At 43.2% G+C, this 126,795-nt stretch overlaps 3 protein-coding genes across 11 annotated transcripts; 1 reads left to right on the forward strand and 2 right to left on the reverse strand.

Moving 5' to 3' along the window:
* Nucleotides 1–7,001: 7,001 nt before the first annotated feature.
* Nucleotides 7,002–38,963, forward strand: CD99L2 (CD99 molecule like 2). The gene is made up of 11 exons (XM_050310210.1): nucleotides 7,002–7,139; nucleotides 24,390–24,452; nucleotides 26,452–26,490; nucleotides 27,935–28,030; nucleotides 28,245–28,325; nucleotides 29,287–29,379; nucleotides 31,036–31,098; nucleotides 32,199–32,234; nucleotides 32,340–32,453; nucleotides 34,873–34,938; nucleotides 35,381–38,963. The coding sequence occupies exons 1-11, from the start codon at nucleotides 7,082–7,084 to the stop codon at nucleotides 35,443–35,445; spliced, it is 774 nt and encodes a 257-aa protein (XP_050166167.1). The 5' UTR covers nucleotides 7,002–7,081; the 3' UTR covers nucleotides 35,446–38,963.
* A 1,830-nt stretch (nucleotides 38,964–40,793) lies between these two features.
* MTMR1 (myotubularin related protein 1) lies at nucleotides 40,794–78,271 on the reverse strand. 8 transcript variants are annotated; one of them, XM_050310204.1, is made up of 17 exons: nucleotides 78,135–78,271; nucleotides 75,361–75,466; nucleotides 72,714–72,737; nucleotides 70,476–70,526; nucleotides 69,034–69,109; nucleotides 68,080–68,174; nucleotides 67,760–67,867; nucleotides 67,252–67,353; nucleotides 66,473–66,556; nucleotides 65,665–65,814; nucleotides 64,716–64,904; nucleotides 64,034–64,219; nucleotides 61,465–61,671; nucleotides 60,755–60,847; nucleotides 55,724–55,837; nucleotides 54,362–54,538; nucleotides 40,794–42,911 (listed from the first exon to the last, which is right to left on the reverse strand). In XM_050310204.1, the coding sequence occupies exons 1-17, from the start codon at nucleotides 78,269–78,271 to the stop codon at nucleotides 42,747–42,749; spliced, it is 2,064 nt and encodes a 687-aa protein (XP_050166161.1). In that variant the 3' UTR covers nucleotides 40,794–42,746. The 8 variants fall into 8 exon arrangements, with proteins under 8 accessions (XP_050166161.1, XP_050166160.1, XP_050166159.1 ...); XM_050310203.1 differs by having other exon boundaries at nucleotides 70,473–70,526; XM_050310202.1 differs by having other exon boundaries at nucleotides 70,473–70,529.
* Nucleotides 78,272–78,580: 309 nt separating this feature from the next.
* MTM1 (myotubularin 1) lies at nucleotides 78,581–116,006 on the reverse strand. 2 transcript variants are annotated; one of them, XM_050310380.1, is made up of 16 exons: nucleotides 115,888–116,006; nucleotides 113,994–114,134; nucleotides 106,305–106,376; nucleotides 105,352–105,424; nucleotides 103,835–103,929; nucleotides 102,719–102,829; nucleotides 102,130–102,231; nucleotides 94,517–94,600; nucleotides 93,151–93,300; nucleotides 91,112–91,300; nucleotides 88,385–88,570; nucleotides 87,138–87,344; nucleotides 84,981–85,073; nucleotides 84,034–84,147; nucleotides 83,561–83,737; nucleotides 78,581–81,732 (listed from the first exon to the last, which is right to left on the reverse strand). In XM_050310380.1, exons 3-16 carry the CDS (start codon nucleotides 106,365–106,367, stop codon nucleotides 81,568–81,570), a joined length of 1,809 nt encoding a protein of 602 aa, XP_050166337.1. In that variant the 5' UTR covers nucleotides 106,368–106,376; nucleotides 113,994–114,134; nucleotides 115,888–116,006; the 3' UTR covers nucleotides 78,581–81,567. The 2 variants fall into 2 exon arrangements, with proteins under 2 accessions (XP_050166337.1, XP_050166336.1); XM_050310379.1 differs by having other exon boundaries at nucleotides 78,581–81,735.
* Between the last annotated feature and the right edge of the window lie 10,789 nt (nucleotides 116,007–126,795).

The following is a 126,795-nucleotide window of genomic DNA, read 5'->3' on the forward strand; positions in this document are numbered from 1 at the left end:
CTTACCAGTTTCTCAGTGGAAATAAAACCTTTGACATCAGTGGGAATTCTGTCTGGGCATGAAGAGTTGGTTGTTACATTATGATCCAGCAATAAGAGTCTGTTTTGATTGTAAGATCTTTAGCACCGTTCCTTGCTAAGCCTGCCCAGAGCACCTGGGCTGACAAGCAGAGGACAAAACTCCAGTCAAATTGTGTTAGACCTGAATACATCCACGCGCTCACGAGCTTTCTGCCAAGGCTCGTGCTAGCAAAGGGTTGATTCTGTTCTCCGCTACGGGCAGGGTTTATACTTTGCAATCACCTCCCGGCAGCTGGAGGGCTGCCCGATGTGTCAGCCCGCTCTGCTGGAGAGCGTTGACTCTTTGCATCTCAGCGGGGTTGTTATTGCCACGTGCGGGAGCCCGGCCACAGACCCGGACTGGACAGAAGGAGGCTGGTAATTTCCCCCAGACCCGTGAAGATGTTGAAGAATAGGGGAGGAGAGTGTTATGATGGCAGCAACAGCAAGAGGGAAAAGAGTTAAAATGAAGACAGGAACAAAATTCAAAGCTACACGAGTGTAAGACAGCATCACTTCAGGCGTATGTCAAAATAGTGTCAGATTTTTCTCTGTTCATTAAGTCAGCAGTTAAACACCCACCAGCTCTGCTTTTTGTTAGCCCTGGGGTTTTACTACACCTGGAGATCCACTCTATGGCATCAGCAGTAGAAAGAACTGGGTTTGTCAGCAAATAACCTCTTTCAAAAAGAGTTTGAGTGACCACTTCCACTTGTGCCACCGTGAGGGCCACCAGCAGGGTTCAGGTCACATACTCCTTAGGGTGACCAGCCCAAGCACAACAGAAAACATGGGAAAAGGGCCTGAATTTTATCATTTTTTCTGATTTTAAGTCACACATAGCAGCATTTCATATACAGCCCCAGATTTTGATAAAAAGAAAATTATCCCCATAATACTAAGTTAAAAACATCAAATTCATATCTATCCAGCTAACATGGCAGAGACCACCAGGCTGTGGTGAGCCTGAATGGTCCCAACAAGTGAACATCTGTGCACTGGTCTGAGAAGAACTCACCCATCTCCAGCACTTGGGGTTGTTAACTCTCCCATTTACAGAAGAGTCACAGAGAAAAAAGCAGACACATGAGCACTTTTCGATGGGGTTTTGAACCAGTAATAATATTTCATATGAAATCACTGCCAAATTACAAAATTTTATGATGTGGTTAAAGAAAACTCAAACAAATTATCTACACACAATAATTTAAGAATAATCCCAAACTTCTTGAGTTTTATAAGCATTAGTTTCCTTTTCTGTATATAACTTCTGTTATACTTAATGGAACTTTTCCATTACAGGTAGAAGGATGAGTAAACAAGCAAACCCTTATTTACAAAAGAGGAATAACATTGTCCAAGAGAGACATTAGACTGAGATGGTAATTTCCTAGGACTGTATTTAGATAAAAGAGTCTGGGTTTTTTAGTGGTTTTGGCCTCAAAAGCCTTCCCAAAGGACATGTACAATTTCGCTGCGCTAAAAGTCTCCTCTAGGTTTAGAAGCCAAGAAGACAGTCATCTCTCTTCTCCAAGAGCCAGCATCCAGAATTTGGCAGCAAACACACTTTCCTCCCAGAGCAGTATCAGCCCTGAGTCATACCTGCTCTTTGCCATTATACCAGCCCAGCCACATAGATCACCCCTGCCCAGCCAGAGGGAAAAAATCCCAAGCAGACACCTTGATTGCCCTGACACTACCTGTTCTGCACTCCAATTTCCACGCTTCTCAGTCTGAATAAGGCAGCTTTTTATGCACTGTTTTATTACTGCAGGTAACACTGCACACTCTCAGCAACAGGAGCAAAGATTTTGGTGAAAGCAAGTTTGTTTGTCTGAGGGTTTGGGGTTTTTTTTCCCTTAAAAAAAAAAAAAACCCTCCCCATTTGTAACTATGCATATTCCTCGCCAGCCCTCACCTCAGTCAGCCAAAAATCACATGAGGTCTTTCTGAAAACTAAGTTCTGTGCAACAAAGTTATTAACTGCTGGGAAAGGCAGGAAAGCTTTTTTACAGCTGTTCATTGATCCACTGAACCTCACCTTACACTCCGTAGCCCCTTTTGGATCCTGCAGACTTCTGGAGTAGGCTGAGTAAAAACAAAAACCTTGGCCAGAGCAGTTACGCTGCTTCTTGAGACATGTTTTTTTTGGGTTCAGAACTCAGATTCTCAGCCAGCAACTTCTGTCCCTCGTGGAAAATTAAAAAGAAAAAAAAAAAAAAAAAAAAAAAGGTAAAAAACCAAACCACCAGGTTTTTCTGCTTTTCAGGAATCGAGAGAACAAATAAACAAATATGAGTTTCTAAGGCCTTCGCAAATGATGCGGATTGATCCCAACGCCCGGTGTGCTTCCATCCGAGACTGGAGTTATTCTGATAAAGTCCCAACCATCTCTGCCTGCAAGTCCTGCCATCAGAAGGGCAGAGCAGCACCTGGCTCCGAGCGTGCTCCCAGCCACACACTGCTGGGAAGCGGGAGAGGAGCAGCCTGGCCGTGCCAGCTCCCATTCGGCACCGGGGCCCTCCAGGCTCCCTGCAAGGCACATCCCTGTGCAAGTTGTGCTCCCACAAAATGGGAGAGCCTGGCCCACCTGATCCTGAGGTCTCCATCACTGATGCTTGAGCGTATCCATGACCCTTGGAAACCTTTTACACGGGCACTACAGCTCGTGCCAGTTACTCCAGTTTCAAACGGGCACACGTAAGCCTTGGTTCAGGCAATTGGCTGTCATCCTGCAACGAGCAAGGCCAGAATTAATTTTCTCTATTTAATTTATGACTGAATAGTTTTATTCTAAAACTGTACGTGGATGCTTGGGGACCAGCAGGTGGATTTCATCTGTACATGAACCATACAGAAGCAGTACTGTTCCTGTATGCTCTCACAGGAGCACACCATCCCTCACACCCAGCCTGCTGCTTATCTTCCTTTCCTCTTTCCCTTCTAAATGGCACAGACAGCTGATGAAGAGCCAGGCACTCACCTTGACCCAGACTCGAAGCTCCATCAGACTTTCGCAGCGGGAACAGTGAGGTTTGAAATGAGAGGAAAAGCTTGGCAGGTGCTCCCAGGGGACTGGCCAAAAATAAATGCACTCTCCAGTTAATTTCCATCTGAGTACTACTAACATTTCTCCTTTAAGAGTGCTGCTAAGGCATTTGATTTACACAAGGCGAGGCAGTTCTGCATTTGTTTGCAGTCACAGCGGCAGACCCAGCACACAACAGGGAACATTCAGAAATATTTTAATCACCTGTGTAAGGTGTCCGTGCTCCCCATACAGACAAGGGATCTTTTAGGGTGTGATTCGCTGTAATTAGGAACCTACCTCTCACCTTTGATTATAGCAGGAGTCTAGACATCTAATGCTGGCTGAGAAGTGACAGACTTAAAATAAGCTTGTACAAATATTCCCCAGTGCATCGGTTCTGCAAGGAACCAGACCAGAGGCTCTCTGGGAAGAGGGTTATAGCGAGTAGTACTCGGCACTTGGCAGAGGTGAGCAGCAGGTAAGTCTGTTTACAGGGCGCTCTACTCAGGCGTGACTTGCACAAGGCAAGGCACTGCAGCCAGCACAGAGAGCTGCGGGCCTGGGGGAACCGAGCCCCGAAGCCGCTTCCCTCCGCTCAGCTGCTGGCACTGAAGGAGGAAAGTCTCCTGGATCTCAGCTCTGGCGCAGGACCAGAGCCGGCCGCGTGGCGACCTGCCAGCCCATTGCCCAGGAAAACACTCCTGCCTTCTCCACAGTGATGCAGCTGTGACAGAAGAGCCGGGGAATATCCCCGAGTCTCGTAGCCGTGGGCTACAGGGTGGTGCAGATTGAGGGCTGCTTGTAGCTCTGCCATCTCATAGTGCTGCTTGCCTTTTTCTTTTTTTCTTTTTTTTTTTTTTTTCCTAAAGGAACCACTTGGATCACGTTAATCAAGACTTTAGAAAAAAAGGCATCTAGAAAATTTGACCAGATGCTTTCTAGCTTCATAAAGGAATTTAAAAGACCCCCAAATTAGCAATTTTTTTTTTACTTAGAAAAGAATTGTATCTGGGAACAGGGCTATGAAACAATACCTCAGGCAGGAGACAGTCACAGGTGGAAACGTAGTTCATCCTCTGAAATTGCTCACTTTAAATTGTGTATTTTTATTTTCAAGATAACTGTGTGGCAAGGCTGTACATTGCTACATGACAGCTCGTTCTGCTTTTAAAACAGCAGCACTTCAGTAGCAGCTAAATTGATGCTTTTTATGTGTCCATCACTTACCGAGGGTAATTGATTAGTGCCTGTGAGGGGCTCTGAGATCTAACGGTTTACATGTTCTGAGCCTGCTAAATTATTTGAACAGATTTAGGAAGAAAAAGATTCTAAATCACATTTTTGTGTGACCCAGCATTACCTTTCCTAATCAGTGCTCCCCCTGCCCATATATTTTGCTCGGATAGACAAAAGTGCGCTAAGCCCAGGGAGCAGATGTTCAAAGGCAGCAAAAAGAATTGAGCGTGATACCTGTTAAAATATAACGGGGAGTATATTGTCCCACTGAAAGTTTCTCCGATGGCTGTTTATTCCGCTCCTTAGAGATTACAGCTTTAATCTAGCTCAAGGGAAGAAAACTGAAAGGTCACAGCTCCGTGGAGCTTGGAGGAAAGCGATCCAACAGGAAGGCAGCAGTGCAGCCCTGGGCAACATGTTCGAGGCTCCAGCCTCCCAGCACATCCTCTGTGGTGAAACTGGAAGCATTTAAGCCTCGGCTGCCTTAAACACCACCCGAACCAAGAATAGCCTGGGCTCCTGGGCGCAGGTCAGGCGATGCTGAGTCACTTGCTGGCCAGGCCCCAGACTCTCCAGCTGCCTTGGGCTCAGCCTCCCTTAAAGACACAACTTGTGCCTGCTGCACACAGCCCCAGCTCCAGCTGGGCATGGCCAGCCAGGGATGACACCCTCGGATGCCAGGAAGTTTATAGACAGATGCATTATTCCAATATGAATTCCTGGTTCGTACCACCCTATTTCCCTCCAGCTTCGAAGCGCAGCACTGCTGCTGCCTTCCTGCCCATTCAGTGCTACATTCATACATCTCTTTGTAATTATGAATCAACTCACAGGCAGCAGTGCACAGCCCGGGCTAACACAGAACGGCAAACAATATACTGTCACGGGTTGCATCAGCTGCACGATGCTCTCTCATGCCTTCAGGCTTGCTAAAGCTGATCCAACGCTAATATAATAATAGCCTTTTTACCCGCCTCCTCCCCCAACAATTACCAGAGGCTTGGAAAGCCATTGAAATGCAAATAGCACATGGAGAGGTTATTGGGGAACCAGGCTGGGAAGGTACAAATGCTGTCCTGCTACTTTCCTTTAATTTGTCTTGAACGGGACTGAAATCCAGAGTTTCTCTTTGTATAAACAGGGAGAGAGGCAATATTGTGAATATACAAATGTCCTTGTGTAGCAGCTGAACTGCACCTCCTCCAGCATCCCTTCTCTGTATCTGGGACCCCTGTAACTCCCCTTAGTTCCTGCACCAGCAGAGAGAATTGCACAGCACAGAAGCAGCTGCGATGGCACGACACGAGCGTGCCCAGCTACACTAACTCACCGAAACCCGCACCCAGACCTTTCCCCGGAACGTTGGTGGAAGGCAAGGCACTGGGGAGCCTGCAGTTTGCTGCGTGGCCATAGAGGAAAGTCAGCAATAATCATCCGTCCCCGTTATCCCACCGCATGCTTCGACCCAGGCATTGCTAAGGAGGACAGTAACTCCCCCACGGTCATGGTCTGTTTGCCTGCCGTCTTTTCAGGTGATGTATCCGCCAAGGACAAAAAAGGGCTTTCTGGACCCAAGGCAGTCCTGACACTCGGCTGGAGCAGCTGGGCACAGCGTTGTCTCCCAGCTGCTGTGAGGTGCCTTGGGACTAGGATAACCCAGACAATTCTTCAGGCTCTCAGTCCCCACTAAAGCTTCAGGAATTCCTCCATAAAACAGACTGCATCCTCACCCCCTATTCTGTAGCAAAACAAGCTATAAATATTACAAAGAATATATTTACCGTGCTATTAAAAAATTCCCTACCCCCGTTCAAAAGACCTATAGAGAAGAGGGTCCAGCCCTTGGTGCACAAGGGGCAGCTTGTTTGCTTTGGCGAGGAAGCGGCGGCGGACAGGTCTATTAGCAGTTTACAGCTACTCAAGGGCAGTTATTAAGATGACAGAGCCAACACAGCTGGGGGTCATTGTCAGTGGGAGGGGCGGACTGAACCCAGGAGAATCATCTTCACATGGCAGTGGGGCAGCACGGCCGTCGGTCACCCGGGGAGGTGGGGCAGCATTCAGCCCTCGAGGTTTTCAGCTAACCCCCAGATGTTTTCGGCTGACGTAACCTGGTGTCCGTGGGTCTCGCTCCGAGGGGGCCTTTGGGCTGGAGACCTCCAGAGGTCGCTTCCAGCCAACAATTCCATGGCTACGTAACCTCCACGTTAAACACTTGGCATTAAAGGGTGAAACTGCAACACCTCCTTTTCCCGTATTTTCCCTGGAGCGGCGCAAACCACCCACGCAAGCACCATTGCTCCATCCTGGCACCTCTGCCGCTCTCCAGCTGGAACACGCGGCTCCCCCAACCCCGGGGCTGCTGCCACCGGTGCCCCGCCGCCCATCACATCCCGGCAGCAGCAGCAGTCCCAATCCCAACCCCTCCCCGGTTCCCTGCGCCTCTTCCCATCGCGATCTGCCGCGCGGCTTCTCGCCACTCGGACGAGTAGATGCGGAGCAGCCCGCACACGCCCGGCGGGAGGCTGCGGGTTTTCTCCGCGGGGGGGGAAGATGCGGGCGGGTGCCGGGGCTCAGCGATCCCCCCGGGGAGCGGAGGGGGGGCCGCGGGGACTCCGCGGAGTCTCCCCCTCGCCGCGGCGGGGCCGGCGGGAGGAGCGGGGGGCGGATGCGCCGAGCGCCCGCCCATCCCCGGCGCGTCCCGCCCCGGCGGAGTCGGGAGCCGAGCCCGCGGCAGACGCAGCCCCGCCGTGCCATGGCCGGCCGCCGCCTCCTGGGGCTGCTCCTGGCCCTGTCGGCGCTGCTGGGCGCAGGTAGGGCCCGGCCCGGCCGCGGGCACCGCGGGGAGGGGGCGGCCCGGGGGGAAGGGGGGCCCCGGGGGGGCGCGGTGCGGGTGTTTTGCGCATGATCGCGGCGTCGGGCCCGGCCCAGGCTCGGCGGACCCCCCGCCCCTCCGCCCGGGGTACCCCCCGCGGGATGCACCCCGGGAACGGGCGCGGGGGTCGCGCACACGGCCCCACGCCCCCATCCCCGCCGTGGGGGCTTCTCGCGGGGGATGCTTTCCCCTGCAGCCTCCCCCCGGGGGTCGAGCGGGGCCGCGGAGATGCTCCCCGGGGAGGGTCGTCGGCTGGGAGGGGGCACCCCCGGGGGATCGTCCCGGGTAGGGGGTCTGCACCCCCCCGGGGCCCGCCCTGCGCAGGGCACCCCGACTCCGCAGCGGATGGCGGGGTGCCAGCCTGTGCATGGGGCCGGGCCGCAGACGATCCTTGTCCGCTCTCCTTCTTCCGACCCCCACCCTGGGCTCTGCCCGCCGCCGCCGCCCCTGCGTCTGTCGCCCCTACTCGCTATGGGGCCGGTCCCGCACCGGTACCCACAGATAGGGCGGCTCCAGCCCGGCGTTAGGTGTCAGTGATGGTGACGAACTCATTCCGGAGCGTCTGCCTCCGGGTGACAGTGCCACAGCGGTGCTTAGAATGTGCGATGCTGCAGGTATAAAGCGCTGGAGCAGCCTGGGGCTCAGCTAATCCCAAGCAGAGGGATTCATGGAGTCATCGGGAAAGGAGTTTGGGTTTGTCTGTGTGCTCACTGAGCTGTTGGATTAGCGGATTCTCTGCGTGACCCAAATTTGTCGGGCTGCTGGTTGTATCCTCACTCTTTTTCAGTCCCACTGTTATTTCTGCAGATCAGAATAGTCTAACCCAGAAATCAGTCCCAGCTGAACAGCAGCTAGGAAGATAGAGAAAAAAAAACCCTTTATTTTTGGGGGGAGGGCGAGGGAGGAATTAAAATCTCACCACAACTCTTTGTTTCCTTAAAAAAAAAAAAAAAGGTACTCTTAAAAAGCTGTTTGTGTGAATAGAAAAAAAAAAAGCCCGTTTAAAGGTTATTCAGAGAAAATAGGAGGCAGTTATGTAAAAGGCTTCGAGAAAGTTTTTCTAAAAAAAACACCTCTGCTATTAGCCAGGAGGCACCTGGCAAATACAGACTGGTTAGAGGACATCATCATCATCAAAGTGAATAGTGAGCTGAACCCCAAATAGCTTTTGCTGTTGGACTAGATTAGGTTTTCTATGAGTCAGCCTGGAATTAGTTTGTGTTTGGTACTTAACCTGTTCGTGCACCTGGAAGGGTACCAGCGTGGTACAGAGTTGCTTATGCTGACCAGGTTAGTAGCTGCATTTTTAATTGGTGGATATCAGATTGACAGGCTGAGCTGAGACTGTGCATAAACTCCTGATTTTAGGTTAAAGTAGTAAAAAAATCTGCTTAGTCAACACTAAAGCTATTTACATTCTGTGCTGTTTGCAACGTGAGCAAACAAAAATGCCATTATGTTTAATTTTGGAGCTCTGGGCTGCAGGGTCCAGCTCTTAAATATCCTTGGTTGTGTTTGTATCAAAATGAATTTCACTGAAACGTCCATAAATCATTCCTGCCAGCGTGAGGCTTCACAGGTAATTGAACAACATTAAGTTTGTCTCCTCTCTGAGCTGCTTGAAATTGCCTCTCCATGGCAATCACTGGATAAGGGTAAGCGGCTCTGGGCTTGCCACCCCTCCTGTGCAGAGCCCTGCTGACACGGGACACACGGAACAGAGGGGCTGGTGCGCGCCTTCAGCCTTTCCACGTGGCCTCTGGTTCCTCCTGCGGCGTGTCAACATCCCGGGAATGGCTCTCCCAACCCGTGAGCGCGTGTCTGCTCCTCCCTCTGTCTCTCCCCAACGTGTTGGAGCAGCTTTGCAGCTTCCTGTCAGAGACTTGGGAGCCCTTACCCACCTCAGCACTTTCGGGTGCTAGGCCAGACTCCCTGCCATCATCCTGTACCCATGGGAAAATACCAGCTGGTGGGAAGGCAGTGGGTTTCCTGAGGCAGGGCTTTCTATCCCGGCTCCTCAGTACAGCATCAGTAGAAACCACACTTCTTCATTGCCTCCATTCCCTGGCTTTTCTTTTGGCTGCTTGTTCTGAAACAGTTCCTTCAGCACTGCCCAAAGTGGGTGGTGGGCAGCCCAGTCTCTTGCAAGCTTGAAGGTTTACAGATTACCAAGAACTGAGGATAACAAACAACAAAATCGGTGCCTCGGGTGATTCCTGCAGCTGGGGTCTGGATCCACCACTGACGCAACACTGACATGTGTCTTGTCTGTGGCTGTCCAGTAAGGCAGGAACAAACTCCAATTTTTAATTGGAAAAAAAAAAAAAAAGGGTTTCTCTTTCATCACATTGCACTGCATTTCCCTCCACTTGTGTGCTTCAGTGCCGGGTGGACTATTGGACACAGCCATGCTGATCTGTCCACACTTCGAGCTCCTGTGCTCCCTCTGTTCCACAACCCATCTGGCTGCAGGTGCAGTGCTGGAAACAGGCATTGCTCACACGGCACCAAACCGTTTCCCAGTGCCACTTAACTCTGGCTTATTCCCACAGTGTGACCGGGGCAGAAGCATTAAAGTACTTTGAGGTGGTGGAGGAAACCAAACACCCTGCAAAGCCTCTTTGCTGCAGCCAGAGGCAAACATTCCCTATTGCCAGCACGTTGCATGATGTTTTAAATGCACAGATCTTTGGCTCTTCCAGAAAGTAGTTATGTTTGAGTCACCCAAGGTTAGCCACATGCTTGTGCAAAACAGTAAGTCAGTCAAGCAAGGAGCTTTCCACAGTTGTTTTTTCTCCCCTCTCCTGTCCTCTCGTGATAAGCCAGTACAGGAGTGCATTGATGTGTTTTCATGGAAAGATGACAAATTAGACATCTGAGGTCAGTGTTCTTGCAGGGAGCACAAGGTTACCTCTTGCAGGCCAGGCAGAAGGGGCTCGTGCAGGATTTTATGCTTTATGTTGTGTGAGAAGAGACTGGAGAAAAGCTTCACGTTACAAACCGACGATAAGAGCAGTTGGGCGCGTCCTCCAAAGTTGCCGTCTCAGCAGTGACGAGCCCCTCTTCGTGTTGTCACCCGTGTCTTCACAGACAGCATCTCACAGATCACCTCTCCTCTCGAGTGTGGCTACAATATCCCACCAGCAATTACAATAATTACTTAAATGTGAAAGTAATACCAGGCAGTATAATTAGCTATATATATATAACTGCTACGCAGATGGCTGCAGTCACTGCAGGCGCCTCCTCTGCACCGGCTCGGTGTGACACGGTGCCCTGCCGAGAGCATGGAGAAAGCAGAAAGGAGCCATCTCTTTCCCAGATGTTTTCTCAGGTGTCCAGACTCTGCAGTGGGCAGCCATGGATGCAGTTGGCAGAAAAGCGGGTGCCGGTGCCAAGTGAGCCTCCGTCTCTGCGCCCGTGGCTTGCCAGGGTCACTCGCCATGGGTGTGCTGGGAGAGTTTCAGGGAACAATTACTTGGAGTAGAAGAGGAAGGCTTGGTTTGGCATTGTTGTTGAAACTGAAGGAGGTAGCAGCATTGTGTAAAGCTGCTAAAAATCTTTATTATAATACATTATTATGTTATTAAATTTATAATTACTAGGTATCAGCAACAAGTCAAAGTAATACATTTAAAGTATAATTTTTACTTTGATAGTGTCTTTAGCGCGTACGACAAAGCAGGAGAAGCCAAATTGGTTTTCTTACAAATTATCTCTGATCTGTGAACAAATATGCATTAATTAAATGTGCCATGCCCAGATATTTGTCTACATAGCTGTGGAAATAATTAATTTTCATACTTCTGCTTGTATTTTGAAATTTTTTCTTCTATCAGCCTATTGGTATCTGTGCTTGGAAACAGCCATTTAACTCTCAGGCTTCTTTTCCCCTCTACAAAAACGTGATTTTTTTCCTTACATCTGTTGCAACCGTTTCAGCCCTTAAAGCGCATAAAACAGAAGTGTCTATTGATCTCCTGAGTTGACTGGAATAAACTTTTAGCACTGCTTGGTTTAAAAACAAATTTGTTTCTCCTTGGAAAAATACGTCTTGGAGGTTTAAGGCATTGACTTTACAATTAACTAAAGGAGAAACTAGGGTTTTATTAGACAGTGCTTCTGAAGCCACTCTAATAACAAAACATATGTTTAATAAACTACATAACATTGATGGCAAGGAGAAAAGCTTTGCAATAATTCCTTTGTAATCCGATTGAAATTCACAATCGGTGGAAGAGCTTGAATAGAGGAAAATGGGAGAAGATGAACGTGGCACATCAAAACGCAGAACATGAAAGGACTTTGAAAAGGAAACTTCAAAGTTGGGGATCCAGATGCTGGAGTCACTAGCTGTGATTTGGGATGTGAGCACAGGAACGTGATTTCTAAAGGGAGCAGCGCTTTTGAGGAGAAAACAGAAAGTCCCGATACCAGCCTGTCAGCTGTGGCAAAGAGAGAGGTGAACGCTGCCTGTACACTCACAGGGATTTCAGTGGAGCTGCACAGGGTCAGATTTGGGTTTGATCTGAGAGCTCAGCCTGCTGGCATGATGGGGATGAAGTTAATGCTAATGCAGATTTACAAAACTGCCTTGCAGTGACTCCAAAATCCTTTTCAATTGCTTTTCAGCCTTGTCTAGGAAACACAGAAACTTATTGTGGAAGGAGAACTGGGGCCACAGGCAGAAAGCTGATGCTGACTGCGAGCTCCTCTTCCACGAGCATCATCTTCAGGGAGGGAGATGGCCAAGTTGCTGTAGGGATCCGGTGCTGTCACAGCACATATGTAAAACAGCCAAAACAAGCAAAACCAGAGGCATTGGCAGGATTTTGGAGGCAGTGGCTCAGACAGGGAGCAGGGACGCTGGGAACAGCATTGCTCTGCTGTTGGAAGGCTCTGCAGGCTGGCACAGGGTTGGCTCCAGCAAACAAAGTGCTGGGAGAAGAATGCTGCTCAGCAGTTTGCTTGCCCTTTGAAATGTGCTATTTGCCCATGTGCAAAGAAGTCTGGATAGAAAGAACTTGGCAAAGTTGGAATGATCTTACTGAAATGCCACTTCAGAAGGATGTGCTCCGGGTTGGGTGTTTTGGGGTAGCCACAGCCCTGGCACTGGGAGGGCAGGAGGCAAAAGCTAAACAACCAGAAGATGTTTCCAGCCCCAGCTGTGAGTAGCAAAGGAGGTGCTTGTGCTGCAGAAGAGATGTCATCTGTGTGATAAGATTTTGAATAGCACAATAATCTGTGACCATGAAGCATTGTCTGCTGTCAAAAGTAAGCTTTAGGAGTAGGAGCTTGGGGAAAATCTCTGTGTCAGATTTCTGTATGATCTCCATGTGGGATGAAAGCAAGCAGCTTGGTGGAGCATGAATCTCTGTGGTGATCAGCCACCTCCATTCAAGTGTCCCTGCTACTGCAGGACTTGGGTCATCTTTCCAGACAATAAAATCTGATCTAAGCTAATACCAGGCTAATGTAGAGTCCCTCTACCTCATTTGGAGCAAAAACCTTCCCATCCTGCCATCTGGCACATAGCCTTTCTCTTGGAGCTTTGCATAATTTCCATTACCGAGCCTGAAGAGGTAGAAAGACCCAGAATTGGTGAAACTTCCCCTTTGCCCAGCACATTTTCCCACCCTGGAAGTTCTTTTAGTATCAATTAGGTTGGAAAAGACCTCTTGAGATCCCTGAGTCCAGCCTTTCACCGAACACCACCGTGTCAATTAGACCATGGCACTAAGTGCCACATCCAGTCTTTTCTTAAACACCTCCAGGGACTGTGACTCCAGCATCTCTCTGGAGGGTCCCATGCCAATGTTTAATCACCCTTTCTGTGAAGTAATTCCTCCTAATGCCTAACCTAAAATCCTCATGCACCTTGATGCCAGTGCAGCACTGGGCATAAGAGGTTGCATCTCCCCACAGACACAAAGCATCCCAGTCAGTGTGATGCTTCCAGCAGGTGCAAGCCTGCCCTGAGTCCCCACTCACCCGCAGGCAAATCCCTGCTTTGTGACCCAGCCACAGCCTGGGTTCTGCCCCAGGAGCTTCATCTGGGGTGGGTGTTCAGCCTGGCCCCGCTCACTGGGCACCAGCTACTGCTGCTGGTGACAGACTGTCTCACGCGCTGTCAAGAGACACTGAGCCCATGCCATGCAGTTTCTGTGCAATTATTTGCCAGGAAACTGGAATTTGTTATTTCCACAGGACACCACTAAGCTTTGAGCTCAGGGGTACTTTTAAAAACACCCACAGTTCCCCAAATGTGTCTTTGGCCTCATGCAGAAATTAGAGTGTTTTTAATTGAGGTTAAACTTATATTTGAAAAGAAAGCGTATTCCTTGTTTCTTTTTTGTAGTGATGGTTTTAACTGAGTGAATTATTTAGATACTTTCACAGAGAAAATCTGAGAGCCACAACGCTTGAGTTAAAGTAACAGTTTACAAACAGTTGGGTTTGTAAGTGTTGGTGCTATTTCCTCCACAGGTACAGTCAGAGAGAGCAAGAGACCTGTTGGTGGATTTCTCTTTCAACTCAGTGAGCTCCTAGTTTTATGTTTAAATTATTTCATGCCCCATCAATGCCACAGAGTGCTCTGGTTATACAGCACCTGTTCCCCTGGTGATGGGGACACGGCCTGTGCTATACACAGGAGGTAGCAAAAGCTGGATACACACCCCAAACTCCACCTCTCAGGGGCTTCTCCAAACTGCTCTATGAAAGCAAGGAACCAAACTCACCTTATTGAAAATGAGCCGGTGCAGAAGGCTGGGGGATGTGGCACAGCTTCCCTCTCTGTGGATGAGCCAAGAGGGGTGGTCTCACAGCTGCCTGCTGGGTGGTTAAAAATCACCACCAGTTCCTGCACCACCTGCTCAAAATTACCTCCAGCAGATCTCTGCTGCTGCCTCCTGTTTGGCTGGTGCTGCTCTCTCTCCATGCTGGCTCCTTCCTGTGGCAGCACTGCCTGGATCTGGGATGCTCCGGGAGCAGCGGAGCTGAATCACCCAGAAGTGGGGGAGAGCGGGAGTGAGGGAGGAGGAGGAGGGTGCAGACAGCGAGCAGCAGGGGCTGGAGTCTCAACCACCTCCCACCCGACCCAGACACCCCATGCTTGCACGGGAAGGTGCTGTGGGAAGGCAGGGAGGCAGGGACAGCAGCAGCCAGGCGGGAGCCCCGCAGTGCAGCTGCGGTGAGAGGGCAGACAGATGCCCTGAGCCGGAGGAGAAGGCTGAGCCCCCCATGCTCTCCCAGAGCCTCCCTCCCATCTGTCAGCATTGCCCAAGTCTTCATTCCCACTACCACTCTGCTTCTGGTTTTAAATAGCACAGTATGACAGGAGCATCACGTCCCAAATGATGAACCAGCATTTTTACCACACAATTCCCTATTTACCTACTTTTAGCTACAGCATCTTCTCTTGATCTTTATCTGATGAGAACAATCTTTTTCCATGGGGAATCAGGTGATAAGGATTTAATCTCTCGCTTCAGTTTTCTTTGGGCTCCTGCATCACAGACTTTTGTCATCAGTTGTTCTGCACTGGGTTATGAAGAAAATGCTTTTGTGACAATTTTTTGTCTGGTTGATAAACAGGCATATTTGGCCCTAGGCAAATTCATAGACGTTATTTAATGTGTAAGCAGAAATCAAGTGACTAATGTGAACGTACATTGTAGTCTTTCTGGGTGGACAGCAGGCAGGAAAACATGGAAGCAGCTGTTGTGGTTTAATCCCAGCTTGCAACTCAGCCCCACGCAGCCGCTCGTTCACTTTCCCCATATTGGGATGGGGGAGAGAATCAGAAGGGCAAAAGTGAGAAAACTTGTGGGTTGAGATAAAAGCACTTCAATAGGTAAAGCAAAAGCCACATGCACAAGCAAAGCAAACAAGGCATTCATTCACCATTTCCCAAGGGCAGGCAGGTGTTGAGCCACCCCCAGGACAGCAGGGCTCCATCACATGTAATGGTGACTTGGGAAGACAAACACCATCAGTCCAGGTGTACCCCACTTCCTTGTCCCCAGCTTTATATGCTGAGCATGACCCATATGTTCTGGGATATCCCTTGGGTAGTTGGGGTCAGCTCTCCCAGCCGTGTCCCCTCCCAATTCCTTGTGCACCCCCAGCCTCTTGCTGGTGGGGTGGAGAGAGGAGCCTTGGCTCTGCATAGGGAGTGTTCAGTGGTAATGAAAACAGCCCTGAGTTATCAGCAGTGTTCTCAGAACAAATCCAAACCATAGTCCCATACTAGCTGCTGTGAAGAAAATTGCCCCAGCACACCCCCCAGTTTTCAGCCCTGCACCCACAGTTACAGGAGAAAAAGGAACTTGCTGAGTTTTTTGACCTTCGCCAAGAATCACAAACCAAGTGGGTTGGGATCCGTGTTTCCCACCTTACACCTGTAAGGCTGGGTAAAAGCTGGGGGCAGCATACCTGGGCACAGGGGGTGCCAAGGCTGCCCCCAAAGTGGTGTCAGCTCAGATCCTGCCTCGTGCTCCTGGCCTGTCCTTCCCAGGCAGGGCTGGTTCTCGGGAACACTGGACTGGACCAAGCCTGTCTGGTGGGAAAACAGGCTGGTGCCTGCTTAGCATCAGGGTCACAGCACCCCCACATCTCCCCTTCCCTTGCTGCCAGAGCAGTAATCCAGTTATCCAGCAGACACCTGCACACTGCATCTGGCAGGGAAAGCCTGAGCCCAGGGTGACACTGTTGTTTTTTCCATCACTGAAAAAGTCACCTTTAACCATTCCCTATGCTGTGCAGTGGGGTCAGTGCTAATTTCCCCTCTGCCACTTGCAAAGGGCTTGGGGTCTGGGAATAAAGAGATTATGCTGTCCACATCCTTTCCAAAATCAATTGTTCTTTCTTAAAAAAGAACCCAAACAAGCAAACAGCAAGAAAGTGAAAAGGAAAAACAACTCCCTATCTTGTCAGATGCACCTTTGAGGTATTGAGAGTTACCTGGGGCATTTTCCCAGAGTCCCAGGGAGGGTCAGAGGTTTGCAGAGCTCCTGTGAGGGCTGGCACAGGCTAAGCTCCCCCTGCCCTCCTTAGTCCTTGGCCGCAATGTCTTGGTACCCAGCCCAGGCACAGAAAGCTGGGCATCATCCCATCCTCATCACAGGTACAGCTGGGCTCATGCACTCCTCAGAAGGGGAGGAACCTTAAATACTTGTGCTCTAAACCTTTCAGCCTTTTGCTCCTGATGCAATTCATCTGGGACTAACTGGAAGCAGGTTTTGGCGGTAGCTCTGCTGTGGTAGAGCCCTCTGTGACACAAACCTCAAGGAACAGTTATCGTAATAAAGTTGCTTAGAAAACATCTATGTGCAGAGATGGCAGAGAGCCCTGGAAACCTGGAAAGCTTTGAGTGCTGATACTGAGGAAAACTGTTTCGATTGGCATCTTGTGTTGCCAGAGCAGGGCTACCTGCTCTCTGACCATGGGATGGAAGAGATGGTGAAACGTTTGTTTCACGTGGAGTTAGAGAGAGGACGATGCTGTGGAGCCAGAGATGGGGCAGACCTGGCCAGTGGTTGCTGGTCCAGGGCATTTCAAGGGAAACCCTCATGTGAAGCCTTTCCTGGCTGTGGTTGTGCTGCCCTTGATGGGGCTTTGCTTTTCCCTCTGAGCTGTTGAGGGCTGCTGCCAGCACACAGAGGTGTTTGTCTGTCGGTGGTGGGGGTACTCCTCTGGCTGGTTGTTTTTGTGGAGTCTGGGGTGCACAAATGGGTCAGAGCTTGCTGGTCTCCCTTGGAGCTGAGGGCTCCAGTCCAGCAGCCTCCCAGGGATCAGACACCTTCATCCAGCAGATCAGTTTAGTGCTCCCTGCACAGAGCTTGGTGCTGGGGCTGATGTGATGCATCCATACTCCTCCTCGGGATTGTCCCCAGAAAGTGAGGTGGGAATCACATTAAAGGTGATGCAAGAGCCCTTCACTGCGCCACAAACACCGGGGCTGCAGCCCATGCCCAGCCAGCCTGCAGTGACAGGATGGTCCCCCAGGCATTGGGGCTCCTCCGTGGCCCTGCTGCTGTCACACCAATCCCTGTCACACTGCGTGGCAGTGGCTGATGGGACGTGATGTGTGGTGCAGGCCCTGGGATGGGCACCCCCCCCCCAGACAGATGTTGTGTGGCTGCCCACAGGCACTCAGTACGTCAGCCCAGGATTAGGGTGTCTCTAGCAGAGCCGCAGTGTCTCGTGGCCAGCTGGTGCCTGCAGGCCCCCCTGTGCTCGCAGCTTTAGCTCGGTGACACACCGACACAGAGTTTGCTCTGTCACAGACTGGGATGTGGAGAAAGGGCTCTTTGCCATGCTCCTGCAGGCTCTGAGCCGGCAGCCCCACGCTGGCTGGAAAATCAAAATTGAGTGGCAGCAACTGAGCCACTCTGCTAATAGCCTTTCTTGTCCTGTCTTTTCAATAAAATGTGGAAATACAGTAATCGCCACCAGTCTGAGTGGGACTGGAAGAATGAAGTAAAAGGGAAACGCTGAGATAAAGGAGTATGTTGGGATGAGAGTTCAGCATGAAGAAACACCTCTGGACTGAGGGTGCTTTGGGAGCCATCTGGGTGTTGGTGGAGGCTGATGGGTTTGGTGGTGGGAGCTGCCATTGCTCCAAGAAGGATGATGCTGGGGAATGAGCAAACTAGTGGCAAAAGACATCCTCCTGCAGGCAGGTCTGCAGCAGGGGGTCTGCTCACATGCCAGTATTCAGGAAGAAGAGGCTAGCATTGGTCCTTAGCCCTCAGCTTTCAAGATTTCCTTGCAGCCTGCATGGTACATACGGCAGGCTCTCTGTGAGCCGGTTACCAGCTGCAGCGGTTGGGAGAGAGAACTCGAGGGCGCTTCCCTCTGGGGCTTTAAATCTTGCTGTGGAGGAGCGAGAAAGGCTGTGCGAGATGGCAGCAGATGAGAAACTCCTCCCTGCTGTGTTTTTTGTCTGGTCTCTGCAGAGAGACCCGCTGGCAGCTCCTGGTGTGGTGGTGGCAGCAGAGGCTGAGCCATGGGCTGCTCTCCGGGGCTGTGGGACTCAGCAGGGCGTGCGGGGTGGTGCTGCTTCTTCGGGTGCTTTGGAAGCAGCCTGGAGGTCTGTCCTTTCACCCCAGGTGGGGAAAAAATGTGCTCAGACCTTCATGCAGCAGTCAGCAAGGTGCAGGGTGGATGGGCACTGCGTCTCCTGAGGGTCCAGTGCCTGGCAGGGCAGCTCCCAGCAAGGGCTCACCTTCTGCTCACGGAGGAGGCCTTTTGGCCTGGCCCCACATCCTGGTGCTGTTGGTGTCCGCTGAGAAGGAGCCTGGAGCCCACCAGATGCAGGCTGGTTTTGCTGGCTGCATTTTCCTCACCGGCTCCATCACTCCTGCTGGCTGTAGAGCGTATCGTGTGCTGCCACCGAATAATTTAAATTATTCCTGGTAAGCCTTGAAATCAAATTGCAACAGACACCTGCTCTTCATCCGGCTGCCCCGGCGCACAGAACCTCAGCGTTGTCCTGTGGCTCAGAGCCCAAGAGAGGTGTATTGCCCCGAGCTGCAGCCAGCAGAGCTCACGCTGGGGCCACACTGCCTGCCCTGCCCCATCCCAGAGGACAGGGCAGAACTGGGACTCTTGTGGAGCTGAGATTCCCGTGGGGATCTGTGGGCAGGGAGGGCAGCGTAGGCGACGGAGCCTGCACGGGTCAGGGTGGCAGCACCCTGGCTGTAGCAGAGGCTTTTAGGTATTTCTGTTAATAGGTTTCAAACACAACCACCATCAGTCCCTCCACAAAGAGAAAGTCTTCATTATGCAAATTCTCATCTTAAAGCTTTATTCATGTGCTTCCTGGCAGGCTTCCCTTTAATCTCAAGAGCGAGATTGCTTGGAATTACCATATACCCTTGTTAATTGCATTAAAAAAAAAAAAAATTCAGCAGAGGTTGTTTTTGTCATAATCAAGAGTGATTTTTGATTAGTACTTCTGGAAATCAACATGTTTCGCTGGGAATAGAGAACAAGGACAGCAGCATTCCCTCATCCCCTGTGGGTAGCAGGGGCCATCCCAGACAGGGGGCTGTGTCTCCCTGCTCTTGCCTGGCCGTGCCCCAGACTGGGGTGATGTACCCCTGACATTAGATGTTGGTCCCAGTGCTGTGGCAGATGCAGGGGCCTGAGTTTCTCCCCCACTTTGCTTCCCAGCAGATCTCTGCCACCCCTTGCCCCGGCGGGCTGCCAACAGCTTGTTTGTGCAGGCCATGTCCCTGGGCAGCCAGTCTTCCCTGGCAGCAGCTGAGGAGCTGGAGGAAGTTCAGAGTCTGCTTTTCAAAGCAAAACTACCTTGAGGAGGAGGTCTGTGCTGAGGAGGCAGCCTGGCCTGTCTCCAGAGAGCAGTGCAGCTGCAGTGAAGCTGCCCTTAAGCCACCTGCCCCACCAGCACTGCTCCCAGAGCCTGTGACACCCCAGCTCTGGGGAGCACTGCTCTCCCTGCGCACATGGAACTGTGCTTTGGCCTTAGCAGCCAATAAGGATTTGGGATTTGCAAGAAGCTTGGCACTTGCAAGTAAATTTCCCACACATTGGCAGTGGCTGGGGCCGGCACCGAGACAGTGGTGGTGGAGAGCATTGGCAAGTCTGAAACTCTGCTCTCTGCTGACCAGGATCACTGCTCTGGCCGGTGGTGTTCTGCCATCACCTGCACCAGGGGAGGTCCCTGGGGACCCCCAGTGCTGCCAGAGACAGCTCAGCTGCTGCAGGGCAGACCTGTGCCCGCAGAGGAGCAGCCATTTACTCCCCACAGACCTCTGGGGCCGCCGCTTTGCTGAGACAGCGGAAAAAATCCCCTGCGAGGACTCAGTCCAGCCCCAGTAACACAGCTCTGCACCCAAACCCCTCCGTCCCCAGCGCCCTGCCCAGAGGTCCCAGCGCAGCTCTGGGTGTCCCCAGCATCAGGGAACCACCTGCGTGCGCCATCATCACAACTTGGAGCCAAAAAGGTCAGGCTGGTCACTGGAGAGACCCTTTTGGGCTACCTCAGCACGCACTTTCCCGCTTTCCTCCTGCTCTCCCACCTGCCACGTTGCTCCTCAGGTAGATGCATGAACGTCAGGCAGTTGGAATTACTTTCTGCTGCCCTTGTACCTGCTTTGCATTCTCCCGTAATCTCCCGGGCTGTCAATCTCGTACCGTCGCAGGCTCTCAATTCCCAGGGAAGCTAAACACATATATATTGCACAAAGAGATCCGTGGGCTGGCGCTAAAAATGGAATACACCTCGCTCCGAGTGCTGCAGACGGCCTGGCAATATACTGGGTGTGAATTATGATACTGTAATTCAAGCTTTGTCAAACAGTGGGGCTTAATTAGAATATATATATAATTGTAAAAACTAAAAAGCTGACGAGCACAATTGTGCGTTTGAGCTGCCTGCTACAGAAAATAATGAGGAGAGAATACATTAAGGCACAAAACCCTTCTACCTTCAAAGAGCAGCTAGCTCTGATTAAAAATACCCCCGGCAAGGCGAGGGGACTCAGCAAGAGGCGGGAGAATCTGCAGCACTGGCTCAGCCATAACTCTCACCCCTGTTCTACAGCTTCTGCCTGGCACAGCTGCAGCCTTGAGGTTCCCTCAGCTCCCCACGCTGGCATTGGGGGTTTCATATTAGGTACAATGAGATGTCCCAGCTTGGTCTCTTTGGATTGCCAGATTAAAGAACAATATGGTAAACATCTCATTTGCCTGTTTCCCCCCAGTGTAGAGCTGCAGTCCCACTGATGCTTCAGTGCCCTTGGCTGGGGGCACACAGGGCTTGAGTCACCCCCAGCTACCCTTGGGGGTGTGCGTTTTCTCCCAGCAGCCAGAGAGCAGAGTTCCTCCAAGGACCCATTGCAAAGGAGGGAAAAAACCCCAGACTAGCCTAGTCATTGACCCTGGTAGAGATCCCGTGCTGCTCCCCAGCACTGAGCAAGCAGCGGAGGATGGTTTTGCATATCAGTGGTATTATGGCCCTGTAAGGGGTTGTAGGTGGCGGAGGGATGTCCTGTGGGGGAGGTGACACGTCAGGGCATGCACGACCCTGACTGCTGTGTGGGCTTTACAGACAAACTCTGCTGCAGCTCAGCAGCTTGTCAGTGCTGGTGTGTGGGAATGTGCCCTGGCTTCTCCTGGAAAGTATAAACCCTTAATGTAAAGGTACTCTGTGCTGTGCCTGGGTTCCCGTCTGAGGATGGGTTTTGGGAACCCCACTCCTCCAGTGATGATGGAGCAGTGTCAGGGCCCTCGGGGAGCAAAAGGATTTGCAAAGGACAGTGGAGGGAGCAGCAGTGCTGCCTCCCAAAGAACTGCATGTGCAAGGTAAACATGTACCAAGAGCTGGTGGGGCTTTCAGCATCTGGCTGTGAAGTGCCGTGTTTGTTACTCCTTAATAACGGAATAAAAGAACAAGGAGAGCATTCCTGTCTTATCTGTCGGAGCAAGCAGGGGAGTTTGTGTGCCTGTGACGGCAGCGCTCTGTTATTGATCCATAAAAGGTATAATATGTCTCTATAACACCCTTTGCATGAAACAGAGATGTTGTCAGCTTCAATTAACTGGCAATCTATTATTAATCCTTGCCAACGCCTATGGGAATCCTGGAAAAGGATGTCAGTCTGCCATGGACAGTGGTGGGAAAGCCCTGGGTAACGGGCTGTGCCAAGCACTGCAGCTCCTTGGGAAAGCTTTACTGGGCAGTTCAGTGCATCAGCAGTTTTCCCAACCCTCCCTTGGGTGGCATTCACACCTCTCCCACCAGTGTGGGAAAGCCCCTGGGATGCAGCTCCAGCCCAGGACATTGTATCAGCCCTGAGCACCTTTCACCTCCCTGGGTCCTCTCATATGCCAGTTGACTCTTCAAAGAGTGCTTTTGGAAGTGGCACCCTCCTTGTGTCCTGCAGGGAGAAATGCCAAGGGGAGCTGTCAGCAAACCCAGCGAGGTGTAAGTGCTCCTCAGCCTGTGGGTCTGGTGAGACCCCCAAAGCCAGGTGAGGGGGGAGGCCATTTTTTTAGACACTTTTATTCCCTGCAGAGCCCACAACCCCCACAGCCCTTCAGCAGGAGAATGGGTGAGCTGCACACACCTCACAGCTGTCCACTCCCCCCAGTTTGTATTCGGGCTCCTCCGTGGGAGGCGAAGCTCAGGGAGGACGCGCTAACACAGGGCTTGGCGCGCTGCAAGTCAGTGCCTTAATATTTACTTAATCACGGAGAGCAGGGGGAGCCAGGGAGAGGGAAGGGATGGTTCTTGGCATACCAATGTGAGTTGGGGCTGCCACCACATCCCTCCTGCCGGCTATCACAGCGACGCTGCATTTCCCCCAGCCGGGTTTGTAATGCTTCTCATCCCGCCAGAGACACAACATGGGCTTCCCCTTCCACCTATTTTTAAGCATGGTTCGAAACAGGAGGATGAGAATGATGGGGCCCTGTTGGTTCCTGAAAATCCAGTAAAGACTGGAGGGAAAAAGCTGTGCTGGGAAAGGGAGACTGCATGAAGTTGTCAGACTGACAAGCCTGGGACAGTTGGCCGCAGCAGTGATGATTGTGTTGGGTCTCAGCAGAGATGTTGGTGGTTCAGCAGCCCCCTGTGCAAGCGCTGGAGCTTGGCGGGCGTTCTTCAGTGCTGTGGATGGTCTTGTGTATTCCTTACTTTGCTCCTTTGCACCGACAGACCACTTGTTAACCCCGTGACTTGACCCTGTCAGAGCAGGAGAGCATTGCCAGCCTCGCAGTACCAATATTTCACCAGCAGTAAGGCCCGAGAGGGAAATACTTTGGGAAGGGAGGAGTGGGGCACAGAAGGGAGGCTGAGGGTGCCAGGCACAGCTCTGCTGCGCTGAGAAAGAGGCTCTTCCACGTGCCTCTCTCCATGGATTTCACACGGGTTTCCCTGCATCGCCCGCTGCCGGCCGCTCCCCCGGGCGCGCAGGGAAAGGTCGGCATCGCTCGGCTGGGTGAGAAACACCGCGTGGGCTGGGACACGCATTCCTTACACCCCCTCTCAGCAGTGCCTCATGCCGAGCCTTTTGGAGAGGGGGGAGAATCCCGTAGCGACTTCCCAGCCGCAGACCCTGCACATACATCACCCTCCGGTTTGCTGAGTGCACGGTTAACAGACGGCAGATGAGATGAGATGTGATGTGTGAGTAAGTGGAACCAGAGCTGCAGCTGTTGCAGTACTTAGTGACCACTCTCAGTAGAAGTTTTTCACCGAAATGCTGATACCTGCTTTCTGATGGACTGATGCCTTCCCGTTGTTATTGTCCTTGTCAGTAAAGCTTTAAATTTATTCATGAAGCGTGCTGGAGCTCAGGTGGCAATAGCTAAATCCATTTAGCAGTAGGAATAAGAGGAAAGCCATTTTAATGTTCTCTTGCAGTGCTGCAGTACTTAGCAAACCCAAAGGATATTAATTACTCAGCATGCTCTGAGATGTAAAAGCATGAATTTATCAAGACAAATACATTCAGAACTAGGGTAAGTCAACAGTAATTAATGCCACGGAAAAAAAGACAGAGAAAGGAAGGATTAGCTGGCCCTGTTGCAGGAGAACATGATGTAGCACCGAGTTATCCCTTGGATATGGGACTGGAGTTGTGGTGAGGCATCTCTACCAAAAAAATCTGCCTGTGCCTGTCAGGTGTATCCCTGGGATGGGGGTTTGGTCCTGGTTCACATATCTGAGGCAGAATGATGCAGGCAGCCTCTGAAATGCTAAGTCGTGCTTGGAAGCCAGCAGCAGCATTTTCATACAAAGCCTTTGATGTTGGAAGGCACTTGAGAAGGGCTTTTTTGTTTTTCACTGAATTTGTCTGCGCTATCCCAGTGTTTTCATGGTGTTTGGCAAACATATAATCGTGAGCACGGCCACAGATGAGTGGCAGCTCGAGAGATGAATTGGTAGGCTCTCCTTGACAAATTTAAGCATAGCATGTGTCTTTATACTGCATCCATTAGGGCAGACAAATGGAAAATCTCGAGATGACTGCTCTGCAATTTAACAGTCACAGCATTCGAAGAGGGCCGATGTCTTTCTCATCACCAGTGTTGGGTCAGGCTTGGAAAAAAACCAGCAAAAAACTAAAGCAATTTTAGCAAACGAGTCTAGCCATGCCTTATTTAAAGGTGGTTTACTTTGTGAGTACACCCAGTGCCGATTCTTTGTCTCCAGGTCATGGGGACGATGACGACTTCAACCTAGAAGACGCCCTGTTTGACCTCACCACCAAGCGACGTAAGTCACATTTACGTATTGTTTTAAAGAGGGGAAAGCAAATAGATGCTAATAGATGCAAGTTGTTCTTTGGTATCTGAGGCAGGTGGGAGGGTGGTGGAGGATACAGCTACCTCATCATCTCTGCCTGGGAGACACAGGGTCTGGGTTTGTGGTGAGACGGGGGACAGTCCTGGAGAAGTTGGCTGCTGACCAGGTGCCCTTCGCTTCCTGATTCCTGTGAGGAGCCACAGAGGCACAGTACACCTGTGCTCTGACATAGCAGTGGCACTGAACACATCCCTCTGGCTTCCTTGCTTCTGTTAGTTACAAGCTGGTGAGGGCAGCTCACTGTGCCTGCCCAGGCAGGGACAGCACCGGGTCCTTCCCCGCTGCCATTGTAATGCGGTGCCTGGGAAAGCAAATGGCAATTTAGGTTGCTGCTTTGCTTCACTTAAGTTCCACTGTAGCCTATCAGTCAAAGGAAACTCCCTTCCAAAAGAGGTGCCTTGCTGCTGGCACACAGAGATTCAGTATTTGGTGTTTTAAACCCCAAAGAGAGAACCTAACAGCACCCGAGGGGAGGAAGCTCATTTCCCTCCCTGAGATATGTCACACACCTCCTGCCAGCACCAAGAGCTAGCCCAAGAGCATCACTCTGCACCCAGACACATCTCTGGCTCCACTTTGCTGCCCAGCCACGGAGACTCTATGGTGGAACTGCAAACACCAGCACCCAGGACCCCTCGCTGGCCATTCCTCCCCACGTGGCTCAGGTTGACTGCCCCCAGACCCAGTGCCCGGCCGGGCGGCAGCAGGGAGTGCTCCATGAGTGAAGCTGGGCTCTGGGATCACACCCACACGTATTTAAGTGAAAGCTGTAAGAGGGTTATAGCTTAACCTCTTATGCTATAGTCTAACAACACACAGGCACTTGTGCTGTGTTGCATTGGAGATTATGTGGAATAGTGTCAGGACGCTCTGTGCAGCTCTCCTGTTGCATGCCGGGTTCAGCAGGAGGGGAACAGGATAGACCATGGGATTTCAGACTTGGTCACAGGGCTGACTCAACTCATCTAGGATTTTGCAAGCTCTTTAATACAGCATGTGAGGAGACCTGGTTAGAAATGACTAATGGCCACCTCATGCAGAGGGAAAGTGGCATTCCCCAGGCTGGAGTGCCAGCAGTGAGTGGAGGGAAGAGGCAGCGCCGTCCCTGCAGCCTCCCCAGTCTGGAGTCACTGTGTCAGCCCCAGAATAATAGCAAATCAAGGGTCTGGAGTTGGGTCACATCAAACCATACTGACACACTGGAAATGAAACCCAGCAGCACCACTCCGGTCTAACAGAAATTAATGGGAATGGAGCAGCCACAGCTCTTGCTCATAATTTATTCATATACTTGGTAATGCCAGCCACTATTAATAGGTAGTGGTTTCCATATTGTCCCTTCCCTTCCCCCTCAAAGGCTGTCTGTATCTTGTTTTAGCCCAGGAGCAGTCAGGGGGCTGGGATCTGGGTATCAGGGTGTCACCGAAATCCTTCCAGCTGACAGGGAACCTCCCGCACATAACACAGCACTGGAAATTATCTGTCATTGAACTGACCGACCTGCCAGGGGACAACAAAACACTGGCAACTCGCTCCTGGTTTCCACGCTGTTCTGTACTGTGTCTATCCCGTTTGCTGCTGTCTGCAGGAGCCTTAACCCAGAGCAGATTGTTACAGCTCCCTCCCCTTCACCAGCTGGGATGGGATGGGATGGTGGCTGCCTGAGGCAGCGCTCAGCCCAACACAGCAATGCTCTGAGGAGCACTGGGCTCCGTCCTCATCCATGGGCAGTCCTGCTCCCTGTGGCTGTGCACTGTGTATGGGGTGCTTGTGGCTCTGGGCCCCGAGTCTACAAATGCAGACGTTGGAAAGCTGTGGTGAAATCTTTCCCGTTTATTCTCAATCCAGAGGTGACATTTTCACTGATGCCCATGATTAACATTTTTCCTCCCCATCTGTTTTGTCACAGCCACTCCCAGGGGCCCCAGAAAGCCTGCAGGTGGAACAGGTGAGACCTTCTTCCATGCGCATCATCTCAGCCCGGCATGGGGTTTGCTTCCCAGTGGGGTTTGAACTTTGTGAGCCCTCTCAGGTTCCTGTGTGTGGCTGGGTGTTGCTCTCAGCAGGTGCTTTGGGACCCCTTCACTTGCCCATAGGGAAAGCTGGACCCAGCGTGGGCACACGCACTGCTCCTGTGTGGCCAGAGAAATGCAATATTGATATTTCTGTCCATGCTGAAGGAAAGTGGCAGCGGAGCATTTACAGCCAAGGCTGAATTTCGCACACTTTGCAGTATCCTAATGGAAAAGACACAAATCACTGCTCAGCTACACAAGGGCTTTTGTTCCTGGCTGCATGGCACCTGCTAGCTTTCCTTCCAGAAGGAAGCCCAGAGGATATTTTCTTTCCTTTTTTTTTTTTTTTTTTTTTTTAATCCAAGATATCCCTGACCTCTATGGAAAGTCCCATCCTGGTGACACTTCCCCATCTATGGGAGAGTGTCTGTCTGACTGTTTGTGCACATCAGATGTGCTGGCTGGCCGGCTCCCAGCAGTGCCACAGTTGAGGAAGCTCCCTTAAATTCACCCGAGTTTTGTTGCCAGCAGCTCCTCTGGCTCAGTCCTGGCCAAAGAGTGCTCTTTAAATATAGCGCGGTCACAGGAGCCCTGGCGTTGCTCAACCCCGCCAGAGGAGCCTGAAATAAACTGCAGCAGGGGAAGTGAATCCGCTCATCCCTGCATGAGGATCTTGGCACAAATCTAAGCAAATTCAGCTGTCTGACTCCTTGGACAGCATGGTCTTTGCTAGGGAAAAGAAAAGCCAAGTGCCAGAAGCACGCGCAGGGCCTCAGCGTTTGGACTGCAGCCCGAACGAGAGGTTGTTCGATCCAGTAAACTCTCCCTGGGAAATGGACACATGCTGAGGCTTCTTCTCAGCCAGTTTCTTCTTCCCCAGGGGTCCTTTTTGGGTGAACGATGGCACTGAGGGGCTCCTGCAGTGGGTTTCCGTGCCCTGGCCCCTTTCCCATGCATGCCCTGTTCAGCTCGGGGTCACTCACGGGCGGCTGCACTGGGAGCAGAGCATGTCCAGTCACTGGCTCGGCCCCACAGCACCTTCTCATCTGCACCAGCTCTCAGCAGATGCTGCAGGATAATGGCAGGACTCCCCCACATTATTTTGGGGTTGCTGGGGCTGGGCAGCAGCCAGAGCCTGGATGGGGAGAGTGAGACGGTGGCCAGGCTGGTGTGAAGGCTCTGCTATAGGTCCCAATTAAGCAGCAGAGTGGCTGGATGCCCTGTCCAGCTCCAGGCTGACAGGGGCTCCAGTAGCCCCTGACAGTGGTGCAGCACCAGGTGCACAGCACCTGCAGAGCTGCTGGGCAGGATGTGTGCCCACAGCCTCACGCTGTCCCCACAGACTGCAGGGGTTTGACAGTCCCTTCTCTCCTGCAGACTTTGATTTGGCTGATTTCTTTGACACGCCTCCGGAGACAACCACCAAACCAGCCAAGCCGACTTTAAAGCCCTACCCCAGGCCAGGGAATCCAGGTAATGCCCTGTGGGCTCGAGCATCCCCAAGGCACCCATGGGCAGGGGTGCCCCCTGTGTCAAGGCTGCCAAAGCTGTGGAGAGAGCAGAGCACTGAAGCAGCCCAGTGCAGCCCCAGTCTCCCTGCAGGGAGTGGCTGTCCCTTCCCAGCACTTACCCAAACCTGTGTTTTAGAAGGCAACATAATTTTGGTCTTTTTTTCCCCCCTCTTCAGACAACAGCTTTTGGGATGTCATCCGCACCACCACAACCAAGCAGCCAAAAACTACGAGAGCCCCTCCTAAGCGTAATCCAGGTGAGCATCAGCTCCACAGCCCCTGCAGCTTTGCCCTGGCTCTGCTGCTGGCACAGGCAGAGGCTTTGGGATGTGCCATGACAGTGGCACTGCCCTTGTGTTCCAGCCTCTAGTCTGTTTGCTCACATGAGACACCTTGAGAAAAAAACGAATACCAAAAACCACAGAGCCTACAGGGCATCTCAGCATTACCCTGCTGAAGGGGGGTTCAGCATTACCACTTCCCTGGGGGTCTCAGTGGTTCCTGGACCATTTTTCATTCCTGTGCCTGTTGGAAGGCTGTGAGCTCACCGTCCTCCCAGGCTGGGCTCCACCAGCACACCCACCCCACAGGCTCCAGGCACCCTGTCAGCCGGGTGTTTTGCCACCTGCTCAGGCAGAGTTTTGGCAAAAGGCGCTTCCAGTCTTAAAAAAAAACCCCAGTTTTGGATCAGAACAAACTCAGGTGAGCACTGGTGGGAGGGCTGAGGAGCTCAGTTGGCTCTGTGACGTGGGTTTTGATGCCATTTAGCAGAGGCAATAGCCTCTCTCAGAGCTGGGCTGCTCGGGGGACCATTTGTGGGAGAAAATAACTCCAAGAAATCAAGTCACAGGCTGTTCCAGCCAGCACATCAGGGTGGTACAGCCACATCATTCCCCTCCACTGGCTGGGGCCTTGGAGTGCCTGTTTGGCTCTGACCTTTCCTACTGGCTTATTTATCCAACTGCCTGGCAATCCAGCCATGGCGAGGCTGTTTCTGCAGGAAGGATGTGACATTTCCCACCATAGGAGCACAGAACGGGATGTGTTTAGAAGATCTGCCATAAAGCTGCATAGTGGAACTGGGAGATGCTTTTGTCAGAGACTTGATCTCTTTACATGGTGTTTCCCTGGCAAAGCTGAACATTTCCTTGATTATTGAATTGACTGCAGAGCTCCTCAGCCTGTGGTCACACTGCTGATCACAGTCTTGTTTTCTAGAAAAGGATCCTATGGACTTTGACTTGGCCGATGCCTTGGATGATAAGAATGATAGGAAAGATCCTGGGAGGCCAGATGTAAGGCCAGGTGAAGGTAATGCTGACCTCTCTTCTCTGTCCTGCTTGCCACCAGTCCTGCTATTCCCTGGAACCTGCAGGAGATCCTCCCCAGGCCCTCACTGCCAGACTCACCACCCCCACTAAGTGATGGGATAAAGGGATACAGGCACTGCCTAGTCTGTGGTCCTGCCTCACCCATCGCCCCTGCCCTGCCTGCCCAGACTGGGGATTTTCCACAGGCAGCTCGGCCCTGAAGAGGGAAGGAGTCCCTGCCTCAACAGTTCCTGGCAGAGAGGGACTCTTCCTAATGACCTGCTGCCTCTCTGTCCACAGGTTTTTTTCCCAGGGTCTCTTTTGACCCATTAAATTGCAGTAGTTGTGTTGAGTTCCCCTGTCCCTGTACCTGACAGCTCCTTAACCGAGGGCATGTGCTTCTGGGGCTCGCAGTCATTGCCAAGGTGTAAATCTAGAGCAGGCTGAAGCCCCGGCATAACATGTGCTATGGGCTGGGAGGGTTCTTTTTCCATCTCTGAAATACTCCAGTGAATGAATCATTTGTCTATGAGGATTGTTCCCCTGAGCACTTGAGCTGGGAAACAGACTTTGCACGGCTGGTTTATTGATGTCGGGATGGCCGTATACCCTGCTCAACACGCGTAATTAACAGTCAGGTATTTTATTACATTGTATTAACTAGGTGACTTGTCTGCACTTTGGTATTCTGGGCTTGCTGAGGTTTCAGGCTCCTGCAGGAGAGGTTGAGGTGTGGAACCGCTGGAACGTGGCACTGGCTGCAAATCAGCACACGCCTTCTCCTGGCACCACTGCTCCCTGGGCTGCCTGGGACCCCTCCAGCCTCTGGCATAGTCAGGGCTTTCATTCTTTTTACACTCATTACTAAGCCCATAAATCTGTTTTTTTGTGGTAAGCTGATGAATAAGGCAGTCTCTTCCAGGCTGTTAAGGCAAAGGAGACCCTTCCCAAGGCTCAGTATCAGAGAAGGAGCCTTCTGCCGGCTCGGCGTTGGGTCTCTTTGCCATCACGTGCCTTGCTGCACACCAGGGCTCCCTCTGGGGCCAGAGCCGAGGTGTTCAACAGCACCACGCATTCAGCTGCAGATTCACAGAACGTGTTTCTCTGTGGGTTAAACATGCCCACTTCCACCTCTACCAAGACATGCTGCTACTCAGTTCTGCCCCGGACTGCTCTGTCCCTCCAGGAAGGATAAGGGTCAGCTCCTGCCTGCAGGACCCCAGGCCCAGCTGATGCTGCCAGGGTCACACCAGAGGCAGGGCAAGGGCACACTGGTCCCTGGCAGCATGGCAACTGCACACACAAACCACTTCCTCCTGCCTCCTCCACTGCCAGCCAAGCCTGAATACCAAAACGTTTCATGAACTCTAAAATACATCAGTTATTTCAATTGAAAAAATAATACAGTAGCATTTAAACTTTGTTTTAGGGGTATTTCTTTTGAGCTAGACTTCAAGTCGGTTATTACCTCTTCTATGACCTTAAAATAATCTGAGGTTAAACATTTTGTTAACGTCTGGTAATCGCGAGGGAAGCAGAACTGCTTATTCACCAGTCCTGGTTCTCAGTGGGGTCTGAGCAGTCCATGACATCAACCTCCAGCACAGCCACGGCTCCCACAGGTGCCAACCCCCATTTATTCCTGTTCCTTTTATAGGGTTTTCAGATGATGACCTGGCCAGCATCGTGGATGGCGGATACAGCCCAGACAAGAAGAAGGGTAAGCGGTGACCTACGTATGGTTGTTTGCTTTAGCGGTCGCAGCTCAGGCTCAGCAATCACTAAACTGATAATTTGGCAGTAATCTGCCAAACTCCTGGAAAGACCCCTGAACAGCGCAGCACTCACCTCCATGGCCGGGGCAAAAAGGGTCTCAGCCATGGAGCCAAGGGGAAGAGTTTTTGGCCTCCACGGTCACACCTGGTGCTACGGGTTGGAGGTGCTTGGTTTTGACCCTGTGGCGGGTCTGCAGCTCCAGCTGCCACCAGGGCGGATGGGGCCTGTATCTCCCCTATCACCTCGAGGGCAGGCGCCCACCCCAGTGCTGTGAGAGGGCACACGCCTTCATTTGCCTTCCACCACACAACCACCACTGCCTGGAACAAGGGGGAAAACCAGCAACAGTCGGATAAGCCTGTGCGCTCGCGAGGATCCACAGTACTGAATATTAAAAGAGCCGCGTAAAGAGCTGAATGCCACAAGCCCAATCAACGCTTAATGAAGCCCTGTGCCAAGGACAAGACGCATCAGAGGCATTAATACAACACTGACCTGCTTCCATAAATTCAGGATGTAAGTGACTCGGCAAGGGAGCCGCTGCTTCCAGTGGGAGCAGCTTCTCCTCCCACCCAGTTTCACCAGGGAAGGTGAAATACACTTCAGGCCAAGTGAGGGTTCCCTGACGTGATGGAGCTCAGCCAGTCACCTCCCTGTGATGGCACCAGTGTGCTGTGTAATGCTCTGACAGCCTCTCAGGTGCTGTCCTCACACTGAGAGCAGCAGAGGTGCAAAGGGCAGGGATGAGGGGAGCTGTCATGCAGGCCGAGGTGTGTCCCGCAGAGACTCCCCCAAAGCTCCCCCCAAGCACACACAGAGGGAAAGGAGCAGCTTCAGGCCCCTCTTGAGAAACAACACCAAGCTGCCCTGGGCAGCCTGGTGGAGCCAGGGGGCAGCAGAGATGCTGCACCCCACGGGGGTATCTGCTCACCCCCAGCCCAAGGGTGTCCCTGGGGCTGTGCTGCCACCCCTCTCCCGTGTGCCCTCACCCAGCACGGCAGCCGGGGGAGCAGAGGGGCCGCTGACGGGCTTGTGTCTCTGCAGGTGCCAGTGACAACACCGACGACAGCTACAGCGGAGGTAGGTGCTGCCATGGATGGGGGGGCAGCAGTGGGATGGAATAGGATGGGATGGGTGGTGTGGGTGCCCCCATCACACAGCATCCCCTCTCTCTGTGCCCTGCAGCGGTGGAGACGGGGACTATCGCGGGCATCGCCAGCGGCCTGGCCATGGCGCTCATCGGGGCTGTCTCCAGCTACATCTCCTACCAGCAGAAGAAGTTCTGCTTCAGCATCCAGCGTAAGTCCCTCCCCGAGCACCCTGGGGCCACAGAGCAAGCACACTCCTATTCTCCCCCTGAACTCCACTGCTGTTTTCCAGCCTGGAGATGGGGTTTCAGGCACCCAGAGCCCCTGGCGTAGCAGAACAAAGCCCCAAGCACAGGTCATTGAGCCCCCACCACATCAGACTCTGCACAAGCAGGTATCCACCAGCAGTGACAGCCCCAGGACCTGCTGCCACCCTAGGGGCTGCACATGGCCTCTCATACCCCAAACAGACAGTCACAGCCCAAAAACAAACTATCAACACCAAACACAGTAAATATAAAAAGAACCCCACCCCAAAATAAACCAAAAAAACCCACCAAAATCTCAGAGGCAGTAAAAACTCACCAGGCAGCAGGGGAGGAAGCAGGGGGGGTGTCTGCAGTTGTGGCAGCCCGGGAGGGAGTTCAGCCACCACACCCTCAGCAGGTGCGTGGCAATCGCTGCAGTTAAGTGCAAATTAAGCAGCAAAACTTTCTATTCACAGAAGACACTTTTTGCACGAGCTGCCCTGCAAAGCTGCTCAGTGCAAGCACTGCAGGAGTGTCCTGACAGCCTCAGCCTGCAGTACATACCTGCCCAGGGTGGGCTCCTGCAGCCCCTTATAGGAGAGGGGTTGCAAACAGCTGGAAAAAGCTCCCTTCTAAATTAATGAATTGAAATCTCCTGTGAGTCCCCTTTGCTCTAGGGAAAGGGTGTTTGGGGTTGGAAATTTCTGCTGGAGCCGTGCTATTTTCCCAGTTGTGCCTGAAACAAACAGCATTTTGGTAAATTAGATCAGCAGGAAAAGTCAAATGAATGTGATGGAATGAAACACCCGTATATATTCCCCCCACTTAAATGTTATTTTGGCAAGAATAAATAATAAAAAAAAAAAGGAGTAAAGGCTTTGATGAGGGGGAAGCTGAGAGACACAAAGCCCCAGAAAGGCGGCAGGAAATTAAAGTTAATTATAAAGGAGGATTAATTTAAGCCATCAGACATGGCATGCTGGGCTAATGTCAGGCCTTAGACACATTGCAATGCATGACAGAAATCTAAGAGCCGTCAGCCGCTGCAAAAGTGGCTTTTTATTGAAAAACATAAATTGCATTTGGTGTTATCCCAGCGAAACACATGTCAGGGTGGAGGCAGTGGTGTGCAGTGACCACTCTCTTGGCACAGGAGGAACGGGCTGGGCTGTTTCTCCTGCCCGGCCGTCCTGCAGGGCAGAGGCTGCGGCTCCGCTCCTCAGCTTTGAGTCGCTTCTGAGGAGCTTTTTTGCTGATTCCTCTAAAGGACATTTACAGTGCTCCCTAGAATTCTTCATCCCACCTTTTTTTCTTACACCTCACCTGCCGGGTACCAGCTGTGCCCTGGGCTGTGGCACTGCTTTGGCCTGGCCCTGGCACCGTTCTGTGCCTCCCCCTGCATTGGGAGATACCAGTGAACCCCATCCAAGCCTGGTGATGAGGCACAGCCAGTCCCTGCCACACCTCGTGCTGCATTTAGATGCACAAACAAGTTCAGATGCCTAAAAAGTGTGTGCTGCATGGCCTGATTGCCTCAAGCTTCCTTAGCAAGCAGCACTGCCCCCTCCCCATCTTTGGTCTCTCCCTAATGGATGCAACAATTAGCACAGCACTCCCACATCTGCCTCTCCCCTCACTCATCCTTCAGAGGGAGCTGCAGAGGAAGCCTCAGGTCCATGGCATACCGCAGACTGTCTTAATTCACCTGCAGCTCCGAGCCAGACCTCAGCGAGCAGTGCCACCCCCTTTGCCTTGTCTGCCCTCCTGCAGCCACCCCTGTACCCAGCAGAGCTCAGCCTCGCTCCTTAGCCTGGGCTCCACTTGTTGCAAACATTGGGAACTTCTTTGCATTTAAATAAGGGACTTATTCGGGATTTGACACCCCACTGGGATCCTGCTTCATCACCACAGCCCTGCTCTGAACTGCTGCTGGAAGCTCTGCATAACTTAGCTTTTAATGAGGCTGTGCCACATCTCTGTGCTGAGGCTCCTGCTGCACAGCAGTCCCGGCCGCAAAACCTTCCTCCTCCTTCTCCTCCTCCTCCTCCTCCTCCCCACACTCCGAGCTGAGCGCCTTAGCACAGGAATTAGCTCTGCTGCCTCGCGTGATAAAGATGAAGCAGGAGCCTCAGACAAAAGAGCCACTGCTGGGAGCTGTGTCTGCCAGGAGAGTCTGCGGGCACTTTGAAACCCAGCGAGTCTCTCAGCACTGGTTGTGGGTTGTTGCTGAGGCTTCTGCGCTGCTGTCGCTGCAGAGGAGGTTGCAGAAAGGCATCCTGGCTTTTACAGCATGCAGGCCCATCACCAGAGTTTTTAAGGCATCAAAGCAAATAATTTTTACTTTGTACCCTTCCATCTCCCTCTCTTTATTGTACTTCGCAGAGGGACTTAACGCGGAGTACGTGAAAGGAGAAAACATGGAAGCTGTTGTAAGCGAGGAGCCCCAAGGTGAGAGCCTTGCACCCCTTACCCCTGCCTGCACCTGGCCACAAAAGCTGCTTTACCCAGGGACTTCTTTAAAGTCCCTGGTGCTGCACGGAGCTGCTGTGTCCCTTTGATGAAGGCACCGCTTAGGTGGTGCTGCAGCTTTTTGTGAAACACCCACCACAGCGATTTTCCCCCTTCATCGCTCACAAAGGAGAGCCATGGTAAGAGCCCAAGGAGCTCATGCTGCAAACGGTGGCAGTTAATATTTAGCTTTCATGTATCCAGCCATCAAGTGTCTTGCACAAGAGAAGCGTGATCCTCCTTTCAGTGACAGACAATCAAGGCTGCTGCAAAGGCTTTTCCAATGTCACATACAATCAGCAAGTGCCGGGCGCCCGTTGCTTGCGCCCTGGTTCCATCATGTGCTATTGTACTCATGGCATTTTTTTTTCTTTCTCCCTAGTTAAATATTCAGTCCTGGAAACGCAGTCAGCAGAACCACCAAAACAAGACAGTGCGAAGATATAAAGCGTGACCCAGAGCTAGGGAATAATCAGTCAGCAGCAACGGAGATCTAAACATGCTTGTAATTTAGCTTTTTGTTTCATTTGACTCCAAAGCTATTTAATGTGTACTTAGGCTTGAACTGGCTTCTTATTGCTCTAGGCTTTAGGGTTAGACTGGTAGCATGTGTTTATTTTTTGTAAAGAGGTTTATGTTTACATCGAAGTAATGTTGTAGGATTGGTGTGCAGCTGTGTGGAAGCCCACAGAAGGTACTTCAGTCATGGTCAATGAAGAGCTTACAGGTATGAGGGCAGTGAAGTGCCTGTAAATAGCAATCCAAAGCCAAACCACGCAAAGCCCTCTGCAAAGCGCCTCCAGCCAACTTCTGCCATCAGCTCTGGGCACGTCACTTCCACCGGCGGGGTTGAAAGCTGCACATTTCCTGAGGGTGGATTGCAGTCCTTAGTGTAGCTACACCTAAAAATGAAGTGCCTATGGTAGGTCCTCATGTGGGGCCTCGGGCTGAGCCAGGTGACTCCCTGCTCCGAAGTCAGGAGTTGAGGGAGCTTCACCACCACCACCACCACGCAGGGCTGGGCTTCTCAACCAAATCAAAGGACCTGATTTTCACGCCAAGTCACAAATCCAGGTAAAAGCAGCGTGTGCAGTGTTCACTCTTAGCAAATGCCATTTGAGTGCTAGAGATCAGAATGGAGCAGAAGCGATACAGTTTGTCTTTGTGACATGAGATACCTTCAGTGCCACCACAATGAAAGCTGTGTGTGTTTGGATGCTTTCAAGGACAGGTTCAGATCTCAGTCACACTAGAACAAATGACAGATTTAACTCCAAAGAAAATAAGCAAAGCAGGTATCTGTTAAGACCTGTAACACTCAGTACCAGAACAGAAGCCAGGCGTAACAAGATGCAGTCCCCCCTTCTCCTTTTATCAGCAACTACCGAGAGTGCTCCCAGGCACCCAGAGGCAGAAAAAGGATTTAAGCTTCACCCTTTGTGTCACTGACTAACCTTTAAAAAAAAGCAGAATCTCCTGAGAGGACAGGTCCTCCATCACTGTCCTGCTTGTCTGGGAAGCACTGGGCTGTGCTCAGCAGGACACTGGGCTGCCCAGGACAGAGTGCACACACAGCCCTCTGCAGCGCTGCCAAACAGCTGCCGGGCCCGACCTTCACTAGCTTGCAAAAATTTGTTTAAATTTCTACTTTCTTCCCAACCCTTTTTATTGTTGCTAAAATGTGGATACTGCCACTTTCCAGTACATTTGTCCAAATCAATGATTACTTAAAAAGCATGTTCTCAAGTGAAGGAAATTTCACTTTACGTGGTGTAAGAGGTACTCACTATTTATATGTAAACCTGAAATGCGAGCATTTTGTATTGGTTTGCAAACTCCGTATTTTGTGAATATGTATTAAAAAAAAAAAAAAAAAGCTTTTCAGTTTGATGTACAAATTCACAGCTTTCAGGTAGACACGACTTCCATAAGGCCTTGCCAGGAGGTGAATCAGCCCAGGAGCATCGCTGCCTAACAGCTCCACTTGGAAGGAAAATTGCCTAGTAACTTGTTTAAGTATTTTGCAATAGCTGCACAATTCTTTATGCTCCTTTTAACACTTGCATTTTTAAAGCCTTACACTAGCTCTAGCAGAACAGCTACAGTGGTTTATAAGGTGCCTCATGACTACTCAGAACACTTAGGCTAAAACAATACTATTCCAAACTGCTGCTGCTTTGTTTTATGGATGCGTTTAGAATAGGAAAGAAAAATATTTAATTATTGGCTGCTCAGATAATGGAAGCAGAGGAAACAGAGATGGGAGATGCACTCTGTGCTTACTCCCAGAGCCAGGTTTTTGTGGAGGAAGTGTGGTCTGCAGGATTCAGATCATCATGTGCAGGTGCTCGGATGCTGGCACAGCTGATTTGTAAATCTCCAGTCCCAAGCACCAGTGCCTGTTCCTTGTTCTTACCCAAACACATCTGAAAGCTGTAGCATGAAATGTGTTTTCTGGAAGTTATTGCAGATGAGGTGTTGTAGCAGGGCACTGATGATCACTAGAAGCCGCTTTCCCAGCTTAGATCCAGTGACCAGTGTTCCATTCCTCCCTTTGCCCATGTCTGCGTTCCTGTAGATGCACATCAGGGGTTTTCCCTTGTTTGACCAGAGGAGAGAGCAACAGGGCGCAGTGTGGCTCAAAGAACACAGCCCCTACTGCTCCTTTGAGAAACTCTTACATCAGGACATAGAGGAAACACGAGTCTAACTCAAAAAACTGCAGTTCTGCAGTTAAAAAAAAAAAAAAAAAAGAAAGAAGGCAGCAAGGGGTTTCACTGAAAAACCCAACCCAGATTTTGGGACTCAGAAGTTGCTCCTTTGCCCAAGGCTTTTCTCTGGCTTCGGTGTAATGTGCGAGTATGTGGAAATCCACAAATGCACAGTGAAGGAGAACACTCACAAAACTTAAAATAACAGGATTGAAGATCTCTTTCTCTGGGATTTCAAACAGGAAAATATTGGCAAATGCTGCAGCAAGGAAATTAAACTTGGGTCTCTTCAAAACTGGACAAAAGTCAAATTCTTAGTGCGAAATGTCAGCAAAGGCTCAAATTATTGCTGTCTGTCCCCTTCTCCATCTGAACTGCCAGACCAGTCTCTGAGAAACAGGGATTTTATACATCATCCATGTTTTAGGCATTATAGCAACTGAGAGGCTTCCTCTGTATTTTCCTAGTAGTGATCTGAGTTCTGGAACAGCTGACCCAGCACTGACTTCTAGTTTAATTATTAATTGTTCTCTTTAAATCTGGATATGGAATTTTTAAAAATCCTGCATTTAAATTCTGTATATATGGTATGAACTTTATAAAAAAAGGCCACAAACCACTGGAAAACTGGGATTTTTTTCATGAGTCCAAAACCTATACATACAGATGTCCTGAGAATTTCTGTACTACCTGTGCTTTTTTTATGACCTCTCTTCAGCTTAACTAAAGCTATTTTTAAAGGGTAATAAAATGATTCAGAAAAGGTTTGTCAATGACAGAGAAAAGGGAGAACTGAAAGAATTCAGCTGGCTCTTTTTCTGTTGTTTATTCTCTCAATTACTTGCATTTTCCTTTGGCAGTACTGTAGAACTTTGTTTTAGATTCCTCAGTTGAGAATACTTGACATGAATTTCAGATTTTTGGCACTATAAACGGAGTCATTTTCATGCAACTCCACTAACTAACCCTTACAAGTGCTCTATTGTCATCCTTAACTACTCATGTGTTGTGATAAAAGTGGAATTAGTCCATAATACCATTTCAGATTCTGAAAAAATAGGATGAGTCGACAGGCTGAGGCTTTAAAAATTGCTTCTGCAACATATGAGGTTCAGGAACAAAGGAAGTTCAGAAACAACAGGATTGTGAAATTAGAGAGAATCCTTTTCTTCTGAGTGAAGTTCCTACTTTAAGGAAGGCAGATTGTTTGCTGCTGCAGAAGTGACCTGTACCAAATGGGGGTTGAATGTTACTCTCTAAGAAAAATGATTCCTTTTGTTAATGTGCATGTAAGGGACATGGGGGGAAAACCTTTGGAAAACACCAAATAAACCAAGTTGACTAGTAAGATCTTTTAGGCTTGATTTTTTTCTGTTTTTCATGGTGGAAGTAAACTGCAAGTGGTGGGCTATATCCTTACAGTACACCACCTCTTCTGTGACTACACCAAAGATGTAAAAAAACACCCCAGATTGGACTTGGTGACAAAACAAATACCATTATGAAGGCTTTCATGGTAAAAAATGAAGTATTTGCACACGTGCACACACACGCTCCCCTTGAGGTCACTTAGCAGCTCTGCCTGAGGCAGTGCCCTGTGCTCCTGGCTGCACTCAGCATGGCTGGGTTTTGGTCTTTTTTTGGCTGGTTTTTGGTCCTCTTTGCTGCCCTAGGTTTCCTGCAAAATCCAGGAAAAGTTTTTTTTTGGATTTTCACACCCAGAAGATGAATCTCCCATGCAGTGCAAGCTAAGCTTTTGACCTTTGTATAATGATGCAATGGTCAGTCCTCACAGTCAAAACAGGTGGTTTGTATTTCAAACTAGCTACTTCTGACTCGTGCTTCTTGTAGATAAAATTTTTTTCTTCCCAGTTGCACAAGATCTGGCAGGTAAAAGCTCTCCATGATACCCACTTACTTCAGCAGATGTGACCTCAGCAAATGGACATTCCTTTTTGTTTTCTACCATAAATGCTTCACTTGGGGAATAATCTGAATTGCCCCTTTCACTCTGCTGTGGGGCTTAATGCACATGAATGAGAGTTGTTGTCTCCTTATTTCCAGCTTATGGAGAACCAGCTGTTCCTGGTGTTACTACAATACAGCATATGAATTACTACAGCTTTTCTTGGAAAATGAAAGCAATGAAACACTTCTTGTTTAAAGCTTTAACTCCTTGAGAAGGCTGCCTCTGCAGGGAACAGAACCAGGCAGATAGGAGTGTTTACCAGCTTTAAAATCCTTCTTCCATTTTAATGAAACAACAAAAAATTACTTTTATCTACAAAGGAGAAAGAAATGTAAATTCAGCTCTGAAATGACTATTATAGCAAAGTGTCTGATGCTGATGATTCACTTGACTTACTATACCAGCAAAAAACGTGTCAGCTGGTTACCAAGGCTTCATCCCATTCTGGGACACTGGATTCAGGTTGTTCCCCCTATCACATTGTCAGTGGCATCACTGACAACAGGAAAATGCAAACACAACTGCCTGCTGTCTTTGCACATGCCCTTTAAAATATCCAGCAGAGTCAAAACCAAAAACCAAAGCTTTTGAACCAGAAGTTGATAGTTCTGTCCAAAGTGCATCAGACAGGGAACAGGGTTCTGCTCTTTCCTTAACTAGTTCCACACTGCCTTATTAAACAATAAAAAAGTAATGACAGAATTAGTTGTTAAATGAAGAGGAAAGAAAATCTGATTATCAGGAAGCAGACTGAGTATGGTGACAGTGACCTCTTCAATTAACTAGCACATATGAGCTATAGAATACCTTTGAGTATTTCCACGCTAAGTACATACAAACCCATCCATTGTGCTGACACAGAACACCAGGACCCTCCCCCAGTGCTCTCATGCAGATCAGAGACTAGCTGAGCTGTGTTGAAACTGGTGGATACGCAGCCAGTCAGCTGAAATAACTGGTGTTCTTCTGTGCAAAACAAAATTCTGAGTTTAGCTCTAGGAATCCAAGCTTTAAAAATCCCAGAATGCTCCAGCTAATCCAGTCATCACTTTTGCAATAATTACAGAGAAAGTGTTGTGATTATTAGCACCAATAAAGAGAAAAACTTCAAAAGATTTTCTTTAGCACTGCATTTTAGAGATAATGTGCTTTACTTTAATATACAGTTAAAATGTCAAGGAAATCCAAAGTATGGAAGAGTTTAATTCAATACCATCTCAACATATTTTGGCAATGTAAAATTCACTGCTGGCACACTGTTCAGCAGAACCATTTTTACAGGAAAACATCTTTCATGTCTTTATAAAAAGCCTGAGGTTCAAGAGATGCAACATTGCAAGCCTTCTTAAACTCCGTTCTTGTAGGTGAATTTCTGTTATAAAAAGCATTCACTACAGTAAAAAGGACACGCTGAAATACCCTGCACTGCACAGTAAACGTTTAAGACTGGATACAGCACTTCAGCCTTTCCAAGCTGAAGTCAGGAAAGTGCTCAGCAGCTCACCTTGCTCATTAACCACGTGCTGTGTGGAGTTATTGCAGAGAACGAGACAGAAAAGCGCCGTCGCGTATCGGGAACAAACGTGCAGCAACAAGTGAATATTCACAGTCACTAAACCCACAGTCAGCACAGGGAGTCAGCTGGCTCTTAAGAATGGGGTTTGGTTCCCACCAGCAGAACTCAAGAGCGATACAAGCACGAGTCAAAAAGCAGAGCTGCAGTATTTTAAGTGTCCTAAGGAGAAGAATCACATTTTCATGAAACACGGCAAAGAAAACAATCCAGGGAAAATCTGCAGCATGCACCCATTTCTGGGCCTTCCAAGAAGGCCAGTGAATAATCTTCTAAAAGGTGGAATGTTACAGTAATCAAATCTCTCTGATATGAGTATTTTTGGGGGGAGATGAAAGCAAGTTGGGAATGTATATTTTACATGAAAACACAAATTATTCATTTACAGAAGAAATGCTAGTAGGAACTTAAAAAACCAAAAAGCCAAGAGGCTTTATTTCAAGAAAACCAATTATTATCATATTACTCAAAAACTTTGTCAAACAAAGTCATTGCAAGTTAAGGTCCTCAAAGGATTTTGGACAGGCAGGATCCATTTTCTGAACACACAGCTTAAACCCACGGGAGGATGTCTGTGTTTAACATCACATACACATGGGTATAAACGCACACAGCTTTGCATTTTGTGTGTACACTCTGAAACAAAACACTTTTAACAATGTGGAGCTATACAGACTATACAATTTACACAGCTGGGTGTCGGTTCCAACCCCAAATATTACCATTTGCTAGAAAACAAACTTTTACTTTGTACAAGACCTTGACATGAGTAAGTTTACCCCTCGCCCAGGAGGCTGAAACTGAACAATAAGCTAAACAGTCAAAAGACTTTATTTCAACTTGTACAAAAGGCATTAAAAAACCTAAAATACATGCTTTACCAAATATATTACATCATACAAGTCAGTGTGGTGTACTCGATAAATCCAGCTTAACTTCATCCACTTTTAATGGCATATTTAGTCGAAATGTAAAACTGACTACACTGGAAAACATTTATTTTAAAATCAATTTCCAAGTGCATTACCCTAAAAAAAATAAATCGCTCTAGCAAAAAAAAATATATATATATTACTGAGTGAAATAAGGAGCTCCCATTCAGAAAAACCTTCTGTGTAAGCATCATGTGGCGTTTCATCTGATTCTCTCAACCAGGCATGGTACCCTAGGCAATGTGAGAGGCATTTTTCTGTCTGCTTGGCAGATGGATTCCTTTTTAGGATGTTTAAATTGTTAGTTGCTCAAAACAAAGTTTAATTTCACAATTGGTGATTTAGCTAGAATGTCAAAACACATGTGGGAACTGCCAACAAGAAAATACATCACATCTATTGAAGCTCTTTTTGGCCTCATCGTGATAATATCAGACACAGAATAAGGCATGTAGATCATAGCAATTACAAGTCACTCACAATCCTTTTGTGATGGGAAAAGCATTTCACCCTCCTCTCTGAATTACCTGACACTGATTTTTTCACATGGCTTTTGTTCCACATCACACAGAGGTGTGCACTGGCGTGGCAGAATGGGAGGGAGATGAACCTCTGTCAGAGGAGGAAGAAATGGAACGTGTAGCAGCTTCCCGCTGCAAATCTTCAACCTTCTTCTGAAGCTCTGTCCGGATGGCCAGGAGTTCTTTAAGATTTTGGTGGATTGGAACCTGCCAGGTAAAGAAAGAAAAGGCTTACTTTGACTCTCATAGTGAGTTATCTTCTCCAGCAATGATGCTGCTGTTGCCTTCAGCAATACAAGGAATCCAACATCTCTCAGTACCATCAGTTTTTAGGAAAAGTGTTTCTTTAGTCATTTGAAATGAAGCATTTCAGGAAACTGACACACCCTTCTAACAACACAGCTGACAGAAAATCTGTTCAGAAGAGTGTTTGCAAATGGTCCTGATGGGATACCAAACATATTTCAATAAATGTACCTGTATCCTTTATCAATACCACTGTCAGATGAAACTTAAAATACCTTTCCTGGGAACTATTTGCCCTGCCTGAGGGGGCAGGACTTATTATATAATGACAGTAGAGTTCACAAAGCTGGCTCCATATGGAGCATCTTGTTACTCTTCTAACCAGGCATCCTTCCAAGAGCCTGACCCCTTCCAGTGAGAAAAGTGCAGCAGCCAAGTGAATGGTGCTTGTGGTGGACCTCCCAGAGTCACACTCCAATAAACCTTTCACAGAAGTGGGTTGTGCAGGTTTCTGCCTCTGCTTCTGACAGTATCCAACCAACAGACACCAGAGATGCACCACTGGCACCAGAGTTCTCAGCATTTTTCACATTCATCTGAAACATTCAACTATATCATGGCCAAAGGAAGATTCAAGCCACACCAGGTTTTCGCAGCTGGATTTTTTATCTCAGACAAGCAAAGAGAGACCTCCCCCCTCTTCCAAATTCCATAGAAAGGCCAAAAAAGTTCGACAATAAATTGCTTTTAATTTATTTTGTCCTGTATAAACTCTAATTGTTTATAGCTTTTGGAAAGAGCAAGATGGGAAAAGAATTTAATGGGGCTGGTGCAACAATCATGGGGAAAAGCAGCACTGGGAAACAAATGGATTGCTGGATGTTGTATTTATACCCTTGGCTTCTGGGATGCTCCAGGGAACTGCACTCACCCATTGCTTCCTACTGCTTGGAAGTGATTGCAGGGCTGGGATGAACATCTGAGTGTGCCACTTTCACATGGTGCTATGAGAAGGAGGTAGCAAACACCAGAAAGGGTTTCTCTTTTTGCCATCAGCACACAACTGAGTCACAAGTGACGTTTTTGTGAATTCTGGCTTTTTAGAGGAAGCACAGGAAAACCCATGGATTTTCATATTTTCAAAACCCAACACTCGTGTTTCTGACGCAGGAAAATACCATTTAATTTCTAACTCTGGCTCTAACTTAAAACAATAAAATAGTGCCAGCAGTCTTTTTAGGTCAACAATTTTTTGGCCACACACTTTTTTCTTATTTGTGGCTTAGCCCATGAACAGAAACTTCAGTGTATTCAAGAAGTGCTGCTCCCAGTACCCTGGGAGCCATCAATTCATCCAGCATGTCATCTCCAGCAATTTTAAAAGCATAACTTTCTGAGTCTTCAGCAGAACAATCGCTGCACACCACCAAGTTCCCAGTGACCCTGGAGCCCTGCCTTCGCTGTGCAATGAACTCCCTCTCTTGCAATTTTACCCTGCATCCACCACACAAACTCTTCAGCGAGCGAGGCCACAAATCTGCAGAAGAGCCTCCTTCACCAATCAAACACAAAGCACATCCTCCAGAAAGCCAATCTCATTTCTGTGAGGCGGTCTACAGAAAGTGTATACATTTAGAAACATGGCAAAATTGAGTCTGGTGATGAAGTTTGTCCAAGATCCTGTAATATACACTATGGAAAATTCAGATTTCAGTGAAGATTGAGACTTTCTGGAATGAGCACCCCCTGTATTCATTTTTCCCTGAATAAAAGATCCCATCCTCACAGACTCCCACTTCACAATTCTTCATGAAGACATTTCCCCGAAACACTGAGGCCCCTAGCAGAGTGATTTACCATTGGTATCATTAGTCACACAAGCCCTGGGTCACGGGAGATCTGTACACCTGATTTCTGCACAGCTTAATCACGACTCAGCAGAGCAGGCCAATTTCTCTCAGACAGCTTTCACAGGGGCATTAGCTGCTGAGTTCCACTGCACAGGGCTCCAGCACTCACAGAGAGCAGTCCCATACAACCAGCTTTCGGGGAACCTGCTACAAATCCTTTCAGGATACACCACACAAAAGCTGCTGCAGAATCTGGCACGCTCTGTGAAGTGCTTCAAGGAGGAAAAGCGTGGCTGCACATCTCAATCCTCCTCCTGCATTCCCAGAACCTCATTCAACAGTCGCACGCTCCAACTTTGACGCAAGTGCTGTTGTCCCCACAGGTCCCTCTTGAAGAGCAGAACTGCCTTTAAATAAATTAGCTAAATAACAATAATGACATTTAAAACGTCTGTGTCTAGTCAAGTCACACACAAAACTCTTCAACATGGAGACTGCAAAATTATGCTCTCAAAAAATTAGGAGGTGTCAGAATGAAGATGACTTTTCCAAACTCAATTCAGCCTTACCATACATCATTGGTTAAATAAACAATAAAATACTTCCTTCCCCATTGTATTCCTCATTTACTCAGTGCACAGTTTGATGCTACTTAATTAATGAGCAGTTATTCAATATTTAGTTTTCTTTGTAGTGTCTGACCCCATCTTTTATTTATTCTTCTGAACTTAAGATGTTTAAGTTTCCTCTTCTGTACTTTCATCTCATGTCAAAAACCAAATTTATTTCTGCAGCACCCTAATCAAGTATGGGAATACTAACACTCCACTTTTACAGACAAGGATCTGAAGCTGGCACCTCCCTAATTTTGTGTACCTTGGATCTCCAACTGGTTTAACAGAGAACTTGGGAATTCTGCAACTGGGCCACACGGGTATCAAACAGGACACCCAATAAATAAGGAGCACACACAGAATGGCTTCTCTGCTCCAGGTGAGCTCCCTTACAACAGAGGAATCCTGTGGCAAAGGCAGGGAGAAACTTCATTTCTCTAGAGCAGCATCATCTCCCTCTCCCACAGGACAACTCTTCCTTTGTCTGCAGGCATGTCCCCTCCAACCTGCTTTCCCAGAGTGTATTCCATGGGCTGAACACAAAGCAAACACCTCCAGCACTTGGAGCATTACTAAATTCTAGTTCCTATTCCCAGTTAGTGACAACTCTCTCTCAGATTTTCTCTCTCAGTCCTTTCATTTATTCTCAGTCCTTGAGAATTCACTGAGATTGTTACAGCCTCAGACCTCTAAATTGGATGAATTTCTTCCAGGATATGAGCAGGCGTGTTTCTGAAACACAACCTCTCACTAAAATCCCACGTTTGCCCTAGAGATGGAATATTTACAGAAAAAGAGCCCCTCTCCCCAACAGAAGAAGTTCACAATACCATATTTTCATATGGGAAAACATTTTTCTTAGTCACATTCCCATAAGCAACTGATCCTTCTTGGACGAAGTTTTACAAAACAATTCAGTCAGACACACATACTTGGTGACTCAATACAAATCATGAGAGCCCAGCAAAGCTGTAAGCAAGGCAGAGGAGGGTCTTATAATTGGAAAAAAAAAAAGGGTCACCTTTAAAATACTGGCCATGTTTTAATAAGGGCGGGTTAGATGTAAACACTGCAAGACGGTTCGACATAAATACCACCATGCCATTTCATATGGAAGTGTAAACACGAGGGGTTTTCTATTTCAAGTCTTTCCCAGGAAAGATTCTTTCTGGTTGCCAGTAACAGAGCATCATGTAGGTGCACACTGATGTACAACAGCTCCAGAAATAGGTTTCACACACTGAACTTTCAACACATACTTTAATTTCGGGAAGTAAGAAGTCAGATTCAGTCTAGAGAAGTCTTGAGCATTTTCAAGCAGCAATGACTGATTTTTTTAGTGATAAAGGTTCATGCTAAGATTACATACTCATGGGGTAAGGAAAAAGTGGTAGAGGTAGCTGAAGTATTATAGAAGTTCTTATAGTAAGAGTTGAAAATCAGCCTGGCGTGAGGAGCTGTCTTTTCTCCCCTGTTTAAAAAAAACCTCTACAAATTCAAAAGGGAAAAAATGAAAAGAGTGAAAACGGGGTAAAATGCCCAAAACAAAAACCCTAACCCTCAACCTCAAGTTACGTGTTTTGGGGGTTTGTTTGTTTTTTAATTAAACCATTCAGAGAACGGAAGAGAACTGCCATTATGAAGCTTTCTGGAACCCTCCTTCCATCTTGGAAGGAGGAGGAAAAGTAAAAGGATGAAGCACCGTCAAATGAATTTTGTCACAAAAAACATTAAAATAGTAACAACAAAAGAACTTTAGTTCATTTCCACATTTCCTAAAGACTTATTCCCAGGCAGACCTGTTGCTGTCAGTGTCTCCTCTTACCACCCCATGCAAATTCTTACAGATGACTATCTCCATTTTTGTCACCTCACACCATTCTATATCAGCACGTCATTCCTCTCTCAAACAAAGCCTTCTTCAGAAGGAAATGGGTCCAACAACCTTCACAATAACACCTGTAATGGCTTGCTGTGAATGAGGCTCTCCTTTACTTCGCCACTGTTGGGAATAAAAGGAAGGGGAAGAGTGACAGATTCTGTAAGGAACAAGAAGTTTGGAGAAGATCGTTTTATTAAAAGATCTTGTTACCACCTTAACCCTAGAAGTGTGTGCTTGCACAGCACAAGTAGTGTCTCCAAGGCAAGCTTTTATTGCAGTCTTGTTAAGAAATCCCGTAATTGATTTGCCTGACATGAATTTGTTGGGAGGCTGACAGCAGCTGTACTGTTTTCCACTCTCTCATCCTGCCTCTCAAATTAGGAGTGGAAGATCAAAAGATGACTCTGGACCCATCACCCAGCCGCATTCAAGTTATTTGTGCTGTTCCACTCCACGCATTTCAGCAGAGTGTGCAGCCCTTCCTTTGTCACACCAGCATCCCCACAGCGATGCTGCCAGGCAACAAACACCTGGCTGCTACAGCCAGGTCCATTCCTCCTGTCCATAAGCCAGGGAAAAGCACAGACCTGCTTCTGCTGCACGAGAGGAGCCTGCACAGATGAAACCTAACCCTGCAGCACATCTGTGGTTTGCCCGGGCTGGAAAACTGCCTGGCCATTGCTCTTGAGGGTGTTTTTCTTGTGCTATTCAAATTATTACCTCAATGTGCTGAAAAAACAATAAATTTCATTTCCGTGATTTAACAAAATATTCCCATAAAATTGAAGTAGAAACGTAAAGGTGAACACACTACGTTAATTTTAACATATTTTGGTGGGTTAACCTCATCAAAAAATTCTAACTATTTATAAGAAACAGATTTCTTTATTCACATAAAATTTGCCAAAAACAGATTAGAAACTTATAATTCCCAAACAAAATTTGCACTTGTATCTAAGACCCTTGGTACTGCCAGCAGCCCTGGATCCCCAGGGAGTTTCTCCTCTCTGGTACGTGCAGTCTCTTTCCCCTGTAAGACCTGAGATCATTCTCCTACTGCTAATGATACTTGCAATGCTTCAAACCATGTCCCCAACCAGCAAGAAGCAGAAAAATGCTGCAAAACATTCTGCACTCTGAAAGAACAGGTCCTGCAAATTAACCAGTTAAAATGGGTGGGGTTTTACTTTCCTGATTAGCTACCTTTGCTGCCTCTTTCATTCCAAAGCAGATTATTTTTCCTACACTTATTAAATATAAGGTATCTACTGCATGTAATGAGCTGAAAAATACTTCTGAATACTGCAAAAAACGTTTTTTATTAATTAAAATACCTTTGATATGAAACTATTTTTTAAACTGAATTACCCACATACTTCAAAATCAGAACCTGGTGTAGTGTAACTCTCAGCACACATCATTTCACAATTATAATAAATTAAGCCTGCTGAGAAAAGATAAAGTTGGGTTTTTTTTAGTTATCTCCACACAGAAACTATACTTATGCTATACAATGTACATGCTACATCCCATATAAAAACCATCTAGACATAAGACAGCTGCATTTCCTCAAAAATTCAAACCTTTCTCTTCACAGAATTACTACAGTTCACTTTCAGTATTGATTTTCAGGTTTTTATTCCCAAGGAATCCTTCAGGATCCTCAAGTGCTTTTGGATAGCAAAATTTGTCAACACAAGGATATGTGTAAGAGAAATTATAATAGCTACTCACTTATAGTACTGCCAAGTCTTAATTGGATGGATATCTAGTGTGTATTACTGTACTAGCTCAAGGACAGTCATTCAGATGAAAATTGTTCAACAGTGAATGCATTTTGTCTTGTTCAGCGAGCACACTTTATCTATTTTAGCAACACAGAAGAAAGGCTGCAGAGGAAAATGGTTATTTTAAATTCACTGCTTGACTTAGGACTGTCAGTTTTCCAAAAACCTACTCTGTGCATTGGAAAGACAACAATATCTTTCACTTGAGCTTTTTTGCTCATCTTCATGGAGAGCTGGAACTCTGACAGTCTTGCTTTTGAAGCCCAGTTAACAGGACACTCGCAGCAAAAGGCAATCTCAAATGATGAAGCCAGTGGTTTTCAATAATAATCAATACTTCCACACTTATTGTAGGTGTGTGCTCCTGAGAAACCAAGCAAAACCTCCTGGCCTTCTGGAAGAGCAAGGAGTAGCAAACAGAAATTATTAGGAATCCTACCAGGTGGGAATTGGAACAGAGATTTTTGCAAACAACTGCTGGATTCAACCAAACTTGGGAAGCTGTACACGCTACACAAGCTGATGCCATTGCTTGTTAAAACCTACAGCCCATTTAGATTTAGACATTTGATAGATGAGAGCAATTATTTGAGTGCTTGCCCTTCAAAATATGTTAGAAACTCAGAAAAATGAAATTATTTGCACAGTACTAGTTTCTCTCATTCTGTGCATGTTCTGATGCTTTGCTCATTACAGGATACCAATTTTTTTCCCTTAAAGAACTATAGAGTCTTTCAGCACCCAGGATAAGCAGTTAGTCCCTATTTTATTCCATATCCAGGCACTGTATGAAACTTTGCCCCATCTCACAAGAAACTCTTGGCTAACTGCAGGAATGAAATCTCCTTTGCCAGGGAACACTCAGCTATCTGACCTACAAGGTGGCTCCTTCTGACACCTCCTGCCTCATTCTTTCATGCAAAAAGATGGGACCAGCAATGCCAAGCAGTTCCAGAGCCATACAATGGCTCTGTCCTGCCACAAAACAGTGTTAAAATCAAATGTATGAACTTTGAAAAATATTACAACCAGTGTCAACATACTCAGAGAGGAACACACCAAGCAATGTGACTGAAGGCAGGGACAAATAATATCAACAACCCACGTGCCAGGCAGTAAGTTCCAGGCAGTAAGTTGTATGTTATCCTATTATATGCAGAATAAAGCATCTCAGTTTATTCTCAGCAATTTTCCCAGCGACACTTAGCATGTTACTTGTTGTTTTCACTATACAGTATTTTATGTTTATTGACACTGAAGTTCAGCTGACATCTGATCACTCAACTGTTCAACACATCAAATCCTTCTGCAATTCTATACATAGCATAAAATAAAAGCAGCAATTGTAAGCTATTTATATGCTTCACAGTCATTTCTGTATATACTGAACAAACAGTTTTACTTATTCCTACCTTTTCCTTTCATTTCTATAAGTGAGCTGCTAATCTACCAACAGACTTTCCCTGGATTTTCACAGAAGCTCCAGGAGTGCCTTTAGTAGATGATTCAGTAGCTGAACTGAATTTCTAGGTTATAGATGCCTTTTACTCTGGATGACAGTCCACACAAAAAAAGAATGAATTTGAAAAAATTATAGGGATTCCTGTGATATGATCACTAACACTGTGGCCAAATTTACAGAACAGAGTTTGAAGAAAAATGAGCAGACATAGAATAATAAAAAACCCTACATAAAACCAAAACAAAACTAAGCCCTGACCTCCAAGGGTTAAAATGCCATTTCCCAGAAGGCATAAATACAACTAAACACATCCTAATGGACTATGCAAAATTTGGTGACTAAAATACATTCTTTTCCTTGCCTCTCACATAGCAAGACACAGCTTGAATTGAAAGGACCAGAACTTTTTGCTCTGCATATCTGAATGATAAGGGTATATTATTCCAAAAACACTGCCCCTTCAGAAGTCAGACTCAGAAATATCATTGCTGTGCTCTCCCCACCTTCCAGAGTTGCCCAAGCAGATACCTAATGACATCTGGCAGCCAGAACTCCTCAAACCAGTGTCAAGAAGAGGTCAGAATGACTACATAGAAAAGGAAAGGGAAATATATATCAATGGAAAAAAATTCAAAAGCATCATATTATCTTATGTATTCCAGACTAGCAGGGTCATCTGAAAGCCCAGGTAGGTACCCAGAGAGCCCACACCTCTGTATGAGAGAATGGAAGAACTTATCTTCCAGATGTCATGAACAAACACACGTTTCTCCAACTGAAGGGAAGGACAAATCTGAAAAAAGTCTTCTCAGTCAATGAACTCAAGTAAAATAGAATTTAAATCTATCTAATTTTCTCGGGACAAGAAGTCAATAATGATATAACACCTCCAAACTCAGACCACAGAACGTTTTATTTCACTTAAGAATTAAGATGACCTTGTTGAAGCACAATTTAGCAAAAGGGGAGTCTACAAGAAATGTCCACATTTAACCTAGAATTTTCCACAGCGTTCACTTCTCAGGCTCCTGAGCTTTGAACCCTATGGAAGGAGGCTGTGTGTCACCTAAGTGCACGGGTTCTATTGCAGTGCAAAATAAACAGGGCTCTTGATGCAATTAAACACTACCAAAACCACCATCTCAGGCTCCATAAAACTCAGACTGAACTACATATATATCAGAAGATATATAATTCTAAGTAATCTTTTCTTTACAGAACATAGGAATAATCCTAAACTCTGCATGTCCTAGTGCAATTAAGACTATGCTCAGACTTTACCACACTGGTAAAGGTCTGATGAGACACAGATATTTGAAGACAGAGTACAATAATGCAAAAATTAATGGTTATATCAAGTTAGCATTCAGTAATTCTAAAATTAAAAAAAAAATTAAAGGTCATATATGCTCATTTCCAAAAGAAAAGGCAATGAAGTGCAATGATTAACTTTTCCCAGTCCATTTAAAGATTCAAGCTCACTAATCAAGCTGAAATTAGAAAAACTAAAATATTGCCTCAAACTAAAACCTGCCCCTCTGCTCTTAAGAGTTTTCTCTCCCCTAACACAAAGCTGGTCGAAAACAGGTATGAAAGATCCATTCTGATTATATTCATCTTCCTTTAAATTCACCTACTGGGCATTTCTCATTTTTGGTGAGCTCCCAGAAAACAATAAACATTTCCTGGTTTCCTAAAGATGTTTTTGCAGCTGATGAAACAGCACGTGAGGTTGCCTTGAGCTATTCATCAGAGAGCTCTTCATTCACATTAAATTTATTTCATTTTCTCTTATATTTAGTTGAAAACCAAGAGAACACATTAAAAGGTATTCAACGAAATCACCTTTTATCAGTATGCAGGGATGCCCATTCTTTTAATAAATTCACTGATTAAGAAATTCTTTCACTGAAGATAAGTGAAGACCTGCTGGGTGTCACAAGGGTCATTGTCTTTTTTTCTGTCACTGAATGGGTCTGAATGTTACTGAATCAGTTAACAGGGTGTGACACCAGACAATGGAAACACAGAGGAAAGCACACTTAGTATATTGTGATTACAAAGACAGCTTATTTACTTGCTTGTATGAGCTTGTGCTTTCATAATTAGACTGGTGAACACAATGCTGCAACAAAAAAATTGTAATTTCCACAGCAAATTTATCCAAGTAGATGGGAAACACTTCCAAATATTTGTCATAAATATCACATAAATTCAGGCCAGGGACAAGAGGAAAGGGATGATGTATCTCCACAAGACAAAGCTTATGTGGTAGAACTAAAAAGTTGAAACAGTTGTATAAGCACTTCAAGAAAAGCAGGTGGTAGTGAAGCTAAAGCAGTTACCAGGACCATCACATTTCATTACCTTCAGCTGCTGATCTGAGGGCCCTGCTCTCACAGACCAGTGAAGACCAATGGGCCCCACGTGCCAAGGTGCCTGCAGAGCGCTCTCCCACAGGGCAGTGAGCAGGGTTGTCACTAAGCAGATGAAAGCTCTGATATTTTCTCATGTTATCTCTACCCCACCCTCCCCTCTTCCAGACCAGGACTGGCTTTCATGTGTGTTTACAACGACTGCTTGCTCTCAGGGCCTATGGATCTCAATCAAATACAAGTCATAAACTGACACCACTGCAGCCAATTACACTAAAATGCACATAAACCACCCAAAATGGTGTTCAGCAAACAGGCTAAAGAAAAGATGTTATTTTGCTAAAAAGCAGTTGACAATTTTATTTTTAAAATGATAAAACTTAAAATACACGATCTTTCAAAGTTTTAACAAGCTAAGAGAAACAAAGCAGCTCAGATGAAACACCTCAGTGAGAAGGCAACTATTCCAGACTTTTCCAGGACCTTACAGCCTTCTCACTGAGGTACCTGGACTTCTACCAGTGTACTGTCCTTGAAATCTACCTTGGAACACCATCTTTTACAACAGCCTCTGACTTGGGGATGTCTAATAAATCTGAAACTCACATCTCATTCTAACTGCTCCAAGATGAAAGCAGCTCTCGAGCAGTCACTTAATACAGGTAATTTATCATAATATGCTGGGGGGTGCCTTGGAATGTTACCTTAATAAAGAGATGGTGTAGCACTCTCAGATATCTTATGGCTGTGACACAACCTGAATGTTCTTCTTTCAGACTTCTAAGCATGAGAGCATATGGAGTATTTTTCTGACGAGATTTAGAGATTTATCTGCATAGCAGACGTTACTTATAAGAACAAATACTGGATGAATCAAGGAGCATGTACAGCGAGTGTTTAATCTTTAGTGTGCCAGCTTGAAACCGTAAAGGTCAATTGAAAACAAGCATCTATGTGGTGCTAAGTTTGGAGAGCCTGCAAAATGAGCTGGTATACAGTCCAATTCTTTCAGAAACTGCTGCTATATTTCATATGCTCGTTGGTAAAGGGCAAAACATGATTAAAAACAAAGGTACACAAAACTCTACAAGAAGGTTAAGGGCAACAAAAGTATTAAAAAGGGTTACGAAGTATCATAGAAGTGGTAGAAAAGTAACCTTCTGACAACAAAGACTGTTAATCTGTTACCTTTCACAAGCCAATACAGTAATACTGTAACTCCCTATTTTACTGGTGACTTCAATGAAAACATCGTTTTCCCAAGTTTGAACACATCCCACATCTTCTTTGGCACAACCACCTTTTCCCCTATCAGCTGAAATACGTGCAACAGATGAGCCCTTTTGAAATTAAATGCTGCATTCCACACTACAAAACCCAGTAATTTCTCTTTATCTCTGTGATCCTCACTAAAACATAAAAGACACGTGGAAGCTCATACCTGGGGCCGCATCCTCGGGTTCCACCTGACGTAATAGTTCACCCACAGCTCCAAATGGTTCAGGCTGGCAACAGGATACAGGACGTGGTTTTCATAGTTTACATAGAAAGGGTTTGTGAACTCGTCTAACTGGCTGTTTATGTAGGACCACAGTGATACAGTCTTTGTGCTCACCTCCTGATGGGGAAAAAAATGGCAAAAAAATTAATCACGTGGATTATGAACTTGGACTGCTCATAATTTACAGCAATGTTTACAGCTACTTAAAGATATGGCTACACACTCACCAACTAAACAAACAAACAAAAAAATAAATTAGGTTTGACAAGAAAAATCAGTGAAGAGATATGTAGTTTAGAAGATCCAAAACAGCACCTGTGAAAAATAATTACCCAATTTTCCCACTCATAGTACTTGCTCCTATCAATTGATACTACGCTTTAAATTGCCTATTTTACCTTTATTTGCACTTCTGAAAGTTGTATTACCCTAAATTTAATCAGCATAATAATGGTTAGATCAAAGATTGTAAACCTGAACTTGCATCAGAATCATCTTGCAATTTTACACTCCTTCAGCATTGCAAAGCACGTGTTTCTACTACTGCTGTGTCTCAAATTGCATCTCTTTATTGAGAATTACATCTGACCATTTATGAAAGAAAGCTGTCTGGAAACACTGCATTTGCTGAGAATGTGTTATTCAGCTCCATCTTGTGGAATTTGCATGCAACTTTTCCCCTACGGAAGCAGCAGAGACAAACCAAAAGAAAACGGCAAAGCTAAATGTAGTACAGGAATTGCAACTTGCTTTAGAAAATATGAAGTATTAAAACAACAAAGCCAGAAGTAAGCAAAAGTGTACTTGGAATATTAACAAAATTTAAAATTTTTTCCCCACAAACCTGTAGTATTTCACTAAGTTCATTTCATTTAGATAATTTAAATTTCTACAGTCTTCAACCATAACTTCTATGTCCGTCCTAAAGTGACCTGTAAAGTCAGCCCTAAGATTACCTTTGGAAATAGTAAAAGAAATGCTAATATAATTTGATAATTATTTGATAATTATTTGAAATCGTGTATGTTGGCTAAAAATACCTGCAAGACAACTTACTAGACAAGACAACCCTCAACCCCTTGAACAGATAATAACTAAAGAAATGTAAGTGCCACCTCATTTAATAGCAGGGCATTCAGTATATATTTCTAATATAATGAAAATTTCATGTGCACATTGTCTTTTAAGGCTATGTGACAAATGTATCCCAAAGCCACAGCTCAAATGTTCTTAGCTCTTGTATTCTGAGCATTCTCAAACAAAAACAGCAAACTAAGAATGTGCATAACACTAATTATTTACCTCTTTTAATCTCTCTTTTTCACAGTTGCATAAGAAAGTCCCAAAGAGACAACTGTAAAGGTGATCCAGAATGGTGATCAAAAATAACTCATTGAATTCAAAGGCTGCAGGAAACTGAAATTAAAAAATTGGCAAAATTAAACCTTATTTTAAGCAGTGCAGAAAGGAAGAAACTCGGACATAAGAAATAACCAAGAGATTAAAGTAAGATTCATTTTTTTCTTATTTAGGGATTATTTCAAGGAAAACTCAGGAATTTCAGTAACTCTTCCTGCAATACATTCCACCTACGTACTTCTTTATAAATACTTCTCAGAGACAAACTTTACATTTGTTATCCAAGTATACTAGAGTGCAAGCGTTAGCTCCTGTGAAGCTGGTGATACAAAGCAATCCATTTTAAAATGCTCTAACAGTATTCTGTTCTCACTCCAAACCCTCTAAAACGTATACTTTCTATCTCTTGTTACAAGACAAGAGAACATTTTGGGGAAAAAAAAAAAAAAGAAAAAAAGAAAAACCAAGATGATGGCATTTAAAGAGTTATTTCCTTTTCTAATATGAGATGAATTGGATAATAAAGACTACTGCACATACATTGCGCTTAACACATATTTAAAATTTTTCTTCAACTTTCTGCCCAAATAAGTCACTTTTCTCCATTTCACCCCTTGAGTTTACCACCAGCCATACACGATAAGCCTTTAATCCCTCTTCTTTTGTACTGGAAAGTAAATCCTGTACATCTGAAGTGAAAGAACTGTTATTCCCCTGAGCACCATTAGGTATTTTACTCACAAGCAGAGGTTACCTGATACATTCTAGGAAAAAGAGCTGGAAATCTGAAAACACTCAAAATGTTTCTTTTAATCTCTAGCGCTCTAAGAATCATAAAGGAAGAAATCACTGCAAACTGCATGGGCTGTTAACCATTCAGATGGAAAAAGTCCTTCTTCAATCAAATTTTATGATAGGACTACACGTGGCTTGATGTGTCAAAATAACTTTGTGTTCAATATGACAAGGGTTGCAAACACAGATATGGAACGATAGACATTTAGAAGAATAAAAAAATTGAGAAGACTAAAGGAAAAAAAACTTAAGAAGTTGCATTTCTCTCATTAACATGAAAGAGAATGTTGTAAGAGACTAATTTTCAGGACAAATGAAACAAATTTTTTTCATTCCCACTAAAGGACTAAATCTTTATAGAAGACTAAAAGGCAAAGCTACAGATTCATGAGGCAGAATTTCTTGCTATACAGAGAAATGCAGAGGACTGGTTTCTGTTATGTGACACTGCAGAATACTGAGCACCTTGGCAAGTGACTCAAGAGCTACTTTAAATAAAAGACAATAAGTATAACTAGGAGTAATAACGCAGCAATTGGGACTGTGGGTGAACTAGCTGATCCAGAAATTCCTCTTCAGTGTCATCTGTGATTTATGAAAGGCAAATGTTTATTCATGTTGAAAGTAAAGAGCTGAATAACACACAATGGGTGTGCTTGTATTAAACCCAGAAAGATCTAAGTTTTAAACAATGTTCTATTAAAAGAAGATTTATTTAAGTCAAACATTGTTATAAAACACTCTCTTTCCAAGACTTCTTGAGCTAATATATACCAACTTCTGACTGAAAGTTTTGAGTAAGGAAATTATCAACATCATGACTCAGAAAGTGAATGGGAACCTTCCTTCTTCTGACTCTGCTACAGACTGCACACTGTTCACCAGCACAGCTCACACTGGGGGTTCTCTCACAAATCAGTGGTTGTTTTCACCTCCCAACCACTTGTTTTCAGAAAACACAGAGGAACTTCAGATTATCAATTTCTCTTTTTTCAGTCATGTTCAGAAATTATTACTTACAGCACTTCCTTCTCTCTAGGAAATCGTGCCAGAACTTAATTACAAAACAATGATGTTACCAAAACAGCTATGATTTTAAATAAGCATGAACAGAACTCGACAAGCAGGTGTGCTAAACCAAGTCAGGAGAAAATCTGCTGGGTCTCAGACCTCAATCTGCTGTGTCCAGCCCAAAGCAGCAATCAGATACAGAGAGCAAAAATGATTTGCAAAGCATCAAAATGATATTTGGAAAAAACTTTGAAGACAAAGCCTCCTCCTAAAGGGACCCTCTTTAACTGAAAGCATTTAATGAGCCTTGTCACATCAGGGTTCTGTGCTGTGACAGGTCCATACTAATCAGACGGATGCCGACATGGCCACTATTCCAATCCAGTGAAGCATATTCAAAATTCCATACATCAGTGGTTGCACTCCAACTAATTTATTAATAAGTGATAGCACTTTATTGAAGGCCTGTCTTTGGATACAAGAGTTGTACTGTTGGAGCTGATGTATCAAGACTGTAAAGCTTCTATTACTGCTGCTGAAAAATCACTGACCTAAAAATGCCTTCCTCTGTAGTTCCAAGCCCATTAGCGTCTGTTTGAAGATTCAGGTGGAAAAATTCCCCAAATGAAAATTTACTTCTTGTCAAATCCACTAATTGTGAGAAAACACACGGGTCATTAAAATCTGCCACTTGATGCTGCTGGAGTTGTTAGGGATTTTTGTAAAGGAGGTACTTAAAAACGGAATTCTCTTGTTAAGTCTGATGATGCCAAGTGGCATTTGATTCAGAGACATGCAAAATAAACTTGCTTTTTAATCAATGAACTCGTTCTGTGCTACAGTAACATTTCACACTGGAGCACTTTGCAGAACGGACTGGATCACGTTAACTGAACACAGAGTGCACTGCTGAATCCAGTGAAAAATGCATCTACTGCATCTCCAGCAACAGCTGACACCCAATTACAAACAGGATGAAACTGTCTGCCGACTTTAAACAGACCTTCCTCCTGTGAGGGTTCTGTGCATGAAAGGTAGAAAGTTACTACTGACGCTGCGGTGCTACATGCAAATTTTACAATTCTGTTTCATTTTTAAAAGGCCATCAGTATTTCATCAGCTCACATGTGGCCTTTCCAATTTGACATCTGCTATTCAAAATCACCAGAATTTACTAACAGAGGAGGGAAATCACTTCACCATATGTTTTTTTATTAAAATCCGATGTCCATGTACTTCTCTCAAGTTCTCTGTTATTGTATTTGTGTGTCACGAAGACCATAAAACCAAGGGAAAATATAAGGCTCTCAAGGATTAAATTTCATTGTCTGAAGCTGTCTGGAAATTTGTATCTTAGTGGGATGTTAGAGATTCTCTCACTGTATTAAGTCGGCTGTTTTAAGAATGTAACTCTTAGAACCCAAAAGGGCAAATTTGCTTGCTTTGAGCCTGTGCCCAAACCCGAGCCTTTACACCCTCATGCAGTCATTAACACTTACTTGAGCTTTGGAACATTTCACATATGTTTACCATGAATTCTAAAGCATGAAACTACCACTGTTTTATGAGCAATTGATCTATCTACACAAGGATAAAACAGAATCCTGCTTTCCTAAAGTCCATGTCAAGGTAATCACAGTCCTCACATCTATTCTCTAGGTGTTCAAGTCAACTAAAAAATAAAAATAAGTAGGCTGGAACTGTTGAAGAACCATGTTATCTATCTTTCCCTGTGTAACATTAATGATTTTTCAATGCCACTGCTGTCCACGAATTTCAGAACAGTTTCTGGATTCAGGTTTTGAACAGATGTGGTATTGGCAAAATGTTTCACAGATTCTCCCCCTGCCCCCATCCCCTTCTGGTTTTTAAACTAGAGGGAACTATACTGTTTATAGCAAGAAATAAGAGGCAGCAAGGGAGATCACAAAAATAGAAGAGGCTGCTCTCAATTAAGGAACTCCCCAGAGGACTTTTGTTCCTACCAGGTGTTTAGAACTGCTTCTCTTTGCTATTGTTATTAGCTTTCCTCTGAAAAAGTGACAGAATTTAACATTTATTTTCTCCAGCCATACTAAACAGCACATTAATGCTAAAATACAGATACATAGAAAGAGAAAGTTTACAAGACACCCTGGACAAAGGCCCAGTGTAACAGCAGGGAACTTTCACAAAGCACTGAAGATGACTGTTTTGAACACAAGTTTTGGGAACTATGATGAAAGTTCTTAAGAACTATGTTCAGAACAAGAAGACTAAGGCAAGAGATCTGGAAGTGGTAGGATCATATAGAACTAGACTGTTACCCTCCTCTCTTCAGAACAAATCACATACTTTACCATAACAGCACAGATCTATGTTAGGTTCTAAGAGGAAAAAAAAGTTAAAAAAAAAGAGGAGAGAAAGGGGGAAAGAAAAAAAAAAGTAAAAAAAAAAAAAAAGGAGTCAAGTACCAAGCACTTCTAATTCACTTGGAAATAAAGCCATCATGTGGAAAACCTATTTCAGTAACCCCATTAAAGAACAGCAATATAAAAGCTCAGAAAAACCTTGAGTTTTTGCTCACGGAGATAGAAGTAAGAAAAATGAAGGCTAAATCCATTTGATGATTTAACCTTTCAGAACAAAAATGAGAAGCTCAATATTTTGGTATCTTAAGTATCGCTAATTTCAAACATCTCCCCTGGTCCAGAGGTAAAAGCAGTGGTGGAAGTAAAACTTATCAGAGAATAGGCTTGTGTGTTAGAAACATCTACATTTGAGACATCTATAGAAGAACTCTCTCCTGCCCTCAGTTCACAATCAGCCTGGATTTTTACTCTTTCATAAGGACAATATAAATCCATATGAACATTTAGTCCACCAGTGAACACGCAATGCAAATCACTTGTATCATCTATCAATAACCCTCATTCACGTAATCAGGGAATCCTTTGAAAGCCTATTTTAAACCAAAAGAATTGCTGGTATTTTGGTTTCAAGACAATACTTCTGCTCTATCTCCCTGTAACCTCACTTTTGAGCAGAAATTTTCCCTCTGTGTGCACAGTGCAGCCACAGCACAACCAACTTAGGCAAACACATGCAAAGGAATGTGTTCTCCTACATGAATTACATTTGCAAGATAAAGACTGAGACCTCATAAAAATACCCCCTTAAGCATCTTACCTGCTTTGTCATTTGCCAAACACAGTCAATGAACTGAAGGAAAATCGGAGATCTGTCGGCATCCGCATGATCATCATCTCCGTGTCCTACTCGCTGGAAGTCAAAGCACACTTCAGTTCAGTCTGGGGTGTTTACAGTACCCTCCCAACACAGTAAAGCTCAGCAGCTCCTAAATATGTTCCAGTGGTGAACAAGACAAGCAAATATTCCATAACGCTAACCTGTATTTTCCAGCTACTAAAAATGCATCCCAATATTTAATTTTGGACATGCATCTGCTGCTGAGCAGAGCTGGAGAGACCCTTGGTCAACCAAGCTGTGCCAGGTGTTTCCCCATCTTCTACTGCACAGCCATTGACTCCTACCACTGGGTAAAACTGGTAGACATTTACTTTAACTGTACTGAAACAGTGATTATCCCATATCCACCTGCCATAACCACATGTCATTTCTCCTAAACCATCTTAGAGTCAGAGCCCACAGAATGTCACAACAATTTATTCTAATTCCCCACCAGCCCACATGTTAAATAAACACTTCAACCTTAAATCAGAGTAATGGTTCCAGCAATTTTACCTTCTAGACACCTAAACTGTTTTCCTTGTTTCTCCATTCATAAGCTGGTTGAAGGTGAAGCAATGTGTTACAATCCTTCTTCCTCATAAAAAAGCCATGTGACTTTTTTTAACCATCGTTAAAAACCAGCTTACCATTGCAAATCGGTGTCCAAAACTTATCCATTCTTTCTCTACAAGAACTTCAAACCCCTTGATGGTCCTGTAGTAGCTGTCCAGCATCAGCATGGCCAGTGCAGTGAGCTGTGCAGTCCGGTCCCAGCCATCGCTGCAGTGAACCACTACAGAGGTTTTGCCAGATTCGATTTTATCTGCAATTCTCACTGCTCCAGCAAGCAGCATCTGCAACAAACAAAATTCAAGAAACAAGCACGTCAAGTGCTAACCAAAACTCTACCAAAAAAAAAAAAAAAAGTTATAATTTTATACTTTTTGACATTGCTTTAAATTAGAGGTTTTAAATTAGAGGTTTTAAATGGTGTCATGCACACTCCTAGAGGTACAAAAGCTGCGTGCACTCTGTTGTCCAGGAGAGAGTTCTTACCAGCAGCTCTCCCTTCTTAGCAGCACATAACAAAAGAACCTGGGAATCCCTTTTCTATTAACTGATATTCTGTATTATGATGAAAAGACAAAAATGCTGTAATCTATTGTAAAGGCTGAAGGTTCAGTGTTTTCAAAGTTCATTTCACATTAATCAATCACTCTTTCTTCCTCCGTTTTCAGTTCTACTGAAACTACTTAGTTCAGAGAAAGGGACAAACCATCCAGCTAATCTGAATCAAAACACAAACCCAGAAACCCAGAAACAGGCTGGGAGTCTGTTCTGATTTGCTGGTGCATGGAGGATATGTCATATTCAGCCCCTGAAGAGACCATCACTGGTCTCTGGATTCAGGAGCACGCTGGAGAGCAAAGGACAGAGATGGCACCTGTGTGAACTTGTTACTCTTCTCCCCACTAAAAAGCCCTCCTCTCTTTTCTCTGATGACACTCTCTAGGCTTTTTTTAAACTTAAATAAACTCTCTCCTGTGAAGATTTGTCTCTAACATGACCTATCGCAGCACCGAAAAATATGTGGGGAGAAAAAACAACCACTAAAAATAGGATCACAGGAGAAATTCCTATTTTGCATTCCAACATCAGAAAATGGAATCTTGCTAAATACTTGCACTCTTCCCTTCCCAGGCATGCAAAACCATCTTCTGGGAAGTAGGAAAGCCAGCATCTGCTGGAGATGTGCACAAGACAAGTCTTCAAAAGGACAGAACAGATAGAGGCAATAAGCAGGGAACAAGAGACAGAAAACAGAGTTACTATTAGTTAAACAAATATATGTGGAGTAGGTGAAGCACTTTATTCAACTTTGGACAAAAGCCTTTAGAAAACAGCTTCCTCCACAAACTGTCATTATGCTTTATAGACGTTTCAAAACTTAGTAACCATTTCACTGAGGGCTCCTAATGAATAACTGGCTTTGGATTGGTTTAGAAAATGAGAATTGGTTTAAAAATAATTAAGCTCTACGCTGAAAGACAGAAAATATCCTGGAGGGCATAAGGAAACACCCTGGGTGTGCAAAAAGCAGCAAGTAACTCTACTCCTGTTACTACTGCCTTCACACACAGAGACCGTTCCTGGTGCCTCCCCAGACACTCCTCAACCATCTTTGAAGTGCTGTGAGTGCCTGGGGGTAGGAAATTGAATTTCCAGTAATGTATTGCATTAAACTGGGACACAGTCACACTGGTCTGAGCCTAGAGAACAGCAGATGTGTTACAGTAAAGCTGTGGATTTGTTAATGCTATTACAAGCCAAGTCAAAAGCCAAGGAAGGCAAGGAATTCTTGGATAAAAGCCCAGGGAGATACTATCAGGACTGTTCACACAGGAATGGCAGCTTTTAAGAAATCAGGCTGCAGTTTGTGCTATTTGAAATAGTTCAAATTCAAGAGAACAAGAAAATGAAACTCTTCCCAAAATATTATTAAATTTGACTCTTAATTTTGTGTTTGCTCCCTCTACTGGCTCTCCTGCAGCTGTCAGCAGGCACAACTTAAGAGTGTAAAACTGATGAACAATCCCAAACATGTTTTGCATGAGTGACATTTGAGCCAGCTGCTAATAAAATAAATTACAATCCATCCATATTCATCATAAACAGGGGAGTGAATGTGGTAATGAAATAATCTACTCTAAAATAATTTCAAAGGTTAGTGGAACTGAGTGTGGCCGTGATTTATTTAAGTATTATGTTAAATAATAGAGCAGATGATAACTCGATAGAGCACTGACTATAAACAGCCCACGGAAATGTAGGTGCCCATCACCAGAACAGCAACATTGCATTGAAGGAGGAAGAGATAAGAAAAGACTGCAGAATCCACAGTCAAGTCCTTTTGGCCATTGCTCAAATATAATCTGAAATTCCCAGGGCATTCTTCCAAAGAACAGGGATAACCCTGAACTGCTCACAAACATTCCTTCTCAAGAAAGTAAAACATTGTCCAACAGTAAATACGATACCGTGCTATCAGGAATTAACTCATTATCTACCAATACGTAAAACTGGAAATACAGAGTCATTATGGAATGCTTAAAATGCTGCACTCAAAGTGACCATTTAGTAACGTTTTCAGAAATGCAAGTTAAAAAAAGGATGGTTTAAAAAAGCAATCAATTTTTTACATCAAAACCATCTTACCCTTATATATTCCAGCCAATGTGTGGAGTCCACATTTGATAACCACCGAGTGTCATCAATGGTGGGATAAACGATTTCTTTGAGTTTCCTCAGGGATTCTCTCATTACATGGATATTGTGAATCTCCAGGAAGACCAGCTCTGCATTTGGGTAGGCACTTTCACTTTCGTATCCCCCGCCTTTTGCCTGTCATCCAAAAAGTAAAAACAGACGAAGAAAAGAACACGTGCAGGACTTCAGTATAAGGTTGAGAGAATTATTTTGATCAGGTTTTAGCATTTGCTGAGAGAAGAGATTATGTCAGCCCTAATAAAAACATATAAACATATTTTTGGCTTTAGTTTGAAAAGCTAGAGTACTTTTTTCTTTAGGTCAAAGAAATTCTAATTGTAGTACGTTAGAATGATAATACACCCACATATCTTCCCCTTTTTTACTAATGAAACCTTTGGTCTTCTGTGAGCTTTACTGCATAATTTCTCAGCTGTATCTTCATGATGCCTTCAATTCCTGCCAGCCTTTCCAAAATGCTACAAGCAACTTACCTTCCTTCCCCTGCCCTCTTTAGGGACCCCTTCTTATCAACTTTCAGCATCACGTTCTCCACATCCTCATCTCTTACTCAATCTCCAGCCCTGTAATAAAGATAGAACTACCAATGCTACTTATGCTTCCAACCTACCTTGTTTGTATCTGCAACACTGTTCTGTCTGGCATCAAAGATGATAAGTTTATGAGACTGAGCATTGGCATCCATTATTGTCTGCAAGTATTTTTCATCTTCTTTGCAGCGCTTATCATTTGGGCCTACTGATGGCTGACTGCATCTTGTTATCGTTGCTTGGCTCTCAGGATGAATCCAGGACAACACCTGACATAAAAGAAAACTATTTTAGTTTACTACATTACTATAAAAGCAGCAGGCTGAGAGAGCAATTAGACAATTCACACTCACCACATGGCTTAATTTCCTGGCAAATCAACAAATGCAAATTTAAGGACAGGCTGATGCAAAACCATATTGACAGCACAGTAGCACTGACTGCTCATCCCAAATCTGAGCTTGAAATACAAAGTGGTTCCAAACATCTTAGCTTTTATTTCCAATAGCAACTAAGCCTACTACTGCATCTTACTAATTAGAAAAAAAAAACCCAAGCAATGGAGGAAGAAAAACTGCTTCCATGTGGAAGTCTGTTGCCTTGCTAAGCAGATCTACAGCATGAAAACATCACCATCCAACATATTTAAAGGGGTTCTTATGCTACCTGCACATCTTGTCTATTCTCAAGCAAAGCACAATGGCTGTAACACATTCTACTCCAAATCACAACACACACTAGTATGTGCCTTAGCACCAGGTACCACTGTGGCCTAGAAGTGTTAACTCCAAACAAAAACCTTATTACAGAGTATAATAATCATGCAATTGAACTCACAGCTGAGTTGCTCTCTTCAGCTCTAAACCCACTGAGCCTAATTCTTCCTCCTTTGCTTCCCCTTGCCCTCTTCCAGGAAGGAAGCCCCCTACTGTTAATTTATAAAGATAAACTCTAAAAGAACTCTAATAATTTCTTATAAGCTCCCAATTTCTAAAGCACTTTTATCTCCTTGTGGAGGTTTCACTTAACTGGAACTCTGCCTTTTGCTCTAAATGCTGCCACTTTTGAGAGGTCGTCGTCCTTTACGCTGGTTGGCACAACGAGAACAGCAGGATACGTATCACAAAGCTCATAGGTACTGTTAATTTTGGATATTTTCCAACTCTCATTGGGCAATCCCTGTATGAAAGCAAAACAGTTTTGTATTTTTCAGGTTAGACCCTTATATATCCGGAGTCTGGGGCAATGAAAATTTTCATATGCTATGTACTTTTCAAAAAGAGACATGCTCACACTTTTCTTCTAAATAAGCTATAAACTGAGGTCTTCATACTGAATCATAAATCAGTACCCTGAAAGTCTTTCCTACTTATACCTTTAAAACTGATGTGCAAAATAACCATTTGATTAGGCAGCACACTCAGGTAAAAAGTGATCATATAGCGAAATAAAAACACTTTTGCAACTAGGAAAATACAGATTTACAATGAAGAACCACATTTACTCTTCTGCTTAATGCTGCTTATTCAAACTCAATTTTTCATAAAGTCTGTATTTTGTGGAAACAGCACTTGGAAAATGAGGATTTAAGAACCATGCTAAGTTAGAACAATTTGCTCAAGTACTCAGCACCTGTTATCTCCATCAGCTTTAGCAGGTGCTCAACACACTCAAAGTCAGGCCACTTGCATTTTATTATCGATACATGAGATGTAGACAGTTTCTGTATGTAGCGAGGGCTGAAAATGTTGAGTTTTCCGTAATTTTTTTTTATTGCTTAAATGGCTCTGGGGGGAGATGTAGGAAAAAAAATACACCAAGTACTTCTATAACTTACCTGCCTCTTATATTCTGCCATTGGATCATACACTTTCCAGCCATTAACAGCAAACTTTTCTTTGTAGTTGAATGCAAAAAGAGGCTAAAGACAACAAAGCAAAGGCATAAACTGCTGCCTGACAGGCTGCATGCACAATAAGCTCCAAAACAGTGAACATTCCAATATTTCAAATCTAACACTTCTAAAACTCTCAAACACCTTCAGTCAAGACTGGACAACAGTGAGCTAGTACGAAGATGAAAAACAGTTTCCTCCATCAAGTACAAGCCTAAAATTAACAAAATCAAGATAGGAAACAGAGACAGTCGAAGTTATTTGCCTCTGATCACAGAACACATCAATGGCAATGCCAGGATGAGGAAATTGTTTTCTACCTCCCAATCAGTTCCTTACCCACTCAAGCAAATGAAATAGAATTCTGCACCTAAGTAATAATAAGACTAATTGTACCTATCTGTTGTTTCAGACAGAAGTTCTAGACTGAATTATCTACTGCAGAAAATACAGCGTTAATACATATGTAATTTAATCAGCAACAATAGGCAAATCTAGATGTCAAGGGCTATGTACAAAATAACAAACTTCACTAGTAGGAGAACACAGCATGATGTTTTGTGCTTTAATGCAAAAAGGAAACACGGTCAGAGCACCCTGCCCACTCTGCAGCAGATTTTATGAATCAACATTTCAAACTTTGCTATACAGGCCCTGCATTTCCTCCCCTGCACTTTCCACTAAGAGGCCAGTGACAGCCTCCTCTCCATCTTCAGACTCACCAGCCCGTTGGAAACAGGAAATGCACGCGTTACAATGTTCTCAAAGATCTCCAATCTGTTCTGCTCTTCCTGTTTACAGGCCAGCCGCAAATTTCTCATATCCTGCCAACAGTAAGTTACACTATTTTATTCTATGACAGACAAATGAATAAAAAAGGCAGTTACAAGACATTTGATTGAAGGAAGGTATATATGCAGCGCTGGTATCACCTAACCCACACTGGAACAGAATTCTGTAAGCATTTATGTTAGATGGGCAGGACTGTCACTCCAGTTGCTAGGTATAAAAATAGCCACTTTTCCTTTGAATTCACTCTTGAGACAAAAGGCAGAAGTGTCAAAGACTGCAAGTATCCTAAGAGGAATTGAAATATATTATCTGAATGAAGCAGGGTTCAAATATAGGGAACTGATCAGACAGAAAACCAGCCCAGGGGCTAGCAGATTCTTTCTACAGAAAAATGAAATGAAAATACTTTAATATAATTAAATCTCTATCATGCCTTACCTTGCAAACTATTTCTATACCACATGAGTAGTCTCCATGGCTCTGTACTCCAATTTTTTCTACCCTACTTATGACTCCAAGGGGAACATCGACAACAAAAGGTGGTTCCTGAAATTTGCATATAAAATAAATTAATTTCATCACATTAGAAATAATACAAATTTATATTATTCATGTATGTTTCATTACAAACAACAATAATTCCCATTTAACAGACTGCTGGGAAACATCACTCTTCACATACACTATGTCACTTTCTGAAATCTACTTCAGCAACATTCCCACCTGAAACAACAGGCAGATGGATAGTGCAGTCTTACCCTCTCAACACTTTTGATAAACATTCTGAAGTCCGTCACCGTGAGCGTCCCACTGACTGCTCCCATAAATGGACAGATGTACATAACGTCCTTAGCTGGAAAACACACCAATTAAAGCTTTGTTTCACAATTACAGACACTTCTTCCAAAACAATCTATTTCTATTTGTAAATAGCAACATTTTGGCAGCTCTGTAGGATTCTGATGCTTGACCTCTGTAGGAAAGCCTTCAGTTCCTTCAGAGGCTGTCAGGACTGAGAGTTGTCTTTATCTCAGCAATCCAACTCCCCAGTCCCACTGCAGCGCAGCAAGTACTGAGCACCCGGGGCTGGGCTCAGCCAGCAGGGTCTGCAGTGAGGGCAGGCAGGTGACCAGCACCCTGCAGGCGTTCTCTGGTCCCTGCCCTGAGGTGTCAAGCACCTCCACCAACCCCAGGGAGAGCATCCAAAGGGGCAGTTACTGATCCATACACAACCCACCTCCAAATAATTCAGTTACATGCACATGTGTTAATTTTCAGTTTTATGTGCTAGTGTTGTTCTCTAGACAAGTACTGCACTGCCTGTGCAGAGCGTGCTGTCACAGGCCAGAATGAAATAAATTTCATTAAGAAATGGAAAGTAAGTTTTCCACAACTTCATCTTCCTTGCTATCACGATTTTGAATCTACCAAGTATCCTTGGCATCCCCAAGCAGAAATACAACCCATCCACCTCTATGGAACAGACTATCCCTTGAAAAAAGATTTATCTATACTGAGCAAGTCATCCTCTGGAACTGACTCCTCCTTCCTACATCTGAATTTAAAAGACAAAAAGAAATCCACATCTAATCAGCTAATCTAAAGTGGCATTAAACTAAATAAGAGAAGTCAAAAGGAAATAATATTCTGTTTTTAAACAGATAAACTGGCAATTTAATAGTATTCAGTGTAGCACTCAGTAGTACTCTTACCGATAACTTTGATTGATTCCCCAGGAAAAAGTGGAGCCTCTTCCATCTGTGCCAGTTTGTTTCCATCCCGCAGTGCCTGGCAGAAATCCAAAGTCATGAGTAAATCTCACTTTCCATCTGTACCACATCGATACATTTTGATGCAAAGTGCTTTTACTACCAGATTACCGGAACACAAGAAGTGTGTCTTTTTCTACAAGGCACAACTGTACTAAACAGTACCACAGTTTAAAAAAAAAAGGAACAAACACGAAACTTGGTATTTATAAATATTGCACAGACATGCACGTTAGTCACATATTAGTAACAAAGCATTTATGCAACAATTAGTTTCACATGCTAGCTACATATAGCATACAAAAATATGAACAATAAGATCAGCCCAAATTTGTAATTAATAATTTGTTAGTCTTCTGCTAAATGCAGGTATTATTTCGTGTATTTTATCTACTTGAGAACATTTTAAAGCTCTTTTTTATTTTTTTTTAATCTTAATGTTGTTTATTTAATATTTGAGTATTTTCATCTGAAAGAATTATATGGTAGAAACTTTATTTATTTAACATTTTAACTTTGTGTTTTAGACAGCAAGAAGTCAGAAGCACCCTATGATGCTCTATTTCAATCAACTCCCTACTGAGAGTGCCACAGATTAGGGAATAGGTTCATTATAGCAATTTTGGATCCAGAAGGTCAGATTAAGAATGAATAACAAAATATAGCAATTAGCAATTTTAAAATAAGGGTTAGTTCCATAAATTTTCATTTAGGTAAATGGCTTCATTCCTGAATTATACAAGATTGATCCTTTGGGTCCTCTGTTGGCAGCTAAGATTTAAAATGTACTAAGGATTTTAATTAAGAATAAAAGGGTTTGTGGGACTTTTAAGGACCATGTGAGAAAGTGATCTCTCTCAGGTCAAAATTAGGAGATATTAAGGTTTCTATTTTCTACATCCTCAAAGGAGAATAAATATAATGGGGTATGTTACAGCAAACAAGTAACTCTCCCTTTGTGTTGCAGCTCTGACCCAAATACACACAAATGGTGGGATCTGTCTGCTTCCAAACCACCCCAAGCCCTCATTTAGAAATAATTTCTAAAGATACTTCAAATGATCTCTGTTTTTAGACTTCCTTGGAAACTAAAAGGATTTTACATTCAGCACCCATTCATAAAAAATAATGTGTACAGAATTAGCCAGTGCTTACAAACTGAGGATGGATGTGCTCTGTGAGATGGCACCTACATGCAGTTTACATTTCAGACTACATGACTTTACCTAAAAACCCACTCTAGCACATAACCATTTACACACTGAATGTTTTTTTTTAGGGATTCTCTTGCATGAGAAATATAAGATTTGTATGCACTGTAGGAGTACTAATATATAGTACCTTGCTACACAGTTAATGAATGAAAGATGAGTAAAACTTGCCACCTGATCAGGTTCTGCTTCAGAATGATAGCCATTGTGTCCATCCTGAATCTCCTGCTTTGCATGAGGCAGCAGTAGGGCAAGAGAGAAGTAACAGCAAAAAAAATGCAGACAACAGGTGAAAGGACAGAATCTTCTCTTTTTTTTTTTTTTTGTTTCCCTTTTTTTTCAATTTCCTTAAAAAGACAGCACATACTTTAACTCCAGTTTAGCTTTTCAAAATCTTCCACTCCTGGCACACACTACTTTCCACAGAAAGGAATCCAAGCTATTAGCACCATCCTTTGAGTGTTATTTGGCACAACACAAAATGAAAAATTCACTCCCTTTTTCACAAAAGACTCAGTGTTGGTAGATAAGAACATAAAAGTACGTGCTGTCTTTTTAAGACAAACAACCTTACAGTGAAGAAAATTAATTTCAAGTACGCCACATGCTTATCAATAGAAGAAATTGAGTACAGCTTGCAATGGTAGCATTATGGGAAATCTCATGCAATCTTTCACAGAGAAAACAGGTCGACATCAAATAGATCTATCTAAACACTTTAAAAATGCTTTACTGTGTAAAACATGTTTTAACTGAACTCTCAGCTTTATGGTTTTACATATTTTCCCAGCAACTTCTATGGTGTTCCTTGAAACTTGGCCAGTAACTTTACAGAAGTTAAAATTACTCCTCGTAGCAAAATATGCGAACAATTCACATTTTCATGTTAATTTATTTTTGCATCACTTGGCAGCAAATCTTGAATATTAATTAAATTTCTTTAATAAACATAAGGTCCCTATGCACTCCAGAGAGGAGCACAAATGTCAGCAGGTCAGATGAAGGAATTGTTTTAATACGTTCAGCCAAAAATGTTCTTCCGTCTCCTTTTTTTATTAAACTGGAGAGAAGTTGTGCTCAGGGCAGTCTATTATTCCCAGTTCACATGCAAGGAACTTCTCACTTGGTCAGACTGTAAAATCAGTCTCAGTCTGAATTTACAAATCTTTGCTAAAGTCAAGTTTTCTTTTTACAGTATTTTTACAAAACCCTCGAGAAAGAACAACTTAGGAGAAGGACTTCAGATCTCTTCAGATAATTTTAACTCTACATGAGTTTAAAAAGTTGTAAGTAATTAAAAAACGCCTTCAAATTATAAAGGACTACTAACATTTAGTTATGGGTGAAATTCTATTAAATAGCTATTACTTAAGTTTAAGGTCATAATTATGTTGTTTCTGAAATCAAAGTAGATACTGTGATTTCTGGAAAAAAACCAGAAGGACAATGAGCAAATACACCGAAAGATTTTAAATAAATGAAAGACAGAGAAGCATAGCAGACCATTCAGAGATCAAAGCCTTTACAAAGAACTATGAACCACTGAACAAAACCAATTTTTGTTACTCAACTCAGACCAATTACTTCAAGAGCTATCTATTCAAAAGAAAAAAGAGATCAACTTGTAGATTTGTATGATTGGACTAAACACATAATTTTCAAATATGTAAACAACAAATGAGAAAAAGAAATCATTCAGACTTCATCTCTTGGTTTCAGACTGAACAAGAGGTCTTTGTTTGAATAAAAGTGCTCGACACATTTCATGAACAATGTCAGAACACTACCCAGATCATTTCTCACTCCATAAATGATACTAAGAAAGAGGGGCAAGAAAACAAGGCATGCCCTTTTTATATCTTCACTGAACAATGGGCAAGACCTAGTCTCAAAATTACCATTAAAAAGATGCAGATCACTGCACTAGTGCCTAACTCCAAAACTAACTTTCAATCCTACTACTAAGGTAAAACACATACAAAGGCAAGCATGAATTTGGAACTTTTTAAATAGGACAGACACAGACGTAATGCTTTTACCACTGGTATTCTTTAGCATAGACATGTTAGAGCTGCTAACACAGTACTCTGCAGTCCAAAGCATGTAAACCTCAGTTTCAAGCATCCATTTTGTCAAAATTAATGTAATAAAACTGAAGTTAGTATTGCACATTCATAACGTAATTTTAAAATACTGCTCTCTTACACATTGACTTTTATTGCTCACGAAAACATTGTAACGTATATAAAGCATTTCTATGGGAAAGAAGCTGTTGCACTGCATAGCAAAATGGTCTGACTGGTTCATAAAACCTATTAATGTAAAGAGGAACGCTTGACACACCAAGCTGTCACACAGCACAAAAGACAAACAGGTAGGAGGCCGTTTACTGCTTGCCGAAGGTAATCTTACCCGTATAACCGGCCTCCTGTACACCTGTTAGTTAAAATATAAAATGTTATCCACTGAAACACACAGATTTGATTTGCTAAAGATATTACATCTTATTTCACCCCATCTTCAAGAGAACTCTACTCTCAAACATTATAGGCAGATTTTGGAAGAGCAAAACCATGCAGAACTAGCAACGCTCATTTGCAGGATTGTTTTGGTCTCAAAAAAATCTCAGACACTTCATTTCAGTGATGCAACAAATGCCAAGCTCTTTGGGAACATTCATTCCTAATCACCCTTTTATGCAGCTACTGTGCTATTGTGAGAACAGAAGAGAAGAAAGAGCCTAGTAATCCTTCTAGGTGGAAGACAATAAGCCTGCATTAACAGCCATGAAGTATAACTCCCGTACCTTGCGGATTCAAATCAAACGGTAAAACAGGACAGTGACAGCTCTTCTCAACTTACTTCCCAAGGTGTCTGTAGTCAGCCACTACAATCTAAGCCATTTTTATTTCTATGAGCCCTCAGTCAAGAACACTCTGCAGGCAGAGAGTGTATGGGAGAAGACACAGAGAGCAGAGCTCAAACTAAGAGCAAGAATCATGTTGCTGAAGGGTTTAGTGAGCAAGAGCTCTTGCCCAGTGCTCTCCAGTTCTGACCATTCCATCAGCTGCTCCTCTGCCACACTTTGATTCCCCCCTCCCCTAAATTACATTCTGGTAAGTTGAGTCACACAGAGTAAGGTGAGTTAACACCATTAGAAACAAGAATCGATATATTTACTGTTTTTGCAAACCTATTCATTTAAACATTAAAAGAAAGGATGAAAGAAAGAATAAAGCAGGGAGTTCCTGGTCAATCCAGCAGAAAGCAACAGAACTTCCTGACCAGTTCCAGAAGCAAACACACACATCTGGCTGGAACTGAAGGTTCTGAGTTGTAAAATAGTCTCTAAATGTAGCAATTCAAGGTAACCAAAGGTAATGAAGACCCAGGAAGGTGACCAGTGTGCATCAAAAGGGAAATTGTTTCAAAGGAAATCTGAGTTACATATGGGCATTGAATTCCACAGTAGTAAGGAACAAACCCAACCTGCTGGTGGTATTGACTAAGCAACTATTGCTATCATTGAACTTCTGCAGAAGCGAAGTGCAAAAGAAACCCTCTCCTAAAGCACAGACACTGCTTCACAAGCAGTGAACATAACTAAAGACATTCCAGGATAAAGAATGCAATGAAGTTATATACAAATAGGGGATTTCAAACCACAGGAATGCAATGATGCCAAATACAATTTATCCACAAAAAAATCTGAATTTCAACCATCAGGCTTATATTCTTTTCTTTCATTCCTAGGAAACAGAGAATGAAGCAGAATTTTAGTTAGGCCTTAAAAGATTTATTCCTGTCAAAAAATATCCAGGATGAGTTTAGTATAGAGAAGGAGGTTACTGAGAATTAAGAAGCACTCTTTATTCCAGAGGAATGCATTCTAACTCAGATATAAACTGAACACCAAACTTACACACTGGGGTTTTATTAAAATGAAGTCCTTAATCTACAGGGTAAATACAACATCAACAGCTGCAATGCAAAGTTTCCCAGGCTGTTTCATCAAAGATGTTAGGTTTGACCTGGAGCATGGAAGAGCTGTGCTCCATAAGCTGCTGGACTGTGCCAAGAGTCCCAAACTCTGTGAGGTAAACTTTTAAGCAGGCTGTAGCCCAAGACATTTTGTGGACTTATCTTCAGGCTTGGGCTGAATCTGACCTGCTGTCACTGAATCAAAAATACGCTGTTTCCAGACAACCACCTCTGTAATCACAGAGCACCTCAGAATTGAAATCCAGCTAAACCAGAAAAAAACCCCAAACATAAAAAAAAGATAAAATCTTCCTCTGGCCATTCTGCAAGAAGACCATAAAACTGTTTCAAATCTAGGAAGGAAAAGGGATCTAGACAGCAGCAACTTGGTCTTCTCAAAGAGAACTGAAACATGAGGGACGTCTGTTGAGAGAAGAAGAACTGCCCCTGCTCCACTCCTGACAGTTCAGCTGCCTGGCTGCACGGGGGGAACGGCCAGTGAGCGTGAAAGAACAGGGGCACAACAGCATAATGGAACTGTCAGGTAAACCACACTGCAGTCATTACTTTAGTGACAGCAACCTTGCTGGCAGGGAATGAAAAAGGTGACTTGTTTGTTTGTTTGATGTTAAATTCTCTGTCTCTGGTGAAACCCCATGAAAAATGATAGCCATTTATGTTCTCTGCACAGCAGCAAAGACATGCATTTATTTTTTGTGAAATCTGGAGAGCTCAATTCTGTACTCTGAATGACACATACTAAAAATCATTTCAACCTCTAACTGTTAATCTACTCTACCAATTTTATTATATAGCAATCAAAAGAAAACTCACTTTTGGCATTTTAGGAAAAGCACCGACTGTTTAATTTTCATTTCACCTCTCTGTTAATTTTTATTCTGTAGACTTCAATGCCACTATTCTAAATATGGAAAAAACACAAAGCAGATTCAAAGGACTCCTGAAACATTCAGTGATCACTCAAGTACTTACCACCTGCTAATCAAGATAGCAAGGACTTTCCTGATCATTCACGTTTTTATCTTAAACAAATCAATGTATTCCTCAAGCCACTTACCCTGTAGTCTCTGGACACACCTTCTGATGGGACAGACCCTGAAATCTGACTGGAAATGGTCGCAGCTATCAGCTGCTTACACCATTCCACGTGGGATCCAGTCGGGCTACAAAACCAGAAATTTTAAATTATTTAGCAGTAATTAAAAATATATATTGAAAACAGCATAGCAACTGAACACATCCAGAAAGCAACACCGTAAGTGATCACTAACATCATAAAAATTAGCCTGCTTTGTGGGCAGAACGCTACTATTCTGCTGATCAAATTAGGAAAAAGAATTTTATTTAGATCAAATCAGAGATGTAGAGCTGCCAGTAGGTTAAAAGCGAGGTTAGGATCCTGTGAACCTATAAAAATGTTATGTTCTGTATCCGGTGTAATTTTTTTCATCATTCACAACCATTTTTTCTTAAAGCCATCCATGGAATGAGTTTGGTCAAGTAACAGGAAACTCCTTTTACTGTCCTTATTAATATTTCCTGATTATTCTGCAAATTCTCAGAATTGAATTACTCTATGCTAGTATTAAAGAATTTAAACTATGCTAGTGTTGTATTCTACATTAACATTAAATGTCGAAAATAGATGTTTTCTAAAGTGTATCTTCTAGTTAGCTGTATTTTTTTTTTCTAATTCATAAAATAATCCCTGAATATTCAGGGCAGGCCTTTCCACGTCACAACAAGGAATTCTGCAGTGTAGGGTGTTTGCAAGAACCCTAAAGCACCTGAGCAGCAGAACTGCACTAAATCCCAGACAGTGCAATTTGAGAACAGTCACCTGAACCAGTGCTGCTCTCAAATAAAGCAGTACTGAGAGTGAGAAGCAATGACAGTTTGAAGTGCACTGGGTCTGTTCAGACATGACAGTATCTGATGAAAAACTGGCAATGGCAGAGGGAACTGTTCCCCCACAGCCTCAGCTGACACCTTAGATATCTGCCATTTTAATTCAAACCATTTAGCTAGGCTCTTCTACAGACTGAATGATTACTTGGAAGCTAAACACAGCAAGAGAATATTAATTTTTTTTTAAATTCATCCACAAAATAGCTTTGGATTCTGTGAGTATCCCGTGACATGGAAGTGAATATACACACACATACCCAGACCAGACCTCTGACATTAAGAGGGTGGGGTAACAGCCTTAGATGACCAATTATTACTTAACTAGAGGTCTTTCCTTGCACTGACTCCACCAGGTGACAACAACTTCACATCTGAAATGAAAGCTCTTTCAAAACTTTCCTGATAAATTTTAGTAGCTTTCTTTCCATCTGCACATTCTATACAGTGCTAGGTCTCACAGTGTTGTTTTGCAAATAGAACAGATCTATGATAGTCCTGGTTCGAACAACAAGGTAACTCTTGGGTTGGTGCTGAACTGGAGCCCAGATTCACTCAGAGAAACTTTTCACTTAAGTTTTTCAATTAAGAGCACAGGGGCTAAATCCTACAATAATCCTTTTCTGATCTCATTTATTTCTCCTTTTCTCACATCTCTTTAGGGCTTGCCTATATTTGTTTTCAAATAAGCATTTCCTTGTTAATTAAGAAAAGGATTAATATTTCCATGGCTTATCTTCACCAGGAAGATAATCACTACATCAACAGAGTTAAAATAGTAGCAGGAAAACGAATGTGAATGCAGGACCATCCCCTAGGACCAGTGTCGGGAAGTGTCAGTGTGCCAGAGATCACACTGCTGCCTTCCCACCATCGGCCAAGTGGGGCACACGCCAGTACTGCCTTTCTACTCTGTCTCATCTGCAGTCACTCACATTAGCCTGGCCTGCTACAGACACACTGGCAGCTAAATAAACCATATGGCCAATGGACATTATAACTTCCCCAGAGTAGAACAGGATTAGGAGAAGAAAGCTGAGAATTAAGATAAGAAAGTACATTAATAAGGAATACAAAGGTGCATGTTTCTGGTGATAGAAAATGGACATTTGATTTCCACCTTCAATAGAACAACGTAAAACTCCAGGTTTCTCCTAAGAGAGAAATCAGGGAATACAGACTGGAACCTGGTGCTGATTTCTAAATAGAGTTTGTTTATTTTTCATAAGTAAATGGTGAGATTTCTGTTGGTTTCAACTCCTTGTTTAAGGATTTTTAGGCTCAGCTCTTAAGTCAGCCTTCAGCTGGAAACTTCTAAATGAAGGAATGACTCTGCCAGCAGCTGCTGGAGAAGACCTGGCGCCCAGCTCCTGGCACCGTCCCGGTGAGATCCCGCGGGCAGCCGGGGACACACCGCACACACCTGCGGACACACGGACAGCACCGGGACACACGGACAGCACACCGGACACACCGCAGGGGGGGCGGGGAGGAGGGGCTGGTTCACAGCACACCGACAGAGGGACAGCACAGCGCACAGCGGGGGCACACAGCGGTGCCGGGGACAGCCGCACCTCCGCAGATCCAACACACGCACAACACCCCTCGGAACAGGCTCCGAGCCCGCTCTCGGTGTCCCCGCTGTCCGTACGGGCACTGCCCCCACCGCGGGCCGAGCACTTGGCCCCGCCGGAGGCGGCACTGCCGGCACAGCGACCGCAGAGGAAACTTTGACAACAGCCGGTTCCCGCCGCGGGCCACCGGCAGCAGCCGGCCCCAGATTGCAGCTCCGCCGAGGCCGCACCGAGGCCGGGGGGGCCGCGCTCGGCCCGAGGGGCTCCCGCCGCCTGCCCCGCCCGGCGCCGCGGGGAGCGCAGGCCCCGCCGCCCCCCGTGCCGCCCTCCCTCCGGCCCCGGCCCCGCTCACCTGTCCAGGGTCTCCGTGCTGGGCTGCCGCGACCCCGCGCCCGCCGCCACCGCGCCCCCCGCCCGCACGGCTCGCCGGCTCCCGCCGCCGCCGCCCTCCACCGCCGGCCCGGCCGCCGCCGCCGCCGCCCGCTCCATGGCCCCGGGATGGCGGGCGGGCTCCCGGCCCTGCCCGGCGCCCCGGCCCGGCCCCGCCGCCTCAGCCCGGCCCGGTGGGGCCCCGGCGGCGCCGAGCGCTGTCACCTGGCGGAGCCGCTTTCCCAGAGGCCCCCGCGCCGCGAGGGCGGGCGGCGGGGCCGGGCCGGGCGCAGGGAGGGCAGGGCCGGGATGGGGTGGGATGGAGGGGATGGGATGGGATGGGATGGACACCGCCGCCCCTCCGGCCCCCGCACGGACACACGGGCTCACGGACGGCGCGCCAGTAAAAGGGCTGTCGGAGGCAGAGGGTTCGACACTGACATCTTTATTTTCCCCGCCCCGCACGTACACGGCAGACAGAGGATGTTCACTCCTCTCCCCCCGCCCCAACGCCGCCCGACACGCAGGGCCCGGCTCCGGAGGGGTCCCGCAGTATCCAGGGAGGGCGGGCGACACGGTCACCGAGGAAACAGTAGTACAGAGGAGATCCTGCTCTGTTATAAAACACGTTTTCTCATGCAGGACAGGGTGCTTGCTGCGAGACAATTCAAGGCAGAGGTTAACAATAGGTCAGGAGGTAGCACACAAGTCATGTCTTGGGTACAGCCATAAGAGTGATGCTGGGAGGGGGAGGTAAGGCATGAGCAAATAAACAAGGCATTCGACAAACAACCTTTCTAATTAAGTAACTGAAGCCCAGCACAAAAACTAGGTTATTTCCTCAGGTTCATGGAATTAAGAATACATTAAAAAAAAATAGCATTCCAAGACAGGCATTTCTTACGGGATACTGGGCATTCATTGCTGGTGATGTTGACATCCCAGCTCTGCTTTTTCACCCCTCCTGGAAAAGGCACTCGGCGCCTGGAACTCTCTCCTTCACCACCTCAGCAGCTTCCCCAGGTGTGTTCCTGCAGCGTGCACAGGGCAGGAGGTGCCACGCAGACACAGCCCAGATCACCCCGTTACAGGGAAAGCAGAGAGGTGTTAACACTGACCACTTTGCCTACATTCACAAGTAGTATCTTCCACAATGTACTGGATTAAAACCACCCTTCTATTGATCCAATATGTAAAAACAGAATTAAAACAAGTATCTTAACTGCTGGCTTGAGAAAAATCCAAGCCCACACAGAGCCTTGTTAGGGAGCTTCAAAGATAAATTCAGCTGAACAGTAACATGAAAAATGAAAAATGGTATATATGTAATGAAGTAAGTGCAAAAAGATCCTTTCCATTATATCACACTTTCCCAAATGCAACAGGTTACCATGTAGTGTTTAAACACTAAAAGCTATTAGATTTTCAGAAATTCTTCACACCACTCAGAGATGTCACCATTATGTTCAACTCAAATAGAGAAACTTTAAATATTCTAATAAAAATAGCGCTTTTTTTTTTTTAATAAACCACGAGTAAGTAGAAGGCAAATATACCAGAGTATGCATAGCTTTTAAAATGAGAAGTATATCATGAACAATTGAGTATCCTCCTTCATTTACCTGAAGGTAAATTGTAATGCATCTTTTTAACTTATCAAGTCAAGATTCTGGGACAACATTATTATTTTGTATACACATACTGGAGAACACAGACAGGAGAGTGAAATTTAGAGGACAAAATAAGTCATATAATCCTGTGTATTTAGAACGCACATGCTGTATGCTCTGAACGTCCCTGAAAAACATAGTGCAACTCAGTGCATATAATGAATTAAATCAAGAGGTGGTATACTTTTATTCCTTTGAAAAAATACTGTTTTAAAAATATTCAATGTCCTCTAAACTTTGACTTATTTTATGGAACTATAGCTTTAAATTTAGTTTTCATATGCAAAATATTTACACTTTATAAACTTGCAGAACTTCTAATAAACTGTATTATATATACTTACACAAAACTTAATTTATATATAATCCTATTATATCTTGCAGATCAAAACTCACCCCATGTACAATAATTTACAATGACAGAAGCCTCAAGCATCAAAATATCTCCTTTAAAATAACAATATTAGAGTCCCCTACAGATTCTGAACTGCAGGATTTCCTGGATTGCCTGAACATCATTAAACTTAAGAGAATATGCAAAATTTTAATTAAATATCACGAGCAAAGTTTGTGCTGTCATAAGAAATGCTTGCAGCTATTTAAAAAATACCTGAAATGAACAAATTAAAGGTTTACAAAAAGCCTGTGAAAGGAAGGCTTGAAACTAGAGCTCACAGAAAGGTTCAACGTAAGTGCACTCACTATATGCAAATCTTGGATACCAAAGCTCCTTAAATACTTAAGAATAAAATTTGCTGCACAGAAGTTAAATTAAACAGTAAACTATAAATGTACAAGTTTTCAAAATTATTTATAACACAATTTTTGCCTACTTTGGTATAAAAGCTCCTTTAAATAGGCACATTAACAAGACAAACAGAAGCTTTAGTACTATGGCTATTGCTGGATATTTAAGTAATGTCTCTGTGGGTCTGTTTTTAATTATATAAACTGTCTTTAGAAACATTTTATTCTGCATTAATCCAAAGAACTAATATTGCCCACAGTGATAATTTGTAATATACTTTAGATTGGAACAAATAGCCAAAACAGGACTTCTCAGAATCCAGTACAACTGGCATTTGTTTTCCTTTTTCAAAATAAAATCAATTTACAATAAAAAAGGGGTTTTTTAGTTTTGATATCTACTGAGCTATTTGAACTTTTTAATTAGAAGCATAGCAGTGAAATGCCTTCCATATTTCTATTTCAAAAAAGGAAAATTTGGAATTCTCTGGTAACCAGAAAGTTTCAGCACTTCTCTCTGAAACCTTACAACAGAGGTTATTTTTACCTCATGAACTTGCATGTATTCCTAACAGGAATACACACATACCTAATTTTACACAATGTGAATATTCCTATTGACATTAATGTGTTTATTCACGACATATTCAAGACTGAGCATGAACTTCCTTATAGGAACATGGCCTACAGTGTAATAAATTAAAGCATTCTTATGAAAACAACAAATCAATTTAATTTCAATTGTACCAGACTTTCCAAAGTAACTCTTAAAGAGCCCTCCGTAACTATGAGTTGATTGATAATGTTCCCGGTCCACAGGTTCTGAAAGGCACGTAATTGAAGAGCTGGTTTTGTCTGAAGTCCTCCTCAAATCAAGACAGTCTAAAATACTTTGTGTTAGGACAGTCTAACGTAAGGCATTAGAATATTCCTCCTTTGCTATAGATCTATGTGAAGCACCACTTGCTATTACAGCATAGAAAGAATCCAACGTTTTCTTCAGAAATGCGTTTGTACATGGGACATCATTTGTGAGGGAGATGTTGATGAGGCTGATGAATTGGGTATCTTAGAATTATTTGTGATCTGCAGCTCTTCAAGTCTCCTGATATAATCGTCACGTAACGCAAGGAGCTCCATGTAACGCTGCTCCACGGGGTTGGGCTGCTAGAAAGAGATCCATGTTAGTCTTACCACTTCAGTCCAACTACGTCTACACAGTCAGGCTGCTGGAGTAGATGTGGTTCCCTAGCACATGTGGCAGTTTCCAGCTAAACAGAAATACTCGTTTCTGTAACCCAAGAGCCTTCCAGCTGCCTCCCCCAAAGAAAATCTTTGCACAGAACAGTTTGTCCTAACACAGTAAAATCAGCCTCCTCTTCCTGGAGCATATGGATTTTATTTTCTTGTTATCTAAGACTGTGTGCAAACTAGCTATTCACATTGTCCAAAGCTTTCTTCTTGACGTATTGAAAGGTTTTAGATTCCAGAAGGCAGATATCTCACCATCTTCCCTAAAAAACAGCCAGATTATTGAGATTATGAAGACATGAAATCCATGTCTTCAGATTAAATAACTTCTCTCACTGATGAGATTTACTTAAGTTTTTTAATAGTAAATTTGCAACTTAGTGTAAACAAACAAGTGAAATAAAAAACTTTACTAGTGAATTCTGTAAGTAAACAAAGGTAATAAAAAAAATGATTCAGTTAATTCAGCTGCTTAAGTGAAGATGAAGCATAAATTTCATGAGAAGAAAAAACTCCTTGCATTTTGTATATAAAAAATGGTGAAAATTAGGGACCAATAGTAGCAGCATGGAATGATGTCACATGGGTTTGCATTTCTACTAAGAAACTCCTGCCAAAAACCTCTCCTGAATAATGGCAAAGCGCATTTTTAAGTTGATCTACAACTAATTTGCATGTCTTATAATCTCTCACTTTCTACAATAAATCTTTGGATTCACCTTTTGCAAAACACCCTCGTCTCTCACAGTGAGTGAAAAAAAGCTTTAAAACAAGAACTTCAAATTAAAATAGGCAACGTACTTGTAAAAAGCCATAGCAAACTGCCTGGCTTCCCTGCAGCCTCTGAAGTGCTGTAAATAATGCAGGAGATTGGCTGCAGGAAAGGAAGTGCATTGCTTCAAAACTCCTGACTCATTCCAGGGGGTGGAGTGTGAAGACTGCTTCTGTCAAAGAAATCGGTCCTCTATCTTCTCCTACTCAAACCTCCAAACTTCTTAAGGAGAGACACTGGGCACTATCTTTAGCTGCCACATTGCTGAGATTTCTAGCAAGACTGTAACAAATATCCACTGTCCATATACTAAACATTAAAAGCACAGAACTGAACTATGTGTAACTTGATAAAAGCATTTCTGGGCTTCCAATCTGAGCCACTTGTATAAATTTTCAATAACAGCCTTCCTTCACTGTGTTAAATAACGTTGGGTCATCAGTTAAATAAAAAAATTACATCTAACCATCAATAGAAGCTATCAATACAGATAGTTTTGAAAGAGAAAGGACTGAATAGGTAATTTAATTTCTAAAGAACTTCATACCCTCTCTCAGAAAAAGGAGAAAGACTAAGCAAGTGCAACTAAGCACGTTTGTGATGCTAATGCCCCTCACTCTTCAGGGATCAGCAAGCCCTATTTCTAAGCATTGTCATTCAGCATTTAGTAGCACCAAATGCCCTTAAAAAATGTTCCCGCAGCTCGGTCTCCAAGAAAAGGGGCTAGAAAGAAGTCGAGGATGACTTGCTACTAAACAGCGAAATAAGATCAGTGTTCTGAGAAGAGCCGAGTTCAAACAAGAGAGAACTGAGTAATTACTTTCACCTTTTTTCTCCATCTTTATAAATCTAACATTAAAACCCCGAACAGATTACAGGTACTATCCTACAAGTCAGTTATAACACAAAATCTTTCATATTTCCAAAGTCTAAAAGCATTTTTTTGTACAGTATAGAGAATTTACTTACTTGTTGCCGAATTCTTGGGTTCCACCTGATGTAGTAATTGACCCAGAGCTCTAAATGACGCATACTGGCTACTGGATAGAGTGCTCGGTTTAGCTCTTTACTATAAAAAGGATTGGTGTATTTAGATTTTTCACTGTTTATCAAAGACCATAACGATAACGTTTTCTCAGTCACTTTCTAAAATGAAATTGAAATAAGAACAGTAAATATTTGCAAAAAAATCAGGAAATCCATCACAGAAGCCATGGTTACATTCTAAAACTAATACACTTCTGGTTTACTTAGAAGCATAAGTTACTGCATTAGAAAGATTCCAAAATCAGTGCTTGACAAGTATTTCAGTGTCTGCATACAACTATTGTATAAAAAGAATAAAGCCAAGGGCTATAACCACATACAATACAACCAAATATTTTTGTAATCACCTAGACTCAAGACAACAATGCAATTAAACAAGCAGTGGTTTTACTAACCTCTTTTTCTCTGACAGACTCGCTGTTATACAAGAAAGTGCCAAACCGGCAGCTGTACAAGTGATCCAGGATTGTAATCAGGAACTGCTCATTGAATTCAAAGGCTGTAGGAAACTAAAACCAGGAAAGACAAATTCATTCTTCATATGGAGAAAGCAGAGAGATATGCATGTGCCCTGGTTAAAAGGCTAAAGGCAGAGTTTAGAAGCCTGGGTACATCTACAAATAATTTTTAAGGTAATACTTTCAGGTACTTCATAGCAGACAAAGTGTTCAGATGGCACAAGGTGTTCAACTTTCTCAAATTAGCCACTGAAAGAAACTCTTCTCAAAATGCTGTAACTGCCTTTAATTTATAAAAAGAATAAAAGACAGATACATTTTTATATTTTATATCTATAGCAGTGCAGTACCATATAGGAAAATAAAAGGTTTACATCTTAATCCTTGGCCCTAAACAGACCAAGTTTGCTGCTTTGTCCTATTACTTATAGAACATATATTTCAATCACAGCACTCAGAAGCTCCCAAGCTTCCTTTTCAAGCTTTGACAAAACCACATGTCCCTGCAGTTCAAGGGACAGCTTCACAAAATGGTGACATGAAACAACGGACTCCATTAAGCCAGTTGGATGCAATTCCTGTAAAAGCACTTTGCTGGGTACAAAACATCCCTCAGTCTGTTTCCAAGAATTGTCCAGGACACATCAGCCGTGTCTGCACAGCCAATGCCATGTCAAGCAACATAACTATAGCTTGTATATCACTTTCAGAAACAGGGTAGAGAGATGGCACATTTTAAAAGTAAATACACTCTTTGACTACAGGTCAGAGCAGAGGGGTACACTGACCTCTTCAAATCAAATACTTCTTTAAAAACAAAGATCTGTGGTTTTGATTCAGAAGGTAATAGTGTGAAGAGATTACTGAAGAATAACACAACATACCTGTTTAGACATTTGCCACACACAATCAATAAACTGGAGGAAGATGGGTGATCTGTCTGCATCAGCGTGATTTTTATCACCATGGCCTATTCTCTGAAATGAAGCAATACAGCCTCCTGTTAACCAAAACAGGCATTTTATGGCAAGACATTATTTCTTCTTTTGCACTAGAACATTCTTTTGTAACAGAGCAGCCCAGTCTTACAATTTACAAATCAGTTACTGCACCAAGGAGGAGAGATTCAGATATAGAGAAATACTGCAAAGCTGTTCCAAACATGTTTGAAAAAAATTCCAAAGTGATAACTGGTCGTGTTACAAAAACCTGTTAGTTACTGGACAAACAGAACTGCTGAAGCATCCATTGTTTAGTAAATAAGCAAAACATATTTTGAACTATATTTACACAGCAAGTCTGTCAAAAGCCAAGTTACATACTTTGTCTTCTTTTGTATTTTAAGCCACTGGAGTACCCAGATCAAACTACCCACACAGAATCCCCTCTTCCCCCTCCACACTTGAACCTCAAGTAGTCAGCAAACATAAGCGAGCTCAAAGAAACGTTCATGTTCTTGACACAAAGTTAACACAGATTTTTAAAGTCTGGGTGAAACACTTATTCTGAGGAGCCTAAAGTAACAATCAAAGGAATTCCCCCCACAGACAGAAAAAAATTTACATTTGGTAAAAGCTGTTTAGTTCCTTTTAGCATCTGATAGCTGAGAACATGTAAGATTCAGGGAAAAGAGATTCAATTAACTCCACAATTCTGTTGGACTGTACTTGCCTGGAGGAGACAGGCAAGTCTTAATATGTTGAACTAAGATGTTGTCTATCTGCCTGGAAGATCACAAGCCTAATGTCTTAAGGACATGAAAAATCATAAAACCCATACACTACTCTGTACAGTGGCTTGCAAGATAGTTTAAAATAATAGAATTGAATGTCAGGAAATAGAGGGAGATGAGAGATTGCAGCTGAACTCAGTCAATGGTAGCAAATTAATTGAAAAGCACTCTAGAGAAGACAAACAAATTGGCCTCCTTGCACTTCAGTTTTCATAGTCTGAAATGCTTACTATCTTTTAACAGCCATATATGTGTTCAGTAAGGAGTAAAAGTCTGTCTACTTTCACAGATCAAAAACTGCTACAGCCTACAAGCACACATAAATGAAGGGATTCATGCCGAGTAGCTATACGTGAATTTCCAAGTGACTAAGACACTCTTGCAAATGTAAAATGGGCATGAAACACATACATAGGTATATTTTTCCATTTCTTGATTTTTTTTCCCAGACTGCCTATTTTCCCAATTTTGGCAATATTAAGTAACACATTTTGAATATTCCATTAGGGACAAAATATCCATGCAAGTAACTCCTACTGAAGGTGTGGAAAGTTCTTACTGTGAATTACAAGGTTCAGCATCAACAACTAACACTGTTGTAATGTTTACAGGAACAGCATGTTCTGTTTCTCCAGGTTGCTCATACAGGTTTCCTGGTTAAATTCAAATTCAGTAGAAGTTCCACTAATGCTTTGAAAAGTTTTCTAACACAAACGGTATAAACAGGTGAATATTAAGGACTTGCTATGGCCAATTTCTACTTAACCTTCTAAGCATACAGAAGACAACTGAAAAGAACAAGAGCCAGCATTACTGGTGACAGCCTCTTGAGAGGTATTATGACAACTTTAGAGCATTTTGGGAAGCAGCATTCAAAATATCACAACATGCATTGGCCAGACTCATTCATCTGCTTCTTGTGACATTCAAAACAGTCCAAAGGGAGAGTGACTGAGAACCTCCTGTCCCAGCTTTCTCTGACCTCTGGCAGAAACATTTCAGAGGATGTAATTTTTCTGCCTTCTTATTTTCTTTGCTCAATAACCACAGTAAGCCTAGCAATTCTGTGGTTTTAAAAAAATGTAAAGCCCAAAATACAAGTTTTCAGAGAAAGAACAGCAAGAAAAACACTGACCAAACTGATCCAAAACCAAAAGCTCTGCTCAGTTTAACTGGAAACGTTTTAAATCCATAGTGCAAAAAAGTGAAATGAATTATCAAACCTTTAGACAAAGCAAGCAGCTTAACATTGAAACCTTTCTAGAAATTCCATACCGCGCGGTCCTCTCGATTATCTTTTAATTCTTACCGATGCAAACTTGTGTCCAAAGCTTATCCACTCCTTTTGCACCAGGACCTCAAAGCCTTCGATGGTTCTGTAGTAGCTGTCCAGCATCAGCATGGCCAGGGACGTGAGCTGTGCCGTGCGGTCCCAGCCGTCACTGCAGTGAACCAGCACCGAGCTCCGGCCCGACGACACCTTGTCCGCCACCTGAATGGCCCCTGTCAGGACAAGCTGGCAGGGAGGGACACACACCAAAGCAACACACATTGATTTCTGCTAAAGTGAGAGTGCTACACTGATTTATTTGTATCTCCAGCGCCTAAATTAATAGTGTTTCCATTTAAAGACCTTAAAAGTGCGGTGCAGTTAATTGAAAAAGAATCTTCTAGGAGATCAAGCAAATTTCTTGTATAAAAATAGAGAAACAGATTGGTTCCCTAATCCCTTAGTAAGATCAAATTCATCTCACAGCAAATTCTTAAAAAACGGGGCAGAAAAGAGTAACCTTGATAAACCAAAGAACATAAGCTTCTTTTTTAAAGAAAGAGAGGATTTACCATAGGATATACTCTCTAAAAATTTTGTATTATTTCATTTGGCTTCTTTCTTTGAACTAAATTACTGAATTATCTCAGTTGTTGGAAAAAGGAACTTGTACCCTTCTAATATGCTTATTTTCCAAATATTAAATTAAATTGAAAATTTTATTAAATAGGATTCATCACATAATACTCTAAATACTTTTACACAGCTGTACTTGAAGCAAAAGATTCAAAGGTCAGCTAGTAAGAACATCAGTGAATTACCAGTTTAAGTATTTTACTCGTGCTATGAGATGGAAATTACAAAATTTACAACTAAATTTACAAGACTTATTTACAAATCCATAATTCACAAAATAAAGTCACATACATACTGACAACTAAAGTATTTACTAATCTTGCACAATGACAGTTTTCTGTAGTCCTGTATTGCTAGAAACCAAAATCAATCAGTTTCCACACACCTAAAGACAATTAGGCTAAGAATTCATTCCCCTATTGAAGACATTTAACTTGAAGCAGACCAACACTGAATACTGTTGCTTAGTAATGATATCTCATAATACACTCTCAGATTAGTTGGCAAGAAAGTCAACACTCACTGATGCTGGCTTTTTTAGTCCAAGTAGTTTGATGAGTTCCGTACCAGGACTACCTCAAAGCTCAGCAAAGAAAGCAAGTCTGACACAACAGATCTGGACAAACATTCTTCAATCAAGGAAAAGTTACCTTTATATGTTCTAACCAATGGGTAGATTCCAGACTTGACAACCAGTGTGATTCTTCCACATTAGGATAAACAATGTCCTTCAGCTTCTTCAAAGATTCCCGCATGACGTGAATATTGTGAATGTCCAAGAAGAAAAGTTCTGCGTTGGGATACGCATCCTCACCTTCATATCCTCCCCCAGTCGCCTACAAACAGCAGATCTGAAATTAACTTTAGTCATATGCACACTGTTATAGCAGCCTTTCAACAGAGCAAGAAGGGAATGAATGTTATTTATACTTTATTTTGTAGTTGGGCAGTGTATAATTTCAGTTGCTTGTTTAAAACAGCAGTTTGGATATAAACTTTGGAGGGGCAAATGCTGGAAATGAATACTTGGCTTGGTTTTCCTTTGTCCAAAAGGATAAAGTGTATAAAGTATAGCACATGGTTAGAAAGACACTCAAGGTGCTCCAGCCAGCGCAGTTCCTTTTAAAACCTCAAGGAATCAATGCTAAAGGGCAAAATTAATTATTTTAGACCAGCACTGAAAGGCTGTTTGTACTGTTGGACCCAGAAACGTTTGAAGAGGGTTGAACTAGCCAGGGAAGGGACAGTGGGCCACCATCCCATCAGCCAGGACTCAACTGCTTTGGGAATAAAAAGATATTTGTACCTGCCTCATTACTTTTGGGACCCATGGTGGAAACAGCTTTTCCTTGACCAACAGACATTACAATGTCATTATTTTTTCTTTATGTTTCTCTTTCACACCAAGGCTTAAACAAACTCATGAAAGAAATGAACTTACTTCCCAGACAGACTATTAAAATTCAATCAAAACAGATCACACAAACAGCTATTACTCATAACACACTAGATTCACCACTTCCAGGGAATAAAATTGCCCATTTCTTTGTTTCTGTATCAGTCAGAGTAACTAAGTCAAAAGGATTTGTCTCTTTCCACAACCTACTCAGAACAGAGCAAATCTCAGGTTTACCAGTTCAAACTTTCTAGAAAAAAAAACCCATAGCAAAACACCAAGCCAATAACAAAAAAATTCCAACAATGTTCCTATGTTTTAACTGCCTAGTTATTTAACTACTAAAATTGAACTGATATTGAAACAGATAAAAATGATAAAATGTTAGGCCAAGTAAAATGAAATTTAAGAGTTCAGTTAGGAATAAGCTACCTTTAATGTAAAAATGAAAGACAGAATCTGTATTTCCTGAATATAAAAGCAAATTAGTAATAACATTAAAGCTTATTTTAACTTTTCTAACACTAAATTTTATTCCTGAAGAATAAACATACGTTTATACCATTAAGAAATTAAAGAGCCAAATAAGTAAAAAGTCTGTTCTACTGCTGCCCTCTCAAAACATTTCACCACCACCACCACAGCAGAGGATGTGCCTGGTCACAAAAGGGAGTGGAAAAACCACACATATTTTAGGGCACAATGCCACTGATGAGACTTTCCATAGACAGAGTCATGAAATCATTTAGGCTGGAAAAGACCTTTAAGATTGACTCCAACCATTAACCCAGCACTGCCAAGTCCACCACTAAACCATGTCCCTAAGTGCCACATCTTTTAAATACCTCCAGGAATGGTGATAGACCCACTTCCCTGGACAGCTTGTTCCAACTTTTCTGTGAATAAATTTTTCCTAATATCAAATTTAAATCTCCCCTGGCACAACTTGAGGCCATTTCCTCTTGCCCTATCACTTGTTATTTGGGAGAAGAGAACAACCCCCATCTCACTACATCCTCCTTTCTGGTGATAAGGTCCCCCTGAGCCTCCTTTTCTCCAGCATAAACACCCCCAGCTCCCTCAGCCTCAGAGGGCTGCAAAATTGCACCACTTCCTGCAGGCAGCAGAACCATGCCATGAATAGGGATAGATAAATTTTGCCTTTATAAGCCATTCCAGCCACCAACTACACATCAGACAACAGCCTAAAGCATGGTATAGCCTTTCCCCATGAGTACCACCTACATTGCTGTACAGCAGCACAGTGTCTCTATTCTGTGCTCTCTATCTTCTTTCTCAGTTGTGGTGTTATGCACTGAAAGAAGAAGTGCCTGTATTTTTCTCTTCCCTTTGAGTATCATGAAGTCCTGGTGAGAAATGATTGTAATTTTAGCATTAGGGCTGCTACAGCTCCTATTGACTGTGTGGTCTTGACCTATGGACAAGGAACATAGGAATGCATGACTTTTTCCAGTGCTGATCAACACTGACTTGCATATTTTAGGTTGTCCCTCAGACTCAGAAATGCACTCTGTTTCTTCCACTGCTCTAATTGAGCATTTCATATTTAGACATATCAGGAGTTAATTAAAACACATGGCTGAAATACATAGAACTTAAAAAAACACTGAAAACTGTGCTTCATGCTTCAATACACATCTGTGTATCAAGCTTGTCCATAACACATTAACTTAATTTTTTCCCCAGTTCTCACAGTGCAGAGTGGAGTCGTGCCTGATTTCAGTCACAGTAAAGCATATCTGGAAATCCACATATGGTCCTGAAACTCTGCTTACTTTAGGCACTGATGTCCTTTCACAGCCTCAGGCCTCAGTATTTGATTATGTACATATGTATTTGACTATGTAAATTTATCTACATTAAGATTATACTGCTCCCCAAAACCTTCTCAGAGAAAACGTCAAACTAAGTGTCCTCCCCACTCCCTTCAGAAATAAGGGTATTAGAAGTATCTGTTTACCTTGTTTGCCACTGCGTTGACATTGGGCCTGGCGTCGTAGATGGTCAGTTTGGAGATCTGCCCGTTGGCCTCCCTGATGATATCAAGATACCTTTCATCATCTTTATTCCGCTTGCCACTCATTCCAACGAGGGGCTGACTGCAGCGCATAATTACAGCCTGAGTCTCGGGATGAATCCACGAGAGGACCTGGGCATGTGTCACACACACATCAGGAAAAAAAAGCATTTCGTAAAAAAATCTTGACTTAAAATTTAAAGCTATGTTCTTTAAAATAGGTGACGTGAAATTAACAACTTTTATTTCATCAAAATACAATCTCAAGACATCTCACCTGCTTCTACTTTAGTCTCGTAAAATTTAATAATAATCTTTCGAGAGTTAATTCTCTTACATATTTAATGTTTACTGAAATCATGCTTACCGATATAATCCTGTGTATCTTAATACTTTCCTACAAGTCTTAGGTGACACAAATAATTTTGAAAAGCAAACTAGAAACAAACACAGCAATATCTGCTGAAACTAAGAAACAATTCAGAAGAATGAACTCATTGTTGAAAGAGTGACTAAGATGCTCCAATTCTACAAGAACAACTTTTTCCTTTTTTTTTTTTTTTTTGGGTAAGGAAGGGAAGTTAAACCTTTCTGCAGTATCTTGAATGTTTTCTGTTCTCTTTAAAGCACATTTTGTTCCTCAGCTCTCTGTACAAAGAGGAGGCACTGGAGCAAAGCACATGCTGCCTTTGTTGTTGTTCTGAGCCGGAGAGGACTTGCCACAAAAGAGAGACAGGGAACTGCCTGGGGAACAGATGCTGTGCCAGAGATTAAAGATAAGCAAGACACCCAAGAAGCAGGCAAAAAAAAAATGCAAATTCACTGGTGAAAAAATATTAAGAAAGAGCATTCTCACCCAGTCTGAAAGTTGTGGGTTACAGAGTAAAAGAACATCAGAGTTCAAAAAGATCCCCAAAACAATCCTCTTCAGAAAGTGTTCAGCACTGAAAGACACTCTGAGCTGAACATTAGAAATGAGACCTGCCAGTGTGTGTGCAGGTGAGCATGATTGGCTATTTCCTGACAAGAATAAAATTACTATTTAAAATTACTATTTTAATAAAATTACTACTCCCAAGGAAATTACTCTCACTGTACAGGCATATGAAAAGCCCTGTCATGAATTCTGAGATGACAGGGATGATACAGCTAGGTTATAAGAACTATATGCACACTCTATACATTACACATATATATTCTCTCCATGTTACATGTTATACAGAGATATGTGTGTATATATAGTAAATTTTCAATTATAGGCCTAGTCTGTCAGTAAATACCATATGTAATAAATATTTATCATATTGAGCTGTACATCTGTTTGAAACTGAGATTCAAGGCAGCTTTCCAATACTGGCTAAAAATACGGCACATCTTCCAAGTTTACCAAATGGAAATATTAGTTAAAACAAGTATTAGGACAGAAATTACTATTTTCTATAGTGCTGTAAAGAGCTGACACATAAAAATTCTCTTACCTCCAAGAATTTTCATTACAGAAATATACTTAACAAGTCAAATGGGTTTTTCTTAAATTGCACAAACTAAAAAGCCCAAGATTTCACTACAGAAACTATGCATGAGGTCTTATTTTAGGACTGACCACTGGAACTAGGTTTAAATGCCATGTGGTTTGCTGACAGGATAACATTATGGGCATCCAACTATAGTCAACCAACCAGTGCAGATGGCCCATCCTTCATTAAGAAAAGGGAAACTGCACTGCTGGCTGTTGTTACTACAAAAGTCAAGCTCAAACCAATGAAGCTGGAATGGGTGATTGTTGTGGGGGAAAAACGGAAGCGTGGCTTGGCCAAGACACCAGCTTCAAGGAGTGAAAACCACCAGCCAATCAAAACTACTTCGCTGTAATAACCATTTCCAAGAAAAGCATCCAGTGTGTCATGTTCGGCAAAAAGTTGCTCGGATTCCTGCTTAAAGCGAGCTGCGCCATAAGGTGAATTCCATCACATAATACTCACCGGGATTCTGTTTCGGGACCTAAAGGCAGCAACTTTCTTGAGGTCCTCATCTGTTGCGTTGTATGGCACGACTAAGAGCGATGGGTACGTGTCACACAGCCCGTAGTGTTCGTTAATGAAAGTCACTCGCCACCGTTCGTTGGGCAGCCCCTGAAACGCAACGCACAGTTCTGCAGCGCAGGTTTTTGGCTGCACAAATGGTAATTCTGCTCTTGAATTTTACATGGCGTTGTGGCCACATGGTGGCAACAACCCACCAATTTAACCTAACTGAAGCGCTGTTTCAAAACAATAGAAGAGAAAGAAGATTACAGGAACACACAAACCGGATCGCTGCAGATGGATCTGCAGCCTTAAACAGCTGCTCTGCCATCTCATACCCTCCTGTACACAGTTCTAGTCTTACAGTAAATTACAAAACAATGACTGAAACTAGGAGATGTATTTCTTTAACTGTGAGATCAAGGAAAGAAAATAACCTTCTCTCCTTCCTTAAAGCCCTGCCTTTCCACTTTCTCTGCTGTGGTCCTAAGCAGTTGTGGGAGGAAGTCCCATATTAACCTTTCTTCCCTGTAGCCTAATACTACCTTCAGGTTAAAAATAAGATCCAGGGGTAACTTTCTGATTGAGAAAGAGCAACTCTTAGTTGCAGTCTGCCCAGTAAGGCATTTCCAGGAAACTGAGAAATACTGATAAGCCCTCCACACACACAGGATGGGGTTTGTGTGGGTGTTTGTATTTTCACTTTTTTGGGTCTTAGGCTTGAACCATGAATCAAAAAAAACTACAGGGGAATAAAAAAATAAGGAAGTTCTTATTGTCTGCTGTTTAATCTTTTTAAATTTTGTATTTAAAGCAAAAAATAAATTATCTAAAAGACATTTTAAAATTAAATATAACATACTCTTTCATTGACATTTTTCCAAAATCCCCTAAAGAGCAAGCAGAATACTGATAGACATTAATAATTTCTGTAAAGCAATGCTGTTTCTAAAACAAGCTGCTTTTTTCTCCCCTCTTTACTTCAGGAAGAAGGAGACCAAATCAAACCTATGTTTAGGACACTGTAGTTTCATATTTGGCACAGTCTCCCCACCCCCTGTGGCCTTAGCAGTGGCACATTGTAAGAGGCATCAATAACTTCCTTCAAAGAGCACCTTCCTGTGACATTCTTGGGTTTTTTTAAAGGTTCCAGTGTTTTATTTGTTTTCTTCAATTTTTTTGAAGCCGCATATCCATCCTCTCCAATTCCCAGCTCCCCCCCTCCCAATAAAAAAAGCTGGTAAGAGCAATGTACAAACAGTAATTCCTCTGTGCAAGTTGTCAGCTGTGAAAGCACCAGGCAAAGGCAACTGTAATAACTCACTTGTCTCCTGTATTCAGACATCGGGTTGTACACCATCCATCCGTTTTCAGAAAACTTCTCTTCATTTACAAAGGCAAAAAAAAGCTGTAAGATGTAAGAGAAGCTGATTACACCCAACTTGGACTGGAATTGGCAAATATGAGGGCTCATCATCAGTTATACCCTAATCCCCCACCACGAGACAGGACTGACTGCTCCATGCCAGCCCCACTCTCTCCACTTAAATCTGGTACGTCCAAGACTGTAAAGCAAAGAGCAAGAAGTAACAGAAGATGCAGAACTGCTAATGAAATAATGAAAATATGGCAATAGTTAGGAGGTGACAAAAATAATAAAAACTATAAAGCTTAAATGGTTGGATCTTTTTTACTGTCAGGAGGTTTAAATATTTTAGAATGGTTTGTTTCCTGTATTTCACATTGCCACCAAGCAAACTACCATCTTCTCACCAAAATTCCTCCAACAGGCACAGCTGCAGTTGCTACACACAATACTAAGCGCTAAATTCAAAGTGTAAAAAGGTTGCAGTTGCTATTCATTGCCATTAGGAAGTAGCTGCCTTTCTGCATCCCCTCCCCAGCCAATCCTCACTAAGAGAAATCCTATTTACCGTGAAGCTCCATGAAAATTTAAAAGTTGCCACTGAAAATTATGTGGTTACACTATCGACTTTTCTCTTGCTTTGTTGCTCACTCTCACAACTCATTTATACAACACAGCGTCCTCACCCAGCATTCCAACAAGTTCCTCATACCTTTTAGCTTCTTCCTCCTTTCAACCAATTCCAAGTGGGCTGTATTACCTAACTAACCGTTTTTTTCTTGGTTTGTTTTTAAAGTTTAGGATGAAAGCAAAAATAATGTTTATTTTAAGAATCTCCTTCACTGAGAAAACTGATTTTGGTGGCCTATAAATTCTTCAGATGCCAAAAGGAGCATGAAACAAAGTTGTTGAAAAAAATAAAAAAATACAATAGAGAATGCATTGTCCTGAGCTAACTGAGCAACAGCAGCCAGAGAAGAAAGTACTCTAGAGCCCATTATAGTTCATCTGTAACAAAAGCGCTGAAAGTCTCCTAGCTATTCAAAAACATTACAAGAAGAAACTGAATGTTAAACCGAACTTCTTCATCTGCATAATTTTCACAGGTGCACACTGGAACTGAGTAGAAATGCAGAAAACACAGCAAGCAAGAAAAAAATATGTGGTCTAAGGTGCCATGAATGATTATGCCTGCAGAGGTACAGAAGTAAAGCAACGCTTCACATGGGCACCACAGCCCCAGAGGGAGAGGTTTTAGATCTTATGAAAGCAACCCCTAATGGCTCCAGGCAATTCTGTTCAGCCCAAAAGGTTACACTGGTTTAAACACCTCTAATCAAAACACAAAACTGAATCCCTCAAAAAATTAGGAGTTTTTTCCTCATGCATTTCAAATAAACAGGTATTTCAAAAGGATGTAATATATTGCTCGCACAAGATACTTTATCTCACTGGTTTTAGAAACTGGAATTTTAAATTAAATCACTATTTCTGAGCAAATGCACTTACTGGAAGGTTTGCAGAAGTAAACAGTGCATTCCCAGTTTTTGTTTTCTGAATATCTTCACCATTTTTACAGGGGTAGACTTGCAGTGCAAGTAAACTTACAATTTTAATTTACAACTTAAAATTACAAATTCTTCTGTCTGAGTAAACTGGTATCAAGTGGTATGGAGGGAAAGATGAAGAAAAGGAAAGAGGTGGACATAAACCATACAAAAAAAAATACTTAGAAGTACAAGCAAGTATCAAAAGTTAAGCAGAAAAACTGAAAATGGTTGTTTATTTGCAAACTAGAAATACAGCAAAACACAAATATCACTATCTCAAGCCGTAGAGTCAACTGATTTGCTTAACTATTAATACACAGCTACACACCAGAACCATCCCCTCCTCCCAAAGGAATTTGCTAGATCCCAAAGAGCAACTATGCTAAGAATTCACCAGGGAACCAGAGACAAAGGAGAATCTTAGAACAGTAGGAAACAGAAACACTGGAATCCTAACAGATCACTTAAAGTCTCAAAGGCAGGAATAAGTTATTTATTTAAGTTCCTACTTACTGCAAGTTTCCTCATGAGACTTTAAAAATTACCCAGCTCAAGCCACGATAAGTAAAACACATGAGTTTATTACAGGGCACTGTGGTAGCTGTTATGCAGAATGGTTCTTTACTGGCAAAAATAAAAAAAGTTGTTGCTCCAAACTAAAAACAAATGGGAGCTACACTGCTCCTCACCCCCAAAAATATTCACAATACATCAAGTGGAAAACTGTATTTTGTTTCCACCTTTTAAAAACCAGGGTTAAATTTACTATGCATGAGGAGGGGAAGAACTGAATCTTTTCTGAAAGAACAATGTCCTACTGTGTACAGCGTGGTTCATTCAAAACACTTGGCTACAGCAGCTTCTGCTACAAAAGATTTCACTAGCACAGTCCACAACTATTTAGGTGGACAACTATGCTTCATCAGTTCTGTTGACATTCCAGGTAGTGCAAATTCTAACTTATATTGCTCAGTAAAAAAAAATTCACTGGTAGAATGGATGAACCAGCAAAACTCTGAAGTCTAATAATGACTCACAGAACACTACAATGAATGAGAAGGTGTATGGAGCAAAAATATGGACTTAGATTTTTATGTGAGCATTCAGATACCCTGCATATATTTATACTCAATTCATATATTTCTCTTTAATTTCGAATTACAGTTTCAGTGTAACAAGCGACCCATATTTATAACCATTTTAATATCAAGAATCATATACTTAAGCAAACATAAGATCTGTGCTTGAATTCAATTGTATTTTATGAGCTGTGTCAGTACAAGGCATATTTAGCCATATTTGGATATTACTTTTATTTGTTAGAAACAAAATGTGATAATGAGCCATATGAATAATTTCTACTGAATAATGTTTTTCGTTGAATGGGATATTTTCTTATTCTAATGCACCAAACTGACAAACCCCATTATAGCAAAGAAGTCAAAGTGGCAAATACATATTTAGATGACAGAACGGTTAGTTATAGTTCAGGCAAGTTTCACTTCTGCACTAATGACCCACATATTTCCACTTTTGTCCTAAATAACCTAAGATTATGAATTAAATGCACTATGCTTGTAGGTGTATGTCTTGATTAACTTTGCTGAAGCTTTTACCTCACACAGTACACCCAATCTGAAGGCAATTCTACAGCACAGCAGGCAAATGGGACAGAAAGAAATTACAGGAAGAAATTATGCCATTTACAATACAATATGCATAGGTTCTCTTATCACTTGATGTAAGATCTGAGAGGTGCTATCTTAGTCAAATTCCATGGCTGAGCTTTTTGTGGATACAGGTTCCTTCCTAGAAGAGCCCCTCATCCACACATACCTCTCAGGGAGGGATGAGAGCAGGGAGGTCACTTCACTGCCCACAGGCATTTAGAACAGGCCAGCTGGGTGTGTATTTATATCCTTCAGAGTGTGGAGGGCAGAGGAAGGTCGAAGAAGGGAACTACATGACCAGCTACTGGAATCACATGTCCCCACAAAGCAGAAAAGCCTTGCCAGCCTCTCTCAGAGCATCACTATTCACACAGGTAAGCCTTTCAAATACCAGAATAAAATAAAAAAAAAAAGCTGGCCAGTTCTACACCACCTTCACAGATCTTTCCTTCCCTTCACAGCTATGGTACATCCCTGCTAAACCTTCTTCTCCTCAGACAATACTTTAGGTACTCTGAGTCTCCATCCTGCCCACCACTCATTTACTTCTTCCCTCCACACACAAAGTTCCATTCCTTCTCTCATTGTTAATCCTGTCTCTCCAACAAAAAGCTGTTCTCCATAGCTCCTACTGTACCAAGCCTGTTTTCCCAGGAATGAAATCAACTGCAGCTTCAGATGTGTCCAGATTTGACAAAAATTATTGTAAATAAAAAAAACCCCACCACTACACGCAAAAGATATTCAGGTTCAGAACAATACTGCAGTAAAATAAAAGTGTGTTTCAGTGTGGGTGTTTTTAGATCATGAATGGGTTTTTCTAAATCAGGATGTAATCAAAAAGCAGAACTGTCATTTGTACAGGTGTACCTGAGCCAACTACATTTGTTTTTTTATCTCACATCGTGGGTTCAAAGTAGGACAGTCTTCAGTTACTTCCAATGTATTGATAACATCTGTTCTAAGTTTGATGGAGATTAATGCTACATGTCCCATGCCAGTCCATCAATGCCAATTAGTCTATCAACTAATTAAAAATCAGTTTCAAATTCTTTTCAGCTGCCATGGGAAACAAAGAAGAAATCAAGGAAATCATTAAAGAGGTTAGAAATAATAAAAAAGGACAGTAAATTAGTACTTAGAACACTTACAGCATGCAAGGCTTGTGAATTTTCAATATCTGCAGTTGGCAAAAACAAGCAAGACTCATCATACTGATATCAGTTAAGGCTTCTGCAAAAGCAAATTAAAGCCTCTGCACAGAATGGAGGTAGGGATTTCATTGCAGATCCACAGTCAAAAGCAAACAACTACTGCTTCACTTGAAGCAGAAGGCTACTACTTCACTTAAAAAAAAAAGCCTTTAAATCTTGTAACATTTTTTGTAAAATACTTTTTATGCTTCACTGTACAAATAATTGTTTACTTCCTTGTAGGTGCTAACCCACAATTACAACACACACAGTCTCTTTTTCAGGTCTCCTACAGACAAAGTACCTGTCTTCAACATTCAATTTATCCTTATCATTTTGTACACAAAAATAATTTGTGATACACTGGTTGCTCACAATACAACATAGCCCTGTGAGATAAAAGAAGAAAGCAGCTGTAGTCTGACAGTACAGTTTGGCAAGCAGTCTATTTACCAGTATAAATATTATATAAATATATAAATATCAGTATAAATACAGTAGTTAAATGTTTACTGTTTATGGAATCACATCAGATAAATACACGTTATACTTGTAAATGAATATATAACATATGCACAATTTATTAAATATTTTACCAATCTTTGTGTGTATTTAAAGATAAAGGTATCATTATACTTGCCTTTAATATGCCATTACTACAACTCAACCAGATACATCTTACCTGTTCATCTAAAAACTAAAATCAGGCATTGCAGTGTTTATGTAACTAACTTCTGATCATTTGAGGTCCAAGTCAGACAGCATGACTACCAGTGTCTCATCAAAGCTGGCATTCCCACAGAGCTATCATGGTTAGAAATAAACACACAGCATGCAGATATTATGGTGGCAAATAATCTTATAAAAATGATGATGTGTAGTTTCAAGATAAGCTCAGGAAGTGAAGCAGCTGCTACACAGAAACTGAACTACAGAGATTAAATATATCTCATCTTTCGTGGTGGTGACAGGAGGTTTGGCTATTTTGGTTTTATTTTTTCAAACTTCTTTAAAAACACTTTCAGCAACAATTTTCTTTCAATTAGTACAAGTCTGCAAACGGAACAGAGGATTAGGAACAGCAGCTGTTTGTTCCCTACCACCTGAGCTGTCAGTCAGATGAGCTATCAGATTTTACTTTATGTCACTGATTCAAGTTGATCTGAACCCAACTGAAACTGGAGACAAACAAGAATTAGCTTCTGGAAGCAAGCACAAAGGACAATGCTGAGGCACTGAGGAACAGTTGTGAACAGACTTGTGATTTATTATAGGTTCTCAAACACTGCTGTTGGGATGGTGATAGAGGCCAATCCTGAAAACAGTAAGTACGCTCCACTCCATCTTTTGGGCTGTATTTACCATCCATTTGTGCGAGAATGGTACAGCATGAAGAAAAAAGAGGCATCTCTACAAGTTCCTGTTTAAGATCAGCTCTAAGGATATGGTTCCACTTCAGTCACATAGAAATCTGACATAAAGTATAAAAATACAGATAAAAACCAGGACAATAAATGGTTTGGTATTAGATGAATAATGAACCACATGGCTGGAAAGTAGAGAGAAGAAGACCAGAGAAAAGCAAGAGCTCAGCATTTGAGTAGCAGAGGGCAATCTTCACCCAGCTATCATGTGGAGCCACAGCACATTCTTGACAGAACATCTCCCTGACTGAGCTGGCTACATGGCCAGAGTGTCAGAGTACACCCAAAGGGAAAGGCAGGCATTGCAGAGCCCATTCAGATACACTGCCACATTCAGACAGTGAAACCTTGTTCTAAACCAGCCATTGAGAAGGGCAGTGCCATCATTCCTCTTCATTCACATCCACCCATAGGTGTCCTGACCCCACTCTCACATTGGTCTAATAAGACAGGAAATAACTTAGCATAAAGCTTTTACTTTTATCTCTTTGTTTAACTTTAGTTCCTTTCAGTTCCCTATCTGGCTCATCATGCAGCCTCAAATTCATGCAAGAAAAACCACAGCTAGAATGAAAAAACAGGCAGAAATGCCCACTTTTGGTAGGATCTTAAACTGCTCATCAAAATAGGGTGAATGCCCACCAAAAGAATCACACCCTTGCTTAGCTCATGGTAAAGTTAAGGGCTCATCCACACTGTGCCATTAGAAAATAAGCACAGGTTCAACTTCAGATGTAACACAGGCACACTTCATTTCACTCCAAAGTAATACCCTGCTTCAGACACAGCTGAGACAAAGTACAGCCATGCTCCACACTGTCACTGTCTTCCCAACTTTGGTGCCTTTCCAGGCAAAGGCAAAACTACTACTGCCTTGACCAAGATTTTTGTTATTGAGTGCAACTTTTACTGGCAAGTTACATTCATGCAGGCCATATCAGGATGAGCTCTACTTGGTTCAACAGGTCCAGCAAATAAAGCAGGAAGTGGACTACTCCCCACATTAGTCACTGCCATCCCTAGAGATGATCACTGGGTCATTTTGGGTGACAAAACCTAATACAAGTCCACATCTCATCACCGTGTTATTTAAGCCCTATAATTGGACTGGACACCATAAAAAATAATTCCACAAGGCACTCAGTCCCAAGTCAGTTACAGCTTGATTTATCCGTATTCACTACATGCAAGTCCACAACTCCTCAATGTAAGGAAAAACAAATTCTTCACCATGAGAATGTGGATGAGATTGCCCAGAGACATGACAGAGTCTACCTTGCAGGAAATATTCCAGAATTGTTGTCCACAAGCGTTGTCTTACCATGTCTTTTTGTCCTGAAGTAAAACTCTTGGTGATCCGTATTTATCATTGCCTTGGAGACTGCCTGATAGCTTAACATTTTCAAGAAATCAAGTAAGGCATGTACTATATTCCCTAATTAGAGAGGATAACTTGCAGTTTCTAAGCAATGAAATCTGTATGGGGCAGAGGTGCTCAGTAGTTTACCTGAAGTACAGCATTTAGCATCCAATATTTTACAAAATATATAGATAGAAGTGTTGTAAATATACAAAATGGAAGCATTAATTCTTTTCAGTTTATGCTGACAGCAGATTCTGTGGTTATTTTTTTAAGCAGCCGTGATGTAGCCATTAGTAGGTCAAACAGTTAAAGTTAATTGGCAAGAACTCTGCATTAAGAGACAACTCAGTAGTATAAATGATGTAACTTACCAAGTTATGAGACTGGGGAAAAGCATATTTTGTCAGGACTTCAAATATATCTCTTCTACTGTGCCCTTCTTGTTTTAATGCAAACCGTAAATTCCTCATATCCTAAAACAAAGCCATTATCTTTTAGGTGAACCAAAGCAGTGAGATGCCTCTCTCTGTAGAAATGCTATATTATACACTAAACATGATTTAGAATCTGCTTGCAACACACCTCAAACCCTTGTGAATGTTCACGTTTTTTTCTTACCCCATAAAACAGAAAACAGCTTAAGAATTGTACTAATAAAGCAGTACCACACTGTGTGGTGCAAATGCCACTTGGGCATGAAGCCACCAGAAAGGGCCATATCTGATACACTGAAGTCTCCCAAGCCATTGAATGTTTGCAGGATGTCAATATTCTGTGTAGAATACATTTCTAGTTATTTTCTCATCACTACTGTCAAAAATAAGCTTTCTGCACATTAACTGCTAAGAATCAAATGTGCAAACACACTTGATCCAATAAAGGACCCTGAATTACCCACTGGGAACTCCCCTGTGATCACATTTTTTTTCAATTTCCTATTGAACTACTGGCAAGTCTTACTTTACAGGTTATATCTAATCCGTAAGAGTTTTCTCCTCTGCTGGAAGCTCCTCCCATTTTTTCAATCCTTGAAATTACGCCCAATGGAACGTTCAATACCACGACTGGATCCTGCAAGGAAAGTTTTGAGTAAGGAAAAGATTAATCTGAAAAGAAGACTCAAGCAAAATGTTCCTATGCATTCCAGAACAGAAAGCAGATGTGAAATTCGTACAGGAAGCACAAACATGTTTCTGCCTTGAAGTCTTCCCTCCCAACATGTTATGAAGTTTCTACCATCACTCTACAGCCTTGAGCATCATCCAATTTAACATGCAACAGAAATACTTCATGCCTAATGCAGGATGCAGAGAAAATAGGTGGCAACAGCCTAAAAGATGCCTTCTGCTACATTCTATTGATTGTCTCTGCTTGTTATTACTGCTTTATTGATATACTGCATAAAGCAGAACTAAATAAAGAAGAGACATTACTAGTAGAGTTATCTACAACCACAAAAGACCTCAATTCAATAGTCCTAAACCCTTATTAAAAACAAACAAACAAACAAACATATGAAACAGTTCACAAGCACATTTTATTTTCTTCCATATTGCTGCTTATCAAACAACTACCACTCCCCCCACCCACATGAGGTTCTATTGATCAAAGTATTTTTCTTTTCCTTTTCAAGGACAATCAAAGTCTTGGTTTACTGATAGCCACGTTAAGAACTATTGCACATCATGAGCTGCTGCCCTTGATCTATCATAGAATAAGTGTGTAAATGGAACAGCTATCAAGAAAGCTCCAACAGAAAAAATATAAAGGTATCAGTTAAGTGTGATTAAACTAAAATTACACTTTTACAACACATTTAACTTTGAAGAACTTCTGTTTTTATACAGATTTCTCAGTGGCACAAAGGCAATTACTATTTAGCCATTTAAGATATGGTTACTACAGACATTACAGGTCATTTCAAGCAAAAAGCCTCCCATGCAATTCCACAAGCACATGTGTGCCAAAACTAAAACAAATTAACTGGCCACAAAATAATTCAAAGGCAGTGGGGGTGAACGGAAGGGAGTTTAAAGCCAACTCATCCCATGGAAGTAATTGTGGCATATTACTCACATTTTCCACACTTCTTAGGTACAGCCTGTAGTTTGTGATGTACACTCTTCCTTTAACAGGGCCATTAAAGGGACACATATAAATAACATCCTTGTCTGTAAGAAATGCAACACTTCTTAAACATTGTGAGAAGACAAAAATGAGAGCTAAAGACAGCATCATTAAAGTAGCAGTAAAATAAAAAGAGAGCTGTACTCATAAGAGCCACTCAGAGAATTTAAAAAGTAATAAATTTGAGTTTTATCCATGAGTTTTTATTTGAGACTCATACACTAAACTTGTCCAAATTAAGTGCAGAAAGTTCAGCAGCCTTCCCTAGTTACATTTGTGTTCTCCTTCTCAGCAGTACATGGGAGAGGGTGGGACATAGAACAGTGGGTACCGTGATTACTGTACCAGTCTATTCACTATCCCAAAAGAAATACATTGTTGATGCCATTACATCTTTCTGTAACCAATTCTGCATTGAAGTAGTAGTTCAAGTTGTGAAGTGTTTAGGGAATTCAGCATGCTGAAGAGAAACATTACATTTCAATTTGAGGCAAATCAAATACAGCAGGGCCATCAGCAGTGTTTCAGCAAAGACAGCAACAAAACAAATACTAGAACATACCACTCAAAAAGAAGATTTAAGTGAAGCAATGCAGTCAGAATCACAGAATCACTAAGGCTGGAAAAGACCTCTGAGACCATCGAGTCCCAGCCATGACATTAAAGACTTCCCATCTATTTCTTCCTGTCCATTCATTCCTTTAGCCCAATCTACTTATCTGCCTTCCACAATGAGCACCCTCCTTCCAATGTGGTGCCCTGAAGCACTGACAGTTTTCATAAGGATCATATCATACATCCATCTTAGTCCCACACCCTCTCCCTCATGCCTTCCTCATTAAAACCAAAACTGCTTCCTCTGAATCACCACTTTGCTTTCACCTCAGCCAATCTGGTTTACAAACCTACCTAACAAATCCTCGGTGGGGGGAAGGGGAAGCTCCACAAATAAAAGACAGACCTCAACAAAAAAAGTCCACTTCAAGAAGATCCTCCATCGAGTAAGAAAACCGTACAAAATACACGACTCTCCCTTATGCTACAACATCACTGTATATAAAGGCCAACAAGGGCAGAGTAGCTCTGTTCACGCCCTATTGTGTCAAGGACTCACAAGATGGTACTTTGGGAAGTCACAGTTTGGGCTCAGGTTCCACACTACTGTACAAGGCATCAGGAATTCTCCCGACCTTGGAAAGCTTTGAGGAGCTCTCGTCACTAGACATGTGCTACTTAGCCTGTAAATACAATTATGACACAGCTTGGCTTGCAATTTCCTTCTATCAGAGGATCTGCTGTGGGTGGAAATCAAGAATTTAAAGGCTTAAAAAGTAATTTGTGGTAAGTGATAAAAAGTCCCTATCACAATTACTTGGAAAAATTCATGATATTTCAGCATAGTGCAGTAGGATACATGTATCTGCCAGAGTGCTGAACACACTGCATCAGGCATCTCTAGAGCTTACCTGTAACTCTGGTCTCTCCTGGCAGACGAGGTATTTCTTCATTTTGTTCCCAATTAGTTCCATCTTTTAGAGTCTAGCAGAAGAGAAGCACAACAGCACACCATATTTTATTTACAATTTCTCCAAGTTTCAGATTAAAAAAAAAAAAATCTTTAAAAGTAATTCCTGCATGGGAAAGAACAGGTTTTGCCACAGTAGGAACTGACAGACTGAACCAAAACAGGAACATACCACTATCTTAAACTGCAGCTATTAAACATTTAAAGGTTGAACAAATCTGAAACATAAGCATGTTTTAGTCTTTTTCCTAAAAGCATAGTCAATTATATTTGCATTAAATTGGAATTAAATTTCTATACTGTAAGTTCTCTGCAAACTTTGTGCATTTAATTTTCCAAGTACACTGGACTTGGAAGAACAAATCAACTGAAATTACTAAAGCAATGTACTCACAACTATCACACACAATCTACTCTTTTGTGACTTTCCCACGTTCAGTAGGTTCTGTTTTCTTGCACCCAGGTTACATTTTCTTCAGCTGCACAGCATTAAAAAGCAGAGGGGGATGACATTTAGATTGTTTTAATGTATTTTTCACTGCAGATGAAAATTTTAAAACTGAGCCAAACAAACATAACAAGATTTAACTTAGCAATTGCAATACAGAATCCTTCTAGGGCAACAAAGTGCCAAAAATTTCAAGGATAAGAGTACAGTAGAACTGATTTGAAGGAGGTTCTCATTAGCTGTGACAGAGAGTACTTCACCCATCCATTCCAAAAGATATTTAAATCAACTCAGTTAACTGCATTAGAATTTTAGCAATAAAAATAAGTATATACATTCCAGAGAATTCATTTAAGTACTCATTTTTCTAACCAATTATGCAAGACAATGATCTCTGGAAACTCTGATGTAAAAAAAATAAAAACATGAAGAAAGGTTACACTCACCCTTTTACTTGAAGAACTCTCCAAGGAGTTTGAATTATATTTAGGTGTTGATGATGAGGCCATACCAGGTATCTGACAAATAAGCACAAATATGGAGACTTAAACTTCCTCCTGGACTATACACTATTTACAGGAGAGATTTTTAGATTTTGGAGGTCCACAGGTAGACATCAAGAACTTACAAGAATGTTTTGCAAGTTACTGGTAATTAAAAACATTACACAATGCCTCATAATTGAAGGTCACTATTTAAAAGCATCTAAATCTAACAAATTCATTACTAGCTTTGCAATTGGTTCCTATAAGAAATATTCTGACTCAAGCTCTAGACTGGAATTCAGTTGTTGGAATACTATTATTAGTTCAGTCAACAGACATTAGAGTGCTTGTTTTAAGTGACTGGAAACACATATTATGAAATGCAACCTACTTGGAGTATTATTGCACAGCTCTCGAAGTCACAAGCATGTCAATACACTCAAGTGTTTCAAGTTGAAAAAACAACAACAAAAAACCCCCAGCAGAAGTTCCACAGTACTTCTCCATTTAAAAACAATCCCCCATTTCCTAACTGGAGCTTCAGTTAGCACACCAGAAGAGGGAGTGTCCAGCCTTCTGGTCCGAACAACCTTCACGTATCTGAAGGAAAAGGATTTTATTTATTTTTTAAATGGTGCTTCTAAAAGACAGAATCTCATGACAGAGAATGCATCATCCTAATTTCCCAACAGTGCACAAGGGGTCTCTAGGAGTAACAGTGGGAAAACACTCATACTTCCTTTTCACTCATCACACACCCTTCATCAACTGATCTGACATCCCACAGCAATCTTGGAGAGGTTCTGTTTGTTTGGGGGGGGGGAAGAGAAAGGCACTACAGACTACACAATCTTTGTTCCTATTCCATAAACGTAACATTGTAGTCTTAAATAAGCACCGTCTCTCCCCTCTCAACACTGGAAAGTTTGCCCAGATCTCTCTGCACCTTGACAAGTCAGCCCATGCTCCTGAGTAACAGTGGGCTGACAGTGACACTGCAACAGTCCCACACAAGTGACAGCGACAGATCCGCCTGCAAGAGGCAAAGTGCTCTCGACGGTACCATAACAGCACAGCAATGTGTCTGTGCAGGAACAAAGTGGGAAACCACAACCTGCAGTTCTACAGGTTTGTTGTCCAAGTCTTGCTTATCTCATAAAGAACACAGGAAACCTGACACTGTGTTCAGAACTGTAATATTCAGTGATACAGCTTATCAGTAAAAAAATCAGATCTCTCCACAAAAAAAAAAAAAATGAACACATTAAGTTGAAGAATGAAGAAAAACACTTCTGAATGCCACAGAGCCTGTGTGTCCCTTCTGGGTCTCCAGCTATCTCAGCTTTCTCCAAACACTGAAACAGTGGTCCTGAACTGATGTTAGTGCAATGTCAACAGTTTAAATGAAAACCTGTTAGCAATTAAAATTAAATCATTGCCCTTTCAATCTACCCTTTACAGAAGTACTACTGCAACACTGGAGTCTAATGTTTGGACAATAAAATCTAAAGGGAAGACACTTTCAGTTTTTCCTTTCTTGCAGTATCTTAAATACCACAAAACTTAAGGTAGATTTAACTTTTGCTATATTACTATGCTAACTTATGAACATCCAATATTTGTTCAGATGACTTCCCTTAATTGATAGAAATTGAAGGTTTTACAAAGGTAAAAGGCATATATTTACTCAGAAGCTTGTATTAAAAAAATTTTCCACATGAAGTGTTTTTTTATTTGTATTTTAAGTGAGAAGTGCCAGGTGAGAGAGACAGAGGTACAGCAGCGCCAGTTTTTCTATGTCAGCAGAGACTAAATGGTTTTAACTGGAGCTCACATAAATTTAAATTAAGGCTGCACTAACCACGAGAGACACGAGCGCACAAACAAGCCCTAGGAAAGTGACTTTTAAAAGGTATGACAACCCTGAGTAGATCTGCACTGCAAAATGGAAATTCTGACTGCAGCAGGTACCGGCACACCCGAGTTGGCTGTTCATCTTGGAACTACAGCCACTCCAGTGGCAGAGCCACAGGAAGGACCTCAGCAGAGGTCACACGAGCCCACCCAGGTTCCTGGACACTCACCTCGGAGCCAAAGCACTGCCAAAGCTCTGCAGAACAAAAGCTGGTCTGGACGTTCCTTTATCCCTTCCAATCCCGAGCTACTCCTGCTGCTCACACAGGGAACAGCACCAAGTGTTTCAAAAGCCTTTCCGTTTCCTCCTTTGCTTTCTGTATTATTTCCTCCCCCTATTGCACACTCACTGAGCTTTGGCTGAGCTGTTGAATTACATGAGGTGAGCTGAGGTTTGGAAATAATCCAGAACACTGACTACAATTTACACTGAGATGCAGAAAAGTTAAAAGAAACAGGCACAGACCCTTTCAGGTTCTCAGAAGAATTTCTCTTTGAGGAACCTGACATCACAGAGGTCACAGCTTCCCTCCACGCTGCCACCCCACCAGGCCACTTCAAGCAAACAAGGTGTGTGTGGCTATTGCAGCAATTTGTGTTTCTGTGTATGCAAGTTTACTTTGTGTAAAATTCCCCCAACTCTTCTTGAGACTCATTTCTTTCAACATACTTTACAGTGAGAATGAATTCACTGACTTCAATTTCTATAGAATACTTTATTATAGAATTACAACCAACTACTCTGTTTCATTTTCAACACTTTAGTGATGCAAATTAGAGGTATTCAGAGCTAATCAAGTTGAATAAATATGTAATGAAGATAAGGTATTATCTGTCAGGATATTTTTTAAATCCAAGCATTTTCACTAAAATTAATGCAAGTTATTTCATCAGTATATAAGTGGAAGAATTCTTCTAATGCTGCAAAAATTTTACTTTGAAATCCAATCACACCTAAAAACCCCAAATACTAATAAGCACATTTATAACCACCCACATTTCCAGAAGTAAACTATGGCCAAGTAACCCTAACCCCTCCTTCTGCACCATAAGGCAAAAGTCAGGCAGTGAAAACAGGGCACAAGGAGGTTGCAGTCTCCATCCTCTGAGGTTTCTAAGACCCAGCTGAATAAAACTCTGACCAACTGAGTCTGATCCTCCTTTGAGCAAGGCCTTCTGAAGTCCCTTCCAACCTGGATTACATTATGCTTCTGTACCTTCAGACTATAGACAAGATTAAGTTCTCATTAAAAGTACCCATCAAACAAGGACAAGCCCTTAAGGAAGTGGACTCCTCTATACCAAGGGAAAGTAAGTTTTCAGAAACATGTAAAATGAATATGAAATATTTCCGTTTATAATATTATTTCTTTTTCTGTCAAATTGTAGAAGTATCTTCTGGCAGCCTCACAAAGTAATATTGCCATGAAGAATTTAAAAAACATACTCTACCATAGTCTTAAAATAGCTACAACTTTCTCATTATCACAGAGCAGCAGCAGTCCTTCCACACAGGGAAAAAACCTTACAAGTAGTTTTCCACTGCAAACACGTTTTATTCCCCAATATCACCCATATGTACTTCTACAGTCGCACAAAAATTGAAAACCATACAAAGCTCACACTTGTCAGCAGCTGAACAGAAGTACAATTACTCTGCAAATTTAAAACAAGTCAGACAACTCTGTTTATGATATTCTGCAGTTACAAACAGTTGAATGTTCTTCCCTGAATCTAGAATAGCAAGGAGACAAAGCAATTTTACTGGATTTAACTTGAACTAATAAACAGAGCTTTGTTAAAATTACCAGAACTTAATATAGTAACACTATCGAGAAATGTGGGCTCCAGTGATCTTACAATAACAATTAAATTGCTTGGGATCTGTGTTTTCGTTAAAGATGATATTTATACTTGTGCTTCCTAGGATTCATGGGAATGGAGGCACAACATTTGAAAGGGTAGGCACTGAGGGCCAGATTTTAGGAAGTCAATTCAAGGACCCTACCTGCTTTTTGTGAATAAATGCCAACAGACACAAGCGTATGTCCACGTAAAAAATCTAAATAAACTTTAAAACACATAAAAAAGCTTTTGAAGGTTGAGACATTTGAAGCAATCAGCTCCTCTTCCCTTAAGGTTCTTCACTAAAAACAGGTTACAGAATGTGAGCAGTCTTTCCACCCAGACTCTTATTAAGCCATGTTAAGATTGACAACAGTCTGGTGAAACTCGTTCTCATTGTTTATGACCCAGGAATAAATTAAAGCTCATTTGACATTTTGCTGGTCCTTTTAAGGCTTCATCTTCACACCAGAGTCACAGTAAAAATATTTTAACGATTGCCTGAGCCACACTTCTATCAACCTAAAATCTTTACATGTATAAAGTAGTTTGCAACCAAACAACATAATCTGCATCTGCCAAAGGATTACTACCACAAACGTCTGGACTCAGGTAAACTGCATCAAGTAAATTGTGAGCACCACTTTCCAGATATTTAATATTTTGTCTTCCATCACTGGATTAAAACTTTGAAAGAAATCACTTTCAAATTCGTACCTATATCAATCATTTGGAGCAACAGCAATTTTGACAGCACTTAATGAAAAATGGAAGTTTTTCACGTTGTATAGTCTATAATGTTAATGCAGAATGCATTAATAATGCAGGATGTTAATGCAGAAAGATTAAGGAAAATAAATTGCTAAATTACCATATACCAAAAATACAGAACATACGGAGAGGTAAATATGATGAAGAAACACCCATGATTCATATTATTATAATTGAAACAGTTATTTTGTGTGTTTATGTATGAATGTAAAATATAAAGACACCTAGATAAACATGAGAATTATTTGCTTTTATCAGAGTCAGATTTATAAAAAAAACGAACAACAAAAAGTTCATCAGAACATCTTCCAGAATCATTTAGATTTCTGTCACACATTCATAACCACAGCACACAAAGTTCTCACAATCCTGCTCCAGGTAATGGTTTGTGCAAGAATGAACAAAGTCTGTGCCTCTCCCAGGCCTGTCCTAAATAGTTACAAAACTTACTAAGTCCTTTCATTTGCTGACACAGTAATTCAGAAAAGAAATGGAGCACTTCCAAAAATTACAACTGGGCAATTATATGACACCCGAAAGCGATCGGTGCATGGGGTTAATCGATGAAGATCTCCAGGGCATCTGCCAGTCTGGACAAAAATGAAGTTATTTTCATAGTTAGACCTGACACCAAATAAGCAATTATTTCAAGAGAAGAAAAATAGTATTACACTAGTAAATAATTATTCACTGTGCTTGAGTACAGGGATACAAAACCAAGTCAGAATAAAAAAACCTCAGCAACAAAGGCAGTTTTACAGACATCAGCTGTCCCTAACCAAACAGCACCAATCAACCAAAATAAACCAGAGAGACTAAAGAGCCACAACCAACCAACCAACCAACTCCATAAGAATAAATGCATCTCTTTCAAGCTCGTTTAACCAGCTATATTTTAGCACAAAAGAACTATACTCCGAAACAAAAATAAGGTAGCAGAAGTCCACCCTCTTCTCATCCCAAAGAAAGATGCACTCCAGAATCCCTCATGTAGCCAGTTCTCTACTAGACTGTGAACAGCAGCTGTACAACTCACCACGGACAGCTGAATTTGTTTGTGAAGAGCCAGAGACGCTCCACCTCCCAGAAAAAGCATTCTCTTGTTCCCTAATGTGCCCTGCATTTGACAGGGCAAGTCATTGTCCCCAAAGGATTCAACACGAACAAATGCAAACAAACAACAGTTCACAACAGTCAAGTGACTGTTAATTCACCAAACAAATTAGAAGTGCACCAGTTGCCTGCCCTCCTATTTCACACACTCACTGTACCAGGGAATTTTGAAGGTATTAGCAGGAAGCCCTCACACTAACAGAAAGTAGTATCCTGACAATGGAATTCTACAAATGGCACCAAGCAGCAACAGCCTGGCAGAAAGTTTGGTCAAAAAAAAAAAAAATCTCAGTACCACCAAATCCCTATGCAATTCTGCGTACACGCTCCTTAACAAAAATTCTTGTAGCCTCTTGGAGCCAGGTATTGAATAAATAATAGCTGGAGGGAGTAAAAAAATCCTGAGCTCTGCCTTGATTGATATTACTCCTGCCTCTATTGAAGCTTTATGTTTTACTGTCTTAACTCCTCATGGAATTTAACTCTCACCCAATTTTCAAAGTATATCACGACTTGTAACAAGACCTAACATAAAGGTTTGTAACATTACTTTTTTTCTAATTATCAACCCAGTTGCTTCCTCCTTTCAAATTACATTGAAAATATAGCTCAGGGTGATATCCCTGGCTTTTATCCCAGCAAGCTTTCCTGTAAGAGAGTTAGAAGTCCTCTCATAAAGACAGAAGATACAGTAAGACACATACCATCATGAACACTAAATAACTTAACTGTTGATGGACTCTGATCTGTTAGTTAGATAATTTTCATGCTTTATATCACCATTACAAAGAAAAGCAGCACCTGGTTCAGTGATAATATATTTGCTAAAGCCTGTTTTCCAGCAATTTTTGGAGGTAAATTTTTGCAATTTACAGTAACAATTATTTCTGTCCACTTGTACTCACCTATTGCTAATCTTGTATTTGTTCTATCTGTATTACCTTTCTCTTGACATGATTATCTTTTTTCCCAGACTGCTTTTTAATATTCAGTCTGGTAGTTGAGTTCTTAAATGAGAGTTCAGTCTTGTGAGTGGATCAAAGAAAGCAGTGGTTTTCCCTCTAACAGTTAAACCTGCCTAGATTAGGTGCCATGACAGAAGTGAGTGGGGGTTTTTAAGGAACCATTTGTCAGATTACCTCTAGAATCAACATTACATCTGTAGGAAACCTCTGCCTGAAGGCTGATCTGTGGCTTTCTAAACCCACCCAGTCTATTTTCACCACTCTGCATCCCCTGCAGGGAATGCATACCTCCCACATTGTCAAAAGCTGATGCAGTTGACAGGAAAGCCTATGGGATAGCAAACACGGCTTCCAAGTTTTCTATTAAGAAAGCTTTCAGTTGTTCTCTGCTCATTCTTCTTGAAAGATATCCCCTTAGGCCACTGTAGTTCTATTCCTAAAGATTTAACTGATGATTCCACAAGAGAAATGGAAAATGTATCTGTTACACATGATATACTGTATTAAAAAAATGACACTAACAGTTAAAATTGCATTCCCTACTCAGACTTTCCTCCAACTTTCCTTTGAGAACGTGTACAACTAATGCATCAGACTCACCCTCTGTCATCTGCTGTTTAGTTCCTTCTTCCACTACATGAATACACACAATGCACAGAGAAAGTACCATTCTGAGCTGACCTGTGCAATAAAAAGTAGACTAAATAGACTATGATGAAGTCACTCACAAAACACTCTTTGTTTCCATCCCCAAGAAAGGGGAGATTGGGACTACCCTGCCAAATTCATTCATGGGGCAGCACCACACTTTTGGGTGTGCTCTCTTTCAACCAAAAGGCATAGAAAGTTTGACACTCCCCACGTCTGCCTGTGTATATCACAAATTGATGGGTCCAGGCACATCCCAGCTTCTGGCACACGGCCTTTCCACTCACTACATGCAACAGCACAGCCAAGATGCTGCACATCAATTAGATTTTGTCGAAAAACACATACCTCATCTTACACAAAGGTGTAATGCAGTCTACTTAAAGACACTTACCCTTTTGTTCTTTTGCTCAGAAGCCTCCGGATTTAATAAGTCATTTCAGTTGTATAAGACATAGATGCACCTGCTTCAGTGAGACGAGAGGAAAACAGTGTGTTCATTCCTTCAACTTTCCAACAACTTCTGACTTTCGTGCTGTCAGGAATGGAACAGGTAGGAAAACATCATTAGCACTGCCAGAAAAGTTCAATGGACATTACTTTTAAAAAACTTCAAAAAGAAAGCAAAACCCCAGAATAGTTCTATTAAAACATTCTGAAGAAAGGAAGCAAACAGTACTAGTACTTTTTATGTTTCACCTTGTGTCAGGAGGTTTGCCATCAAGTAATTGGAATTGAGAACATTTCCTTCTAAACCATTAAGACCTGGTTTTGAAATGTTTTAAAATCAGTCTTATGCAGACCTTTAACCATGCTTATGCTCCCCATACGTATTTGAGCACCTTTCTGCACGCAGTTGAGCACTTCCTCTCTCAAGCCTTCCCAAAGAACACTGTAATTTGTTTCTTTTCCTAAATACATTCAGGAATGATTCTCATCTGAAAGCTGCTATGTACCTCATCCAAGTTCTTAGAGAAAACTAGTAAGTTGTCTCCTTTAAAAGCGCACACACCATATTTACAGTTTTACAGATTTACAGTTACATCTCATTAAATCGGTCTTGCACTCTAAATTAAGTACTGTTAGCTAACACTGTAACCCTACCTACAGGAATACATTAACACCAGAGCTTGCTCAGCCTCAGTGATGCTACAAGCCCCTCTCTTCAGCAAGTGCATCTTTTGCAAGTTTCCTTCTGACCAATCACAGAACGATAAACAGAAGTGCAAAAAAGGGAAAATTCTGCATTTTATTGAAAACAGCTCTATAACTCATCTCCTGTGACATTTGCCACACAATGAAGTCACATGCAGTGCCAGAAGTTCCTGTGTTAAGGTTCATTACCAGCTCTGTTAATAACTCTACAGCCTAACTTTTTTTAACCACCTAAACCACAAATTAACATTAAAAAGAAAACTACAGCAGGAAGGAGTCTCTGGCTTTCTGTCCCACTGTTCCTGTACCGTGACATACCTTGTCCCTCAAATCTGGCTAATGATAAACAAATGTATGCCCACTAGCAAGCAATGAGCACAATAGTGCAGAGAACAGGTGCTGTGCCATAGAGCCAAGGCATTTTTTAAACATCCTCAGTTTTGGTTAGTGCCTATTGTGACAAGTCAATCTACAGGGCAACTACAGAACACTTAACATCTACACATTTTTAATACTGAGTTTGCTGCTTTTTATAGCACCAAGAAAAATGGAGGTTTCTGTGCAAAGAACTAATGCCCTTATTATGCTCTTAATAAACGTACATCTGAAAAAGTTCACAATGACAAACCAAAACTCACCAACTACACAAAATAGAAAACATGCTTTTTGACTGCCACAGCACCAAACCCAGCAAGCAGAAACGGCCTGTCGTGTTCAAGAACCATTTCTTGCTTTAAATCAACCAGAAAGTTTGCTCTGCGGTGGAAGGTTTCAGCTTTACAGCCGTGAACACCGAAAGAAGTCACACTGCCTCGAACGAAATTCAAACCGGTCAGAAATGAACGCCACAGAGGCTTGAGAGCCTGAAAGCGAACCGAGAGCACTCGGGGTGTTTTCGCGTCACAGGAGAGGGCTTCTTTTGAGCAGGAAAGGTGGAAATCCCGCTCCGGGAGTGATGCTGCACAGCGGGGCGTGAGGGGCAGGGGAGGCCGGAGCTGAGGCCACGGGCAGCGGCCGGGCCCACGGGCACCCCCCGGGGCTCGCACCGACACTCCCCGGGCGACCTCACGGGCCCCACACCGACACTCACCGGGCCCCACACCGACCCTCACGGTTCCCACACCGACACTCACCGGGCTCTCACGGCTCCCACACCGACGCTCCCGGAGCGCTCCCGGAGCCCTCACGATTCCCTCACGGACCCTCCCGACGCCGCCACCGCCGCGGGCCCCAGAGCGGCGGTCACGTGACGGGCCCGCGCCCGCCCCGCCCCGCGGGGGCTGCCGGGAGCGGCGGGCGAGGGGCGGGGCCGACATCGGGGGGCGGGGTTAATTCGCGGGCCCGGGGGCGGGGCCGAGGGGCGGGGCCGAGGGGCGGGGCATTTTAACAACAGTTTTATTAATTAATTTCAAGTGTCTTCTTTACTATCAACAATTTACACCCGGAACTCCGAAAACTTTGGAAAAATCAAGACCGAAAACAACGCAAGGGAACTGGGCTGGTGCCCCTTATGACGGAAAAAAGTGATTCTAAAGCAAAAAATATTTTTGTAGAATAAGTGTGGAACTGTGTGTTTTATATTGATAAGAAACAGAAGCAAGAAGTGAACAAAAGGAGATGAAAGTCAGTTCAGTCTCCCTTACACACGCAGTTTCGTCTGTTGATTTCTGGCATAATATACCTTTACTTCTGACATCATACTCTCAGGAAAGGTCAGCTAGAACATTCCCTGATGCGGTTTTGAAGTCTTGGTTTGCTTGATTTCAGTGTGGTATTTTCAACTGTAAATCGTAAATCACATATGGGTGTATATATATATATACAGTTATATATGTACAGGTCTATGCATATGTGTGTGTATACACCCAGAGGATCCTTCACAGCTGGTCATTCATTCAAGGTTTCATTCAAACAGTGTTTTAAAGCTTTTCTCTGACATCATGAAAACTAGAAAGACTTTTTTTCCCCTTACTCGTTTCTGACACTTCACGACTCTGGTCACTAAGAGTTCTCCCCACAAATGTTCTCATAAATTTGTTTCCATCAATTTTGTCCCAGATCTTTTCCAGCTTGGCTTATACCCTATGTATTTCTTTCAAAAGATAAAGTCTCAAACAGCCTCTTGCTCATATAACCTCTTCCTAAACCTGTGAAGTGAAATACTCTCCGCCCTTGCTCAGTGACCGACCTCTTGCTTTTTATCCTCCTACATTTCTAATGCACCTACTGGCACATTTCTGAGGCACTGTTTCTTACATGCCTTCTGGCTTCCAGTAGACATTAACCAGGCCTTTCTCCTTGGGTCGCTGCTCTAGTTAATCCACATTTTATCCCCAGGTAATGTGTGCTACAACCACAGCCCAAGCAACATTTTCCACTCAGTTTTTTCCCAGCTATGCCTCTTCATTGCAGATTAACATGCTTTCCTGAACAAACTCTTAGCTTATATCTCTAGCACCTTCTTATGACTCTTCTGTGGGACTTCACCTTCCCCTGCACACAGTCACAAACACCCGGTGAGTCCCACACCTGCATGGTCAGGCGCCTGAAGGTGATGTGAATTGGAAGAAATGTGCTTTGAGTCCCCTGGCTGATGATTGCCCTGATAACTGTTTGGACCTAAAAGAGCACAGTTTATGAACGTTCAGTGTACGAGGATGGATCGGGATGTTTAGGCTGTCTCCGTGTTTCTGAGCCTGGTCCTCGCTCTGTTGTACTGTGGGATATGGTGCCTGGGTTGTAATCAGCCCAGACAGCACACAAATACTCCAGCCTCCAATCCCTGGACCATCTGGATAAAAACTGGTTAATTGACAATGCTAATGTCATTTTCAGCTCAGTACAGCTAAAATAGTGTCAAGCCTTCTCCCGCAAGTACTCTCTACTTTATCTATTATGCTATTATCTGTCTGTATGTAATCATCTTTGACTCAGACCTTTCCCTAGCCCTTTATGGTCAGGCTATGTCTAAATCTGTCCATACAGCTAAACTCCCATCTTCTCAAATCTCAATTACTGCAATATCCTTTCCTTTGGCCTTGAAAAATATAACCTTGTCTTACTCATTGAGAACGCTGCTACAGTGACCATTTTTCTTAGTCTGTCATTTTTACCATGTTATTCCACTCTTCCCATCTGTGTGCTGGCTCAGCCTAATCTGTCATATGGATCCTTACCTACATGTCTTTACTTTGGAAGGTCTCAGTAGCCTGTCTTGCCAGTAGCCACTTGCCATTTCCATTCCCTGCTGATATCTAACTACAGCTTCATTCAGCTCACGATGCCACTTTTCACAGACTTGTAATACCTTTAAACAGGTTCTTCTGTGCATTCTTTTGGCTGCCTTTTATTTGAAAAGATCCTGTAAACAGCCCAAAAGTTGCTGGCAATTTTTCTTCAAACCTATCCTTCCTGTAATGTCTACAATACAGGGTCACAGTTCGTTATGTTGCCTGTGCTGCCTGGATTCCTTGGTTCTCTCATTTCATCCTTTGTAAAGCTCTCAGTGTTGACCCCAATTCACACCAGGCTCTTGTAGCACTATGGTAATGCAAATAATAAATACACATGTAGAACTGCCATGCCAGGGAGAACCAAAGTATTATGAGATTGATGATATCAAAGTGCAATTTGGGAGCATAACCGTACCTGATAATAATATTAGATACTTTTCCTACTGTTGTGGAGAGTAAGGGGGCAAAACTAAGTGGAGTTGGGGAGCCTGCATCTTTAAATCAAGCCTGTAGGTCAAGTTAAAGATGATTTATATCCATTTAATGCACAATAATTTTCTCTTGGTTATAGTTGCCCATGACAGATAAATTGGAAAAGACAATGCAGTGTTAAACATATCATACATCCATAGGTATGTCTGTATGTTCACATGTGCACATTTTTTTTTCCTTTTAGGAGTTAGTTATTAGAAAAGATATCAGTATATCAGTGCACCTTTTCCTTTCCTAGCACGGTGCCACTTACACCCTTTGTTTCCTGTCATTGTCCTTTGTTTTTAACCTGATGTTTATTTTTGTCCCTGCTAAATAAAGACCTCCAGATTTAATTCTTTTAAGCTGTACTTTAAGACCTCTTTAACCTATTTCTGTCTAGCTTTTCCCTCAATTAGCCTAATCGTTTCTTTATCAAGTAACATGTTACCAAATAAAACACCTATAGCACCCTAAAAAAAAAAAATAAAAAAAATCTGCCCCTTGCTGCTTGACTCACAATAGCAATAAGGTGAGTTATATAAGAGGCTTGTTGTATTTCTGGATCCTGCGGCTCCCAAGGGCTGGAAATAGCAATTGTATTTTGGGAAGCATTTTCAGAAACACTGCCTGAATGTACATACTTGTTATTGTGACACCAGGCAGATGCTGGCTTGCTTTCAGATACCTGGGTTTGCACACACAGCACTGCTGTCACCAAAACCTGGCAATGACGCATGCACATACCTATATACGTGTATGCACATAAATATACACATCTGCTGGGGCTAGTAGGCAGATACTTTCTCTTAGGTGCTGATTCTTTGCCTTTAAAGACAGAGAAAACTAATATCAGGTACTTGCTGATTCTATATTTAGGTAGGAGAAACCCCTATTATTTTCTCCATGCAAATATTAGAAGCAGTTAGTATGTTTTATTGGAGAAATAGCTGCGTTTCACAGGAAGATAAACTCATTCTCACATGTATCATACCTAATTTGCATAGTAAGTAAAGATTTTAAGAGGACTGGAATGAATTTGGATTAGAAGAACCAAACAAATGGAAGCTAGTAATATCCACTGAATTACCCGAACTGATAGTCGAATTAATTTTGGCAGAACAATGCCCCTAATAAAGAGAAATAGAAGAAAATCCTCTTAAATTAAATAGCACACAAAGGCATAAGCTTCCAGTACACATAAATGTAAATTGCAATAGAAAGTTACCTGTTAAATGTGTAACTATAGCTCGTAAAACAGAAGGACCTTTCAGACTAATACCTGTTAAGTGCTTTGCTTTTGCTCTGTGCTCTGAGGTTCTCCAAAGGGCTGAGTTTTCATTCAGACTCTGAAAGAACTCCAGTGACTCGGGGCAGCTGAGACTGCAGGACTGAAGTGGTTAAGGCTTAAATACCTTGTAAAAGCAAAAGCACTTTGGCATTAAACTGTTTCATCTGCATAAAAAGCTGTGCAAGATGGACCCCCCAACACCCTCCTCCTACTGTCAAGGTCCACACGTGCAGCTTAAACCACAGTAGTGTCTGAATCACTTAAAAATCAGCATGTAGGTTATTTTAAGTGTCATTTGAAGTATACAAATGAGCACTACAGAGATGGGCTGTCACAACAGAGTTGAATACATCCTCTATTCAGAAAAACTTTTTGGGTTTATAGTTCAAGAGTCATGGAAGTCGACAGGATGGGAAACCAGCATTTCCTAGTGGCAGTGGAATATCTTTGCATTTTTAAAACACAGCAGAGCTGCTCTCAGCTGTCATCCCCCAACAAAGAGGAGGTAGCTGTAAAAGCAAACTGTGGCTGCTGAATGGCCAGAGAGCCTGCAGAAAGATCAGCACTTGGAAAGCCTTTCCTCTTTCCTTCTTAGGGTCTGCATGTATTTAGATCAGAACATATTTTTGCTTGATTTCCATGATAGTATTTGCTGTCATATTGTCAACAGAAGTGACTGCTTATGCAGGATAGGCAACCAACAAGTGGCAACCTCTTCCAGGTACCACTGCTCACCAGAGCTTTTCTGATTTCTCTCTCTAAAGCCCAGTTGATACATTAATTTGGAAGAAATTCTGCACTCTCAGGTTGGACTCAAGCCTGTGTCAGCAGAGGCTGCCAGTGTGCAGCTCAAGGAACTCAGAGGAACTTCGGGTTCTCCAAAGTTCATGCTTTATCGATTTTGGTTTAATGCAAATTTTCCCTGACCATGTTTTGTAGGGAAAAATGGATCTAATCTTGTTCTTCTGAGGTGTTATCCTTTAAAATAAAAAAGAAAACACACCCAAAACCACACCACCATAGTCAGTTTGCCTAAATATGTCATGGTAGGGAGAAGAGAAAAGGGGTTTAAAATGCAATTTTCTTTTCCATTGTTAAAGAAAATTGCCATTTATGGGCAGGATTAAAACCAACTGGCATTTGTGGTGTTAGCAGGAACCTCCATCGCAGCAATCAATAAAGATCTTTCTCTTAACTCCTATGGGACCAAGGATCATTCCTGTGGGACTGAAAGAGCAATGCTGCTGTGAATCATCTGGCCTGGCTCATCTTTGCACTCTGGTGAATACGAGAAAACAATTTTACTGTGAAGTTGAATTTTTTTAGTTGCTCTAATGAGTGAAACAAACCCTCTCTCAGCTCTGCAAAATCGCTGAGACAAGTGAGGTCTTCAGCAACCCTGAATATCAGGGCTGATCAACATCAGGTGTTGATACAGGCTCTTCAGACAATTAGCAAAGCTTCAAGCAGCCACCTGAAAGAAATAATGGCTTTTATCGGAGCTAATGCAGTCATTTCTTCCATGACGCTTCTTGTGAATAATTCTTGTTGGAAAAATTGTACATGATTTCTTTTCATTTATATTTTAATGCAATTTATTATACAACAGCGACCCTCATTCAGGGTTCAGAAGATCAGAGTACTTACAGTAATCTTCACAGCACTTTTTATCTCCAGCTACAGCTTACATTCACAGCATGAAAAGAATAAGAAGTTAATGTACCAAATCAGAAGGTCTCTGTGTGGCAGTGTTAATCTCAGTGTTGAGTTATTATTTATTAGTAGTATTATTGTAGCATCTAGAGACCGGAGGCCTCATTGTGTTGGGCACTGCATAAAATACACAAAGAAGATATTTGCTCTCTAGAATAGCTCAGAGTTTAAGTTTGAGGATGATATGAGGATGTGGAAGAGGAGGAACTACAGTTATCAGGAATAAAATTACCTAGTGACAGGTAATTAAAATGAGAACATTGTTTTGGGATCAGACCTCAAGGTGCGAGAAGATGAAAAGAGTCTCCCTGTCTGATTTCATGCCAGGCCAAGCATGGTTGCAGATGGTGACTTGCTACAGTCTTGGGCACATTAACCATCCATAAGAAGCTCGAGAGGTGCCAGGTTCTTAAGCAGTTTCTTACCATCATGAATTACAGAGTGCTGGAAAAGTGTGAGCCTGTGATGGCAGATCTGCCCATGGCTCAGCATGTTAGCTTTTGGCAGAGCAGCTGGAATTGTGGGCATGTTTTCTGGCCATGCTGTCTCCAGTGTATTTGTGCTCCCTCCCTCCTTCATTTCACCTTCTTCTTCCTCTGGAGGTGGATCCAGACTCAGATTTGCCCCTTTTCTATTACTGTCTCCACACAGGTCTTCTTTCCCCTGATAGCTGTCTGGGTACTTGCTGCATTAATATTAGTAGTGTACCACATGTCATAAACCAAAAATCTTAACAGAGTAAATATCTGGAGGCTTGAAGCAGGAGTAGGATTTCACCTGCTCTTCAAGATGCACAGGTGGCACTTTGGAAGAGTTTGTAGGGAGGAATACTGGCCAAGAAGAGTGACCCACTCAGATGTTCCACACCTGGCAGGACAAGGTGTGCTGTGTCCCAGAGGTGGGAACAAGGCGCTGATTGAAGTGAAATGCTTGCACAGGAGAGAGGTGAAATCCATGGCTCGTCCTCCTCTGCCTACCTGCTGGGCTGCATGCTCTCCCCAGCCAGAATGAGCCAACTGGCTCTTGAGGTTGGAAAATTAAGACACCAAGGGCCCTGACTCACAGTCCCATTTTGCCCACAACAAGCCATACGGAAACAACCAGCTTATCCTCCCAGAACTGTAAAACAAAGTCCAAAGCCGTGCACAGCCACTGACGGTAATACACAATCCACTGCCTGCAAGAAGTAGCTGCTGGTCCTGCTTAACCACACTTGAAAAATCCTACGGGTGTCTGCCTGCCTCATTAGGCACTTAAATATCTTTGGGATTCGAGTCCTGAGCCTTTTGTGCCTCACGGTCCCCTGCTGTTAATGGACACCATCAACTATCCTGAAAGAGCACAGGAAAACATATATATTTATTAAGGATTGTGAGGCTCAAACAGGGGGTTAATGGGAACCGCTTAGGCAAATAGTCCAGCCAGCTAATAGGTGAGGGAGGATAATAATTTATGGGCTGAGAAGAGGAAAGAAACAAGGGTCCCGGTCTGCCAGGTAATTCTGTTTCCCTGGCTGCCACACAAAGTCAGCAGGGCTGACAAGGAGCAGTCTGTAAACTTGAAACAAAGCATGTTTCTGCAGCTGGATGGAGTCAAGCACTGCTCTATATTAGCAAAGAAAAAAAGATATTTTGCAACTTTATAGCTTCAGGCTGGTTACCCCTCAGGGAGTGAAAATAGACCAGTCTCACCACCCCTGCCACTGCCCTGGGTCTTGTCTGTCCCAGCTATTCATCAAATACAGCACAGCTCCAGGACGTGGAACCCAGCAGGGTCAGCATGCGAGTCCTTTCACTCCTTGAAAAGGGATTAAGGCAACATCAGAACAACTAAAATGTCCCTTTTTAATACAAATCCAACTTTGAGCTTAAATGGCATTTCTTTTTTTCTCCAACCAAGTTGTTTAAAGCTCAGACATTAAATTGCAGCATCAAAAACCTCGATAAGGACAAAAACAACGTGATACACAAACCTCAGGAGCTTCTTACTTGGTTTCTGGCTTTGACCCATGTTGAGACTGGCAGCAGGGTTCATCCATGCAGCAAAGGGCCCTTTGGGCTGTGGGGACAAATCACTGCTGTAGCTTTGGGTTGTTCTAATTGACACATAGCTGTGATGCAACACAGACTACTGTAATGCCAACCTTGATAAAATGGAAAAAAAAAAAAATTCCAAATATCTCCGCTTCCTGAGCTCCAGAAAGCAAAGAAATCAGCCCCCGTGGCCTCACCACGTGCATGGTCACGCACACTTGGTGACACAGGGGGCACCCAGCCCAGCACCAGCACACACAGCCCAAATCAGCCCAACCCAGACAGCACAAGCCCTTGTCAGGCGAGCGGCTGCCTCGGGCAGAGTGAGGACGAAAGCCAAGTCCCAGACCTGCCGCATAATGGGAAATGGATCAAGACGTGCATAAAACAGTGTATTTGTTCTGCACAGCGCTACAAACCCATCGAGTGAGACGGGAGGGAGCAACAAAAATGGCTGTGATTAACTACAGCTTCAGTGGTTTCAGCCCGACCGCTTTAATAAGGCGCCTGTCCCCGGTTTCATGCGAGATTGTACACAGGAGGCCTCTTGACCAGCCACAGTCTCAAGTTCTCAGTAACTCCTGCAGCTGCCGACCAGTACTTCTGTTTTAGCTTGCCCAGGAGAGGCCCTTATTGGTATTTAAAACACCTCGCTCTCTTCCAGACTCTTTTATGTATTTTTTTTTTTTTAAATATGCTGTATATACAGCAGGGAATAGAAGGTGAAACAGGCATTAATTTGGCATTAAGCACCAAAACCTGAGCTCAGCCTGAATAGCTGGCTGGACAGATGTGCCAGGGCCAAGTGTCCCCCCCGGGGGGTGTGCCACCTGCCCGTCAGTGCAGACGGCAGCAGAAAAGGAGGCAGAGCCGGTGCAGTGACCGGCCTCTTGTCCTCACTCCTCCCCTCGTCCTTGCCTGCCCTGTGACCAGGTGCCAGCACGGAGCGGGTCCTCTCTTGGGGCCACCCCGCACATCTGCGGCACCTCTCCCACCGTCCGGGGCCATCCGGGCAGGACCACAAGTGCCAGCTTCTTGCCAGGTGCTCTGCTCTGCTCCCAGAGTGGTGTAAATCAGGGGTTACCCTGCGGCAGGCAGCGGAATAGCTCCTGATTTACAACATCCTACACAAGAGGAGAGCTTGACCTTACACTTCAACATCAGTGCAGCTTCCTTTGTTGAAAGCTTCTTAGGACAGACATGTAATCAATCCTGGAGAGCCACCGAGCAGCAGGGCTCAGGTTCTGCATAAGTCAGGGCTGTGCTTCCCAGGGAAATTGTCTGATCCAGGCTCCCACGACATCTATTCCTGGGCGCTCCCTGCATACTGCCTGATAGGAATGAGTGTGTTTTTCTGTTTTGCCCTCGTCATAAACAGGCTGCTTTAGATTAATACAATCCACAAAGAGAATTTTTCCGTAGCGAGTCTGGTTTACCTATGCTACTAACCTTTCTGTGAGACAGGCTTTTAGTGAGCTCAGGTCTTTGAAAATTCTGGCCTTTATAGGCATTTGATGTTATTTTAGAATCCAAGAGGAAAAGCTTACTGCCTTGCCTCTGTTTTCATGGCCATAATTATGAGGGCAGTCTGGTGACGTAACTTGTACAGAAAATAAATGATGGCTTTCAACAGCAAGCACTGTCAGACACTTCGTTCCTTGTAACTATTTTAGAGATCCAAATTCAGTTTGCACTGCCACAGCACCAGATGCTGCTTTTATTAATGTTTGTGTAAATCCCATGCTATATACCACTGCCTTCAGGAGATCTATTCCGTGTTTACACTGCATGTGAGGCAGCAGAATTTGGCTCGTGGTGTAAGTCTATGCATGTCTTGTGGGGTGATCAGCTGGTCCAGTAAACACAGCAGGAGTACCATGCAGACATATTTATTCCTACCCCCTCACTAGCCCTCACTAGTTGTAACTATCCACCTTAGTGACACAGACCATGAGAGTGAAGGCAGGCTGAGACTCTGGGCATTTTCACACTTTAAACAGAGAGAAGGAAAGAGAAGGCAAAGTACAGACAAAAGGTATTTTTTTTGCAGAACAAAACAGACAATTTATTGTGATCATGAACTGTGACACCAACCAGGACTGCAGTGCTGGTGCTCCAGTTCCTGTAATGTTCCTCCACAGTCACTATGCCTTTACCCCACACACCCCTGTGCCTGTGCTCCAGCCTGAGCTGCTGGCTGACTCAGGGAGAGGTAGCAACCCCAATCCTGGGCTGCAACCCAAGCAGGGCACTGGCCATTTCGGTTGTGCCAACTCCCCAAAAGACATGTTTACCAATCAGCAGTTTCAAGTGCAACCAGAGACAGCAGGATAATAATTATACTTAGTCCTGTTCTTCTTCCAAGCTTGATACAGCCATGACTCTTCACACCACCTCTGTGGCAAGGAAGGATCATCATTCCCTCTTCAGGCACAAGGAACTCGGATATGGAGGGGTGAAAAGCTCTACCACCTCAAAATCTAGACAAAAAACAATCAAACAAAAAACCCCACCAGAGTGAAAATAAGTGCGTACACAACACAGGTACAAGATAAACTGTTTTCTGTAAATTCTGTGGGGAACATTTGGCTTTTGAAGACATCCTCTCTGCACTGTTTTTATCCCAAATTCTGCAGAACTGAAAAGCTGAAGTGTGCATTGACACAAACAAAATGAAGATTGAAAAGAGGGCATTTTTGCTATTTTTATTAATATCCCAAAGAGGAGCGTGCAGACAGTAGCCTTCTCTGCCACCAGTGCCTGCTGTTCTGCTGCCCTGGAGGGCTCAGGCGCCTCTGGATCCAGACCTGTGGTCAGACCCGCTGCTCCCTGAAGCTCCTTGTGTCCTGGCAGGACACAGCTCATGACAGAAAAACTGCTGAAATGGTGCCAGTTTTCACAGCCAAACAAACTCACCTTTGTCCTCACCACAGACACACTCACGGGCATTTCTCCCTCTCTGCCTGTCTGGAGGCAAGTCGGCACTTCTGTGTTGTGCTTTCAGACACTTACCAAGTTCTACAGCCTGTTTTGGGCAATTGTTTGGTTTCCTTTGCTGGAAAAACTGGCTTCTTTCCTCCTTGTCCTGGTTTCATACAAGTACATGCCAGTCTTGAGACAAAGCTGGTCGGGGTCATTCTCCTCGGAGCTGCTCTGTGAGGACCTGCCAATACCATCAGGAAGGTAGAAAGATCTGACATGCCTGGGATGGTTTTACTTGGAGTGGTCTCCTCCCCATTAGAGGACCAGCAGCAGAGTGTGGACCCAACTGCTTTAAATCCTGGACATTCCCTCTTATTT

Source organism: Myiozetetes cayanensis, unplaced genomic scaffold (genome assembly GCF_022539395.1).
Source record: "Myiozetetes cayanensis isolate MyiCay16 unplaced genomic scaffold, myiCay2020 scf15, whole genome shotgun sequence".
Classification (NCBI taxonomy): Eukaryota; Metazoa; Chordata; class Aves; order Passeriformes; family Tyrannidae; genus Myiozetetes; species Myiozetetes cayanensis.

Excerpts from the sequence above, each read along its gene's own strand:
- CD99L2 (XM_050310210.1), top strand. The coding sequence starts at position 7,082 with ATGGCCGGCCGCCGCCTCCTGGGGCTGCTCCTGGCCCTGTCGGCGCTG. Across the intron at positions 28,326-29,286 it reads CCCTCCTAAGCGTAATCCAG|AAAAGGATCCTATGGACTTT; the intron begins GTGAGCATCAGC and ends CTTGTTTTCTAG. Across the intron at positions 32,235-32,339 it reads CGACGACAGCTACAGCGGAG|CGGTGGAGACGGGGACTATC; the intron begins GTAGGTGCTGCC and ends TGTGCCCTGCAG.
- MTMR1 (XM_050310202.1), bottom strand. The coding sequence starts at position 78,271 with ATGGAGCGGGCGGCGGCGGCGGCGGCCGGGCCGGCGGTGGAGGGCGGC. Across the intron at positions 61,672-64,033 it reads ATTGGCTGGAATATATAAGG|ATGCTGCTTGCTGGAGCAGT; the intron begins GTAAGATGGTTT and ends TGTTTGTTGCAG. Across the intron at positions 42,912-54,361 it reads ACCCGAGGATGCGGCCCCAG|GTTCCAATCCACCAAAATCT; the intron begins GTATGAGCTTCC and ends TTTACCTGGCAG.
- MTM1 (XM_050310379.1), bottom strand. The coding sequence starts at position 106,367 with ATGGCCTCATCATCAACACCTAAATATAATTCAAACTCCTTGGAGAGT. Across the intron at positions 103,930-105,351 it reads AGGAGAGACCAGAGTTACAG|ACAAGGATGTTATTTATATG; the intron begins GTAAGCTCTAGA and ends CATTTCTTACAG. Across the intron at positions 84,148-84,980 it reads TGTGGCAAATGTCTAAACAG|TTTCCTACAGCCTTTGAATT; the intron begins GTATGTTGTGTT and ends TCCTGGTTTTAG.